The sequence below is a fragment of the Cupressus sempervirens genome, chromosome 9 (genome assembly GCF_028749045.1).
Source record: "Cupressus sempervirens isolate cs-2001-9-10 chromosome 9, ASM2874904v1, whole genome shotgun sequence".
Lineage (NCBI taxonomy): Eukaryota > Viridiplantae > Streptophyta > Pinopsida > Cupressales > Cupressaceae > Cupressus > Cupressus sempervirens.
Window position 1 is genome coordinate 145587438 of NC_143126.1, and position 121896 is coordinate 145709333.

Sequence of the window (121896 nt, forward strand, 5' to 3'; positions counted from 1 at the left end):
ATTCCTTCTAGCTATAAGTAACCTTTACATACCAATATTTTTTGTTCCTTGCAACTTCACCTTGTTCATCCATCTTGTTCCTGAATACCCATTTAGTTCTTATCACATTATTGTATGTTGGTCTAGGGACCAATTCTCATGTCTCATTCTTTACTATTTGATCTAATTCCTCTTTCATAGCTTGTTTCCAATAATTATCTTTACATGCTTCATCTACATTCTTAGGTTCAACTTGTGATATCAAACATAGTTCTTCATTAATTTTTCTTCTTTTCACCACACCTTTATCTCTACTTCCAATTATCTACTCAGATGGATGATTCTTTATCATATTCTTTCCTAAAGTAAGAGTTGTTATCTCAACTCTTTGCTCTACTAAGGTTTTGAGCTTTGTTCTTGTCTAGGCTCTCCTTCATTCTATAAATCATTCTTAGTCTCAAGAAATACTTCATCATTACTTGGCTTAGCAACAACATTATCATCTAAATTGTAATCAACTATTCAACTCGTGTATCTTAAATTTCTCATCAATTCTCACATTTACACTTTCCATAATAGTCTTAGTTCTCAGATTATAACATCTATAAGCCTTTCTTTTCAAAGAATAGCCAAGAAACATACCTTCATCACTTCTAGCATTAAAGTTACCAATATCATCATCTCTTTTGGTATAACACTTACTCCCAGAAATTCTGAAATACTTAATTGTAGGTGAGTGACCAAAATATAGTTCATAAAGAGTCTTGTTTGTGTCTTTCCTATCTTGCACTTTGTTTATAGTGTAGACAGATCTATTCATAGTTTCTCTCTAAAACATATTGGATACATCATTCTTAGCTAACATAGCTCTTGCATATTTTGTAATTGACATGTTCCTTCTCTCTACAATTCCATTTTGTTCAAGGGTTCTTGGAGCTGATAACTGTCTTTTGATTCCATTTTCTTCACAAAACATGTTAAACTTGTTTGAAGTAAATTCTCCTCCTCTATCTGATCTTAAAAATTTAATCTTCATACTAGATTCATTCTCAACTCTATTCTTGAATATCTTAAACTTATCAAATGCCTCAGATTTCTCTTTAAGAAATGCAACCCACATCATTCTAGAAAAGTCATCAACTCGAATCATAAAATTCCTTTCACCATAGAATCATTTAGTCTTTGTAGGAGTTTTGAGATATGTGTGTGTACAATCTCCAACTTTTCTATAATCATAAACTTTTTTCAAGGAAAAGAAGTTCTGTTATGCTTTGCCAACACACATTCCTTGCGAATTATGTTAGTAGGCTTTACAATCTTTGGAAAATCTCTAACTACAAACATACTACTAGTCTTCACAATACTGTCAAATTTTACATGACAAAACTTCTTATACCATAAGCAACTATCATCTACCTTTACAACCAAACATGTCATTTTAGTAGGATTTAACTGAAAAACATTACTTCTAGATCTAGTTTCTACTCCAATTACCTTTCCATCTTTGTCTCTGATCATGAATGTCTTCTTTGTGAACTGCACTGATAACCTTTGTCTACCAATTGTCCAACACTCAAAATATTGTGCTTCAAACTATCAACAAAACATACATCCTCAGTGTTAGTTTTACCATCAAGATTTATAGATCCAATACCTTTAACTTGGCTTGTTGCATTATTTCCAACTCTAACAATGTCTCCATCCTAACTTTTGAAGTCAACAAACTTGTTCATATCACTAGTCATATGATGTGAACAACCATTGTCAATTATCCAATCGTATTTCTTCTCAATCTAGAACACCAATGCTACTTTTTTTGGACTTTCTTCTTTAATTGACACAGATCCAACTTCATCATCACTAGCACTTACTACTTGTTCATCAAAATAATCATCTTCATTTGCATACAAAAACTCTCTATCTTTTCTAGGTTTTTAATTTCCTTTATACTTTTTCTCTCTTTTAGGACACTTAGATGCATAATGACCATATTTTTCACAAGTACAACATTTAAAGATTTTCTTACCTCCTTTTTCTCTTTTTACCAGAAGAGCTTCTCCATGTTCAATCTTTCATCCTCCTCAAATCTACTACTACTAACAAAATCTCCTCTAGCACTTGTGCTTCTTGATAAACTAGGTCAAATGTTCAAGGCACTAAAAGTCATCTCTATTTTGGTCAATTCTCCAAATTGTACAAGCTCATTCTCAATTACTTCAAGTCTTCCAAGCAATGACTCCTTTGTGAAATATTTAGTAAAAGACATCAACAATTGTATCATTTGGACTGCTAACTTAAATGGTGGTGTTAGAATCTTCAATATCTTCCATATAACCTCATCATATTCTTTGGTTCCTCCTTGAGATTTAATACCTGCAATGATTTCTGATATCTTGCCCACATATGTTCTTACCAATTCATCTTCCATCATTTTAGCATCTTGAAATGCACAAATCCAACTTTGTAGCCTCAACTTCTTAGAATGTGCATCACCTTCAAAACTAGTTTCCAAAGCTTTCCAAATCAAATAAGAAGTAGCAAGTGATTTTACCTAATTGTATTTAATTTCAGGAACTATAATCAATAGTGTTTCTCTAGATCTCATCTCACACATAAAAAGATTATTTCTGCCTCAGTATAAGTTTCCAAATACTTTTCAGTAATGATTATCTTCATTGATTTCGTCAAGATCCAATATCCCGAACCCATAAAAAATAAATGTGTCTTCATCTTTTCCTTCTAGCTATCATAATTTGTTCCATCAAACTTTAGACTATCTTTCCTAAACATGCTCATCATAGATCTCCCAAAGTTGTTAAACTTTATCTTCAATGACCTAATGCTCTAATACCAATTGTTAGAAACAATAGTCCAGTAAACTAACTGAGAGGGGGGGAGGGGTGAATCAGTAATCTGATAATTAAAACATTTATCTTCTTTAAACAAACTTAACCATACAACCAAAGTAAACAACAACCATAATAAGATGCACATAGATAGTTACACTAGATATGTTGACTAGGGAAACCCTTGATCAAAGGGAAAACCCTAATGGGAATGATGCCTACAAGATGATGTACCAATATAAATATTCCTTGTTAGAGGATGGACTCTACTAGCAGTCTATTATAACATTTAGTACATATGAGTCCCTATTAGGAAACTTTGAATTCCTATTAGGAAATTCCAACTCTAAGAGGGAGAAATGATACTAAGGGATAAATACATGGAGAAAATTTAAGAAGGAGAAATAACTTAAGAGAAATATTGTTGTCAAAGAGGGAGTCATAAGAAGAAAAAGAAAAGAGATAGATCTATAGAATTGATTAGAGAGAATTTTCTAGTAGCCTATATAGAAGATGAAAAGACCCTGATTAAAGGAGAGATTTCAATACAAGGTATTAATTTTTTTTTGGTATTGTTGTTGGTATTGGTTTTCCATAAATCCAAAAAAGGGAGATTGTTAAGAAAAGAAGATTGTTGAAAGTATAAAAATGTGGAACAATCATTATTTTTTCACTGATGTCAAACCTACTACTTGTTGGTGAGACAATTACTTATTTTGGTCTAAATTCTATCATTTATTGATTTTTGAAGAGTGTAATGCCTCGTCTGAAGATCCTTGGAACAAGGATTCATTTCAAACCAAGATTTTGTTTTTACAAGTATGAATGCACAAGACAATATCATACAAGGATCACAAAGATCGCAACAGAAGACTAACCATAATCCTAACAACTAATGAATCTCTAAACACCACTACCAAACTATCATACAAAAATAGAAACCAACAAAAACCATGCACAGGATGAGAGCTTCAATTTACAGCCACTCAGCAACTAAACACCATGCTAGAAGATAAATGTAGACTACTAAAATTTGGCTAAGTTTGAAATCCTAAAACCCTAAAATTTCCTAGAATCTTTATCTTAGCTCGCATAGGTCTAGAACCTATCTCAAAAGACTCATTGCATATACATCAACTTATACTCAAATGATATATTTTAAACCCTATAGAAAGACTATTTTGAACTATAAATGTGTGAAATCCAACAAGGTGTCCAAATCTAACTTTCAAAACTTTCTCAACCAAGCCTAACTGCTCCCTGTTCTTGCATGAGGAAGTGCACAAGTCTTGAGTTTCATGTGAGACTTTGCATCACTATGTGTGAGAAAGTGCATTTCTTATTTTAAACCCTTTAGAAAGACTATTTTTAACTAGAGATGTGTGAAATCCAACAAGGTGTCCAAATAAAACTTTCAAAACTTCCTCAACCAAGACTAACTACTCCATGATTCTTGTGTGAGGAAGTGCACTGGTCTCAATTTTCATGCAAGACTTTTCATTACTACATGTGAGAAAGTGCATTACTCCATGCAATGATTCACAATAATCCATGTGAGGATACACATTACTCCACACAAGGATTCACAATACTTCATGTGAGGATACAAACATTTCATGTGAGGCTTTGTTTCTCTACGTGAGGAAGTACATTCTTGTACAAGAAACTATCCTTCCTATGTGAGAAAACACAATAGTGTAACAACAAGGCAAGATTGAAAAGTATAAAAACATGAAAACCTCCACACTAGGGAGTACTAGATCCACATAAATCGAGGAATGATCACTCGAGAGCACAAAAGAGAACAAATAACTCTAACATCCAAACCAAAACAACATATGAAATAAGATGCAGAAAGCAACATCGCAGTTTATAGATATATCACAATAACTGGACAACCAAACTATGTACATGGTTCCTCCAAGCTTTTAATAACATCATAAGACCATTGTAGGTCCTAGCCATCCCCAGTGTGTAACATCCCAAACTACCAACCAATTTGTTAAAGCTATCTTATGAAGATTCCACTACTAAAATGTGGTACAACATAAGAATAAGGAAATCTAACATGCTAGAAGTAAATCATAAGATAATCCAATAAATCAACCAAATCATCTATTATATGCTAAAAATCATACAAATAGGAATTCTAACATGCTAAACCAATAAGCAATAGATATATCAATGAAGCAATTCTCATCACCTAATCATATGCTAAAAATCATAATTTAGGAATGTGTCAAATAAACTAGCATCATCTAAACATCATATCCAAGCATTCCAATGAAAGCATAAATCACAAGAAAGCATACTCTAGAACCTGAAGTATCAAGTGAAAACATCTAGCAACAGGCACACTAAGACAAAAGAGCATCTCTATACAGTGGTCCCTAGTAGTGGTATAGGTAGCTACACCTCCCAAATACATGAAACCCATAGGTCCACTCCTACCATGCTAATGTAGATAATGATCCAACCACAAACACATATAAAAAAAAATGTCCATGGCTAACACTCACACCAGACAGTATGATGACTGAAACCAAGAACATAGACAATGCATAAACTATAGGTCCTGGTTAGACATTCAATGGGATACTAAGTAGGGATTGACATCATGGAGAGTCTCTTGGCATCAACAACCCAAGCTTAGATTGTGTAGATTCAACTCCCTCAACAAAAAGGCTATAGCACAGATTATTATCTTAAGTTTTATTACCACTTAGTATTTTATATAGTTATCACTTGATTAAAACTTCCTCTTCCAACCCTCTAGGCCCAATGATCACCAAACTACAAGATAGAAGCCCCCTCCATATGCTACCCTACCGTACCCATACTCATCTAATGATGGGTGCCCATAGGCATGCATATTCCCAACCCAACCTCAAATGATCATAACTTCTGGCAAGTCCACGAAAGATTAGGCCTCACAAATCACCTTAAAAATGTACACACATGTACTCATGTATGGCACAGCACCATCACGAAGGTCATAACACAAGGACTGGATGAGAACACAAAACAAGATATCACTTAACTAAAAATACTCTTGGGAGGATGAATTCTACATGAATACCAAAAACAATAAAACCATACATCATGAACACATTCAACTAGCCTTAATCTAGGAGTATGGATTCTACATGAATCCCAAAGATGCAACAAGACCAAACATCATTAATGCACTCAAACGGCCTGAATCCAAGAGTATGGGTTCTACATGAATCTTAGTGCCCATGAAACAATAACAAGGGTCCAAAAGAAATAATATCACTAGTATAAAATCACTCAACCAAACACAACGTTCGGATTACATATGTGGTACACATCCCAATGCAAAGATAAAAGTGTAGCACTAGTCTGACTGACATCCAAATAGATGATCTAGCTCCACAACCAAACTCATGCCAAGAAAACTTGAGAAAATAAGGTGGCACACAAAATGAGGTAAAAACTCCAAAAACTAGAAAACTTTGAAATTAAAAACCATTAGGCATTTGAGCACAAAAACCCAAAAATCCAATAAAATTTTGGTTCAAACATCATATGCAAAAATGGCCAGCATAATGGTGTGAAACCCCAAACCCCCATCCCAAAAATAGGGAAAATGTTCATACCCAACCAACCGGGCAGAACCAACAAACAAAAATGAAGGGGAAAGCTAGTTCTTAGCCTCCTAAAACATAACTACCAAAAATAGAAGCTGAAAGAAATTAGAAACAATAAAATGGGAGAGCCTTACCTCACAGCCAAAAGGGCAATACGAAAATCTAAACCATAAAATAAAAATCTCATAGAAGTGGCCAAAAATTGTGGCAATCCAAGGCCTCCCTAAGCTGGATCTAATGAGACAAACCTTGCAATGATTTGATTCCTGTAACTTCCATAATGAACAAAATAGTAAATCCTCATGAAGAGGATTTTGGATTTTACTTTCAAACTTTCTAATTCAAAAGTGAGAAGTGAGGAATTAAATTCATTTTTGGATACTTATTCACTAATCAAGTGAATAACTGATTAGGGAAAATAACCAGCCAACCTAGTTAAACCCTGAATCAACCCAAACAAAAATAAGATATTTTTAGAAATAGAAATTCATCTATGAAAAAGATACCAAAAATTAAATTCAATAAGATTAAAAGCCCAACCCATAAATTTTGTTAACAACTTTCATGATGATGCAAACCTCTAAATGGATAGACATGCTTATTGGTCTAATCACATAATGTAGATGAGTTTAGATTTAATAATCATTGAAAGGATTAATTAAACAATTAAAATAAGGATATGTCAACCATACAGGGATGACATTGGTAAAATATGAATAGTTGAATTAATAACTCCATGTGCCACTACCAAGGATATAAATCTTGCACACTAAACAACATGATCAAGTGCAATTGCATACAATAATATAGTCAAAGTAATAAATGTATTAAATGAATAATTTAACCATTTATTCAATAATTTCAAAATAGTCCATTTATATTACTCATGTTAACATATAGTATAATGTAGAAGGAATGAAGGAAATAACCATAGCATTAAATCTATCACATAACATACTCAAAGATATATCTAAATAACAGATAACCAAATATCATCATAAAACATGTTGTCATCTCCAAATGGCATCATCATGCAATATGATCAACTAAAAAACATAGTAGTCTAAAATCTATGATACTAAAATCAAAGTCTAACATATGACCCTTAGGTCATCTCAAATGTAAAACATAACATGAGTAACAAAATATCTCTCCGATCAAAATACAACAAGGTAAATATTTGCAGCACATAACTAATGAATCCAACATGGACACTCCATTTCTAATTATTTAAGGATTCAATAATGGTTGTTTAAACAACATTAAAAGGGAACTTAGATAACATAAGAAAACATAGTCATAAACATGACTAACCATTGCTATAGGAACCTAGTCCAGTGTACCACAGTAACAGTACATAGTGCAATCTCTACACACATCTCAGGGTAATCATGAAACAACATCATGATACCACATCAATCCTGGTAACCACTAGCACAAACCTTAGTAAACTATCTCACACATCATAATCTTATAATCAGCCATAAGCATAAACAAAGCAACTGATGCAATAACGTAAATCTAATCACCTCAAGGGTGTAGACCACTCATGGCCCCAATCACAATCCACCATAATGAAAGATCAATAAGGTTGCATCCATCAGGATGATTTATAGAATTTGAATGGGAGAGGCACTACAAAAAGGATTTGAAATAGATAGGATAACAAGAGTACCTCGAGAAATGTTGAGTTATGTGGTGAATAAAAGGAGCACTAAGACAATAATTGGATACACTACCTAAGTCAAGAAGAAGAAGGATAGAAAAATATATCTGCTAACCTTCACTAAGTAAATAGTAGGAGTCAAGTGATGAATTTTCAAGTTAAGTGGAAAATTAGTTGGTTCCAAGAAAAGTGAAGAAATAGTGTAAGCTAAGTAAATCTAGTATGTTATGACTAGTGACTATAAAAGGATAGTATGTGTTGAGTAAATTTAATGGATGTCGAGAAACCCAATATGTGTTGAGAAACCTAGTGTGTGTCGAGCATAAAAGGTTAGTTATTTCCAAGTGACAACAATAAAATGTTGATCAAGGATTAACTAAATGTGAGCTGACAAAGTTTATTTCTTGGATAATGTGAAACATGTAGAAGATAATATTGATGAGTTGGAGGCACAGAATTCAAGATAAAATATTTTGAGGCATATCTAATGAGGATTGTAAAGGAATTTTCTAGAGGAAGAACAAAATAGATAGATGGTTAGATTCAATGAATCTTACCTAACCCTAAAATGGATGGTTGTGGTTAAGCAGAAAAATATCTAAATTCTCTGTTAAGAGGATACTTAGCTAGAAGCAATGGTGGTTAAGAGTTGTTGAAGGTTGTTGAAACCTAAGGAAGAGTTAGAGGAGAAAAGTTATATTGCTTCATATGAAGGCTTAAGAGATGGATCTGAATATGGCATACCACACATGAAGGATTAAGGAAGTGTAGGCTTGAAGGGGTTAAAAAGCTATTATAAATGAAGAAGATTGAAAGCAAAGAAGAATGGAGACCTAAATAGAAATTTGTAATCTACAAGTGAGTTTTTTTGTTACCATATCAAGTCCTATTGTTACTCTCTAACAATTGTATCATTTTTTATAAATCCTTTGGACTAAGGTTGACCTAACAGTCATGTCTAAATCCTTTAATAGGGTGACATTCTAATGGAATGTTCTAAAGTCCTCTAAAAAGGCTTACTCCTAATAGGGTGATTGAAATCCTTTAACCAGGTCACATTTAAAATTGTGTATTGTAGCCTTTAATAGGGATATCTCCTAACAGGGCTCACTTCAAAAGAGTGAAAATTGGTAGCATGTTACTAGTGGTTCTTCCAAAATTGATTTTCCACATTAAATCCTTTTGTCAAATATGTGATTGAATATGTTATATTTCATGTTTATATTTCTACAAAGTTGTTTTGACCTAGGACAATAACCTATAGAGTTTTAAGGTATTAGATGATCTAATGGATGCATGCATGATATGAGTATATGGATATGGATATGTTAAGTGGTCAAAAAAATTAATTGTCCATTTGGACCTTGGATAACTGATTCAGCCCCACTCCCCCCGCCAACCCCCCTCCCCCACCCCCCTCATTTATTCTAAACATTCCAACACATCATTCTTACTCCTCTTCACTCAACAACTTCACTAGTTCATCTAGTTATCTCTCTTTTCAAATATTATTCATCAATCAATAGATATGGAACTCAACACATGTAGTAAATATCTTTTTAGTAATTTTTGACAAAATGACCATATAAACATTGTTCCAACTTTAGTTTCCAACAACAAGATCCTAACTATTGTTATGATATTAACCCTTTTGTCTATTAAAAGAGTTTCCTTGAGATGACACAACAAAAATGGAAAATTGGTATCATCATGCAACAAATGAAAGACCTACAAACTTAGATAGATGATTTTAAAATTAAAAGGCAACCAAAGTCTTACACCATGAATGTCATTTATTCCTACCATATTAATCCATCAATCAACATTCCTTCAATCAAATCACAAGTCAATGAACATATATTTACTTCCTCAAATCCACCACAAAGGATTTTAGAAACAAAATCAATTGAAAATATGGCATTCTTTGGACATCAATCAAGTACAATCAAGAATAAACTTATGGTATTACACATTCAATCAACCAATGACTTTCAACATGCAAGCATCAACATGGTATCACCAACAAGATCAAACAAATAAAAAAAAGTTCTAATCTAGTCCTTTCAATCACTTTTGTCATAAAAAATATTAATAATCATCATCTTCTTTTTCAAAAAGATGAAATATCCATGTCTAGCAATGGTGCATATAGCTCCCATAAAGAATTTTTCCTTCAAGAAGCCTCCATGATTCCTGAATTTCCTCCATCTCATAAAATGTTACAATGGTAGTATATTCTATTTCTAGTAAATTATATATCCAAAAATGAGACTTCCCAAGGGTTAGCCACACTTTATTTCCAAGTCAATATCTTTCATGATGCAATTCCATTCTACAACTCAAATTTTCTAGATCCAATGCCACCATATACTCAATTCCTCAACAAAACCATCTCATAGAGTCTCATTCAAATTATATCTCCCTACTGCCAAAATATTGAACCCTCTTAAGTATCTTCCTTTCATACCCTTTTTCAAGAGGATAATCAAAATCATGAAGATACAAGTCCTAAAACAAATCAAGATCAAGATCCCAACAATTACCATAACTATTCAATTTTTTACCTAGAATCCATCTTTTTGGAGTCCCATAAAGATTCTACCATCTATGTCCATCCCATCAATGATGATCCCCATATATCCAAAGATCAAATTTTCATTCCCAATGTTATAGATATTCTAATTCCTATTTGTAAGAAATATCATGAAATCCTATCCATTATTCCAAATGATCCATTCATAGTCAAGAGAAAACCACACTTAAAATAAAGTTCAATAATCACTTTCCAAGTTAAGATAAAAGAATTCCTTCACCTTCATACATATCCACCACAAGATCCCATCATCTCTCCATATCCTCCTTATGATCCTACCATTCAATCAACTCCATTTCCTAATCCTCCATACCTTCCACAATATCCTATCCTACCAAATGATTCTATTACTCCTCCTATTGCATCATCAAATCCCATTATTCATCCTAATCCCCTCATGATCCAAGAAAATATTTCCAAGTTGTTCATGAATCCCATAAATATCAAATAGGTTTAACCACTTCTATCCAATCTAGTCTACTTCAAACTCCTATTGTTTCTTCCATATTGTATCCACCCCTAATCTTGTAGCAAGTATCCTACTAGTCGATATTTTTATCAAGTCAAAGGGTTAAGCCTCCATGAAAAAATTATATTAAAACTCTTCCATATCAAACTAAATTCAAATGGACATATCCTCAACTATAAAGCTCATTCTAAAGGTGTTTTTTTTCCTTCCAAATCCAAATCCAAATGTTTACCTCAACCTTTCTCACTTCCATCCATATTAGGTCCATATTCCTTCATCCGCTAGTTCATAATCCACTTATTCTTTCTTAAATCAAAGTGAAAAAGGTACACCTTTTGAAGAATATTCCACCCATGTAAAAACCCTCCCTATAATTCATATCCAACCATTAATCCCAAAACCTTGGGAAATAACTAGGATTCTAAGCATAAAATAAAAACCCTAAAAATCCAAGTCAATCAAAGAATACATATGTCCAATCTAATTGACATGTTTATATCAAAAGAAAAAACAATCCAAAATGTCAAAATGACCCATTTAACAAAAAGAAATATCAAAGATAATTTGGGTTCCTAAATCCCTTGTTGAAGCAATGCATTCTAAAGGATCACAAAGAAAAAGAAATTCAAGAACTATGCAGATTCCCAAGTCTCTCATAAAAGACTTTCATGCTAAACAAAAATCAAAATTTTTATTCAAGATTCCAAAGGCTTCCTCAATTCTACCATCCAACAAACTTCCATCTACTTCAAAATCTATTTTGGGTCCTTATCTCCCAAAATGAAAATCCATATTTATTTCACCATAAAATTCAAAATTCATGGCCATTCCTCCATCAAATCCAAAATCTCATTTTCCTTCATCTTTCCATCAGCATTCAAGATGTTTTCCAAAGTTGACCTTGTCACCCTTTCCATATAGTCATACACAAGTCTTCTAATACCCCATCCATAATCTAGCACATATTTTACATCTTTTCATCCATCCTATCCAATTCTTTGGATAAACTCCTCTCACACTTCATCCAACCATCCATTTTATTTCCATTTGTCATTACCAACATATTTGAGCATACCATCAAAAGCTATGGTCTATTATTTTAGATCTTTGAAGATCATTATCCAAGGAAAAGTATGATTGAATCCCTACTCTATGAGCTATCATGTGTCCAACATCAAAAAGGTCAAAAAATATTCAAAAATAATGGGAAAAAAAAAAAACAATCAAGATAAATAATTATGTCTAATAGTGAAAACTCGTAAAATAAACGCTTTGGATAAGTAACATGATGAAATTTTGGAAAAAAAACATCATGTGTAAGGTATGAACTTATTGCATCCAATACTTGGGGGTACATTTCATCCATGTAATCCTATAATATCACATCCCTTTCATTTCCTTCATTATTTTATGTCCCTCATATCCCTTGTCTTATTAGCATCCATATCATCTCTTTACTAATTTTGATCTTGAAAAGGTTAGTAATATCCATGGAAGCATCACATGTCTTATCTACTTCATTTTTTCCATATACATTATCCTATCAACATCCCTTTGGTCCATATACATTACCCCATCCATATCCCTTTGGTCCATATTTCTTATCTTATTACAACCTTCAATCCATATCCCTTATCTTGTCCATTCTTTATCTTGCTTCACCTATCATTAACCTATCCAAATCCCTCTCTTGATCTTTATAGAAAAATAAAAGGACATAAAAATGTAAACATGTTATAAACATCCTCTTAACATGTCCATTCCTACATTTTTTACCAATCAATTCACCATATCATCACTCTATCTTGTCATGTTCAACCTCTAATCCTGTCACATGTTATCACATCTTGTGGATAGTCCTTAACATCCAAACATCTCAAGGCGTATTAAGGAACCTTTTTCATTCATCCATGTACTAGTCCATCCATCAATCCCTTGCCTTGCTAAACATTGGGGGAAATCTTAAAGTCTTGAAAATCATCAAAAACATTCAAATACAAGTCTTGAAATTTTTCAAAAACATTAGGACAACTATCTTTAAAAAATTCAAAAACATTTGAAAAATGTCTTGCAAAAAATTCAAAACATTCATAAAATGGCCTGAAAAAATCTTCAAAAATATTTAGAAAGTGTCCTAAAAAATTTGTAAAAAAATTCAAAAGACCTGAGGAAAATGATCAAAAACATTATATACGATCCTGAAAAAAAGAATCCATAAAACATTAAAATCCCTATAATAAAATATCTTTCACAACAATTAGAAACTGGCAATCAAACAATGACCTTCATAAATAAATAACAGACTCGTGAGACACATAAATCAATCCAGTTAATGATGTTTAAGATTGTTGACATGGATAGTTATATATGTTTGTAGACACCCAAAAATTGGTAAAGACCTAAATCACACAATTCTGATCAATCAGTGCAAGTTAAAGAGAAAATCAGAAGAAACACAATAGACTTTCAAATCAAAAATCACATTAGGTCATTAATCATCTATCAAATCGACAAGACCTAAATCAACTTTAAAAGAGGAGAAAAACAATTTAAATTCATAAAATGAAATTCAAAAAGGGAGGAAGAAAATGACAAAGTGTTGACAATAAATAAGACATTTATTAAACCAACAAAATCATTTATCCTCACAAAACTAAAAATCTTTGTTTTTCATTTTAAAAGAATTAGAAATATCCTTAATTATCCTCAAAACCAAGTCTGTTGGACTCTTCCTCCTGGTCTCTTATGAGATATTTTCAGTTTCACTTTCACCCATTAGTTAAAGGTGAAAATTTTGATTCTTACCCCAACCCCTTCCAAAATCCTATGAATAGGAGAGAAATCCAAGAGCCAAGGGACCCAAGTTTTAAGCATTTCCACTATAGGCATATTTTGATTCATCATTTTAGCATTAGCATTTTAGCAAGTTCATAGCATTTTAGCATTGTTTCTATGATTAGTGAGCATCATTTATTACTTATTAGCTTGTTGCATCTCCATTTCGATAGGATATAGTTTGTATTTTTAGTCTTAGATCTTACGTGCATCCTTGTAGATCTACATTTTTAGCATACTCCCATTCTAGAATTGTCACCAAGATGCTGGTCTGAGAGCTATTTTAGCACTTGTAGTTAGGGAAACATTAGACACTCATAGAGATTACATTCTGATGATGATATCTTTGGTTTAGTTTAGTTCGTCATTAATTTATCTACATTCTACATTAAAGTTTCATGAATACAGGATTACATTGTGTACAAATTGGTGCCCACTGTGGGGCTTGAACTAAAAGCCTCTCTTTTGTCAATTTTTTTAGTCTAATCTTTCATTTCTAGTATAGATTTGTGTTTCTTTCTATTCTCTTGTGTAGATCTGATTGAATACAGGTTCTACAGCATTCGAGAGGCCTCATATCAGCAAGAACAATGTCTCAAAGTCTTCCCTAAACACACAAGGGTTGGATCTGAATCTTCTGATGCTTCTAAGCTCTGTTATAATGCATTCGAGAGATATTCTAAAGCTTTTGAACTCTGTTTTAATGCATTTAATCTTTCTAAAGTGCATTTAAGTTGTTTTGTAATGCATTTACATCTTTCTATAACACTTTTGAAGTTTTTTGTGACACATTTACATTTTTCTATAATGCATCTGATGATTTCTGTAGTGCATACAAAGTTTCTTATAGTGCATCTAATTTTATTGTAGTGCATTTGCCAGATTAAATAGCACATATAAGGCTTTTTGTAATGCATATGAGTATTTTTGTTGCAAATCTAGTAAAATTTACAATTTCCTGAATCTAATTTCTAGATTCGAATCTCACTTTCTTACAGGTCCCTTCTGAGTTAACAAAAGGCTTCCAGATTGTAGACAGCATGCGGCAGGAATGAAGACCCTCCTAAAAGCACCTAGTCGTTGCTAGCTCCGAATCAAGTAAGTGGACCTCAACTCTTGTCAATATAAAGTGTGGCATTTCAAAGTTCTAATGAAGCTTAATAAAAGTATTCAATCTCGTTGATCCAAAATAGAAGTAGGCCTATGCTATTAACTCCTTCAAGTTTATTAGAATTCTCGACCTTCTGTAAAGATCAGTTATAATTGAACAAAGAAAGAATCCACACATAGCATAACTAGGAGCCCCTATGTATTCAGTAGTATAAGGGCTAGTAATTAAACCTTTGTGTTTGTTGTGTTTGAGGAGCCAAAATAGTAGGGATATGCTCTCACTCTCCTTGAGTGATCAGATTCCCAAAACTATTTGTGACTTCCATTTCTTGCTTTTCACTAGGTAGGATTATCTAGCCATAGAAAGGCTACCTCTCGAGTTGCCTTAGTAGGGCTGGTGAGAGGGATTGCTTCCCAATCTTGTATTCCTAATCAAACACAAGCCACATGTGTTCAAAAGATAGCCTTTCTTGAGTAGTCCCATAAAGGATTGTGCCAAATCTCCTTATTGTTGGTGGGAAGCTCTTTGTCACAAGAGAGGTAAATCTGACCATAGTTGGTTAAACACTAAGACCCACTAGTCACTGGCTTTAGATAGCCTTGCTACGAAGCCATCTTCTTCCATTTTCTAGGTGTGTGTGGTTTTACATTTTGTTTTGGTTTCACTACTATTGTGCTTGGAAGTTCTTTAAAATTTAATAACAAACACTAGTATAGATCACAATCCTTCTAGAAAGACAAACATCAAACTAGTACTGAGAAACCAAGTCCAAGATGAAAACATTTCTGAATAATCTTGAAAGTAGTGCATATACTACATAAGAAAGTGCATTTGAACATTCCTGTAATGCTTATAATCTCTGTTATAATGCATATTCCTATGAAACAGTGCATCTGAGCCTTTAAATAGCATATTTTCTGAGAAAAATAGCACATCTAAAATGAAACAGTGCATATGACAATTCAAATAGCACATCTGAATCATTAAATAGTGCATATGAAAATTCAAACAATGCATTTGAGCATTTAAATAGCACATTTGATCAATCAAATAGTGCATTTGACCATTCTCGTGATGCACCTAAGAAAAATCATAAAACAGAGGCCATCTACATATGTGATACTTGCGAACAAATGACAAATTTGGATACACTTTTTCTTGTTGGTATTTTACAAAGTCTGACCAATTTCATATCTAACCAAAAACATCTTTTTTGAAACAAGAAAAGCTAAAAACACCATTATCAACCCAATTTTTATCATCACTTCCTCTCACACATCAAGCCAAAAATGTTCAAAGACACACATTTGTCCCTTGCCTGACAATGCGAAAGTGAAACTCATCCTATCAACATTGGAAAATGCCTTGTTCAACCTAGCTTGTTACAACAAAAAAATTATGGTCAACAAAAATCCTCACCTTTCAAAAGATGTCTAAGACCTAAAGGAATCTAACTCATGTTTCATTCCACTGCATAAAACTAGTACAGCTATAAAATTGAAGTGATCGCCTATACGAGTGAGTTCTAGAATAGCCAACGAAACCATCAAGTACACAAAACCTCTAAATCTTCTTGAGCCTACTACAACAAAAGATTTCCAATAGAATGTAGCTATTCACAAGTCACCCTTGTTCAATCAAAACTCAAAATCTATGGCCAAAATGGGTTCATCTAACATATGGGATGACTAAAGTATTGAAACTAAGATCAAAGATTTCCAAAAAAATCATGAGTTTGTTGACATCATGGACAAGATACTCGAGAAGCACAAGGAACATTATATAGTAGAATTAGCACAAAAAGGTACGAAATTAATATTCAATTTTGATGTGACCAACTTGAAAGTAGATGAAGAAGAGTCACCCCTAGATGTTATCACACAAAAAACTACAAGACCTACAAATGGAAATGGAAAAAATGAAGAGAGGAAGAACACAACCTGTAGAATTTAGCCTCGAAAAGGTGTGTCCTCTCACCTTTGATAAGAACATTACCTTTATACCTTTCTTGTAAAATGTAAAAATTCCAAAGTACAATAAATATTTTGACATATTAGATCTTGCAAGACCACCTCAGACAATTCTATACCTTGAGTATGGAATTTTTCCATGACATGATGTACCTAATGCAACTATTTCCTAGAATCCTTGGAGGGAAAGCCATGGAGTGGTTCTCCAAGCTACCCTCCAATATCAAAACCTTTGACCAACTAGCTTCCATGTTCATCTCCCAATATTCCTACAATATCAAAATAGAAGTTACAATGATCAACCTATGCAACACAAAACAACTTCCTAGCGAGTCATTCAAAACTTTCTTACAACGGTGGAGACACACATTCACTAAGTATCACAAAAACATGAAAAAGAGAAGACTGATATCTTCATTAATAGTCTCCAAACTAATGAATTACTAGCTCCAACTCCAAGGCCCTAAATATTTCAAAAGTTATTGAGAGAATGTTGCTAAGGTAGAAGAGACCTTACTAAATAATGACATCATTAAACTATCAAAAGATGGTAAGGGCTTTTCAAATAACTCCACATAGACTCATAATTCCTCTGATTGGGCCACTGATAAACAAAAGTCATAGTGGAAAAATAACAAGAACATTTTTAATGATGGGATGGTTGAAGCCAACCGTATTAAAACTCAAACCCAATTCCATCTAAACCAATCATATCCTATTGTCAACAACACTAACCCAAATGCACACCAACAAGACAATGCCCACCTATTCTATCAATGCAATGCAAAAACCCCCTCGATGACCAATCAACAAGTTGCTTACAATCAAGCTCCCCCTCCTTGCAAATATAAATCCTTCGATATACTCAAGGTGTATACTCCTATCGGGGTGTCTTACAAGAGTGCCTTGCAAACCCTCTTGGTTGATGAGCTCATTGTACTTCCTGAGGCCAAGCCCTATGAACCCTAAATCAAACCAAAATGGTGGAATGACAAGCACATTTGTGCCTACCATCAAAATAGGGGGCATTTAACAAATAATTGTTTTGCCATTAAGGGGGCAATTCAAAATTTAATCAATGATGGGGTCATCAAAGTAAACAACCTTAGCAATAATGAAAACCATATGGCCTTCAAGAACCCATTCATGGGTCATGAAAGGGGTGAATCTTCCAAATCCAATTAGAATGCACCCCCTCACACTAAGATCAATAATGTGCATCATTATGTAGACAACACTTAGCAATGAATTCTTACTATTATATTATTCCCAAGTCAGGTTTAATCCTCTCGGTGCAATTGGGAGGTCTAGTTGGATGGGTAGGTGCTAGATTTGCTCCAATAAGAGAAATGCCCTTGCCCTTGAATTATGACTGACATATAAAACCTAATGATACCATAAATGTCATCATAGTCAAAGATAAAAACAAAAAACAATCCTCAAACATCATTACCCAAGGCCAAGCCTCTAAAATTATTTTACCAGGACCTGTGACAAATATCGATCATGCAACTATAAGCTCCTCCTTGCCCAAGTAAAACCTAGTCAACCAATTACTTAAGACTCTAGCCTATATCTCTATTTCTAAACTATTACAGATCTCCCCAAAGCATAAAGAAATACTCACCAAAGCCTTAGTATCAAATGACCTAGACATGAGTAGATTTTAGAACATGGTCAACAATCTAGTTGTCTCTCATTGCACATCTTTTTCAACCCAAGATGACATATCCATCATCTAGCCATAGAACTCTCCTTTCCATATTGAAGTCTTTATCAATAGAAATAGAATTAAGCAAGCATTGGTCGATGGAGGAGCAAACCTTAATATTTGCACACTTAATTTAGTAAAATCCCTAAGGTATATAGAGGATTTTTTGACCCAAGAAATAAAATTACCATCAAAGCTTATGATGACGAGGAAAGATCCTCCAAAGGCATGGTTATTTTGCCAATCAGAGTAGGACCAATTGTGAAAGAGATTTTTTTTCAGGTCTGAGGCCTATAATTAACTTATAAAATCCTATTGGGAAGACCATGGATTCATGACATGTGGGTTGTTCCTTCCACTTATCATCAGTGTCTTAAATTTCCTTACATGGGTCAAGAGGTAACTATATCAGGAGATCAATACTTTTCCAAATATTGTAATTCCCTTGTCCCTCACAATAGGGAAGAAACTGGCACACCAATAGATGACATCAACTATTCCACAACTAAGAACACTTCATGCTCTACCAACCAAAACAATAACTGCTAATCAATGTCAACTAAGAGTAAAGAGAAAATGGGTTATCCAGGTCCTTCCGTTCCTTCACCATCATCATCCAAAGACCCTAAATGGTCACACTACAAAGAAATGGATATATTGATGGAATAGTTTGATAGAAAGTGTAATTGCATTGCAAAGGGTTGGGTGAGTACTCAGTCTCCCTATTTGATCCCCTGCTTTCTCTTAGATCTCATGGAAAATTGTCATCCACCAAGCCTTATTATGCACATTTTATCAAAGCAAGTAACACACCTCTAAACTCAGTGGCAAAAATTAGTCAATAAAACATTGACATCTACCCCCACCTACATGGAAAAGGTTTTTACCTAATGAAAAAGATGGGATACATAGGAGATGGTCCTTTAGGGAAAGGAATAGGCATCATTGAACCTCTAATGGCACAATTCAAGTCCAACAAGTCCAAAATGGGGGTAGGATATGATGAACAAGACAAGGCACAAACCTCTCCTCAAGCTCATCCTAAGCATAGTGATTCCTCCTCTTCTAGCTTAGTGTGGGTACCTAAACAAAAGGATGGTTATAGCCAAAAAACAACTAACATCATAAATGTAAATTTATCCCTCTCGGGTTCACATCCCACGAAAGAACGATCTATACATGCCTCTAATAATAAAGACGACAAAAATTCCATAAAATGGAATTTGGAATAATTATCTAAGGAGTTTTTTCATGATAAATAATGTGATGTTGTTCACTTACCTACCTCTGACAATTTGGCTACACAAGGAACAACTCATAGCCTAAGACCCACTTCACCAAGAATCAGGGTACAATAGAGTAGCTTAGAAGATAATGAACATATTGAAGGGTTTCAATTTCAAACCCTATTCCCTAACTTCTTTCTAGTATAAGTTGATGGTAACTACTAGGAGCCTCTTGCAAGCTCTACTTTTCCTGATACTCTAGAAGAAGCTCATGTCATAGATCTAATTGATACAATGTATGAGCCATCTAATCAAATCATGTCTTTAAACCCTATCAAACCCTTTCCATATTATGAAACACTCGCCTGAGTCCATCCTAAACCCATTATCTAAGATAAAACCAAGCCTCATCACATCCCTTAAATTGAAAATAACCATGAAGTCTTCATCTACCTTAATGTGGTTGAACCATCTCATCGACAAAGAATAGAAGAAAGGCTTATAGTCAAGTCTGGTATCAATTACCTCAGTCACACTAGAATAGGTCAAGCATTCCAAAACCTCAATGATCAGTACCAAGTTGTGGATAACCTCAAGAAAAAAATGCAAACAAATAGAAGTGATGCATCCCAAGGTGAAAACCTAACTGTGGCACCCATGGATGTGGTGATTGATACTTTACCCGAATACTCCAAGGAAAGATCTTCCATCTTGATTGAACCGATTGAACTAGTCAAAATTGGCACAAGGTAAGAACCAAGGGCCATTTATTTTGCATAGTCCTTAAGCACAAAGGAAATACAAGCATTCATCTACTTCTTTGAAGAAAAATAGATAAACTTTGTATGGTCTTATGTAGACATGCCCAACTTAGACCTAAATTTAATCCTCCATCATCTCAAAATTTCTCTGAAGGCCAAACCAATAAAACAAAAGCTTAAAAAAATGCATCCCCATATAGCTTTGTTAGTCAAAGTAGAGTTAGAAAATTTAATCAACACCAATTTCATCTGGCCCTTGGCATATGCATCATGGATATCCAACATTGTTCCCATATCAAAAAAGAATGGGAGCATACACATTTGCATCAATTTCCACTATTTAAACAAAGCATGTTCCAAAGATGATTTCCTGCTTCCCAACATCGACACCATTATCGATCTAATAGTAGGTCATTCCATGTTTTCACTCATGGATGGATTTTTAGGGTATAATCAGATCAAGATAGAACCAGAAGATCAAGAGAAAATAGATTTTACTTTTGTGTAGGGCACATTTTGTTAGACTGTAATGCCCCTTGGGCTAAAGAATGTTGGGGCTACCTACCAACGGGCCATGAACACTATCTTTCATGATATGATGCATATTTTTATGAAAGATTATGTGGATGAAATTCTTTCTAAATCCCATAGCCAAGAGGAACATCTCCCCATACTAGCTAAAATATTCACCCAGCTAGAATTCAAAGCTAGCTCAATCCCAAGAAATGTGCTTTTGGTGTCAAATCAAGCAAGCTCCTAGGATACATTATTTCAGCCAAAGGAATAGAAGTTGACCCCAAAAAGGTACAAGCCATAATTAGTATGCCACCCGCAAAGGACCTAAGTTGATTATGCTCTCTTCAAGGTAGGCTTCAATTAGTTTGTTGGTTCATTTCTCATTTGGCAAAGAAGTGTATACCTTTCACACACTTGCTACACAAAGATATAAATTTTAAGTGGGATGACTAGTGCCAGAAGGATTTTTACTTACTCAAAACCTACTTGTTTAATTTTCACATGTTAATACCTCCTGTACCACATAAGCTTTTTTATTGTACATTTTTGTAATGGATAAATCAATTGGAGCCCTATTGGCACAAGAAAATGATCATGGAAAAGAATAGGCTATCTATTACATTAGTTGTACCTTGGTCAATTATGAGCTCAAGTACTCTTTTATTGAAAAGGCTTCTCTAGCCATATTTTTTGCTTCCCAAAAGCTATGTCACTACCTTCTAACAGACAAAGTCAAGTTCATATCCAAAATTGACCCCCTCAAATATCTTCTTAGCAAAACAGCATTAACTGATTGATTGGATAAATGGGTGATGATCCTAAGTGAGTTTGACATTGAGTATGTTGATAGGAAGGCAATCAATTGGAAAATGTACCTATAGAGAGTTCAAATCCCATCCTAGCAGATTTCCCAGATATGCATATTCTTTAGATAGAGCTAGTAACATGGAAATTCTATTTTGATGGTTCCCACACACACCATGGATCAGGGGCCAGTATCTTGTTCATCACGCCACTAGGTGTTAGCATCCCTAAGTTTTACAAATTGCTTTTCCCCTACACCAAAAACATGGCTGAATATGAAGCTTTGGTCTTGGGTCTCAAGCTAGATTTAGAGTGGAAACTGACAGCACTGGAGGTTTATGTAGACTCCCAATTGATCATCAATAAAGTCACCGACACTTATCAAACCAAAGATGAAAAGTTATTTCCTTACAAACATATGGTTGACACACTCAAGGTATGTTTCATTCATATTAATTTTGAACAAATTCCCAAAGAGAAGAATATAGCAGCAGATGCTATGACTACCTTGGCCTCCTTACTCCAGCTCCCAAAGCAGTACGAGTGGTATGAGTTCTTATTAGAAGAGGTGGTTCAACCCGTGTTTATTCAACCTGATTCCCTTATCATTTGCCACTTGGGCACTCCTGATTCCCTTTGGTATAACCTCATCATCACATACCTCTATGATATTAGCATTCTATGTAACCTCTCACATAACCAAAAATGAAATTTCATTCAACAAACCTCATGTTACACTTTGGTGGCCAATATATTGTATTGGAAAAGTCTTGATGATACTTTGTTTAGATGTCTCGAAAAGGATGAGTCTAGAGTCACTCTCTAGGAATTCCATGCAGCAATTTGTGGGTCACACTCTAGTGGGTTCACACTAGCAAATATAATTCTTAGGATGGGCCATTTTTGGCCAACCATGGAAAAGGATTCTATCGACTATGTCAAAACTTACAAAAAATGTCAACTCCATGGCAACCTCGTTCGTGCACCAGCCCAAGAGCTCAACCCTTTAGCCACACCATGGCCTTTTTAATAGTGCGGATTTGATTTAATTATAGCCATCCATCTACCACCCTTTGGTGAACATAAATGGATTATCACCACCACAAAATACTTCACCAAGTGGGTCAAAGTGGCGCCACTTGCCGACTCTATGGGAAAACAAATCTCTTCTTTCATTCTCAACCATATCATTTTTTGGTTTGGCATACCCCGTGCTATCCTCATGGACAATGCCTTGTACTTTAAAAATAAAATAATAGATGAATTATGTGAAAAGTTTCACATTATACACCACTCCTCATCAATTTATTATCCCCAAGGAAATGGCCAAGTAGAGGTCACCAACAAAACCATTATCAACATCCTCGAAAGAACTATCAATGATATTGGTAGAGATTGGCACTTATAGTTAAACCCTAGCCTTTGGGCCTATAGGATGAGTGTTAGGACACCTACAAGCACAACACCCTTCTCCTTGGTTTATGGTTGTGAAGCCATTTTTTCTTTAGAAGTTGAAATCCCATCCCTGAGAGTTACTCTTTGGGACATCCTGTCAAATGACGATTATAGAGTAGCTCATCTAGAGAAGCTAGAGTTGTTAGAAGAACATTAGCATATGGCACATGAACACCTCAAAGTGTATCATAATAGGTTATCAAGACATAACAACACAAAGGTCAAACCACATATTTTTCAGATTGGTGACCTAGTGCTCTAAGAAAACCCTAAGAATCAAGTGGCTAGAGAAAAGAAAGGAAAGTGGGAAGCCAATTGGATTGGTCCTTACATTATCATGAAGTCCTTTGCGACTGGTACTTATAGACTTTTATATTGAGATGGCACAAACTTAGTAGAACCCATCAATAGCATTCATCTCAAGAGATTTTATGTTTAGAGCCTTGAGAAACACATCAAAACCACCATAAAAATCAAAAACATTAGAAAATACCAAAAAAAATTTAAAAATTTGGTAAAAAAGAAGTTAGAATGCCACCCTTGGGTTGAAAAGGGGTGAGAGACAGCACCTTTGGACTTACCTAAACAACACAAGTCCTTCAATGCTGAAAAAAAGTCAAGACAGACCTCAAGCAACCACCTCTACACACATTTTTCTTGTTTGAGGCTCATCCAACAACGTCAAATTAATTTCACACATACCCAATCGAGGAACATTGGGGGTTCACAATTTTCTGGTTCTTTGGCATAAGATCTGGTTCATAGCAGTAGAGATTGATAGTATGATAACAACAAAGGGGAGCACAAAAAATTCAGCAAAACTAGGAGTCTGATTATGTATTAAGATACCATAGACATGAATTATAGGAAATTCAATGCACATCTCAACTATCCACCTTGACCAATGATAACTAATGCTTGTTTTAGTCCTCATCAGACCCATTTGATGTCCCAAACTCCTTTCATTAAACCCTCTACGTACCCACACCATATCCATGGGAATTGAAAACCTCCCACTATCTAATTATGCATTCAGTAGTTGTGTAAATTCCCTATCTATGAACTGCATCTCTCACCTGTCTTCATTTGAGAAAGCCTAATAATAACATCCCATCTAATAAGTGGCTTCCCAGTGTACCTTCACCATCTGGTGCATTTCTACTAACACATTCTCCACCAACTTGTTCACTCCTTGTGTAGTGATCACTCATTGGGACACATCTCGCTCCTACTACATTTGATCAGTAGCCATTCACCAGTGCTCCACATTTTCTTTTGCCTCGCCCAAATGCTATTGTAATTGTCTCACCTTCACCTCACTTATGTTAACCACTCCTGCAACTTGAATGCTAGGGAGTTTTCTTTTGCAATTGCCTCCCTAAATGACTCCAACTGTGACTATAGTAACACCAGTTCATTTGGTGCACCCTCTAAACCCACTTGCATCATCTTCAATAATTCCTTCAACCACTAAGCCCGTAACCGTTCCATTCACATTCTTGCATCACTTCCCTCCACTTGTGTGTGTTCCATGTGCAATTCCATTTCTAGTGACTACATCCATGCCCACTCTGCCTCCACCACCACTTACATTCATCTTGCCTCCATTTGTGCCCCATCTTCCCATGCCTTCTCCATCAATCCTAGCAAAAATGTGACCTCCTATTCTACATTTCCCACTCAAACTCTCTCTATGGCTAATAATTTCTATAATTCCTCCACATCCCATGATGATTGACCTCTGCCTCCCACCTCTAGCTATGGCTCATCCACATTTGCACTGCTTATTCTCCCTTCTATTGTCCCTTGTCCCAATGTCCTAAGATTAATTAACTAATGTGTCGCCTTGAGTACTTCATCCCCACCAATGCCTCCCACATCCTTTAAAACTTCTCCCATGGACTTTTTAGGAGATTTTATCTCCCCTGCCTCCTCCTCTACTCTTGACAGTGTCTTTGTCATCCTAGGGGGACTATTCTCCACCTGCATCATTAGCTTGTCCTCCAATATCACCTATACTATCTATTGTACTACAATACCCGACAAAATCATTAAAGCCAACAAGGGAATTTCCTCTACCCTAATCCCCACCTCTTTGGGTCACACTAACCCTTGCCCCACCTAACTCACCTCACCTAGCCCCAAAATGAATACTTGGAGTTTTGACTAGTCCACCAACTTCTTAGAGGTTCACCGAACATGCTTCGCTCTTTTCCATTGTCTCATCCATCTTCCCTAGCTAGCATCAACCTCCTGTTGTGACTAATTTGGTGAGCTTGGCATACTTTCAGTTGCACAATTCTTGCAACTTCTCAATATATCTTATAATCACATTCTTCTCTTCACCTCACCTTGTTCCATTCCCATGTTATCCACTTACTTATAGCCATCACTCACTCGAGATTGGTTCTTTACTAGCCTTCCATGTGTCCACTCTTTGCACCCCATGACACTAGTACTCGGTACACTTGACCCTTGGCTCTAACATTCAGCCACCCTAATTCTCACCAATGCACACCACCCGGTAGCATCTGCTACTAAATCACTGCTAACACATCCCATGCTTTCTTATCTGCCTAGTACAATAGTTGCTACCTAGAAGAACTAACAAATTCAATACTATTATGCACAACTAGAAGCATGCTTGGTCCACAAATAATGGTTTTCTATGCTATCATGTGCTTTTAGTACCTCAATGATGTGGTTGACTAGAGGTGCCGGGATGAAGTCATGATATTTTTATTAGTTTTTCACTATTTAACTCCAGTGATCCTTTAGTTTTGTGCTTTATTGGTGTCCACTTATAAGTGCCTCCTCTCATTTGGAGAGCCATGTGTACCTCAACCAATTTTGTTTGCTATCTTAGGTGAGGTCTTTTATCTGACATGTAACTATTTGTGTGCCTATTTTTATTCTTCTATGGCTCTAGTTTCTATTTTCCAGTAGTTGTCACATTTTCATGTGCATTGTTCATCTCTAGTGGTATGTCTCAGTGTAACATCATATTCATAGAACTATGGCTAAGCTAGTGGTGGTTGTACTTTGTCACTTTCTATCACATGCTCTATGATGACAATTAGTTTGCATCTCTTTAAAAAGTGACAGTTAATAGCATTCATCTAGTTTGCATTTTCATCTTGGGTTCCTTGAAAACAAATGGCTACCACATACGTCAAGACTACACTAGACAACCTTCACGCCATCACCTAGTAAAATCATGACTAATTATCCAATAACATACACCAACATCAATATCCAGATGAGCTTTTAGCACTCAACTATTATGGACTTTGTCTCCTCAAAATATTGCCACCATGCATTACACTTCATTATTTTACATCACCATCTTATATTTTCATCTCACCTATTATGTTATGTGGCTTTTGAATCTCAAACCATTCCAGTCACTAATGCCTTGCAAATTTCATTCCTTATCACACCCCATCATCTACTAGATCCCATGGCTTTACAATCTCAAACAATCTCATCTTGTCACATCCCACTTCATTTCTTTTTCATCTATCATTATTCACTATCTCACATACCATTCCCTTCCATTTCATTTCATCCCATACCATAGTTCATTTCATTTTATTTCACTTCCTCTATATTCCTACATCTGTTCCTTGCATTTCATGTTCATCTCACATTACTTTTATTTCATGCATTTCATCTCTTCCATCTCGTGGCTTTGGAATCTCAATATTTGAGGTCCCATCTCATCACTTTCGAATCTCAGCCAATTTCATTTCCTTCCATTTTTCACTTTCATTCACGTTCATTGGTCATGGTACCTTTTATCCCATTTTTCATTTTTCATACCATACCATTCCATCCCATCTTCATATTTTCATTTTTTTCACATTTCTCATTTCATCATGTTTCATTCCATGTCGCTTTTCCTCACATTTATTCATTTACATTTTTTATTTCCATTTTCATACCATTACATTACATTGCAACAAATTTCACTTCATTAAATATCATGAGATTACATTGCATTGCATTACATTCACTTTTATTCCATTCCATACAATCCTATTTTATCATATCTCATATCATATTTCCTCTCATTATATCATATTATTTTTATTTCCTCGCCCTTTCATCACATTTCTCATTCACTTACCAATTCCTTTTCATTTCATTCAATTAGCCCTTATCATTTCATTACCTATCATTTCATCCCATAACATTTCTTGCATTAGATATTTCATTTGATTTCATTAGCCATTTCATTTCATCCCATAACATTTCTTGCATTAGATATTTCATTTGATTTCATTAGCCATTTCATTTCATTTCATGTCATCACATATCATTCCATTCATTAGACATTTCATTCCATTTCATTACCTATTTCATTTTATTCCATTTCATTACCTATTAGATTTCATTACCCATTTCATTTCATTTCATGTCATCACATATCATTTCCTTCATTAGACATTTCATTACCTATCATTTCATCACATAAAATTTCTTGCATTAGATATTTCATTCCATTTCATTACCTATCATGTCATCATATATCATTTCCTTCATTAGACATTTCATTCCATTTTATTACCTATTTCATTTCATTTCGTTACCTATTTCAATCCATTACCTATTTCATTTCATTACCTATTGCATTTCATTTCATTTCATTACCTATTTCATTTTACTTGCATTACCTATTTCATTCCATTGCCTCACATTGTGTTTCGTCACATATCATTTCTTTTCCACATTTCATCATTTTTTATCATATTTTCATTTAGCTCGTTACGATCCATTTTTCACAATTCATTCCATTACATTACATTACAAACCATTTTATTAGATCACATTACATCATGTTACATGTCATTATATTTCATTTTATTACATCACATTACATCATGTTATGTTTCATTGTATTCCATTTTATTTCATTCCATTATGGCCAATTTCATTACATCACATTTTATTTTTGCCACATTTCATTTCATGCCATTACATTCATAGTATCACATCACCTTTTCATTACATCATTGGGGACATATCATCTATTCTAAAATCATTATCCATATGTCACGCTACATTAATCATTCACATATATACACATCCGCATCCACTAATACCCTAGTCATCAATTCAAACCATCACATGCATACATAAGTCCATGATATAACAAGTGCACACATCTAAACATCAAATAAGCTTAGATATCTCATAAAGAAAAAATAACAATAAAAAAATACATCTGAAGGCCAAAATCCACATGAATATCAGATGAACTACACCAACAAGAACATCCAAATGATCGCATAACATGAATGTCAATAAGTCACAAATGTCTATCCATATGAACATCCACAAGTACATCAATGTAAATATCAAATGAACATCAAAAGAATAATCATACATAATGAGGCATACAATCACAACACATAATATACACTCATCCATGAGTAGGTGTCTGATCTAACAGTCTCTACTCACTGGGAACACTCATCCCCTCTTGAGGCACCTAATCTATTGCATCTCTCAATGGTGCAACCTATCCAATCACAATAGTCTAACTCATCCATGCTCCATCTATCCTTGATAGTGGTGGTGGTAGTGGCAGCCCTAGTGTCATCATAGCTATAGTATGTGGGGTGCTCAACACCTCACCCATCCAAGCCTCTATGGCACTCATCCATGTCTCCAAATTTGTCAAACCCCCTAGCCTCTCTAGTGGTGGTTGTGCCTCTAGTAGTACTGAATATTGTACCTATGATTGTGCCTCTAGTAATGCTTGCTACTATCCCTATGGATGTGCACTTGGTGGATCTCTGATCAGAGCCTACACCTGTAGCCTCTATCATCGAACAAATTGCACATCCTCTAGCAACTTAGCCCTCACCTACTCTACTCTAGCTCACTCCACCCCTCTGTCCCACTAACCAACCATCCCTCCTCTCACCCACACCCCACTTTAGCCTTTGATCCCTCCAAACCTCCCTATACACATTGGTACTTGCTCTAGGCCTCATGCCACTCCACTCTATGGTAGTACCATGACTACTTGGTCTCACCTCCCCCATGCTCTGACTACACCTCTCACCCTGTCTTTGGCCCACTATCTCCCTCTGCCTCTCCCTAGACCACCCTCATCATCATCATCCTCTCCCCCACTTGATGGCTCATCAATCCCTAGAATAGGATCAACCAGATCTATGTATCTAGGGAAGGGATGCTCCTAAAACCACCATGCATAATCTCCCTCTATCCCTACATCTACCACCCCATCTCACAAGGCCCATGGCTACGGTGTGTCTATCATCTACAAGAAGGCCTCTAGATAAGACTCATACTCTAGTGTTGGCTCCCACACTGCCCTCTCTGGCTATACCTAGGCATAATGTGTTGTCCCCTATGGCATGCCCTACCATCAACCAAACTATCTCACCACTCGCTTGAAAAAAAATATCTCTATCATGGTAGGAACCTGACCAATAAAATGCCTCAAACTAAAGAAATACACCATCTCATCATTATCCTCTACCCACAGCTCTGTGAACCTATAAGGTCTCCACACAACCTCATCAATGTCATTCAAAATCTATTGCCAATACTCTGTCTTGCCCAAATGGGGCTACATGATTAAACCAGAATAGGCATACATGAATGGCATACCCTAAGGCCATTATCGCACACACACTAGATGAGTAATGGGAAAATGCTCGCATGTACATAGTTGTAAAAAAATCACCCCAGCTGACAATGATGATGTATCAGAATACACAACCCGGTGTAAATCATGATATAAGTGGGCCAAAATGTAGCTGCCACATGCAAATATTCATGGCTCATCAATCATATCCTATATCAGTCAGCCCCATCCAACCAAACACCCTTGCCCGTAGTGGTCTGGTAACAAAAATTCCCCTATCAAACTAGCCAAAACTGCTAGCAATAACTTATACTGCAACATCTGAAACCATGACATGCTATCATCACCAATTTTGTCATCCCCAAAAAAAATCTCAAAATGTAGTACCATCGATAGTATAATCATAATAAACCAAATCTCCTACTATCAAGATCTAAAATATCCTATATACATCCTCGAGAGTCATTGCCATCTCCCCAATCAGCAAATGAAAGGTGTTGTGATCTAAGTGCCACAGCTATTAGTAATCCCCTATTCACTCAAAACGGGGGCATCTGTAACAAATATGTCACCCCACATCTATCTATCACCTAGTAGTCTACACCTGTCAAGTGGCCTACTTCCTCTAAGGGCCACAAATACAGTCCTCATACCATGACCTTTTGTCCATGCACCTATTTTTCATCAGACAAGCAAAAATGTTAGTTTTTGTCACAAAGTGACCATCAGACATTAGTCTCATATTTGTATCTAGCTACTTAGCTACTAGTTCTATCTTGGACCTATTACTTGTCTTTCTCTATCTTGAGTCGAACTTTCTTGGTTTGCCTACTCTATATCTTGAGCTGGGGCATCACCTATCTATCATTAGATTGATCCTACAATATCACTTCATGAATACCTATTCACTATTGTTTACTCATTTTTTTGCATTATCCTACACTCAATGAAGGTCCTACACCCAGTTTTTGCAATTCAACAATCACATGCGCTATTTCCTAGGACATATAAACTACCCAATCAATCAAATGTGTTAAAATAGGCATATGCACTATTATAACTTTCAAAAGTTCTATTTTCCACATCAAAAGTTCTACAACCTTCCTAAGCACTATTTAAATGAGTATATGCACTATTTAATAGTGAATAAGTGTTATTCACCTCATAAGTGTTACAACCTTAGGCATATGCATTATAAGATAGGATGGATGTGCTCAAACATTTAAATGCACCATGAAACTATTTATATGCACTATTTGTTTACTATTTGTGCTAATTCACCAAATAGCTAGGGTTTTATATGCATTTATTCACCCTACGCATGTGCTAAAATATTACTTGAATGTGCTAAAGGAATTCAAATGCACTAAATTACCTAAACTATCACATTTTTTACAAAAAATTGCACAAACTTCCAAAAAACCTCAGGTACGCATGCAAAATCTTAGAACTAGAGGATCTTAATGACTTACCAGGACACCATAATCTGTTAGACGCTCATACCGATGACCCCTCTCAAATCTGTGCTCTCATAAAGGGACCACCATCATCATTGTATCAGAGCTCCAAATCACCAAATGCAAAAGGGGAGTGTGAAACTGACAAGGGTAAAAGGTCTTTTTGACCTATTTAACCTCCCTAAGGGGCATTTATATCACCTTTTCACCCATTTACCCATCATTGGGCTCTTTTTGCTCACTCTCATGGATTGGGTTTTATATTAAACCAATCCAATCATCTTTTTCCATCAAATACCCAACATTTCAGAAATAAAATTGGAACTCACTTAACTTTTGCACTTCCATATTTTCTTCCAATTTCATTTTTGAGGGGACAATATATCCATATCAAATTGGGGCACTCAAACTAGGGCATCAAAAATGTCCTACCACAACTAATAATTTCACACATCAAATCTACTGAAACTAAGGTATCCAAGCAATAACATTGCAACACCAAACACCAAATCAACGCCACAATAAAATCATCAAATCAATGACAATCAAAATGTCAAATCATTAATGATTAGATGTCAAACCATCAAAAAATACCATGACAATGGAAAAATGTCAAAATATCATCGAACAAACATCCAATCATCAAAATTTGACCTAAAATAAAAAAAAATCAAGACAGTCATTGAACTAATATGCTTTGCATATTAGCTCAAAGAGGGGCATTTGTAGACACCCAAAAATTGGCAAAGATCTAAATCATGAAATTTCAATCAATTAGTGAAAATTAAAGAGAAAATTAGAAGAAACACAACAGACTTTCAAATCAAAAATCACATTAGGTCATTAATCATCTATCAAATCGACGAGACCTAAATTAGCTTTAAAAGAGGAGAAAAATAATTTAAATTCATAAAATAAAATTTAAAAAGGGAGGAAGAAAAAGACAAAGTGTTGACAATTAATAAGCTATTTATTAAATCAACAAAATCATTTATCCTCACAAAATTGAAAATTTCCCTTTTTCATTTTAAAAGAATTAGAAATATCCTCAATTATCCTCAAAACTAAGTCTGTTGGACTCTTCCTCCTGGTCTCTTATGAGATATTTTTAGTTTCATTTTCACCCATTAGTAAAAGGTTAAAATCTTGATTCTTAACCCAACCCCTTCCAAAATCCTATAAATAGGAGGGAAATCCAAGAGCCAAGGGACCCAAGTTTTAGGCATCTACACTATAGGCATATTTTGATTCATTATTTTAGCATTATCATCCTAGCAAGTTCATAGCATTTTAGCATTATTTTATGTTATTTAGCATCATGTATTACTTGTTAGCTTGTTGCATCTCCATTTTGATAGCATATAGTCTATATTTTTAGTCTTAGATCTTTCATGCATTCTTATAGATCTACATTTTTTGCATACTCACATTCTAGAACTGTCACTAAGATGCTAGTCTGAGAGCTATTTTAATAGTTTTAGTTAAGAAAACATGAGACACTCATAGAGATTACATTCTAATGATGATATATTGGGTTTAGCTTAGTTTGTCATCAGTCTATCTACATTCTACATTAGAGTTTCATGAATACACGATTGCATCCTGTATAGTGTCCATTATTGATTTATCTTTCATGATTATGTTCCAATTCTCCTCAAGGATACAACTAAGTGGTGAGAGAGGCTATGATGGTTCACCATCCTATTTTCTTTGTTTTATGTTTGTGGAGTGTTTTGATAAAATTATGGGACAAGGATGATGTAGGGTGAATATGATAAGAATTGTCATGCATCTGGAAATCCCACACACCCATGTCTGAGACAACCTAGAAGGATAATGAAACATTCCTTGTTTTTTTTCTACTTGTTGATCAAAGATAGTAGCATTATCTAGATGGTCAATATCTAGGTGCATTTGTATCTCTTCTTTTTCGATAAAGCATGATGATGAAAACCTATGAAAAATACTTGGCAGTGACTCAATACATCATCCATGTTGATAACACAGGTTCAATTCTTCTAAATTATTTATCGTAATTCATAATTCTACCTCTTTCATGCTTCTCACTAACATTTCTTCTATTAATCAAATCAAATTAGTCCATCAGTTTGTCAATATTTTAAAATCTTGTTATCAACTTATCAACAATCATTGATCCTATGTCTTATATGGGGTGTATATTTCCTAAAACCAAATGTTATCACTTATCTTATATATTTTATATCCTTCCTAAAACTATATGTTGCCACTTATCTTCGACAAGGTGTATCTTCCCTAAAACCAAACATTGTCAGTAGTCTTATACAGGATGGGTCCTTTGTGAAACTAGCCAAGATTCTTGTCAAAAATCTTTATCAATCAAACAATCATCATCATGTAATAAGTCTTTATTTATTACTAACTATTCTTCTCTTTCATCATTTCACCTAAATATTTCTCATACTTTATGAAGGGATCATTTATGTATTTTTTGCACAAACAACATCTTGATGGGGCATATAGTCCACTCACTATCACTAAGCCAATCTAGGGCATAACCTAATTTGAAATTCCAACACTACTGCTAGTTGGGGTATAACCTAATCTGAAATTATTTGATTCAATGCTTATAATCACATTATATCAAAGAGGGGAAAATGTAGAAACCCAAAAATAGACTTACTTGTAAGTTTAGATTTAATACACTAATTATTATTCTATTAATTAAGGGTTCTAAATCATTAATTAATCATCTTATTTCCTCTAAAATCAAATCTTTGCTTCATTTAATCATTCCTAAGTTTTAATTAAATAATTAAGTTTATTTGATTATTTAACCTTTATAATAATTGATCATTATCAGTTAATTTAATTTAATTTCCCATTATTTAAATATTATTTAAATTAACTAATTTATTCCTCTTCATTAAATTAAATTATTAATTTAATTTAATTTCACCTTTAGTTCACATCAATTTCTATTTCTATTTAATTTTATATAATTTCAACTAATTTCATCTTTCAAATTTAATTGAATTAAATCTTCTAAAATCAAAAAATTAGAACATCTTCGTAAACTAAAAAATTAGTTTTTCTAAAAATCCAAAATTAGAAATGATTTCCAAGATTCTATTTTCAATTTTTAGAAACTTTATCTCTCCAAAAATTAAAAACATCTCATATTTTATCCTTTGTCTATTTTAGTTTAAAATTGGAAACTTTCCAATTATCTATCTATTCTCTTTCATCATTATCTATTGATCATGATTTTCTCAAATCAATCTTAACCCTTTATGGATTTCATGAAAATCTATATAAACAACTCTCTCTCTCTCTCTCTCTCTCTCTCTCTCTCTCTCTCTCTCTCTCTCTCTCTCTCTCTCTCTCTCTCTCTCTCTCTCTCTCTCTCTCTCTCTCTCTCTCTCTCTCACACACACACACACACACACACAATTTTGCATAGAACTTATACAAAATTTCATCACTTAGTTTACATGAAACCTGTGTCGATTTGATATCATGTTATTATCATTTTAAATCATATCTTTTATCATTTTTCAAAGTTCAGAGTTAAGGTGTTGCTTGATTCACACCTAAGTGCAATCCCTCATGCAAATGAAGAGAAGAAACAGAAGCTTGGAGTATTTGTTGATTTGCAAGCATTCATTTGTGTGTCTTAGTTCTGATAATATGCTTCTTATTATTTTGTTTTCTAGGTTGAATGGATTGTGTAGTTCTATATATTGATTAAATTGGTGCTACTAATAATCTTTTTAAGTCTTTTAGAATTCTCCTATGACACTTTGATCAAGAACTTGAGAGCATAAATAAATCTAAAGAAGAAAATCTACCTATCAACATTATAACCCAAGAGGATGAAGACTTTGTCCCTTCTACTTGTATCCTTTTGGATGAGAATAAATAATCAATTGATCATAGTTTTGAACCTTTTACATCCCAACAAAATAATTACTCATATGTTGAGGATGTTAGAAAATTTAAAATAATAAAGAGGGGGGTGAATCAGTTATCCAAGGTCCATATGTACTATTTCAATAATTAAACACTTTAACTACTTTAGATCTAAGCATCCATTAGCTCAGCCTCTATAGTAGATTATTAATAACATCAACTAGCAATCCACTATCCTAATGATAACAGACTTGTAGAATGTAAAACATTAATAGTAAATCATCACAAATAAAATCCATGCAAGTTGACACTAGGATCTAACATGGAAACACAATTTGGGAGAAACCACCAGTAACATCTCACCAATTTTTCACTCTTCAAAAATGAGATTCTTTAGGATCCAACCCTATTAAAGGTCATAAAACATGATGTTAAATATGACCTTGTTAAATATTTAGTCACCTTGTTAGCAGTGGCCTTGTTAGAGGACTTTAGAACATTCCATTAGAATGCCAGCTTGATTAAAGGATTAATATATGACTATTAGGTTCACCTTGATTAAAGGATTTCAATACTAATAGAATGGTTAGAAAGTAACAAAAAGTATGATCTAACTAATACAACTCACTTCTCAAATACAAATCATGGTTTGACTCACATGTTGATCCATTGACTGGTCTCCATTATCATCTTTAATGTATCTTATTCATTTGGCAACCCTTCAAGAAATCACTCTTCACCTCTTCACAACACTTCTTGGCCTTCTTGCTTATGTTTTCCAATCATTAGCATCAAAAAATTCTTGCCCCCTTTTAGGTTACCCTTATGCCTCCTTAAATAGGTAATTCTAATATTTTTACACTTAAACACCATTTTAGGTCTTAGGATTAGGTCAAATTCATTAAATACTTCCATCATTTAGTCTCCTCTTTTCTCCTCTAGAAAATTCTTGAATCCTTGCATAGATATGCTCAAACACACTTTCCCTTGATTTAAATGATCTACCTCATCATTCCTTATCTTCAACATGTTTTACATATTCCAAGAAATTAACTGTGTTGGCTAGAAACCATGGTTACCTCATAAACTATCAAATGTTGTCCCTTGGCCAACATTGTTCTTTGACACTCAATCATCATTGGGTTACTCAGTCACTACTAACATTTCTATTTTGCATATAAATTGATGCTTAGTTAATACTAATTCTTGGTCACCACTACTTCTTCTCGGCACATACTATTGCTTGGTCAACACTAGCATCGCTCAACATATACATCAAATTCCTTAATCTTCTACACTTTTTTTTGGTCAAACCTATGCATTTACTCATTATTTGATCACTACTTGAAGGATTCAATGCAACTATCTTCTTTACTTATAGCATGATTAAACAATCACTTTATCTTGTCAAAGTCTGACTAATAAAGTGCCTATTATAATTCCTCTCATAACTCAAACATTCCTCTATGTGCTTTTGTTATGACCAACTTCTCAAATCTTCTTCATCAATCATCTAGATATGGCACTTAAATTAGATAGGAAACTATCTTACCAATTAGGTTTGACATCAATGACAACATTAACAATTGTTCCAATTGTAGTTTCCAACAAGCTCCCTTTTTGGCATTGATTCCAACACCTCTAGTTATCGTGCAATCCAAAACATGTATTACTTTGAGAAAACTCCCTCTGTGTTTAGTATTAGATCTTCATTAATATCCTTAGTTTTATTTTGATTCTCATCTCTATGTCCAAAAATTCCTTTATTTCAGTTTCATTCTGAGTCTCATTGATGTAGCTCACATAAGATTATATTAGAGCATGAAATATGAACTCCTTTAGCAACACCTCACATAAGTTTTTCTTCTTTGCAACATCTCTTGTTGAATTCTATGTCTCCCTCTTTCACATATGACTTCTCTTCATTGTTCACTTGATATACTCTCCCTCTTTATGACTCTCCTTCTTTATGGTAACTCAATATCTCCCTCTTTGACAAAAATTTCAAAGAAACTTTATCTATATCATACATTTTGATCATGTATATATCCTTATGTCATTATTGAATTCATAATCTTTCTTTTTCCTTTACTCTACTTCTTCCTTTACTACTTTACACAACTCCTAAAGTATGACTTTCTCCATCAACTTGTAAGATATTTTGATCAACTCATTTGATGGAAAGCTCTATCTTAGCTTAAGTAGCCTTTTCTAGGGGAATCACCCCTAATTTACCTCCTAGATAATCATGTGTATGCTTAGGTAAATCCTTGGAGAAAATATCAACTATATGCTCCTTAGTGTTCACATACTCCAATCTCACTTCTTTGTCTTGAACTAATATGTTTAGAATAACTAAGAGGGGGGGTGAATTAGTTACTCAAGGTCCAGAAGTAGCATTTGAATAATAAAATATCAAAACATTTATTGTTCTTCTTATCCTATTTTTGCTCGATCTCTACTATACTAATAAAAAAATTATTGTCCTAAACATAACACACTTTGCTAAATGTAAACTTCATCAAATATAAAACATATAAAACATTCCATACAAGTTTGACACTAGAATTTTATGTGGAAACCCAATTTGGGAAAAACCACCAGCAATATGTCACCACTTTTTCACTCTTTTGAAGTAAGCTCTGTTAGGAGCCAACCCTATTAAAGGTTATAATACACACTATTAAATGTGACCTAGTTAGAGGATTTAATCACCATGTTAGGAGTGCCCTTTTTAGAGGAATTTGATCATTCCATTTACAATTTCATCTTGTTAAAGGATTTACATAGACTATTAAGTCCTAAAAATGACTATTAGGTCAACCTCTATTAAAAGGATTTCAATACAAATTGTTTACAATGATTAGAAAGAAAATAGTAGGGTTTTGATGTGTATGATTACAACTCACTTTTGTAGGTTTAGATCATTATTCAGTTCATGTGTTAATTCATTGATAAGCTCCCCCTTGTCATTTATGTTCTTGATTCACTTGTCAACACTTCAAGAAATCAATCTTCTCCTTTCAAAAAAACTTAAGCTATCTGCTCAGATTTACTTATCAATATCAATAGCATATGTGCAAGAAATCTCCTTTTTCTTCACTCTCACTCTTACACCATTGTGCCTCTCTATTTCACCTTTCTCTATGTGCCTCCCTCTCTCTCTTTAAATTTTGGCTCAATACCTCCTTATAAATGGTAATTCTTTCTTTGTTGTTTTCCATGATCACCATAGATCTTAGGGTTTATGATCTAGTTCATCATATTCATTATATCTATTCATCTTCATTATATTCTAGAAACTTCTCATCCAACTCATCAATATTATCTTTAACATGGTTTACATATCCCAAGAAATTAACTGAGTCAGCTACAAATCATGATTTCCTCAAATTCATTCAAATTTTTGTTACTCAAAAATCACTAAGTTTTGACACTCGATCATTCTAAAACTTCTAGCTTAGCATCAACTAACCTGCTTGGTTGATACTGATGCTCAGTCAATAATAATTTTTCCTAGCACTTACTGTGGCTCAATTGACACTAGCATCACTTAAAATTCCTTAATATTTTACTCTATTTCTTGGCTTAGCTTACATTCTTGATATAAAAAATCACTTTGTCTTATCAAAGTATAACTTTCCTAAGAATATTTAGGTAAGGCTTTAGTGAATATGTCAACAATATGTTCTTTTGTGTGCACATATTCTAACTTCACTTCTTTGTCTTGAACTAATTCCCTCAAGTAGTGATACTTGATAGAAATGTGCTTTGTCTTTGTGTGCATCATTGGATTCTTTAAAAAATTAATAGCACTTATGTTATCACAAAAGATAACCACTAGAGTTGTAATCTCTTTTTTTATTCCTTTCAGTAATTGCTTGATCTACATAATATTTGAAAAATTCATTGTAGCTACCACATACTTGGCTTTAGTTGTTTATTTTGAAATAAAATTATGTTTCTTGCTTGTCCATGACACCAATCTCTTTCCTAGAAAGAATGCACCTCTAATATTGCTTTTCTTATCATCAATATTTCCTACCCAATCAGAGTTAGTCAATATATTTAGTTCAAATCTATCACTTCTCTTGTAATACAATCCATGGTCTTTTATACCTTTCAAATATCTCATTATCATTTTCATTTTCATTTCCATCATGTTATTCTCCATAGGATTTTCTAAAAATCTAGCAACTATCCCAACCACTAATGCAATATTAGGTCTACTATCAACAACATATTGCAATTTTCCAATCATGGATCTATATAATGTCTAGTTCACATCAACAGATTCATCATTCCTAGATAACTTATGTAATGTAAACATAGGTGTGTTTACTAGTCTTAAACCTTTCATTCCAAAATTATGTAGTATCTCTTTGATGTATTTGGATTGAGTAATGAAAATACCAAACTTCACTTGATATAATTGCAATCCAACCAAGAAATTGATTTCACCAAACATAGACATTTCAAATTCCTTCTTCATTTCATCAGCAAATGATTTGCATAATGCTTCTCTTCTTCCAAATATAATTTCATCAACAAAGATTTCAAATAGCAGTACTTCATTGTTCCTACCATTCTTTAAATATAGATTATAGTTATCATTTGTTGTTTCAAAACCAATTTTCACCAAATAATTATGTAGTCTTTTATAGCAATGCTCTTGGGTCTTGTTTCAATCCACGAAGATCTTTATTTATTTTTCATACCATATTCTTCTTATCTGGATTTACAAATCCTTCAAGTTGTTCAATGTACACTTCTTTCTCAAGTATACCATACAAAAATGCAAATTTGACATCTATTTGATGTACCTTGAATATGCAAGAAGAGTTATGACTCCTTCAAGTCTTTCCACAAGAGAAAAACTTCCTCCATAATCAACTCCTTCTTCTTGAGAATATCCTTTACATACCAATCTCGCCTTGTTTCTAGTGACTTCACCATTTTCATTCAGTTTATTTCTAAAAACTCATTGTGTTCCAAAAACATTTTTATCTTTAGGTCTTAGCACTAAGGTCCAAGTATTGTTCTTCTCAATCTATTCAATTTCCTCATTTATTTGCTGAATCCAATCTTCATTGTCTAAAGCATCCTTTACTAATTTAGGCTCAAATTCACAAAGTAAACATGTATCATCTTTGAGTTTTTTTCTTTTCATAACACTTGATTTAGCATCACCAATGATTTGTTCAGGTTTTTGATATCTTCTTACAAACTTTGCTAGCATGGGTGGTTTCCTTCTCTATTTTTAAATGAGTTCATCTTGAAAAGTAATTTCAAGCTCATTTTCTCTTTCTTGCTTAGATTTTGCTCCAGATTCTACATGTTTGGCATTTTCTATCTGATGGTCAGCATTTCATGTCTATGAATCAACATCTTCATTATGTTGCTAAGAACCCACTATCGTCTACTTGGTAACTTTTTGTTGCACTTCATCATTTTCAATCTATTGGGAAACTACAGCCTGATTTGCTTGTTCACTTGGAGTGTTGGGAGCACCATCATCCACATAGATGAATGTAATGTAATATTCAATTTCTTCATTGAATTTAATGTCACTTCTTTCTACAAAATTGTCAACTTTCACATCTTTCTTGACTTGTACTTTATTTAGGGTATAGACAGCAGTACTAACAGCTTCTCTCTAATACTTATTTGATAATTTTTTCTCCATCATCAATGTTCTTGCATAGTCCATTATTGATCTATTTATTCTTTTAGCTATCTCATTCTAAGGAGGGGTCCTTGGTGCTAACATCTATCTTTTAATTCCTCTATCATTGTAGAATGTATTAAACTCATTGGAAATGAATTCACTACCTCTATCAGATCTCAAACACTTTAGACTCTTCCCTATTTCTTTTTCAACTCTAGCTAAATAAAACTTGAATAACTGAAAAGCATCAAATTTATCTTTAAGGAACATCATATTCATCATCCTAGATTACTCATCAACAAATATAATCAAATACTTATCTCCATAATAGCTTTGAACATCAATAGGTCCACATAGGTCAGTATGAACTAATTCCAAAATATCACTAAGAGTGTATGTTTTCCTCTTGAAACTAGACTTGGTCATTTTTTCTAATTGATATTGTTTACACATAGCATTGTCAAGCTTCTTCAATTTATGAAACCCTCTTACTTTCTTCATTCTACTAATGTTCACCAAACTATCAAAGTTCACATGACATAAATGCCATAACCAAACATCTTCTTGTTGTGCAAACAAATAGGTATCATTAAATTTATCTAGATAAAACAATTTATCTCTTCTCTAATCGCCACTTTCAATCAGCTTTCTATCATCATCATATATCTTGGCCTTCCTATGATGGAATTCAACTCTGTAACCTCATTTGTTCATCTATGAAATAATCAAAAGATTATATTTAAGTACTTCATCCTAGTAAACATAATCATATTTGATCTTGCCAGTCAGTTAAATAGTCCCATTACATTTTACAACACATGGGATATCATTACCAAATTTAACACATACACCTTTGTATGGACCAATATCCTCAAATTTATCTTTATCATAAGTCATATGATTGGAGCATCCACTATCAATTATCCATCTGACACTTTTGTTCAGAAATGGGATTAATGCAATTTTCTCATCTTCATTAGACTCTTCCCTCATAGCAACATAGACTACTTCATCATCATTACTTTCATATTCATTATATATCTCTTCTTTTGAAATATAACAAGATTTCTTACTTTTTTCATCCTTGTTTCTCTTGTAGTCTCGGTCGTCTCTTCTTTCTTTATACTATCTTTCCTTTCTTTTATATGTATCCTCTCTGTTAGGACACCTAGCAGCAATATGACCAACTTTGTTACATGAAAAATAAATAATAAGTAGTTTATCTTTGCATTTATCTTTTCCTCTTCCAAACCTTTTTGCAATAAAGGCTTCCAGTTCATCAAGCTCATCATCAGAACTATCATTGTCACTCTTCACATGTTTTCCTTTATTTTTTCTAAGAACCAATTGTTACTTAAAGGCAGATTCAATAGTAGCAGGTGTATAGTTACCAAAGTTAGACATCTCAAAAGTGATAAGTCTACCAATTACACCTTCCAAGTTCAAAGTGTTACCTAGTGTGCATCTTAGTTCTTGAATTGTAGATGCTCTAATGGCATATATCCTCAATACTTTTCTTATCATGGTTTCATCTTTAATTTCTACATTTGCACCATGAATAGAATTAACAACTTCTTTGACTCTTATGTAGTATTGCACTATGTTTTCACCTTCCATCATTATCATGTCATCAAATTTACCTCTTAGGCTCTCTAATTTGGCTCTCAAGACATTTTCATCACCTCCATATATGATCTTTAGTTTGTCCCACATTTTCTTTGAATAGTCAAATTCTTTTATATCATCAAACTTAGCATACCTTAGGGATAAGACAATCTCCAACATTGCTTGATTGTGTTCTTTATTTTGCTTCAATTAATCAGCAATCAGAGAAGTATTTGTTATCTTCACATACTCATTTTTCACAAAGTTTATATCAACATCACTAATACTATATATATGTAGCCTCGTCAAGGTTTTCTATGTAGGAAAGTTCTTGTTAATCTTTGGTACCCCTCTTTTTGTGAGTCACGATCTTTAGTTTTAAGTACCTTCAAACTTTTCTCAATAAGCACTTAGCTCTGATACCAATTGTTAGAAATATTTAGAATGAATAAGAGGGGGAGTGAATCAATTACTCAAGGTCCATAAGTACTATTTGAATAATAAAATATCAAAACATTCAATTTTTTTCTTATCCTAATGTTGTTTAGTCTCTACTCTACTGATAAACAAAATTAGTGTCCTAAACATAACATACTTTGTTGAATGTAAACTTCATCAAATGTAAAACATTCAATACAAGTTTGACACTAGGATTTTACGTGAAACCCAATTTTGGAAAAACTACCAACAACATCCCTCCACTTTTTCACTCTTTTGAAGTGAACTATGTTAAGATCCAACCTTGTTAAAGGTTACAATACAAACTATTAAATGTGAACTCATTAGAGGATTTAATCACCATGTTAAGAGTGGCCTTGTCATAGAACTTTGATCATTCCATTTAGAATGTTGCCTTTCTAAAGGACTTACATATATTGTTAAGTCCTTCAAATGATTGTTAGGTCAACCTCTCTTAAAAGGATTTCAATACAATTTTTTTACAATGATTAGAAAGGAAATAGTAGAGTTTTGGTCTATATGATTACAACTCACTTTTGCAAGTTTAGATCACTGTTAAGTTCAAGTGTTGATTCGTTGATAAGCTCCCCCTTGTCATTTTTGTTCTTGATTCACTTGGAAACCCTTCAAGAAATTAATCTTCTCCTTTAAAAAAACTTAATACATCTTCTTAGATTCACTTATCAATATCAGTAGCATCTATGCAAGCAATCTCCTTTTGCTTCACTCTCACTCTTACACACTTGTGTTCACCCTTGTTTATCTCTATTCCACCTTTCTCTATGTGCCTTCCTCTCTCTTTAAATTTCATCTCAATACCTCCTTAAATAGGTAATTCTTGCATTGTCATTTTCTATGATCACCATAGATCTTAGGGTTTACGATGTAGATCATCAAATTTATTGTATCTACTCATCTTCACTCTTTTCTAGAAACTTCTCATCCTTTAAATTTGATCATAGGTATTATACCTAATCCTCTCCTTGAATTTAATGATCCAACTCATCAATATTATCTTCAACATAGTTTACATATCCCTAGAAATCAACTGAGTTGGCTAGAAATTATGATTTCCTCAAATCCATTCAAAATATTATTACTTGGTAATCACTAAGTTCTAACACTCAATCATCACTTAATCACTCAATTTCTTTGAAACTTATGGTTTGGAATCAACTAACTTTATTGTTGAACACTATATTTTCTCAACACTTTCTATGGTTCAGTTGATGCTAGCATCACTCGGCATTCCTTAATCTTTTACTCTATTTCTCAGCTTAGCTTTACATTCTTGATATAAAAAATCACTATGTATTATCAAAGTATAACTAATCAAATGTCCATTATAGCTTCCTCTACATAACTCAACCTTTCCTCTAGGTTCTATTTTTATGAGAAATATCTCAAATGCTCTTCATCAATCAAATTGATATGACACTTAGATCAGGTAGCAATATGTCTTATCAGTAGATTTGACATCAATCACAAAATAACAATTGTTCCAAATTTAAGTTTCCAACACTAACTCTCTCAAGTAATGGTACTTGATAACAATGTGTTTTTTCATTGTGTGCATCACAAGATTCTTTGATATGTTTATAGCACTAGTGTTGTCGCAATATATAACAACTAGATTAGTGATCTTTTCCTTCATCCCTTTCAACAATTTCTTGATCCACATGATGTTTCAACAATTCATTGTTGCTGCCACATATTTAGTTTTAGCTATTGATTGAGAAATATATCTTTTCTTCTTGCTTGTCCATGAAACTAGTCTCTTTTCTAGAAAGAAAGCTCCTTCACTTGTACTCTTTTTTTCATCAAAATTTCCTACCCAAAAAGTATATGTTTACACTTTTAATTAAACTTATCATTCTTCTTGTAATACAAGCCAAAGTCCTTTGTTCCTTTTAGATATATCAATATTCTTTTTACTAGCATCATGTGATTCTCCTTAGGACTTGCAAAAATTTATGCAACAATCCCAACTGCTAATGAAATATCGATTCTATTGTGAAAAACATATTGTAACTTTCCAATTATTGATCTATAAAATGTTTGGTACACATCATTAGAATCATCATTCTTGGATAGCTTATATATTGTAGCCATAGGTGTACTAACTGGTCTTGAGTCTTCCATTCTAAATGTTTTCAATATCTCCTTGATGCATTTGGATTGAGAAAGGTAGATACCTTGCTTCATTTGATATACTTGTAAACTACTAAAGAATTTGATCTCACCAAACATAGACATTTCAAATTCTTTCTTCATCTCATCTCCAAATGATTTGCATAATGCATCTTTTCCTCCAAATATGACATCATCAACAAAGATTTCAGATAACAATACTTCATTGTTACTACACATCTTCAAGTATAGATTTTTGTTATCATTAGTTCTAGCAAATCTAATCTTCACCAAATAATTGTACAACCTCTAATACCATTCTCTAGGAGCTTGTTTCAAACCATATATACCCTTGTGAAATTTACATACCATGTTCTTCTTGCTAGGGTCAAAAAATCCTTCTGGTTGGTCAATGTAAACTTCTTCTTCCAATATTCCTTCAAAAATGTAGATTTGACATCCATTTGGTATACTTTAGATCATTTGTAAGAATATTTGGTGAGTATTGTTCTAACTCCTAATCTTGCAACCAGGAAAAATGTTTCCCAATAATCAATTCCTTCTTTTTGTGCATATCCTTCGCATCCCAGTCTATCCTTATTCCTTGTGACTTCACCTTTTTTATTTATCTTATTCCTAAATACCTACTTTGTTCCAATAACATTTTTATCCTTTTGTCTAAGTAATAGCATCTAGGTTTTGTTCTTCTCTATTTTTTCAATTACTTTATTCATTGCATGAATCTAATCCTCATTCTCCAAAGCATATTTTACTTATTTGGGTTCAAAATAACAAATTAAACATGCATCACTTATGATTATTTTCCTTGTGATAACTCCAGATTCTTTGTCTCCAATGATTTTCTCAAGTGCATGATGTCTTCTTACATGCTTTTCTAGTATAGGTTCTTTCTCTCTCTCTTATTCTATAGGTTCATCTTGAAAAATGATTTCAAGTTCATTTTGTCTCTCTGATTCATGTTGTAGTTGCTCAAGATTGTCTTCTTAATGTTCAACATCTACTACATGTATCTTGGCATCATTCTATTATTGCTCAAAAAGTTGATGTTGCAACTTGGCATTTACATTTTGTATTTAATTTGTATCTTTGTTCTCTTTCTTAGGTAGGGTTTAGGGATAACCTTCATTCATATATATTAATGTACTATAATCTTTAGGTTATGTCTTGCATTCAACTTCATTCTTTTCTACATATTCATCAACTTTTACATTTTCACTTTCCACAACTTTGTTAGTGTTAGAGTTCAAGAATTTATAAAATTTTCTTTTAATAGTTTATATCCTAAGAATATGCCTTCATTACTATTAGCATCAAGTTTTCCATTTGTATTATCCTTTAGTATATAACATTTTCTTCCAAAAACTTTAAAATACTACACATTAGGTGCATATTCATACCACAATTCAAAGGGTGTAACATTTGTACCTTCCTTGACATGTACTCTATTCAAAGTATAGATTTTTGTACTTATAGCTTCTCTCTAGTATTTCTATGATGCATTCTTCTCTATCATGAGTGTTCTAGCACAATCCATGATTGATTTATCTCTTCTTTTAGCTATTCCATTTTGGGAAGGGGTCCTTGGTGCTGACATCTGCCTTTTGATTCCTCTATCATTGTAGATTATATTGAATTTATTAGAGATAAATTCTCCACCTCTATCAAATCTCAAGAACTTCATAGTCTTACTTTTTTCCTTTTCAACTCTGGCCAAATACCACTTAAACAATTGAAATGCATCAAATTTTTATTTAAGAAACATCACAGGCATTATCCTAGAATAGTCATCAACAAATACAATGAAATATTTTTCTCCACAATAGATTTACACATCAATAGGTCCACAAATATCAATATGAACCAATTCACAAATATTATTAGATGTGTGTCTTTCTCTTGAAACTAGACTTTGTCATTTTTTCCAATTGACATTGTTTACACATAGTATTATCAGGTTTCTTTAGTTTTGATAAACCTATTACTATTTTCATCTTATTAATATTTATCAAATTTTCAAAGTTCACCTCTAATTGTATAACCATACATCTTCATGTTGTGAAAACAAATATGTATCAATAGATAAATCTAGATAGAACATGTTACCTCTTATTTGATCACCATTTTCAATCAGTTCATTAGCAGCATCAAATATCATAGCCTATTTGTGATGGAATTCAACTCTATATCTTGATTTGTTCAAATATGAAACACTCAAAAGGTTATAGTTAAGTCCTTCAACCCAATAAACATTTTCATACTTGATCTTATCAGTCAATTTTATTAATCCTTTACCTTTCACAAGACATGTTGCATCATTAAAAAACTTAACACAACTACTCTTGTATGGTTCCATGGTTTCAAATTTACTTTTATCACCAATCATGTATGTGAATAACCACTATCAATTATCCATGTTTCATTTTTACTCGCATATAAAATTAATGCAGTTTTTCTCATCTTCATCAGAATCTTATTTCATAGCAACATAAAAAAACTTCTTCATTATTACTTTCATATTCACTATCAATTTCTTCTTTAGAAATGTAATAGGGTTTCTTACTTTTATCTTTGTAGTCCTTTTTTCTTCTATTGTCTCTATGATCTCTTCTACCTTTGTACAAATTTTCCCATCTTGCATCCTTGTCTTCTATGCTAGGACATCTTGCAGCAATATGACCAACTTTATTATATGAAAAATAGATTATAGGAAGTTTACCTTTTTATTTTCCTTTTCCTCTTGGAAGTCTTCTAGCCATTAGTGCTTCAAGCTCATCAAGTTCATCAACAGAAATATCACTATCACTTTTCACATGTTTTCCTTTGTATTTTTTACTAAGAACCAATTATAATTTAAAACAAGATTCAATAGTGGTAGGAGTAAAGTTATCAAAATTTGATATTTCAAAAGTAGTACGCCTACCAATCACACCTTCTAAAGTTAGATTATTTCCAGGAGTACATCTCAATTCTTGTATTGCAAAAACCCTAATAGCATAGATATGAAGTAGAGTTCTTAATACCTTGTTAATCATAGTCTCATCATCAAATTTTTCATTTTCTTCTCTTAAGTCATTAACAACCTCTTTGATTCTCCCATAATACTAGACAATGTTCTCAACTTCCATCATTCTCATTTCATCAAACTTAACTCTCAAGCTTTCTAATTTTTCCCTCAAGACAATTTTGTCTCCTTCATAGATGGTTTGTGGTGTATCCCACATTTCCTTGGTAGTTTTGCATTCTTTTATGTCATCAAAATCGATGTAGTTTAGGGCTAATGCAATCTCCAACATAGCTTGGTTGTGTTCTTGCTTCTCTTTTAGGTATTTTGATGACAAAGGAAGAATTGTTATCTTCACATATGCATTATCCACAAAGTGTATTGCACCATCTCCAATTCCTACTAGATGTAGTCTCATCAAGCTTTCCCATGTAGGGAAGTTCTCTTTGTTCAACCTTGGCACCTTCTTTTTGTACATCTTGATCTTTAGCTTCAAGTGCCTTCAAGATTTTATTTATAAGCACCAAATCTCTAATACCAATAGTTAGAATATTTATAATAACTAATAGGGGGGTGAATCATTTATCCAAGGTCTAGATGTACCAATTCAACAATTAAACACTTCAACTACTTCATAACTAAGTATCCATTAGCTCAGCCTCTATAGTAGATTATTAATAACATCAACTAGTAGTCCACTTTCCTAACAATAATAGACGTATGCAATATAAATCATTACTATTAAATCATCACAAATAATTTCCACACAAGTTGACACTAGATTTTAGTGTGGAAACCCAATTTGAGAAAAACTACAACATGTCACCAATTTTTTAGTCTTCAGAAGTGAACTCTATTAGGAGTCAACCCTGTTAAAGGTTAGAAAATACATTGTTAAATATGACCTTGTTAAAGGATTTAATCACCCTATTAGGAGTGGCCTTGTTAGAGGACTTTATAACATTCCATTAGAATACCACCTTGATTAAATGATTTATATATGACTGTTAGGTCAACCTCCATTAAAGGATTTCAATATGGATACAATGGTTAGAAAGTAAGAGAAATTTTTACCTAACTAATACAACTCACTTTTCAAATATAGATCACACTTTGGCTTACATGTTGATCCACTAATTGGCCTACATTGTCATCTCTATCTCTGATTTTCTCGTAAACCCTTCAAGCAATCACTCTTCACCTCTTCACAAACTTTCTCAGCCTTCTTTCTTAAATTCACCAACTAATAGCATCAAAAAATTTCCACCCTATTTTAGGTTACCCATTTTCCTCCTTAAATAGTTTAGAGAAACCTTGGCACGTGGGAGATTGGTGATACCCTAGAAACAAGGGTTTTGAATAGATGCATTGGGGCTTTTGAACCCATAGAGTGAAATTGAGTGTGGATTTGTCTAACTAGAGACATTTTAGTAACCTATGCAAAGTTTGAAGTTCATATATTGAGTATTTCTATATATTGCTTTGTAAATGCACTATTGTTTCATTGTTGAAAACAAGGGTAGTGTGTAGAATCTCAAATATTTTCTAAAGGAGTTGCATCTAAGTCTTACATATGTTTTAAAAAAGGATAAATGGTATCTATAAAGGTCATTTATTCAAGGATTCATTTGAAAAAGTCAAAATTTATCCATCATTTGGTCTTGTTGTTGTCACAGGCTTGTGAAATTGCATTGACAACATTTGAGTGAATTATACATTTTGGCTTGCAAGGTATAGAAACTGAAAGGTGTTGATGGGAACATGCTAGATAGGCTAGAACAAACCTATGAAAGCCTAAAAACATCCTAGAGTTGACTATTTGGGGGATTTTCCTATCAGGACCTAGAAGGGCCACTAGAAACACAACCACAATCTTGGTCATTTTGGGTTGTTTCTTCTTTCACCACCCTATCCTCTGCATCATAGATTCATCAAATCCTTCCATTATTTAGTCTCCTCTTTTCTCCTCTAGAAAATTCTCTAATCTTCTCCTTGAATCCTTGTATAGAAATGCTCAAATGTGGTTTCCCTTTATTTAAATGATCCAGTGCATCATTCCTTATCTTCAACATTTTTTACATATTCAAAAAATTAATTGTGTTGTCTAGAAATCATGATTACCTCATAAATTGTCAAATTTTTTTCCTCAGCCATCACTATGCTCTGACACTTGATCATCATTGGGTTACTTGATCGCTACTAACACTGCTTATGCTCAGCACATACTAGTACTTGATCAACACTAGCATTGCTCGAATATACATCAAGTGCCTTAATCTTTTTCTCTTTTTTGCGGTGAAGCATGTGAATTTAGTCATTCTTTGATCACTACTTCAATGCTTCAATGCAACTATCTTATTTACTTATAGCATGATTAAACAATCACTTTATCTTGTCAAAGTATAACTAATCAAGTGCCCATTTTAATTCATCTCATAATTCAACCTTTCCTCTAGGTGCTTTTCTTATGACCAAATTTTCAAGTCCTCTTCATGAATCACTAGATATGACACTCAAATTAGATATAAAGTTAACTTACCAATTAGGTTTAACATCAATAACAATATTAGAATTGTTCCAATTGTAGTTTCCAATAGAGGATTCTTATAGAGAATGAATTGACAAGAATATTGCATAGCTGCTACAGAGGAAATATACTATCGATTCAAATGACTATAAGTGGGATTATTTTTTAGTTGAGTCTACAAAGTTGGGCATTGATGTCATTCACAACTATGCTAAGAAACATGATGTTTAGGATGAGTCACCTATTAAGTTTGATGAGTCAAACTCACATATTTCTCTTGTTGACCAAGTTTACAATATTAGGACATCAATTGATTTAGGAATCTTTGAGGAGGACCTGATAGACTATGAATTTAGTTTTATTAGATATTATTCCTATCACATTAATAACTTGGAATCCTCCATATCTCTTCCACACATATATACCAATCTTATTGATTGGTTGCAACAAAACCAACAAACTGAGCTCTTAAAACCTAGTTTTTTGTGTTTTTTGCTTTACTCTATGTTTTAGGTCCTTGCAAAATTTGGCTTGTTCTTAATGCTGATTTTTTTTTATGTTAAAGGGTTTCATGTCCCTTCAAAACTTGTTTTTACCTTAATCTAAAATAAACTGAGCTCTTGACTTTCAAAAATGATTATGATATTGTTTGCAACATAATGCTATGAGCCCATAGTCTCTTACACAAATAAACATAATACAATTATGACCGAGGCAAACATCAAGTATATTTTTCATAAAATGAAAATGAAAATGAAAATGAATAAGCACTTTGATGGTGAAAACCACTTTGTGGTGGTGTCATAGCCTAAAATAGTAAAAAGAAAATATATATTCAAGGGTGAAAACCTTCCTAAGGTACCTGAGGATGAGAAAATTGGTAGTCTACCCTTATATTTCTAGGAAAATTATTCAATTTTCATAATGCCTACTCAGCTAATAAATATTGGATTAGAAGAAACGCCACATGTCATTCACTTAGCACAGTCTTTTTTAGGAGAAGAAGAGAAGAAGTTCACTAATTTATTTATGGATAAAAATATAAAATTTTCTTGAACCTATGTCGATAATGTTAGGGCTTGACACTAACTCATTATGCATCATCTTTCCATCGTGCCCAATGTTAAACATGTCAAACTAAAACTAAAAAAGATGCATTTACATGTAGGTCTATTGGTCAAAGCTAAATTATAAAAGGTCCTACATGTTAGTTTTATCCAAGCTAATGACTATTCTGAATGGATATCAAATATTGTACCTATCTCAAGGCATGATAAATCCATTTGCATTTGCATTAACTTCTGAGATTTAAACAAATATTTCTAGAAGGATAATTTTCCACTCTCAAAAATGGGCATGATGGTGGACATGATGACATGATATGAATTTTACTTTATAATGAATGGATTCTTGAGTTATAATGAAATTAGGATATCCCTTGAAGATGAAGAGAAATTTTCTTTCACTTGTGCACAGGGAACCTTTAGCTAGAGCATCATGCCATTTGGACTAAGAAAAAGTGGAGCTACATATCAACAAGCTATGACAAGAATATTTCATGACATGATGATGCATAAGTCATTAAAAGAGTATGTGGATGAAACTCTAACTATGTCTAAGAAAAGGAATACAAATCTTGAAGATTTTGGTTTGATCTTAAATTAGATGGAACTATTCAAGCTTAGATTAAATATTAAAAAGTGTGCATTTAAAGTCACCTTGGGAAAACTACTTGGTATAGAATTTTAGCAAAAGGAATTGAGGTAGGCCTTGAAAAGACCCAAATTATCATGGATATGCCACCTCCTCACAATATTAGTGATATGAAAAGTCTTCAATGACATCTAAAATCTATTAGGAGGTTAATTTCTCAACTAGTGGATAAAGCACAACCATTTAACAAACATCTTTATAAATGTGCTAAGTGTGTGTGGAATGAGTACTGTGATTTTTTTAAAACCAAATTAAGGTATAGATGGGTAATTCTTCTATTTTGATGTCTTCTATCCCATAGAAACCTTTGTTTCTTTATATTTTAGTTACAACTATATCGTTGAGGGAATTATTAGGACAACAAGATAAGACATGAAAGGGAAAAGCTATATGCTATATCATAAGGACACTTATAGCTTATGGGATCAACTATAAAAATGTTTAGAAAGCTTTCCTAGAATTATTTTTTGCATCCCAAAAACCCATACATTACATGCTTGCACATACTGTACAAATTATTTCTAATTTTGATACACTAAGATACATAGTAAAGCTATAGTTACTGGTCAATTAGCTAAATGGATGATGATTCTATCATTATTTGACATTGAATACACCAACTTTAAGGATATTAGACAAAAATACATCATTGACTAGCTAACAAAATTCCCTCAATAAGATAATGCACCAATGCATATAGATTTTTTAAATCTTCCATTATGTACATGACTAAGTGCACTTGGAAGATGTTCTTTGATGGTTACTATACACAAAATGGCTCTAGTGTTGGATTCCTATTGCTCATATCTCAAGGATAAACTATACCAAATTCTTTCAAGTTGCTATCTTCTTGAACAAACAACATAGTTGAGTGTGAGGCTCTCACAAATGGAATCAAAATAGCTATTGAATGGAGGACTTCACAGTTACACATCAATCAAGAAAATGATGAATATCAAATAAAAGATGAAAAATTGATAGCCTATAAAATATGGTTGATTATCTTAAGAACTACATCACGTTTATCAAATTTGAGCATATTCCTAGAGTTGAGAAAAATATTATTGATGTTATGGCTACATTGGCTTCTATACTATAGCTACATGAACATGATTCTCAATATGAATTCCTAGTAGAAGAGATATGGTATCCCACATATGACTCCCCTAGAAACTATGTTATTTTCATCATCATTGGTTGTGATTCCTCTTGATATGTTAACATATATTCCTACTTTCCCAACCAAATCATCCTTGACAACCTTACTCATTATGATAAATGACAACTTATCTACATTGCCTCTCACTATACCCTCATCTTTGGTGACTTGTTTAAGAGGTGCATAGATGAAATACTTCTTACGTTCTTATAGAGATAGGAATATGAATGTGCATTAGCTAAAGTCCTTGAGGGTGTATGTGGGTCTCACTCTAATGGTCTTGCACTAGCTTTGAAACTACTTAGGACTGGTTACTACTAGCCTACCAAGAAAACTAATGCCACTAGATATGCTTTAAATATTGTAAGAAGTGTCATATACATGAAAATTTTATTCATGCTCCAAATAGGGAACTCATACCATCTATCACACATTAGCCTTTTCAATAGTGGGCCTTTGATTTGGTAGGTAAGATATCATTAATAGGGCACAAGTTTTCTATATCACAACTACTAAATGGGTTGAGGCTATACCACTTTCTACTACTACAAGAAAAACTACATCATTTTTTGATATAGTAAGTCATCCTCTATAGTCATTGATAATGGAGGATATTTTAAGAACAAAAATCTAAAATAACTATGTAATAAGTTCAAGATAAAACAACATTGGTTGCCAATATACTATCCTTGAGGAAAAGGACAAGCTGAAGAATCAAACTAAACTCTCCAAAAAATATTGCACATAACTATTGGTAAATCTAGTGGGGATTGACGTATTTAGATCAACCCTATTTTATGGTCTTATATAATAAGTAAATATACACCTATAGGAGATACTCCTTTATCCCTTGTCTATGGGTTTGAAGTTTTTTTATCTCTCAAATTTGACATATCATAACTTAAAGTGTCCTTAACAGGGCCTGTGACAGATGAAGACTATAGAATCTCACACATTAGAGAACTTGAGCTATTGGATGAATGCAAAAAAATTACTTTTCATCACATAGGAGTCTATTATAAATGGATGTCAAGAAGCTACAACAAGAAGGTTCATCATAGAGCATTTGAGGTTGATGGCGTGGTTTTGGAAGAGAACCCTAAGAATCAACAAAATCAACAATAGAAAGGAAACTTTTAACCCAATATGAAGAGTCCTTATATCATCACTTTTTCCTTTAGATCAAGTGCTTATCAACTATCAACACTAGAGGGAGAAAGTCTCTTGAAGCCTATTAATACTCATCTTAAGAATTTCTATGCATGATGCTCTTTTAATCCAAAGCTCCTTGCATAGCTTATGATCCTAAAAAAAGTAAGAAAATTGAAATATGATCTTGAAGAAATCCTAAACTATTTTTAAAAAAAATCATCTTAGTGAAAACCTGGAAAATAGGCACTTTGACATATCACCATAAAAATAAAAAAATTCCAAATTTTTTAATAAAAAATCATGAAAAAAAAACTAAAATAAAAAAAAACTTTCGAATGGTGAAAATTTTGAAACGGGTTCTATTAGAGACATTTTGTGCTTTCATCTATCATCTTGTGGACTTGACCATGAAGTACTTAAATTTTTATTTTGTATACTTGTCTCCTTGATCTAGAATTTCTCTTTATCTAGGCTATGGAGTGTGACCCATATTATCTTTGGTGTCTAGGACATGTTGGTGTTTCTTAACACCCCCAATAGTGTTTCTCAACATTTCCCATCTTGACATTTAGTGTTTATCAATACTTATTAGAGAGTCTACTTTGAATAAACATCATATTATTAGTTTGAGATTGTGTAATATATCTCACTTACAGGCATAAGACCTAGAGAGTCAACAAAAAAAAATAGTTACACTGCACTCAAACTAAAATGACTAAAACATGCTTGATGTTTTTGTTTGTGTGTTGCATTTTAATGTTGATTCCTATTGATTTTCTATATATAGTCTCTCTAGGTGAGAAGTGAAAGGAAAATATCAACTATATTGACTAGATCTCCTTGACATGGAAAAGGAAGGATATGATATATATCCTCCAGAGTGATAGTGACCTCTCTAGTTAACAAATGAAAAGTGTTATGCTTTGTATGAAACCTCTCAACAAGTGTAGTCAAAACATTGTGATTTTCCTCAATATGTGGAAAATGTAATAGATAACCAAAACCCATGGCATCCAAGGCACTTGTATCCTCATCTAAAAAGGGTTGCACTAATCATAGGCTCACATAATAGGAACATCTAACATGCAAAACTGGGAGCCTTTGCTACATTTTGAAACAAGGAAAATATGTTAGTACACATCAATGGTCTACCAGAAAGCATCTATGTACATCAAGAAATCATTCATAATAGTTAAAAAGTGAATTATTAGTCTAAAAATAAATTAAGTAATCAAATTTAATTAAGAAAGAAAATAAATGTGAATATAGTTTCATACAACATTTACCTTTGTTAACGTGATATTTTGCATAGTGTTGTACGATATCTGAGTGGCCCTCATGCAAAGATTTGGAAAACTAGTGGGTAATAAAACTATGAAATAAGAAGGTTCATATGATGGCTTGTGAAAGCCATATAATAATCTACTCTATCATATAAAAAATAAAGTTTATAATCTAAAAAATATGAAAAATCTGACAAACAGAAGCAAAAATTAGTTTGGTTTTTGATCAAATACTGGTGCAAGTAGTCCTAAGTCCTGTTATGTCTCTTACTAAGCTCAAATCAATTTTCTTGGATGAGAAGTTACATTTTCTCTTGCAGAAGTCTCTCAACTCACTAAAAGACAAATAAATAAATGATTTGAAAATAACCATTTTGGACCCTTATATAGTATTTTGACCTAATTTTTTACTATCTAAAATTTCCAAAAAAATTACACCCTAACCTAATTTTCACATCCAAGACTTATAATGCAGGAGCATCTTGGGTTTTCTTGGTGACTATTTTGGAGTTCATGGGAGGAGGATTAGTAGTTGGTTTGGAGGGTGCTTGGACTAGCACTTAGTCAAAGAAGGATTGGTTCATAGCATGCTCTAGGAGCTCAGCATGGTCTATGAGCTTGGCATGGTCTATGGAGCTTGGCATGGTCTTGGAGCTTGACATGGTCTTTGGTTACTCCACATGGTCTTTGGTTGCTCGGCATGATCTAGGAGGAGCTCAGCTTTGCTTATGAATTTTATTCTTGCTGTAGATTATATAACTAATTTTCTACAATTAGTTAGAGGATGAAAATTTTAGATATCGAATATGGCCTAGAGTACTAACTATGGTTCAAAGTTTGAGTTCTAATTCATTTAGAGCTAGGAGATATCATGATTTTACTAAGACATCAATTTTGGGCATTTAATTATTGTTTTTGGCCAACCTATGGCATTTAATTAATGTATTTGTATTTAATTTGTGTTCTGGGCCAACTTGTGTCTTAGATTGATATAAGTAGGGGTTTTGGGGAAGTCTTTAGTCAATTATTCATACACTTAGAAGAGGAGTGGGTGTGGGAAGTAGCTGGAGAGTGAGTTTTTCCTAAGTCTGTGGATAGACCACTAAATGTGATGTAGTTTATAGCAGGATTGTGATTATTGATCCATCATGGAGAAGTAGAGGAGCTTGGAAGAGTGAATTTGGAGAAGAGCTAGTAGTTCTGGCTTGGAAATCAAGGGGATTTCTTGGTGGGCTTGTGAGCATGAGTTAGATCTTCCTTGGAGGTCTCTACAAGTGTGTGATCTAGACTAGCTTGGGTTTGGATTGGATCTTAAGGAATCTTGCAGAACTATTATTATAATTGTTATTGTATTTGGTCATAACTAGGAAAGCCTTATAGCTTGGCACATTGCATATAATAGTTATTTCATAAATGAAGAGTTGTGATTTGGTATCAGATCTTGCATTCTTGTTTCTTATTGTTGTGTTTTCACTGCATGGTTGTATAGCTGGGGGCTAGGACATCTCCTTTGGGGATTCTTCTACCTTGTGTTGCATCAGGTGGTATCAGAGTTAAGGTTTTTCTTGAGTGTGTAGACAGATCACCGAAGTTGAGGTAGTTTGCACCAGGACTTGGGTTGGAGAAGTAGATCTAAGGAGATCTTGATCTGGTGATGAATTTTCTTTCTGGAGTCCTAGATCTTTTGGTTGTGAGGTGGTAGATCATGGTTCTGACTTGCAGTTGTAGAGGGCTTACAGATGGATTGATGGATGCAAAGATGGATGACTAATCTTATTGAGGCATAATCGTAGAGATTTTGTGGATACTAGATCCGTGGTCCTGGACTTGTGATGTGGTTCCTGATTGTTCATGTGAGGTGGCAAGTTGCAATCTGACTTGCAAAAAAAATTGGGTTTCTCACAAGGAGCGTGGGAAGGATTTTTTGCAGAGGGTTTCCAAAGATCTTGGGAGATGGCTTTGAGATGATTATGAATCTCTGTGATGTGGTGGAGAGGAGGTTTTCTAAGATGTCTACTCGGTTTGAAGCTAGCTTGGCCGATCAAGTTAAGGATGAGGTGAGGAAGGAATTTCATGAATGTTTGTGTTATTAGAGTCTACCTATCTGGAAGGGAGTTGTTTGGCCTGTTAGGAGACTTTTTCATGAGTAAAGATGGCATAAAAATGTTAAGGTGGAAGAGGTTGGTTTTGTTGATCAGTTTGTGGAGTCTGATACATAACCTACAAAGTAGCTAGAGATTTTTGCTGAAGATATTCCTAGCCTTGTTGATGCTGGGATGGAGATTGGTTTTCATGATTAGTTAGTTGAGTCTGACATGGAAATCATAGAGTACTTGGTTGTGGATAATCTGGTTGTTGTTGGTGATTAGTTATGTATTGCAGAGCATCTTGTTGTGAGAATTGAGATTTCTAATGTTGTAGGTTTGGCATGTGTTGATAGAGCTTTGCATGTTGCTACTGATGTGGAGTTTTTTGCTGCTAATATGGAGTGTTTTGCTATTGATGTGGGGTTTGTTGCTACTTATATGGATTCACTAGTTGCTAATGTGGATTTTATATTGAAGCATTACAATTAGTTTGTTCCTGAGAGTGAGCATGTTGATTGGATTGTTGAAATTCTGGTGTTTGACATAATGATGCAGATGTGGATGCTGTGCAGATTGGTTTTCTTGTCCTTGTTGGAGTGGAAACCTTTGGTGAAGATGAAGATGGTTGTTACTCTTTCTTTGGGAATCAAAGTGTTGGAAACATTTTTCTATTTATCTAGGGAGTTTGATGTAGGAGCATCTTGGGTTTTCTTGGTGACTACTCTGGAGTTCATGGGAGGAGGCTCAGTAGTTTCTTTGGAGGGTACTTGGACTAGCACTCGATCAAAGAAGGATTGGTTCTTGGCATGCTCTAGGAGCTTGGCATGGTTTGGGAGCTGGGCATGGTCTATGGAGCTTGATATGGTCTTGGAGCTCAACATGGTCTTTGGTTACTTGGCATGGTCTTTGGTTGCTCAACATGATCTGGGAGGAGCTCAGCTTTGCTTAGGAATTTGGTGCTTGTTGTAAGCTATATAACTAATTTTCTACAATGAGTTAGAGAATGAAAAATCAAGGATTGAAGAAGCATAGAGTAATAACTATGGTTCAAAGCATGAGTTCTAATTCATTGAGAGCTAGGAGTTATCACAATTTTACTAAGACATTGATTTTGGGCATTTAATTGTTGTTGTTGGCCAACCTATGGCATTTAATTTATGTATTTGTATTTAATTTCTATTCTAGGCTAACTTGTGGCTTAGATTGGTATAAGTAGGGGTTGTGGGGAATTCTTTAGTCAATTATTAATTCACTCAGAAGATGAGTGGGTGTGGGAAGTAGCTGGAGAGTGGGTTTTTCCTGAGTCTATGGACAAAGCACCGAATGTGAGGCAATTTACAATAGGATTGTGATTATTGATCCATCATGGAGAAGTAGAGGAGCTTGGAAGAGTTAATTTGGAGAAGAGATAGTAGTTGCAACTTGGAAATTAAGAGGATTGCTTGGTGGGCTTGTAAGCATGAGTTAGATCTTCCTTGGAGGTTTCTACCAGTGTGTGATCTGGACTAGCTTGGGTTTAGATTAGATCTTGAGGGATCTTGTAGAACTGTTATTGTAATTACTATTTTATTTGGCCATAACCGAGAAAGCCTTATAGCCCAGCACATTGCATGTAACATTTATTTCATAAATAAAGAGTTATGATTTGGTATCAAATCTTGCATTCTTGTTTCTTGTTGTTGTGTTTTCGCTGCATGGCTATATAGGTGGGGGAAAGGACATCTCCTTTGGGGATTCTTCTACAATGTGCTGCATCAAATTACTTGTGCAATCAAAAACAAAATCCAAATTTATCTCACTTACAAAAATCACAATTAAAATAAATTACATTCTCCTCTATGTAGTTGACTAACCCTTTTGAGGAACCTCTTTGAAATCTTTCAAGTCAAATTTTATCCACACATTTTTATCATTCTCATCTCTTCATCATCATTATATCATCATATTTATTCCATTTGACTTAATTTCATTTCTATACCTTTCTAGTCAAACTAGTCAAATTAGGGCACATTCTCATTTCTTGGTGGTCAAACTCGATATGCTTTCTGAATCACTTATCTATCATTTTTAACCTTTTTTAATCTCAGTTTATCAAATTGATATCATTTTTACATCTCATCTATATCATTTCTATTTTAATCCTAAGGGGACAAGAATAATATATCATTGGTCTTTAAACACTGTAAATTGATTATGTTATGATATAGATTATCTTCACTAGGGGCATCTCAACTTCATCTCTTCACATCAAATTGGGAATTCTTCAATATTTTTTCTCAAGAAAAACTCTTTTGTCATGCCCAAACCCATGAGGGCAAAAACACACACAATTTTTTTTTTTTTTAAAGACAAATAACACCACTAAGTTGATAAGTTAATTTGCACCTGTTAAAGTATAGGTCAAATGAAAAATAGATATGAGATCTCCTAACAATGTCCTGACATCCCTTTTTAAGTTTAAAGTCAATGAGTATAAATAGGTCGTTAAATTTGCACATTCATTTTTAAATTGATTTCGACATTTGTTTCATTTTACATCAATATTAAACATTATATTAATTTTAATTTGGCTTTCAATAACTCATACGTAATCCAACAATCTATTAGATCTATGAGAATAACACAATCTACATCTAATGTATAATCTTATTAACATTAACCATTATAGCGTCATTAGAGCAAAATATTTTAACAAAAAATATATTTAGATTATTCGAATAACGATCTAAAAGAATTATAAGTCCAATTATTTCATAGCATAAAAGCAAAGAACAATTATTATAACCTGTAAAATAATTATTTAAACTATATTTACACTTCATTCTAAAAGTTAAATTTAAACTAAAAGTAAAATAGATTAAAAATATACTTAATACTAAAACAAAAAAAAGAATAATAACCTATCCTAACATATACTACACTACATCATACTTATCAAATTTATTAATAAACTAACAAACATATTAAAAAATCTAACTAACCTATGCTAATTATAACCTAACTCTATAAAACCCTACCCACTAACCTAGCTCTACATAAACCCTACACCCACAATCATGGGCAGCATCCCATAGGCTGGTGCGCTGTCCCAAGGAAAGTCTACGCTGCCCAAGGCAGCTCCTCCTTGTAAGATGCGCTCAACACAAACATGGCAAGGGGGAGAAAAAGGTTTGAGATCTTAAAACATCATCATGCATACAAACCTTTAAATTGCACAAGGACCCAAATACCCCCAAGGAGCTCAGCACGTGATCCAAGGCCTGCACTTGTCTTGTCTTCCTTTCAAGAAGATGCACGCCTAGCAAGACAAGGGAGGGGTACAAGGAATAAACAACTAGGTGAAAATAAGATATGAAGGGGGAAACTTTAATGTATCCCTTCCAACAAATCAAAGAACCTAAAAAAAATATCTGCCCACTTTATTGACATGGCAGTCTGCATGGGTAAGCGCTACACTCCAAGTCAACTCAAGAAGGCTTGTCAAATTGCCTAGGGTGAAGGAGGCAGAATAGGAGTTAGTGCATAAAGTTTTCTAGGTAAGAGTATAAGTTATGTTTTTAAATTATGAAGATAGTCTTTAGGATATATTTTTAATTGCTCAAAACTAATTTAGATATCATTTAAATTTAGAAATATATTTTATTTTTATTTAAAGAATCAAAGGAATATTCTCTATTCAACAAGAGAATAGATTATTTCTCCATACAATTTCCAGCATCCTGTAGGTGGGTGTTTGGAAATTTTCTTGTTCCCTCTATTTTTTTTGCATATGAATATTCTCTTAGGGGTGGTATGAAAAGTTAAATTAATCCACTTTAAGTTGGATCAAAAATTGAAAAGCTAAAATATTGCTAATATTACCCCAGAATTTTAATTCCTAAAGTTTCTTATGGCTTACAAAACTAATAGAGCATCTCTTAAATCTATTAGATGATTAAGGTAGGATTCAATAAAATTTCTATCACATCTAAAATAGATTGATTCAAGGACTAAATTCATCATTAATTTCCTTTTTAGGCAAATCTATAATGACTTGATACAACCATAACCTATCAAGAGTTTGAATTATTCGTTTCATTCAATAATGCAATACTTTATCATTTGGATCTAACAATCATAAAAGGTGAATCTGCATGCATGATCATAGTTTTCATTTTCAACATATATGAAAGCTTGGAATTTTGTCAAATTTAACATCATCAATCCCTTCCTATTTGGTTTCCTACTCCAATAGTCTAAGTTACTCATGATAAGATATTACAATGATAGTGTGAGTTACTCATTGGACTAAGTATAGTTTAGGATGATAATTCATATAACAATCAACATAAAACTTAATGCAGCCGATATACAATACATGGCAAGGTTAAAGATAAACTAACTGATTTATGCTTTAAAAATTTAAGGAGATATATAATCTCTTAGTCCAATTGATTTGTTCATAAGGAAATTTAACAAAGAAGAGATAATTTGAGTTCTCAAGGTAGGAATCCTAATTCATCTAATACTTATTAATCAACTTGGAAATTTCATTCTATCAAATTGTTCTTCCTTAACAATTTAAAAACTTGGAATATCACAATTCATGACATTATCCATTGTTCTTATTTTTAATGTGAAACCATATTAAATTTAATACACAATTAAATCACATGATAACCAAATATGCTCAACACCAATTTTATTGGCAACCCTGATTCAAAGGCTCGGCTGGGAAAGAATCAGGAAGAAAACCTGGCTTCGTTTCCATATACAATAAGGTTTAAAAATACAATTTACAATAGGATCTCAATCCCAAATTTCAACAATTAAATCAAATTTTTCCTCATGATCAAAATCAAGGAATTTGTAATGTTCTCTAAATCTCATTTCAAGAACCATGGAGGAAACCAATATCTGATCGGGTGACAACCAAGCAGAACCAAAAGAAAATCAAACATGCATAATCATACATAGTTTACACAAGGGATTCACAATGAATAAAAAACTAGGGAAAGGTGGATTCTTCCAACCAAGAGAAGTCAAGCACAACACCAAACAGATGCCCAATCGGGGCTATATACCAAGAACTTCCGTTCTTCCATTTCAACATACCAGAATCATACAATGTTTGTGCTGACAGGTAGGGGCCCATAACACCCTACCCTTTCTCCCTCTTCTCATCCTAAGAAGAGACTCTACACTGGATGGAGTCCGACTAAATAGACCTTTCCCAAAATTGGTCACTTCTGCCCTCTCCAAGGGTGAGTAATACCAAAACACCCATGCAAGAAAAATCTCAAAATTGCAACACAAACATGAAAGGAAATCAACCAAAAATAACATGGTTTCCAAAGCTTCCCAACATACCCACAAACATTCAAACATTGAAACAATAGCAATGTAGCATAAGCATGAAACAAGAATGAAATCTGAACAAGGGAGATGAGAAATCTAACCTTCACAAAGAGGTAATGGCAATGAACAAATTTGAGTAGAGTTTCCACTTCCTTTCTTCAACCTTCAAAAGCTTCTCTCTAAATGTAGAGATTGGGTAACAACCTCAACTAGTCCAACAAAGGCCTCTAAATAAGCCTCAAACTCAACCACCAAAGGGGATCAATAACTTCTCCCACCCACTTGCAATTCTAGAACTCCTAACTCTACCCTCACTATGGTTAGACACTAAAAAGGAGGTGGGGTGAGGAATCTCATGGAACCATGGTCAATTTTCTCACAAAGGCAAAAAGAGACTTTTTGAGTGACCTCAAAAGTCAAAAAAAGGGGCTTAGGGGTTGGAAAAGACCCCTAACCCATACCCATACCCTTTGGGTATAAAAATTTCATGTTTTAAGCCTTAGGAAAGAGGTTTAGAGCCAAATAAAAATCTAGGAATAAAATAGCACCTTATAACTACTCTAACATGCAAATAAGCACTAATCTAGATTAGGGATGACTAACCCCGATTAAGAACCCACTTAGCAAACTGACACTATCTTAACCCAACTTGGTCCAAAGGTTAAACAACTAACCCTAATCAGCACACCAAAGCACATAAACATTTTACGAGTGTCAAGCGACACTGAAAGAACATAATTATGAACATTAACATTCATTGATCAAAGAAGATACATACATATATCTCACAATACAATACATGAATTACGAACAACAAGGTTTCCAAAATTAACACATAGAGATCAATTCTGTTCATCTGTTGGTTTCCTCGGCTAAAATTATCTGCACACTCATTGCACACATCAGTAGTCCCAAAAATCACATGTACATATATATGTATCAGAAATTCACATAAATTGAACCATACATCAATCAAGGTTTCTTCCATCCTACTTAATTCTTAGCCATTTAAAATCTCTTAAATCAAAGTATCAATTGTACATTTACCGATTTCATCAACATGCATATACCTAAAACATTAAATGACAAACATCAATATATCTGAAAGTAACATGAAATAATATAATATGTTCTAAGTATCAAATAATGTCTCGGCATCTCAAGTCGTGAGTGTCAAAATGATAAAATAACAACTAAGGCTATGAAGGGTCGGGGCGAGGCCTCACATCTTTATCCAATCTAATCACTCTTGGATATATCAGCTCTCAATTCTACTATTGTCTTATCATTTAGAATTATCAAACTATGCATTCAAGATTATCAACCCTACTAACCTTGATTCACAACTAGTATAGAGTTAGTTATCTTACTACACTTTGTTCGATTAGGTTCAAAGTTAGATATCTTATTATCTATCTTCATCATTCTTTGACTCAATGTTCCTACTAAGATCACTTGCACACTGACTCAAAGAAGGGCAAATATAATCACTAAATTTTGGTCTAGTAAACTATAAGCCCCTTTTCTAAGTATTTTTTATCCATATGCTAGACCACATTATGCTTAATAAATATTGCATAGTTAATTATTCAAAAATCGTTAATCGAATCATCATCTTATCATTTGACCACCTTATCCTATGTTCTATTTAATTGAAATAAATTGTCCCCTTTATTCTATGTGTACATGAAAAGGCATTTTTCTAATTTAAAAATAAAAAGAAAAGAAATTTCTACAACATAAATGCAAAATTTCTAAGATGAGTGGAATCTCTTGACTTTTGTAAAATGTTTTTGTCTCTTTATCTCCACCACTCATTCTTTTGCCTCTTAATCTCATTCACTCCTTTTGCCTCTTGATAATCTTGAGCACATGGATCAACTAAGACTCAATCTCCACCATTTGTTTTGCCTCTTAATATTGACTATCTACTTTTCTTTAAAAGGAGGCTCTCTCCTCACTATCTCGTATCCATCATGATTGAGCTATTGTTATATTGTCATTTTTATTTCTTGAGCACTTGAGCACTCACTTTCACTCTTACATATATGTATTCTACTTTAGTATTTCCTTTAATTTCAATTAGTTTAACTCACATAGCTTAATGTTGTCACTTAGGTTTGCACCCTTGTCCAGAGCCTATGCATGAGGACAACCTAGTGAAACATGGAAACAACCTCCAAGCTGTGGGACTTGAACTATGAGGTTGAGTCTCTGGAGAAGGTTGGCTTCCTCTTACTATCAGGGTGCACCTAACTACTCTTCGAGGGGAAAAGGGAGAAGGAGAGCATGAAACAAATCTACCTAGCCTAATCTAAAGAGGCGATGCACCAAAATAGAGTGTTCAGACCAATCTCTGCCCATATATGCACTATTGAACCAGAATGAAACTAAGGATATACACATTCAGACTTGCTTTAATCAAATAACCACATCCAGATCAAGATGATCAAGATGAATGTCACAAGAAAAGAGAGATTCACTTATATACCATTCACAAGCCAATATAGATATAGTCATGTAGATTATGGACTTTCACAAAACAATGGTGAAGGCAAGGAGTTCTTCCACTTTCATACCAATGGTTGAATGAGATAAAATAGAGAATCATACAGTTCAGAGACACAGGGGAATTTACACTAGAATTGCAAAGCAATAATAGAGAAAAGCCAGAGAAAGGTCTCTCCTCAACAAAATCTACAAAAGTTGTCTTTATAGTTCAGGCATAACTGAGATCTCTTCCAGCTGAAGTGACTTCGCAGCTACCTACCATTAAGTCCTGTAGAGGACAATCAAGGGGAAATTTGATCTAGATGCAGACCCAAACACAATGATTTGGAATAGGGCCCTAAGAAGACCAAAATGGTGCCATAACTATGCTCTGGCCCGGTAGATGGATCAAAAGATGGGTGGTGGAGTGTTCTTCTCATTTTGCATTCATTTCATTGCAGTTGGAATCGATCATGAAGATTAGATCGCACAACAAAACTGATTACCTTATTTTTTGGTTTGTGAATTAGTAGAGTCAGTGAGTCAACCTATTTTTGTAAGCAGGATGGACCACATGGACCAATAGCCTCTTTTTATTTTTCCACCTCGTGGAAGTCCTACATAGTTGACCATTTTTTCATCACTAACCGTGCCAACTCCTCCAACTCCAACTGCGATGGTTACACTAACTGCCAGTTGTTAATTGTCAACCTTGGCCGGGCTCGCAAGACATGTGTCACCAAGGCACTATGTCGCTATGGTTAAAATTCTCACAGTTCTCCATAGCGAGATAGCACCCATCGTTGATCTTTCTTAATCTAATGATTGTGGAGACTTGTCATGTTTTGCACTTTGCTTTTCAACTTCTTGGCCCGTGAAACACTGTCAGCACACATGGTATCTACCTGGCACAATCGAGCATCATCCTTGAGGTTCATGAGATAACACGGGCCCATCTGACATGTGTCACTGAGGCGCTATGTCACTATGGTATATAGTGTGCAACTTTCAATAGCGCGATAATGCCAACCATCGATCTTCTTGAAATCTGACAATCGTGAAGACTCATCATAATTCTATGCTTATACTTACCTGAGCCCATCATACCTGGCACTATCTAACAACTGCACCACACTCGAATGACACCTGGCAATCCTTGGCACACATACCTTGGCGAGACCTGGCCCCTTGGTCCACGTGGTGAAAGGGCGCTATGTTGCTATGATTAAAATTCTTGTAGTTCTCCATAGGGAGATAGCGCCAACCGTAGATCTGCCTTAGATCTATGGTGGTCCACAAAATTGTACAACTGTGTCTCGAGCTAGCTAAATGCACCAATGAAAAAATGCCACTGAGGATGAGATGTACCATCACTTTGAAGAAGGGTGGGCCCATTATGTCATCTATGCCACGCGTCGCCGAGGTGTTATGTCGCTATGGGTATCTATCGTGCAACTCTCAATAGCGACATGATGCCAATTGTAGATCAAATTCATATCTATGATGCTCAAACTCTCTGCAAGACTACATACCTGGTTAATTGGATGGGCTAATAAGATCTACCTATGTACTCTAACCTGTCTAACAGCTGCCACAAAAGACAAGACACCTATTCATCCTGCAGCCCACAAGATGAAAATGGACCCACATGCCATGTGTCATCGAGGTGCTATGTCTCTATGGTTAAAATTCTCGTAGTTCTTCATAGCGAGATAGCGCCCATTGTTGATCTAAACTAATCTAATGGCGAGCAAGATAGATCTGACTTCTCAGTGCATAGCCAATAGGAACTGGCCACGTGCCAACTATCTGAAGAACCCCTATTTGCGGCCTACCAAGGAAAGTAGGACCTATACTCCACGCAATTATACTTAGCCAATGAAAAGATGAATCCACCACCATTGTGTCTGACAAATCCTCACTGATATATGACAAGGCAGACCTGGGACCAACCGGACATGCAGCAGAAGGGCGCTATGTTGCTAACGGTAAGAAGCTCAAATTTTTTGATAGTTCCATGGTGCCCATCATGGAACTAGAAAAACTCGGCACCAGAGAAACAATCGAGAAAAAAGGGGACCCATCGGACATGCGACAGAAGGGCACTATGTCACTAACATATCCACTATGCAACTTCCCATGGTGAGATAGCGCCAACCGTAGATATTCTTTAGATCTGACGATGGAAGACTTGCAGGCCGCAAAACATATTATAAGGTTTGATCAGGTATTTAAAATAATATTAACTCTGTACACTAGTCATTGGCAGGTAAAACATTTAAAATTTGAATCTTGGCGGGGCGTAAAAAATGATAACACTTAACTAAGGGGAAGTAATCTTTCATCATGTTATCTTAGTTTACTTTACTTGCATTTTCATCTCTCATTTAGCTTTATCTTGAATTTTATTCTCAAATTACTCTTACATCCTCATTATAGCTTACTAATTGCATTTCATATTCACTTGGATTCTTGGATACTTTCATCCTTATTGCTTGTACTCTTTGAATCTCTTATTCCATGGTGCATCTTGCAAAGGTTTCCATCCTTTGGTTCCTTGCACATCATGGATAGAGAGCTATAAGTCATCTCTCAAGATTCCTAATCCATGATATTCTTTGAGAATAATTGTTTATCGAGGTGTGCTCACATTTTAGCATACAAATGTTAGTGTAGAAAATTAAAAAGAATTAGCATCTTTCAGAAGAAAAAAAATTTTGCCAAAAAATGAAAGACGACATTAAAAGAGTGGTGGTGCTTGAAAAAGTGTTGGTTATTACTTGTGTTCTATAAAATCACACATCTCAGGATAAAATTTTTTTGTTAGCATAGAACCCTAACTATATCTATTGAATATATTTAAATGACTAGCACTTGCACTGAGAATAGGTGCAAGGGTATAGTTGATAGTTGCATAAAGTCACCTATTTTGAGAATATGTATAGAAACTACACATAGATGAATCTTTTTAAAACATTTTTGTGATAGTAAGTGATGTTTTACAATATTTGAAGTGACTCCTATGCATACTAATGTGAGAATTATTAGCCACGACGTGTCATCATCCCAAGGACATGTCACAGTAATTATAGATTTGATTTATTATTAATTCCAAAAAGGAAGAGATGATTTTTCTTAAGAAGGAAACAAACGCTAAATATATTAAATATCTTTTCTAGACTTATTAATAAATATTCTTTTTATTAAAAAAATGGCATAGTTAAAAAAATGAGCATTGATTTAAAATAATGATTTTTGCATCTCTAAGAGAACTAGCACAAACAATGCATTTGATCAAATCTTTTTAAATGACACATTTGAACAAATATTCTCAAACAAAAAATTTGAACAAATCATCTTCTTCTTTTTCTTCCATGTGTTGAGATTACAACTACTACATAATCATATCAGATGTGTGCATGTCATTGTGATTGTGATATGAAAGATACACCATCTTTCCATGCAATGATTGCCTTAAATACAAGAACTTTTTTTTTTTATAAATAATATATTTTCAACCTGACTTATTGAAGAGCCTATCATAGGAATTACAATATTATGAGAAATATACAGACTTCCATAAGAAATAATTTCTTAACATTAATACATATTATTTTAATTTTAAATACCTATAAAAATCCTTGTCATTATTCAAAAATAAACTATATTAAAAATTAATTTTATTCTAAAATTATAGTTACATAAGATCTCTCTAATTATTAGATTAATATAATCATACAAAACTATCACCTAAAATAATGTAACTAATAAACATAAATATTCATATTCTTCTTAAACACAACTTATTTTGGTAAAGAAGAAAGTACAAAAATCTAAATGGTTATTTGGATAGTTTTAAACCCATGCGTCCTCCACTTCAAGAATATCTCCACCAGTAACCTTCAATAGACAATGGCATTGCAATCATGTACTACAAATATGAAAATATAATAAGCAGTAATTAGTTTATCAAATGTATGGAAGTAGCATTTAAAATATAAGAACTAATTAAAGTCCTTCACACTCTATGGTTAAAAAATGATTTTACAAAATAAAAAATAAATTTAAATCATTGAATGAATCTCAAAATAAGAAAAATGCATAAAACTTTCTAAAATTTTAGGATTGATAGTCATATTCCCTTCTTTCATTCCACAAAAATATAGCAATCCATCTGAGACACTTCACAGTACAAAGCTACTTTACCATATTTTCTCTATAGGTAGATATTTGTCATTGAATCTAGATAGATCGATACAGCATCCCACAACTGTACATGTGAATAATGTTGTGATATTTGTTTTTAGGAGTAAGTTGGTCAAATGTCACAACTACTAGTCTAACAGAGAGATGCACCTTCTCTATGTATCCACATTTTGGGTACATATCTACAAGGATTCTTGTAACTACATTTATAAAAAAAGACTTTCTATCATATTTAGTTCATGTCCCCATGTAGCTACTTAGCATAGTTTTGTGCTTAAAAATAAGCATAAAAGTGTCCCCATGTGATATTTTATTTACCACAAAAGAATAATTCAAAATTTATTCCTATTTTTAGGGTGTAGTTGTTGCATAGTTATTGAGGACAAGTTGTTGAAAAAATAGGAGCTAACATTAAGCAACAATTGCATACTGAAAAAAAAAATCCAAGAGTCTACAATTTTTCTTCCCTCCATTTGAAGGAAAATATATCTCAAGCATTTATAGAGATATCACAGAGAAGTGTGTGATTTTCATTACTAGCTTACTTATACTATTATTTATTTTAATTAAAAATTGTTATATAATTTAATAAATAAAGAAGTAATGAATGATATATTATTCAATATCTTAGAGCTAATAATCATTTTAAATAAAATATTTTCATCAAGAATCTTCAACCACTTAAATAATATGTTCTTTTTTATATAAAAGAATTGTAATCATAGATGAATTACTTAAAAGTTAATTTTTTTGTGTTTTAATTTAAAAACTATTTTATTTTTAGTTTATTTACTTAAAAGTTCTTTTGGTAGAGTTTTTTTTAACAACAATTATTGTATTGTTATCCATTAATTTGTGCAAAAATTGAAGAAAAAATCAAGTGCTCCAATAGAATCCCCACATATTCATATTATTATTGTAAACTTAAGGATTGGTAAAGCTTAGTTAGATTTAGAATTTTATTAGAATTGAAGAAGTGTTAAAAGTTAAAATATATCTTATTGTCGGCTAATTATTGCATAAAATTAATATTCTTTACACATTTTCCCATCAAGACTATGAATTGAAACTTCTAAATGATAAATATATTTTTCTTTACGCATTTTCCAAACATGACTATGAATTGAAACCACTTGAATGGTAACAATTTGTTGACAACAACCAAACAACAAAGTCATTTAACTAGAGTTCCAACTTCACTTGATTACCCATACCATCAAACAAAACAACAAGAGAATTATTCTCTGTTGTCAAAATTTTAAATAAAAAACTTAAATAAACAAACTCACAAATATTCTTTTTCAACCTCACCAAATGGAGTGAAAGAGAATGCAATCCACCTTAAATGGATAATATGCCACCAAAATAAATTATATTTGTTTATAATTTATCTTTTTTACATTCTCTTATACCACCACTGTCACTTGTCCTCACTCACTGACATCGTCATTTCCATCAAAAGTATGCCTTTTAATTGTGATATTTCTATCAAGGTTTAGTTGTGTAGTTTTTAAGAAAACCTCATTGAATCATATTTCATGAGTAATGATTCACATGAATCCATCTCTCATGAAAATAAATGGAACACTTATCACTTGCTAGATCTAGGTGATGCTCACAGAGGTAAAGCATTGGGAAGCCCCACGATGAATCTTGGTAGTTATGGAACTATTTGAATAGTTGGAGTTCATAAATTTGATGAATATAAGGCCATCCTCAAGCTGATCAAAGGGTTGGTAAACATAACTTGTGATTTGGAGGAATATAGCAGATAGTTTTTATGTATTCATTATTGTAGCTTTGCTTGCAAGTGGAGCAACTTTGATTTAATGGATTGATCACCATTTGTGTGCATTTTATTTAGTTAGAATTATGTAATTACTTTCTAAGTGTGTGTTCTTAGGTTCTTTTCTTTCCATTTATAGTGTTTTTCAAAAATCTTTCTTCTCTAGCTAGTTCATTGGTTCATCTAGAGTAGGGGAGACAAAAATCCCTCTTCCAAAAAATCCCATCATGGGACTATCATGACCTGTTGGAACATGGAAGGTAACTCAATCAACATAACATAAATACTAAAATTGGAGGCCTAAAAGTATGATTTTCTATTTTTAGAACCTTTTGCTAAGTGAGTCAACAAGCACCCAACTAGGAGCAAGAAACATAATAGGGTATTGAAACATGGGTAGATGGAGTGAGAAGTGTGCTATTTGGTTGTAAAAGTGTGGTATGGATATGTAGGCTACTATGGAAGGTAAAGTCTATGTGGTTGAACATCTATCAAGCAAGAACCTCCATGTTCTAATAACCTTAAGAATTTAGGGTAGCTTGAGCTTGGGGTTGTATGGACACCTAAGGAACTTGAGACCCACAAAATCTTAAAGATTTTCCAAAATTTTATCTAGTATGGTGATTTTTTTCTAGGTCGTTAAAGGGATTTTTTGAGCAATTTGGCCAAAACTGCATAAGGAGGCCTAATTAGGGGTACTAGGCCTACTAGCCCTACTTTTTAGGAATTTGGAGAGATCGAGTAGAAGGAAAGGGAAAGAGTTAGGAATATCTACCCAAGAGGATTGAAATGCATGTTTTGAAGACCCATCCATCCATGAGAATGTTGAAGTTAGAGTTTTGAAGACTTGGAGAGGCTTAGTGAGTAGAACCCTATAGTGTCTATCAAAAGGACCAACCTTGGTGGTGAGTTTCTTGTGGCTTGGAGATTAGATTGAATCTCCTAAGGAGGAGGATGTCTACAATAACCCCTAAGGACTCAATAAGTGTCCTAGAGTAGACCAAAGAGGTAGGGTCTTTTTGAGAATCCTATAAAAAAGGGTTTTCTTTGAAGCTCCCCATCATTAAGTTATTCAACATAAAACATATATCAAAAGAAAAATAGAGAAAGAAAAACTTGTAGCTTGTTATTCTTGAATAATAGATGCATATTTATACAATAGATTGACTTTTCAATATTCCTAAATTACTACTAAATAGATTGACAATAAACTACTTCATGATTGACAACACACACATGAACTTGACACCTAAATCAAAATTAGAGACACATCTAGACAATAGAGTCATTGTTTACATCTCAAAAATAGAGTCATTGTTTACATCTCAAACTCTTTGCCACATATGTAGCACACATAATCATATATGATTTGTTCACTACAATTAGAACATTGACTCCAAAAACTTAAACCTTTATGGCTTCTATAATCTTCATTTTTTAAAACACTCTTAGGCAGTCCCATGATCTTCACTACACTAAATCCTGACATTTGAAGTAGCCTTTCAAATTCTTATTGTTTCCTCTCTTTTCCTCAATTTTCAAGGGCAATCATAAGTAGGTCCACAACCATTTCCATAGGCTTTTTTAGCTTTGACACTTATACCATCATTTTTTCTACGAGTATGAATCTTCCACTCTCAGGCCAATCCTTGTAGAAATTACCAAGTATCTTTAGGCAACTCTCATCATCCCAATCTATTAATACATTATATATCACCCACAAAGATTGCATTCATAACCTAATTAAAGGTCAATTCATCTAAGAAAAGCTCTTTTAGTCAACTAAAACATAATTGAGATGATGGAAAAGAGATCTTCACTCATCTTGAAAAATATGGCATCTCTAACGGGTATGTTATCAAACATACTGCCACCCACGTTCTTGATTCTTGCATGTATATTGCTTGGGGCTATGAGGTAAGGTTTTGGGGATTCTAAAAGGGCCATCCTAAAACATCACATGCTAATGGAAAAATTAAGCATAGAAAAATGAGTCAATTTTGATTATTTGACACTTCAATTATTACATAGGAAATAAGCCTTAATGCACGATGTTCGAGCTGCCCATTTTGAATAAGCATATCTAGTGTATCTTGATCATGACTGGGGATAGTTTTTTTTTGGTATGGAAGAAGGAAAAGAGTAGATTTTACCTGGGATAGATGGGGTAGTGTGAATTACATGAGGAAGATCAAATTTGATTCCATGGATGTGGGGATAAGCCTTGACAATGAGGTCAAGGGTTGTTGCTTTTCCTCCTCCCATATCAACCAATGTTTTCACATCCTTGAAACCATCATAGCAGCTAAATATTTTCTCCATACCTAGAACCATGAGAGTTGACATGGAGTCATTAACAATGCTCCTAACAAGTGGGTCATCCTTCTCATATGCCCACAAGTCCTTTCAATTGGTCATCTTGAAAGCATTGCAGTCTTGAAGTACACATTCATGGAGATGATGTCATGCCACCATTAACACAAGGTGTGCTTCCATAAGGATAAGTGGGACAAGGTTTCTTGGATTATTCTTTGTAACATAAAACCTCTTGGCACAATTAGTGAGCCCATATCAATCAATATCATCATCATGATGAGTTTGGATAAAAATGCCCTTGATAGATAGAAATGTAACAATGCAAGAAAGGAAATGCAGATTAGGAGATTGAGTGGGTAGTTGTGAGGTGATCTCATCTAGAGAGAGGGATGCATCGGAGCCTACTTTTGCTATGATATCAAGAATGTTGAGAAGTATGGAAAATTTTAGAATGAGGGTGGGAAAAAATGATAGAATGGATGTGTCAAAGGTCTCGTCCAACTAAATTGCCATTGCCATTTCTATTTACTAGAAAGACAAATGTAAATTACTTGATTTGATTGTTATGGAACTGATTGAGTTGGTCTTGGTCACCGTTATATATAGACAATTCCTTGCCCATGCAAGGAGTAATGGAAGTTGGAGAAATGACAAAGATGACATATTCCAAGCAATGAAAGCTTGGTGTGCTCTGCTTAAGCCATGGGGCCAATCTTAGAGTTGTTTACAAGATATCAAAATCAAGAATAGGACTAAAAATAGAGCCATATAACAATATCAAACAAATTCAAAGGATATCTATGCCAATTCATTAATACCATATTCTCATCTTCTTATTGGTTGATAAGACTGGTATGAATGGAAACTAAAAACAAACCATGTATTTTGTTTATCCTCCATTAAGGCAGCTTTTAATGAATATTAATGTAGACCATCCATCTACTGCACATTTGGTTTGGTTTGGTTTGACCCCTTTTCCTTTTTTTAAGGTAAAAGCAAGCAATCAAATCAATGAGTCCTAATCATTTTTGCATAATCAGTCTTGTCTACAAAAAAGTTTGGTATCAACTTTTCTCCAAGTAAAAACTATCATAGCTATCAGTATCGTCTCATCTGAATACATTTCAATAGGACTCCAACAATCACAATCATTACTCGAGTATTATTTTTACAATGTGAATCTCAAGTTTCTATTTAAAACATAGCTAAACTAAATAGCATAAGATCGTAGCAATATAAATAGACTGAGTTAAATTTGAGACCTAGCCACTAGTTTCTCATTTTATCATCCCAAAGTGACATTGATTGAGGCCTAAGATTTTACATTTAAGAGGATGTTAGAAACAATAGTCCACCAAGATAACTTAGAGGGGGGGTTGGGGGGTGAATCAGTTATCTAATAATTAAAACATTCATCAACCTTAAACAATATTATCCATTCCACCAAATTAAATAGTCACCATAACAAGATGCACATAGACAATTACACCATATATGTTAACTAGGGAAACCCTTGATCAGAGGGAAAACCCTGGTGGGAATGATGCCCACAAGATGATGTACTAATATAAATATTCCTCATTAGAGGATGAACCCTATTAGTAGTCTATTACAACATTTAGTACATATTAGTCCCTGTTAGGAGACTTTCAATCCTTGTTAGAAGATTTCGACCCTATTAGGAGTTGTAGAAGATAGGAGGACCCACTATCCAAATAGCTTCTAGGGAAAGACCACTAAACTCACTATCCAATTGATCTCTCAACTATTCCTTGTAGAATAACTATATGTATAGTACTTTAACTTCTTTCCTTTGTCCTGTCAACTAGACCAATCACTGTCAGACCTTATAGACTAGGTCATGAACCTCATATCCAAGTATCAAACTTTGGATTGCACAATAGAACCTTAGTAATGAAGTTTCCTTCACTTCAGCTCTACTTTGCTTATCTTCACATTCCACTCTTTGTGTTTCTTACAATCATTCACATTTATCCATACATGATAAAGGAAAATGTCCTTCCTTTACACCAAATCTATAAAAAAATTCCCTGAGTCGGTTGTTACACCTTCTCAATTAATTATTATAGGACCATATTAAGAACATGTTATACTTAGCGATAATATTAATCTTTCACCTAGCAACTTGAATAACTTTTTGTACATGTATCATTATGATGAGTGATCTTAGACATGTCATCACAAACATGTCTTCTTCACATCTTTAACTTTGGCTTCTCAAAATAACAAATCTTCTAAGAGATATAAAAAATCTACTAGAACATGCCTCTGTAAACTCTATCTCAGAACAGTCTTCACCAAAACTTGCATAACTTCTTCCAGATTTAATATCTTATGCTTCTGAGGTTAGCTACATATACTAGACACAAAGTATAATATCCCTTTAACCTTGATACTAAAATTACTCAATGATCTATCCATACCAACTTGATCTTTACCACTATTCTTATGTCAAATGCCACAGAAAACTGCTATGTTGACATCAATGAAAAACACAGTCATGAATGTAACATATCATCATGATAATGATCTAATCATGATTCTACAATACTCCCCCATATTAATATCATCAACAATCATGCTTCCAACAAAGCCATCCTATAATTTATTTCTATAGAACTAATACCATGCTTTTGAAGCATATGAGCAATTCAATAAGATATGATCTGCATCTTTCTCAGACACATTTCAAATATGAGACATTGAGGGGGTCCCCCAAAGCCAATCCTTATAATTCTACCCACAATTAATATTCTTCTTTGAAGGGCTAACCAGGAGAAGACACAAGCTTTCAACAAGCATAGGGAGTAGAGAAATTCCACCTTAGGGTGATGCCTTAAATTATATATGTATTTGTAACCATCTTTTGAGTTATATTCTCCATCTTTGGATCCATCCCATATTAGTTTTTCCTGTCTTATGAAGGTGATATTTCTTTCATTTAATATTTTATTAAGTTTTTCTTCCTCTTGGGGAGGAATATTAAAGTTTGAGAATGGTTTCCATTTCTATCCTACCAAAGTGTTGTTATTAAGATATGAAACAATTCTATCCTCCCCAAGAGTCTGTCCAAAATCTCACCTGATCCCCCTTTCTAATTTTCCATGTCACTCTATTAAGAATAATTGATCTACAACTTCACATGAAGTTCCATAAGTTAGAACCCCTATGAGGATTTCTAGTTCTAAGGATAATAAGTGGATCATTAAAATGAAAATATTTTTTACATAGGGTCTTTTCCCATTTTAGGTGGGGAAATGTAAACATTCTCCAAATGAGCTTGGCACCAAGAGTCATTGCTTGATCTTTCAATTTTTTGACACCAAATCATCCTTCTAACCTAGGGCGACCAACCTTCTCCCAAGCCAGTAGGGATATTTTCCTTTTATCTTCACAACCTTTCCAAAGAAATTATTTTAATTTTTTTTTAATGTTATCCTTATTTTGAGCTAGCAATTCCAAAATAGAGAATTGGAAGATTGGAATACTTAACAAGACTGATTTGAGTAAAGGTTATTATCTCTACTAGATACAACCATTTTCATTTCTAGGATTGGACCCTTGCTTTAATTTTACCTATTAAGATTTCCCAGCTAGAAGAGTTTCTCTTCTCCTGTTCTAATTGAATACCCAAATATCTACAAGGGAAATATCCCTTCTTAATGTTCAAGTTTTTGCTAATTTTTTATTCCATAGTGACCTTGGTATTAAAAAAGAAGCTTTCAAACTTAGATAAATCTATTTCCTAGTTAGAAGCTGTCATGTACTCTTGGGAATATTTTTAAATTATTTTTCCTCTTTTCTATTGGCTTCCCATATAGCATTGTATCATCAAAAAATTGTTGTTGGGTAGTAACTCCTTCCTCTAGGATAATTGAATAACCTTAAGGGGTTGGTTAGTTTTAAAGTTTATTAAAGCTCTTCCCAATGCTTCAGACATAACAATGAATAGTGTGGGGAATATAGGGTCCCCTTGTCTTAGTCCTTTGGAGGGTGAAAAGAAACCCTTTGGTATCCCATTTGTTAGGATTGAGAGTTCTCGAGTTGAGATGCATTCAAAGATTAGATTAATACATTAGTTTTAAAAGATAAAATCTCATAAGCATTTCCAAATAAATCTTCAATCAACTTTATCATAAGCCTTACTAATGTTTGATTTGATCATCATGCTTGGTGAACCATTATAATGAAGGGAATGGATCACTTCTTAGGATATTACTATCCCATCATAAATGGATCTACTTGGGATGAAGCCAATATTATCTTCACAAATGATAATTGGTAAAATATTTAACATTTGATTGGCCTTGGATAGTAAATTGTAGAGAATATTGCATAATGCAATTGACTGGAAAGCCTTGGATAGTAAATTGTAGAGAATATTGCATAATGCAATTGACTGGAAATTGGTAAAAAATTATGTTCAATATTATTTAGGAATAAGAGAAAGAAAGATATGGTTGACTTATTTGAGGAGACTGCCTAAATTTCTAGAGCTCTACAAGGCCTCTATGATATCATCTCCCAGAAAGTGCCAAGACTTTTGGAAAAAACATGTTGGGAAGCCATCAGGCCCTGGGGATTTATCTAGGGCCATTTGGAAAAGAGCCTTAATGACATCTTCCTTAGAGATTTTACATAATAACACTTTCTTGTTATCATCTAAGATAATTTTTTAAATATTCTTTAAGGATTTTTGGAAGGACAAAGAGGATACTTCCAAGTTGTTTAGCATATTCTCAAAGTAAGAGATCACCTCTTCGGCAATTTCAACAGGTGTTTCTATTATGGTGTTATCCTTATTATAAATTTTAGCAAGTTTGTTACTGGCTCTTCTCTGTTTAGTACTGTTGTTGAAATAAATAGTATTTATGTCTCCTTCCCTTAACTAGGTTTCATTGGATTTTTGTTTCTAGAAGATTTCCTCTTTGGGTAGGATATCCTCTAGTTTTAGTCTAAGATGTTTTTCCTTAAGATACATGCTTTCATCTTTACCTTTCTTCATGACTTCTGATTTTATATTGGCTAATTCAATTTCAATTTCAGTTTTAGCATCAAAGATATTTCCAAATTTATTCTTATTCCAATAGATAAAGTTTGTTTGATTGTCTTTAGTTTATGTACCACCTTATACAACCTTGAACCTACTAATTCTGAGTTAATCCACCAATCTTCAAGTAGATGGATCAAAGATTCATCTTTGAGCCACATAATTTCAAATTTAAATAGATTCCTAGTCTAGGTTCCTTCTAATTCAAAAGTTGGAAGGATCAAGTAGTAATTAGATCTAGAGAAGGGAAGAGTTTTAGAGAGAAGATGAGAAACCTCATTAGGAATTTTTCCCAAGATAAGGAATCTATCTAGTTTTTCTACTATTTGACTAGAACCTTGCCTTCTATTAGTCCAAGTTGGATTTGATTTCTAATGGGAAAGAGTGGTGCATCTAATTATTAAAATCTAGTGAATCTTGAGACAATTTTTCCAAACCTCCTCTCTTTTTAAAAGAGGTTGATATTTCATTAAAATCCACTCCCAAAATACAAAGGGAATTAGTTGACAGCAAAACATGTTCCAATTCTAGCCAAAGGAATCTTTTCTCTATTGTTGGTGTAGGCTCATAAATATTTAGTAGCATGAATTGTAGATTAGAATTGAGACTTTGAACATGAACAAATATCCAATATCTTTCCCACCTTGTGGGAATGAGATACACTGAACATGAGTTCCAAATGATTCCCAAACCTCCAGATGCCCCTATGGCATGGCTTCCAAAGATTTTCCTAAAGGCTAATTTCTTCCCAAAATCATTTAACTCGTACTAGTTCATTTTTCTTTCTTAAATCATAATTATGCTAGGTTTATATTGGGAAAGAGAACACTATAATAAGAATTGTTTGTTAGGGGCATTTAAGCCCCTAACATTCCACATAATGAACTTCATTTCTCTATGGAAAGGAACTTCCCCTTCCCTACACCAAATAGTTTAGTCAATTTGGTTTGACCTTCCACCTCTGCATGTTGAGATCTTAGTTCATTAAGAGATTTTTTGCCTCTTTTTTGGGGACTTTTCTCATGTTTGGATTATTGGAAATATAAGAGGAGTAACTGAAAGGGGAGGGGTGAATCAGTTACTCCAAAAATAAATCCTAGATCCCTTAGATGTCAATACAAAATAAAAATTTGAGAACTGAATAGTGTTGATGCTCGACAAACACACATAAAATATTGTAACTTTGTAAATAATGTATATGCTCAATAAGTACTTAACATGCAAATATTTAGATGTTATCTTTGATTAACAGTAATTAACTTTGTTTGCAAAACACATAAAGAAAATATCATGAACACATTTGACACCAGAATTTAACATAGAAACCCTATTTGGGGAAAACCACCAATTGCAACTAGTTATTGTTTTCACTCTTCTAAAGTGAGCCCTATTAGGAGCCAACCCTATTAAAGGTTACAAAACACACTATTAGGTGTGACCCTATTAGAGGATTTAATCACCCTATTAGGAGTGACCTTGTTAGAGGTCTTTAGACAATTCAACAGAACTGCCCCCTTGTTAGAGGATTTACAAATAGCTTTTAAGACAACTCTATTCAGTGATTTAGATCACTACTACAATGGTTAGATAGTAATAATGAGATGACCTAACTTAAATACAACTGAATTGTTGATTACAGATCTTGATTCTAGCTTTACTTGATCCATCTTGATTGAATATATCTTTTATACTCCACAAGGATATTCTACTTATCCTTCAAATTGTCTTCCTCTCTTCATCATTAAATCTTCAATACATTCACAACTTCTCATTCTTTGAAACCACAACTTGATCTTATACTTATATCTTTCATATCGTCAAGTTGACTCATATACAACTTAGAATAACTTATATTCATCTTCTTAGTCAGTTGGAACCATCAAATAAATCAATTAAACTTAATATGCCAAAATAATAAAATCCTTCATTAGCTAACCTAGCTCAGTAGACACTAACTCATAAATGATGTCCTATGTTAACCAACTAAAACTTGGTTAACATTGCAAACTTTCAAAGATCTTTTGGTAACTGAGTGAGCTCAATTAAAACTGGTTCCATCCAAATTTTCTTTCATTAACTAAGTGAGCTCGATTAACACTCATTTTCTATAGACTTTCCTTTGGCGCCCGAGTGAACTCAGTAGACACTACCGTCTAAACTAGGCAAACACAAGAATGCTTGGCAGACATAGAAAACTATATTCAATGCCTAAGTGAGCTCAGAAAACACTGATTTCAAAACTAATATGACATTTTGTAACATCAAAGGCAATACACAATTTAATCAATTGATCCAACAATCTCCCTCTTTGGAATTGATGGCAACACAACATGTCATAATGCAATTATTTTTTTAGAAAAATAATAAAGGAACATATCCTTAGTTTCATTTTGATTCTCATCCATGAGAACTCCCTTTGTTAATGTGAACTTTTTCTACCTTCAGATTCTCCCTCTGTTAGAAAAATTTTGTCTGCAACACCTACCAAGTTCATTTTTCCTCACAAATATCTCTATGATAGCATAACAAACTTCTCTCTCTTTGTAATAACGAAAAAAAATTCTAGGAGATATGACAGTAAACTTCTCCCTCTTTGACAACACATGCCAAAGATAACAACTTTGTTAATATCAATGTACCTTAAGTATTGATTCATTTTCAATATGCCCTTGCCAATTCTGCATCAATTGATTGATCTTCAACATACTCTGGTTGATGCATCACTAACTTCATTTAGTGGGCTTCAAATAGGGGAATGACCCCTAGCTTACCTCTTAGATACAGAAATGCATCCTTAGGTAATGGCTTGGTGAATATGAAATGTCCCTTTTCTGATTTTATATGATATTCCCAACCTCTAATTAGATTTTCAAAATCAAACAACTGATATCACAAAGATCCTCCAAATTTCTCAAGAAACCCCAAATCGGGTATGCTAGAAATGGTGCCAAAAGCTTCACAGCTTCACCTATTATTAATAAATCTGAAAATGGACATTTTAAAAAAAAAATTAGCAGCATAAAAGCCTATAAAATGACATTTCTAGATCTATATAGCCTTTACACAACATCTCACAAATGTAGGACAAAAACTATGCTCATCGGGCTCCCAAAATTAACACAAAAATGCCCGAAAACACCACAAAAACACTAATAAACTCTCTTAGAAGTTTAATCACATCTCAATACATATATTCAGCTCTATTTTAATAGCTTAAAGTCTTAAATACAGCAGCAACCAAAACTGATATGAAATGCTCAACTGAAAACACCAAACTCATGCAAAAAACACACCCAAAAACCCACAAATTTACACTGTTTAGCACAAAGGCAAACTCTATATGAGCATGCACATGGAATGGCTTCAAACTCCCATCCTTAGCCTTCCTAGAAACCTGAAAACTCCCATTCTTGGGTTTCCCTGGAAACCTACAAACTCCCGTTCTTGGGTCTCCTTCTCCACAGGTTTGGCAGCCTCTGAAGAATAACAAAGAATGAGCAAAAATCAAGTTCTGTAATCAGCCCAAAATGCCTCCAAACCCCTTAAAAGAGGGAATAAATGTAACTCACGTCCAAGAGAGGTTAATGAAACATATTTTAATAATAATTTTTATTTATTATTCCAACAGTTTCCAAAGATTAACCCCCTTTTTCCGAAACTTCACTTTCTTGGGCCTGCCTGCCTTAGCAAAGATTATTATTTTTTAATTATTTGAAAAGGGGACATGACAAGTCCTCCCCTCCAAAACATTTCTTGTCCTCAAGCAATGGTTGAACAATAAACCAATCAATCCACCTGGATCCCAAATGTAGTCATGAACTATACTACTACCAATTAACACAGGCTCCTGCAATATCCTCTGCAATATGACCAAGAGGAATCCATAATCAAACTGACAATTATAGCTCAACCAAACTCTAAAATCACCACTACCACAATCAAAAACCCATGAGGCACAAACTCTTAGAACATCAGAACCCAAGCAAAGTGGACAAACCAAACTACCAACACAGTAAATACCATCAACGCATCCCACTGGCCTATACGAAATGCACAATCCAACTCTGCAACAATGGTGAATGCTCTCAAATGAAACTGTACCAAGTATGGAGAATCCACACACTGTACAACTCCTGTAGTCAACACAACTTTTCAAATCATCGGCCACTATCTCATAACCATAACTACCATGCACCCCTGATGGTGAAAAGCCATCACAAGATAAATAGCAAGAATTGGAACCCAAACCAAATCTTCCTGCCATCAACTCCTCAACACAAGGATCAAATGCTAACTGATGTACATACCTTGCAATATAATGTTGATAAAAAAAACCAACCTTAGTCAACAACTCACCATGAACAAGTGATACAACCCACTGTGACTGATCACCAGCTAAGTCAGGAGATGTCATAGCCAAAGGAGTAGAATCAATAACAACACCCGCTGAAGCATCACTCTGAAACTCCTGCTCTAAGTCATGTATTGTCAAGCTGTCAACTGTACAACCTATCGCCATGTCATGCCCATCACAACTCTCATCTTGAGGCATCAAATTGTCCCATAACTGATGATAAGCACTAGGAACCAAAGTACATCTCTGTATCATTATCTCATCAACATGGTCATCAAAGGTAAATTGATGAGCATACCTCACAGTGTAATGCCGATAGAATGCACCAATCTCAGTCAATGGCTCAGACTGTAATCCAAATGAAACTAACTGCAATTGATCATTAACCATGTTGGAACTAACTACTACCTCTGAAGATATCACCAAGGGAGTAGTGTTACTAGTAGGAACCATGCCAACTGCCAACTCACCAACATCACACATGATCTTTGATAAATCTCTAGTCTCTGTGCCATCAATACTAGACGCCACCACCATGTCAGGCATACAACAATCTGCTACAACACCCAACTCAACTGAACCTAACTCTAGTGGGAATGAACCTGATATTCCAATGTTAGTATCAAGAATGGATGCATCCCCATCTCCACAGTCTCTGACAATCTTGGCCATGGACATCCTCGGATCACCAAACGCCACTGCTTGTGACTGTATAGAATCAGGTGAAGACTGTAGTCACTCTAACTCCATGGTCACCTTAGCCAGATGAAATTGTGACTCCTTGAAAGCCAACTGTGTACTCTCAAGAATCTCAGAAGTCACCACAAGCTGCTCAGTAAGCTCACTCACCTCATCTTCCTTGGCCAACAATGCATCATATGCTATACTGCCCCACTTCATAAGATAATCTCTGTTGGCTACCAACTGCATATAATCCTGTCTCAGAATCTAGATAGCCTCCCATAAAGAGTGGAACTCTGTCAAGGAAAGATAACTGTCTCCCTGCTCATCACTAGTAGGATAACCCCATCCATAAACTGCTAACAACTGATGAGTAGCATCGAAATGTTGGCAAGTGATAGCAATGTCTTGGTCACTAACTCTCAACTGATTAGACACATGATGGCACTGGCTTGACTGTCTCCTAGAAACCTCCTCTGATGCACTGTCTAAAGGAGTATCCTCAAAGTTACTAGTCTCTAGAGTATTACCATCCATATCCTGTGAATCAAATCTAAAACTCATATCAACATACGGAGTATCAAAAACATTAGCATTACTGTCCAACTCCTCTATACCCAAGGAAACTAAGTCTTCAAAATTTCCCACTGCATCCTCCTAGATGTCATCAATGCCAATATGATCCTGGGACTCATATATACACACTGCCAAATATGAAATATCATCAACACATTCTAGCAAGTATGGTCCACTGGATATATGAACAAAGCCCAACATCGGTGTATAAAAACTAATACCAACATTGGACAAGATGTTAGCACAAGAAAAGACAACACCGTGCAATCTGCTAATCAAATCCATGATAGCACCCAAACAAACACTGCTACCAAAAAGTGTTAAAGATTTCCTGTCAACTGAATCCCAAATGCTAATATAACAATCTTGAGTCCATATCTGTAAACTAGAATCAGCTGGTAACTCAAGCAAAATCCTCACTTGAGTAATATGACCAATACCAACTAACTCCACATACCTATCATGATGAGATAATGAAGTCAAAATACTATCTTCACTCACCTTCAGCTGGCGGGATGAATCATGTGAAGTACTACCTGCCTCAACCTCATGTGATGAAGCATCTAACTGTGCTTGGTACTCTTTCTCAGCAAAGTCATGAATGCTCAATGTTTGCTCATCTCTACCACATATCTCACCATCCTGCACAACAACATCATCATAATCATCATCTGAACCCACTACACTGTAGTCACTGCCTGTTGTAACTATACCATCCTGAATACCTGTGGCATCACCCTTTGACAACCTGTAAACAATTGTCTCAATTTGAGTATCAAGTTGATCGTTACTATCAATCTGTGCAATATCCTTTCCCACCACCTCCTCTGGTAGAGTAGAATCTGAGACCTCTACCTGGCTATCAGCTAGTTTCTCAAAATCCTCATGCAAGTTCTTGGGAATTGTGTCATCTTTCCTGTGAGAAAATCTGCCAAATAGAAATCCAGTCAACTTATCCACCTTAGCTGGGTCAGATAACATGTCATTCATTATACGGTGGTGCTCAACCAACTGTTTAGACATGTCATGGCTTATTTTCATAAGTTTATCTCGAATGTCTAAATAACCATCCTTTCTACTATTTTGACTCTGGCTATCAATTGTCCAAGATCGTTCCCTCTGAGACTCTGTACTATACCTGTCCATTCTGGATAAAGTAGAGTGTAACCCCAATAGGATATAACTTCTTCAAACACCAAGAACTAACATGCAAATGATTAGAAGTAGCATGCAACCATAGATTTGGACATGCAACTGATTAGAAGCAACATGCAACAACCAAATTATGACATGCAAGATCTGGGTAGTTGTCAAAACTGACATGCAAACTTCTACAACCACCAAATTCACCAAGAACTAACATGAAAATGATTAGAAGTAGCATGAAACCATAGATTTGGACATGAAACTGATTATAAGCAACACGCAACCACCAAATTATGACATGCAAGATCTGGGTAGTTGTCAAAACTGATATGCAAGATCTGGGTACTTGTCAAAACTAAAATGCAAACTTCTACAAACATCGAATTCACCAAGAACTAACATGAAAATGATTAGAAGTAGCATGAAACCATAAATTTTGACATGAAGCTGATTAGAAGCAACATGCAATCATAAATTATGACATGCAAGATTTGGGTAGTTCTCAAAACTGAAATGCAAGATCTGGGTAGTTGTCAAAACTACCTGCAAACTTCTACAAACCCTCAAGCTGGCAAGATCATGGCTCTGATACCACTAAAATGTCCCTTTTCTGATTTTATATGATATTCCCAACCTCTAATCAGATTTTCAAAATCAAACAACTGATATCACAAAGATCCTCCAAATTTCTCAAGAAACCCCAAATCGGGTATGCCAGAAATGGTGCCAAAAGCTTCACAGCTTCACCTATTATTAATAAATCTGAAAATGGACATTTTTACAAAAATTTCAGTAGCATAACAGCCTAAAAAATGACATTTCCAGATCTATATAGCCTTTACACAACATCTCACAAATGTAGGACAAAAACTATGCTCATCGAGCTCCCAAAATTAACACAAAAATGCCCGAAAACACCACAAAAACACTAATAAACTCTCTTAGAAGTTTAATCACGTCCCAATACATATATTCAGCTCTATTTTAACAGCTTAAAGTCTGAAATACAGCAGCAACCAAAACTGATATGAAATGCTCAACTGAAAACACCAAACTCATGCAAAAAACACACCCAAAAACCCACAAATTTACACTGTTCAGCACAAAGGCAAACTCTGTATGAGCATGCACATGGAATGGCTTCAAACTCCCATCCTTAGCCTTCCTAGAAACCTACAAACTCCCATTCTTGGGTTTCCCTAGAAACCTGCAAACTCCCGTTCTTGGGTCTCCTTCTCCACAGGTTTGGCAGCCTCTGAAGAATAACAAAGAATGAGCAAAAATCAAGTTTTGTAATCAGCCCAAAATGCCTCCAAACCCCTTAAAAGAGGGCATAACTATAACTCACATCCAAGAGAGGTTAATGAAACATATTTTAATAATAATTTTCATTTATTAGTCCAACGGTTTCCAAAGATTAACCCCCTTTTTCCGAAACTTCACTTTCTTGGGCCTACCTACCTTAGCAAAGATTATTATTTTTTAATTATTTGAAAAGGGGACATGACAGAATATTTCTGCAATCTATTCTTTTATGTTTACATATTCCAATCTGACTTCTTTATCCTACACAAATTCTCTTAAGAAGTGATATTTTATAGCAATGTGTTTTGTTTTGGTATGCATCACTGGGTTCTCTAATATATTGATTGCACTGGTGTTATCATAGTATATGATTACTAGATCCTTAATCTCTATCTTAATATATGCCAACAGTTCCTTGAACCAAACAATGTTTGAACAATTAACTATTGTTGCCACATATTTTGCCTTTGTTGTGGATTGAGAGGTACAATTTTTCTTCTTTCTTGTCCAAGACACTAGTCGTTTACCAAGAAAGAATGCTCCACCACTAGTTCTTTTCCTGTCATCAAGACTTCCTGCACAATCAGCATTAGTAAATACCTTCAAGTCCAAATTGCCTCCAAGTTTGTACCATAAGCTATAATCTTCAGTACCTTTTATATATCTCATGATTCTTTTGATTTTCATCATGTGATTTTCTCTAGGATTTGCTAAGAATATTGCCACCATACCAACTACTAATGAAATATCATGCCTTGTATGCACTACATACTACAATTTTCCAATCATTGATATGTATGTGGTCTAATCTACCTCTTTAGAATCATCATTTTTTGGAAGGGTTATGTCCAATAGACATAGGGATTCCAATTGGTCTTGAATCTTCCATTCCAAAAAAATTTAGTATCTCCTTGATATACTTAAATTGAATAATGTAGATACCATTTTTTTATGTTGTATCTACAACCAAACAAAGAATTTTATCTCTCCAAACATGGACATCTCAAATTCTTTACTCATTTCTTCTGAAAATGCCTTGCACAAGTCATTGTTTCCTATAAATAAAGTGTCGTCAAAAAATATTTTTTCTAGCATAATCTTCTTGTCTGAGCCTTGTTTGATATATAGGCTACTGTTATCATTTATTCTTTGAAAACCAATATGTACCAAATAGTTATGTAGTCTTTCATACCAAGCTCTAGGAGCTTGCTTGGGACCATATAATGCTTTGTTTAATTTGCAGACCATGTCTCTTTTGCTAGGATCTACAAAACCTTCTAGTTGTTCAATGTAGACTTCCTCATTAAGAATTCCATTCAAGAATGCAAATTTAACATCCATTTGATACACTTTAAATCCTCTATGTGCTAAATATGCTAGTAAAGTTTTTACACCTTTTAATCTTTCAATAGGAGCAAAAGTTTCACCATAATCAATACCTTCTTCTTGAGAATACTCTTTACACACCAATCTTTCTTTTTTTTTGGAAACTTCTCCATCTTCATTCAACTTATTTCTAAACACCCACTTTATGCCAATCACATTTTTATCCTTGGGTCTAGGAACAAGAGTCCAAGTTTTGTTTTTTTATATCTGTTCTATTTCTTCATTCATTGCTTCAACCCAACTTTCATTATCCAATGCATCTTTAATATTTCTTGGTTCAAATCCAGCAAGTAAACATATACCTTTTAATTTGTTTCTTATCATTGTTCCATCAAATTTGTCTCCAATGACCTGATCAGGTGCATGATGCCTTCTAACATATCTTGCTAACACAAGTTCTTTGGGTTTGGAATGAGTTCCACTTTTTTCATCATAAACTTCAATGTCAGGCTTGAGTCCCACTGTCTGTAACTCAAGTCCATCAGACTTTGTTCCATTAGACTTGGGTCCTCAATAATGGACTCTAGAGGAGCTCCCATCATACCTTCTACAGGAGAGGATTACCTATTTGAAATATTAAAACATCCTCCCTTTAGGTTGAAGGAGATGTCCATATCTGAGATAGAAGAGGGAAACCCTTGCAAGTTTAGAGATTTAAAATCTTTAAGTTTATTACATCTCTTACACGAAGCAATGGAGGGGTTTCCAAGTGACTTTCTTAGCTATCCTACTAGAGAAGATCTCTGGCTCAAGGTAATATAAACAATTATTTGTAATGGTCCTTAACTTTTTGAAATTTATTTTACAAAATTCCATTTCAATCAAGAGTTTAAAATTATTGGATGAAATAAAATCATCCTCAAACCCTCTAAAATCACCCAAATAATTTCCTATACAACTAAGAATAGATCTTTGTAGTAATTCTACTAGGACGTCCTTTAGTATAACCCATTTTATTACTTTATTATTATCAAAAGAAAATGAATCAAAATTGGGTTCCCATCTTATGAATTTTAAATGATATCCTTTCAAAAAAAAATGGATCTCCATGTAATAACTTTTTCCTTAATTCTAGTGTAGAGAAAAGAAAATAATGTTTTTTTTTTAAGGATAGAAATTGATGCAAGGAGGGGTTGAAAAACTAGGGCTAGAGGCATACCTAATGATCCAACCACATTACTGAGAAAGCACAATAGAAGAAAACAACATAGAGAACAACACCAAGGAGAGAAGGAACATCAAATACTTTATTGATTCATCAAATTATTCGCATACATGCCCAATTGTAAGGCCTTGTGGATTATAACAAATAAGATTTACAAAATCCAGACATAGATTTTTTAGATGTCCTTAATTCATACTTCCATCTCTTTAACTTTTCTCTCCCATCCAAACTCTCTAAGTGATACCTAACCTAAACCTAGACACCCCAATTTATACTTGCCAAAATGGCTTACAAAAGATTCGAGATCTTTACATAATAGAAGGTCAGCCTTTAAAATGGTATGTAGACATCCCAAGACAAGATCCTTACATTAAATTATTGATCCAAATTAAATACACACGTAAGCTCAAACTAAGAACCAATCATAGATAAGCTTGGTCAAAGAAGGAACCAAGCATCAACAAACATCAAGTTCACTTGATACATAAAGGAACACTAGGCCAACACTGAACATTTCAGCACATATAGAAATGCTCACTCTCAACCAACACTAAATAGCTCGATACATACATGAACTTGGAAATTACTATAACTGGGCAACCATTAAAACTTCACATTAACTGGCAAAATGAGAAAAATGAGCAGGATAGAAGGAAACCTAAGATTCTCCTACATTAGACAACTAGGGTTGAAATAAATGATTCTCCTAAATCATGAAAGTATCACAACCTAAGCTAAATCCAACTTAGATTGAGAAACCCATGTAGCTTCATCAACTAGTATGTTCTTCCACTTCACCAAATATTCATAGTAATCCTTTCCTCTTGTGATCTTAATTACCAATTCTCTCATCCAAATCTATTCAACCTCTTCAATTTACTTCTTAGGATAATCATGTGGTACAAAAAATTCATCATCTAACTCATGATACTTATGCAAATTAGAAAAATTGAATATAGGATATATATCCATTTCATATCAACTTCATAAGCATTACCACTATAAAACTTCCTCAAAACTCTACAAGGACCAAACTTCTTCATTCTCAACTTACTGGTATGTTCCAATAGGAAATATTCCTTTCTTCAAATGAGCCATCACCTCATCACCAACTTCAAAAACATGATGTCTTCTAGACTTATCAGCCTTCTTCTTATACTTCTTTACATTGTTCCAAACTTAGCTTCACTTCCTCGTGCAAAGACTTCATAAAGTCAGAAAATACTTCTCCTTCGGTACTTCTCTTCTCCTCACCAACAACATCCCTCAAATCTGATATACCTTTAGGCTGCATTCTAGTAACAATCTCAAAAGGTGTTTTCACTATACTCCTATTCACATAATTATTATATGTAAACTCAGCTTGTGCCAATATCATATTTTAATTAATTAGCTTATCTCCAACCAAACATCTCAACAAATTACCCAAGCTTCTATTCACAACATCTATACGTCCATCTATTTGTGGATGGAATGTAGAACTAAACTTCAACTCAGTATCCATCTTCTTCCACAAAGTCCTCCAAAAGTAACCAAAAAATTTATTGTCTCTATCAGAGATAATACTTCTCAGTAATCCATGTAATCTAACAATCTCTTTGAAGAAAATATCAATAATATGCACAATATATGATGTCTTCTGACATGGTATGAAATGTGCCATCTTATAAAATCTATCCACAACAACAAATATGTAGGAATCATACCCTTTTTCTATATTAGGTAATCTAAGAAGAAAATCCATATTGATGTCACTCCATGGTTTCACAAGAATAGAAATAGATGTATACAATCCAGTATTCTAACTTACTCTTTTTTCAACTTATCAAGAGTCTCTCTTGTGCTATGTTTGCCCCTTGTGTTGCTTGTGTGGGGGATTATGTTTGGATGCATGATGGAGTGAATGTAAATTTTGGTTTCCCATCATGGGGGGCATCCCTTAGCTATAGCAAGTCTTGGGGGTCCCCTCATTGTTAGTAGCTACCTAGTTCATCCTACTAGTAGTCATATGCTTATCTTAAAGATTAAGCCATGTATGTCTAAGTATGAACTATTTTAGACTATGAAACTGTGGATGGCTCATTAAATTAGTTATAGTTACTTTGATGGTAATTTTTTACTTGGATAACCATAGTAATTTTAGAGATAATACATGCACCAAATATTGACTCTTGGAACGGATGCATTTATTAGATAAAAGGTTGATGCAAGATCACCTACTATTTCAGTGATTCATGATAACTCAACAGATCACATGGCCTTTGTACTAGCAATGCTTCATTCAAATTTATACCCTATCTACTTTCGATGGTAGGATAGAGGCCTACCATGGTGGTGATGGGTGACAAAGAATTAGGGTACAATTCTAGAGAGGGAACCTAAGCAACAACTACCACATCCAAGGAAGGTAGTAGGCACACAAATTACCCAATCCTAACACGAGGCAATAGTGACAATAAATAACAGTATTGCACTCATCGAGTTTGGTAATTGGAATGAGTACAATCTAAATCCCTTAACGAGGATCCATTGGAGGGAAAGTCTGGTGCTAGCAGCCATGGTAATTCCAACTCCAATAGTTTATATTTAAGTTGTTGTAGTTAAAAATCTCATAGTTGGATCTTGGGTCATCAAGGTCAATCCACCTTCTTGGTGTGCACTAGCCCTCATGTCCCTTTTTTTGGTAGTGTATTCCTAGCCTTAATGGGTTGGGTTGCAATTCTAGTTCCATTACATTGAAAAATTAGAGTTCTTAAAGCAAGCCTATGCTCTGAATAAATTAGCATGGAATAACGCAATAAAAGTCTGGTCCTATTTTGTTGGCCTTCAGGACAAGAGTAATGATTAATAAGGACTATTGTTGGCCTTTGGGACTAGAGTAATGAGTAACAATTAATAAGAAAACTACCTCTAGAATAATAATTAACTCTTCCTAAGTAAGAACTAGTACCTCCTCTGTAAGAATTACCACCTTTCCTCTTGGTCTTTCTTTTATCATCACTTTTCCACTCAGATTTTCCCTTATCTTGCACAAAATTGTCAGATCTGCCACTTTCTCCATAAGATCTATGTCTGCCTCTCTAGAATCTACCACCTCTACCTTTTTGTCTTTGTTCATGCTTCTATATAAAGATCTCTCTAGCTTTCAAGGTATATTGATATGCTTCAACCACACTTTCTAATTTTACAAAACTTATTTCATTTTAAATTCAAGATCTCAATCCATTTAGGTATCTTGCAAATATCTCAACCTCATCATCCACATGTCTAGATCTGATGTCCAATCTACATAATTCCTCAATATACTCCTTCATAGTCATGTCTTTTTGTCTCTAATTTTGCATGTTCCTCAACAAGATAACTTGCTAATCAAAAGGAAGGAACTTCTTCTTCACTTTTTTCACCATTTTTAGCCAATTTTTTATCTTCTCTTTTCCTTTTCTATGTCTATTAATTTTTAAATACTCCCACCATAGTAAGGCATGACCTTTCAATCTTTTGCCTACAATATTCACCTTCCTATTATTAGGAGTGCCTTCAAACTCAAAGAGCTTCTCCATATCAGAGATCTAGTCCAACACATCATTGATGTCTAATTTTCTATCATAAGGAACAAATTCTACAACAAGCTTTGAATGTACCCTAAATAGTAGTCTCAACAATTTTTCCTCATCTTGATCTTCCTCAAGTTTTGGATTAGGTTTTGCTGTCATTGCTTCATCATCACTCACATCATTCAAATGTGTTCCTCTCCTCTAAGTTGTCTCCATGACATCTAATATGGCTGAAATTTGTCTCAACATGTCCATAATAGCAGTGTCAACATTTTCTCTACCTCAAACCATCTTAGAAAATAGGTTCTTGCAAGATCATGACCCTTTGAAAGTTATAGGTCAAATCCACAAAGCTACCACCCTACAACCAAATCAAACTTAGGGTTCTATATGATCCAATCTCCTCAAGGATGAACCTTATGCTCTGATACCACCTGATGCAATGAGGGGTTTAGAAGCTAGGTCTAGAGGCACACCTAACTATCCAACCACCTTGTTGATTAAATACAAAGGAAGAAAACAACACAAAGAACAACACCAAGGAGAGAAGGAATAAAAAATATTTTATTGATTCATCAAATTTCTTGCATACATGCCTAGCTGTAAGGCCTTCTAGGTCACAACCATTAAAATTTACAAAATTCTAGACTTAGAGTTTTTATAGGTCCTTAATTCAAACTTCTAGCTCTTTAACTTCACTCTCCCATCTAAACTCTCTAAGTGATACCTAACCTAAACCTAGATACCCCAATTTAAACTTGCCAAAATGGATTACAAAAGATTCTAGATCTTTACATAACAGGAGGAAGAGGAAAATAGAGGGAGAGAGAAGGGAAAAAACATGGGGGAGAAGATGGGGGAGGAGGTGAAAGAGAAGAGGGAGAAGATGAAGAATAAGAAGAAGAAGAATGAGGAAAAGATGAAGATGAAAGGGAATTTGGTGAAGGAGAAGACCAAAAGAAATAAGGATAAGGGGAAGATGATTTGGATGAAGAATACAAAAAGGCAAAAGGAGAATAATAAGGAGAACAAAAAAAAAATTAAAAATTAAAACTTGGATAAGTACAAAATAGATGAAGGGAATAGAATGGAGAAGAAGGAGGCAAAGAAGAATAAGAAGAAGAAATATATGGAATGGAGAAGATGAAGAAGAAAATAGAAAAAAAGAAGAGAAAAAGGGAGCAAGAAAAAAGGGTTAGCTAGAGAAGGAGGCAAAAAAAGAGAAGGAAAATGAGAAATACAATTGATTTTCTCTCCCTTATGATTTCTATATATTTTTTACTATATTTTCCCCAATATTAATGAGTAATAACAATATCTTCTTAGTGTTTCCCCATTTCCAACAATAACCTTAACACATGTATTAGTTGATCTCTACCCTTAATACTTCATAGTCCTAATTAAAGAATTACAAACTCTTAACTCCACTCTTAATTGAATTGTAAACGCTAACTCTAACTCTGGTTCAACTATCATCCTAACACTAATCTTTAATCTTGTACTTCATATAAATGGGTAAATTTCAAGGGTCATTTATATTTGTAAACTTGTATTCAATTAAATTCCTAACTCTAACCTTTAATGAGTCATTTTCAAGGTTCCATAAAAAAATATTCTAGAAATTTGATTGATTGTAGATTGTAAAAAAAAAAATTATAAAATAAAAGTTATAACTAATTAGCATACAATTCATTAGTAAATATCAATTTATTTCTGGATTTGATTGTGTGTGTTTTTAGCATCAATATTTCTCAGTGATCCATCATCAAGAAGAAAGAGTGCAAGAATACTAATAGAAAGAAATAGATCAATCCTTACTCAAGAATTATAAGAAGAGAGGAGAGACATGGAAACCTAAGAAAGAAAAAATAGTACATGTAGAGACATATATTTATAATGTTAAAAATAATAGTAAGTGTGTGTAAGTGTGTGTAAGTGTGTAAGTGTGTGTGTGTGTGTGTGTGTGTGTGTGTGTGTGTGTGTGTGTGTGTGTGTGTGTGTGTGTAAACATTAGCAATATATAATACATGTGTGTTGAGAGCTTGTTAACGCCCACTTCAATGTGAGGTAGGAAATATTTTGAAAGAACCTTCACCAATAAATAATTTCAATGGGGGTATGCTATTTGCAATGCCAAGTTGGAGTAGCATATGTGTATTTGTAACACATTCTTTAAAAAAAAAATCACAAGAGGCATTGAATCTATAATACTAAGCTTAATATAACATAACTCTAATCCTAATTTTAAATCTAACCTTAATCTCAACTCTAATGAAAAAGATGATGACATAGTAGATATGCTTTAAATTGTTTACAATCTTTGAGAGACATGGTTAATTTAAAAATGTGATATAATTATTGTTGTTATGTTCACAAACCAATCCCATGCAAACAACCTAAATGACCTAGGAATGCTTCAGTCTATAGTGAAAGTGATTTGATTGTTGTCAATATATACAACTATAAAGTGAGGAAACAATAGTTTGAACAAATGATAAGTTTGAGATGATCAAGGGAAGTTAAAATCTTGATAAAAATAAGAATATTTTTTAATTTAATTATTTATTACTTTTTAGTGTTCAAATACAAAACCAAAGAGTTTTTAAATATTTTATTTTATTTTATTTGTATACAATATAAAATAATAATTAAAATTTATTAAAGGCAAAAGCCTACAATGCAATAGTAACTTGTGAGCCTCTCATGTGGGAGGTCTTGGGTTTGAATCTACCTTTTCTTAACATATAATAATAATTAATTCCAACAAATAATAATAATTAATCTAGGCTTCGATCGTTTACTGATCAAAAATAATTATATATAAAGAATGGTGGAGATAATAAGAGAGATAAAAATAAAGATCCAGGTAAAAAAATGGAATGCAGAGAGAGATAGAGACAAAAGAAGTAAAAATGAAGACATTGATATTTAAAAGTATAGGAAGGGGGTAATGGAGAGAGATGGATACATAGAGAAAGGGATATGTGTCTATATATAGAGGTGGGAGATAGAGATGAATATAGAGTCAAAAGATGGGAAAAAAGAGTTAGATTGAAATAGAGAGATTGAGAAGTGAAGATAGAAAGAGATCTAAGGTGATAAATAGGGAAATATAAAGGAGAGACAGAGATGAAGAAACTAAAATCTATATAGATTTATAGATTGATAAATAATAATATGAATAAAATAGAATGAAATAATATGCTAGAAGGAAGCAACATGGTGATGAATGAGTGCATGACTGAGGAGAGAAAAAAAAAAGATGAGAAGAAAAGGTGAAAGGAGAGAACAAAACAAAGGGAAGGGGCTAAAGAAGGAGGAGGAGGACAAGAGCTAGAGGAAGAAAAGTAGGAGAAGAAGAAATAAAAAGAATAATTTAATTAAGAAGAGGAGCACGAAAAAAATATAATTTAAGTTTAAATGGATTATATGAGAGTTTGAATATATCATTTTCGTAGACAGAACTAATTATTTAGAAATGATTAGGACTTGATGTGGTGGTGAAGGTTCCCAAATTCAAACTACAACCACTAACCAACAAGTCTACAGCCACTTTGGAACCCATGGCTAACTCAACATGCCACCTATCAACTTAACATACTACCACTAGTCCACATCACTGAACAAGAGATAGTGAAATAAAAGAATCAAAAGCACTTGAGTTGAACAAAACTAAAGATGAAACACCATGCAATGTACCTATAGCCTCAACTACTATACCTTGATTCTCAGCTTGATGGTTTTTAACTAGCGCAAATACTTGATGATTCCTACCATCATCCCCCACTGTAGGCTCAGATCTAGCTACACCCTTACCAAGTCCTGAAGAAGGTGGTTTAATAGGACGCCCAAAAGATTTATGACCAAGCTGGCCACAAGAATAATAGTTTCCCCCAAAGTTGGAACTTGTTTCACAACCACCCTGAGTAGCATTAGGATAAGGTGCACTACCCCTACTAGAATTTTGTTAACTACTTTGAGAAGGGTGATCCTACTAGGATTTATGCCCATGGCTCGGGTCATCTCCCTTCTTTCCTAAGTCTCCTACATTCTATCCATCTTTAAACCATTTTCCTCTCTAATGAAAACCATGATGACCACTACCGCATTTTGAGGGTGTTAATTGGGCTTGGCCCTTCCCTGAGGACTGGGTAAACTATGCATCTTGTCTTGAATCCCATGCACTTTGATTTTGAGAACTTGATTTACCACTAAAACCTCTAGCCAAATTATTCTTTTCAATACGTTCTTTCTTAACAGCATGAATAAGAGTCCTAGGCTGATGCATATGAACTTCTCCAATAAGGGTATCCTTAAGGCCTCAGATGAAATGATGAGTCAAGAGTAAATCATCATGATTGTAGCATGAGTATTGCCTAAGCTCAAAGAACCAGATCTCATATTGATCCACTGTCATGTTCCCTTGTTTGATAGATTATGGAACTCATCAGCGCAAGCCTCCCTGAACTGAGGAGATAATAATCTCTCTTGGAACCTCTCCTCAAAGATCTCCCAAGTGAGATATGTGATGCTGATCTAGAGCTGTTGCCCCTCAATATTCCACCAAATGGATGTGCGGTCCCTCAACTGCATAATTGCAAAAAGGGCCCTCATATTGGTTGTGGTATGGATACATGGTGAAACAATGCTCCATGTCCAATAACCAAGTTTTTTCCTTGAGGCCACCTCCCTTTCCATCATATAATGGCAGTTTGGATTGTTGGAGATATTTCATGATATCCAAATGAATAGAATCTTCATTGTCATGGTCCCTACCACCCCAATGGTGCCTTCGGCCACCTAGTGGAGTACGTGAATGTTCACACTCATAGCCATGCTCTTCCTCTTCCCTATGATCTAACATGTGGGAATCTCCATGATGAGATCCCTCTTCCTAATCATGATCCAGTCAGCATTCCTCTAGATGAGGGCCTAACTAAGCAAGAATCTCTTGAAGCACGGGCATTAATGCCCCAATACCATTCTAGCTATTATTACCATGTTCTCTCTCTCCATCTTGATGTTCCTATTCCTAATTCTCTTCCCAATGGTCATTTTCTTGGTTACCACTTTGACCACCAGGTCTATGTGCAGGAGGCATCACTATGGAGTCACAAGATAAGGATCAGAAACATGCTACACAACATAAGAGTCACAAGCAAGATATCAAAATAATAACTAGTAAGATAACAATACACATATAAAAACAATAATATAGTGGAAGCATAACACAAAAATCCCAATGTTGCAACATGGGCTCTGATACCAAATGTAATGCCCCACCTAGAGATCCTTCAAACAAGGATAAACATAAGCCAAGATTTTAAAAAATTAAAATTAAAACAGGTATGGATGTACATGGCATACAACATACAAGGATCACAAAGATCACAATAGAAGACTAAATAGACATCCAAACACCAATAGATCTCCAAATGCCACTACTGACCAAAATGACTAACCACGGAAGGATGCAAACAATTTCAAGTCTAAAACAACTTGAAATCAAAATGCAATTTCAAGGTATTCAAGAACACCATAGAGGGTAGCCAAAACACCTCCCAAAAACTTTTGGTCAAATTGAAAAGTGCCCACTATCTGCCCGGATAGGTTTTCCTAACACCTAGGTGACACTTTAAATTAGCATTATGCGATACTTTTCAGTATCGTTCGACCTTTCTAAAGAAGGCATGTGATACTTTTAGGGTCTCGGTGACACTTCTCAAGAATGCATTCAATACTTCATAAGTATCATATGATCTTTCTTCAATGGGCATGTGATACTTCAAAGTATCACATAGTAGTTTTCCTAAGGGCATGTGATACTTTCCAGTATCGTGTAATTCTTCTTCTTTCGGCATGCGATACTTTAAAGTATTACTCAATGCTAATGCATGGTCACTCAAGAACAACAAGAAATGCTCCAAGGAAAAACCAAGGGATAAAATGGGAAGTTAGACCCTCCAAATTGGGGAATACCAGATCCACAATTGAGGTAGAGACACTTGAACAAAAACTACAAAATAGAAACTGCATATAACCATCTAACAAAGCAATGAAGGGAAAGAACTAAAAGGAACATCACAGTGTATTGAACTAACAAACTAAGTACACAGTTCCTCCCAATTGTAATAGAATTATGAAACCTCAAAAGTTCTAGCCATCCCTCACACATAACATCCTAAATTGCCAACTAGATAGTCAGAGCTGTCTTATAAGGATGTCACTACTAAAGCGTAATGACATCATAAGAATAGGAAATCTAACATACTAAACCAAAAGCAATAGATACTCCAAACAAGCAGATAATATCATCTAATCATATGCTACACATCATAATAAGGGAATGTGTCAATAAAATAACATCATCTAAACATGAAATACAAGCATTCCAATGAAAGCGTAAAGCACAAGAAAGAATACTTTGAAACTCAAAGTACCAAGTGAAAACATCCAGCAATGGTCGCACTGGGATAATAGACCATATATGTACACTAGTCCCCAATAGTGTTGAAGGTAGCTATGCCTCCCAACCATGTAGAACCCATAGGTCCACTCCTGCCATGTTGATGGAGATAATGATCCAGCCACAAACACACTCAAAGAAAACATCCATGCCTAACACTCACACTAGACAATAATGATAATTGAAACCAAGATCATGAGACAATTCAAGTATAATAGGTCCTGGTCAAGCACTCAATGGGAAACTATGTAGGGGTTGACATCATGGAGAGTCACTTGGCATCAAAAAACCCAAGCTAGTATTGGTAGCAACACTCTCCAATGGAAGGCGCACAATTTGGGAAGCAACACTCCCTAATCGAAGGCGCACAATCCCACTTTTTAATTATCTTAAATTTATTACCACCCAACATTTTTATTTAGTTATCACTTACTTAAAACTTCCTCTACGAACCTGAGGAATGGTCACCAGGCTACAAGATAGAAGCCTCTCCATGTGCTACCCTACTCTACCCATGCTCATCCAATGACGAGTGCTCGTAGGCATGCATATTCCCAACCCAACCTTAAATGATCATAACTCTCATAAGTACCATGAAAGATTAGGCCTCGCAAGTCAACCAAAAAATGTACATGTATGTACTCATGTGTGGCGCACCACCATCACAAAGATCATAAGGACTAGATGAGAACACAAGAAAAATATCACTCAACCAAAAACAAGCTCAAGAGGATGGATGCAACACACATCTCAATGCAACAAAAAAAGTGCAACAATGGTCTAACTGACATCCAAACAGATGATCCAGGTCCACGACCAACATCATGCCAAGAAAACCTGAGAAAATAGGGTGACACATGAAATGAGGTAAAAACCCCAAAAATTGGAAAACTTCAAAATTAAAACCCATTTGGTCTTTGGGCACAAAAGCCTCAAAAATCCAATTAAATTTGGGTTCAGACATCGTATGCAAAAATGAACAGCATAATTGTGCAAAACCCCAAACCCTCATCCCAAAAATTGGGAAAATGTTCATACTCGACTAGCCGGGTAGAACCAACAAACAAAAATGGAGGGAAACACTAGTTCTCAACCTCCTAACAAACAGTTACCAGAAATAATTCTAGATATTGACCTAAAACATGGAAATGTGAGAGCCCTACCTGATAGCCAAAAGGGCTAAAACAAAAAATAGCCAAGTAAAATAAATAATTCATAGATACAACCAAAAATGATGGCAAAACAAGGTATCCTTGAGTTGGATCCAACGGGTCCATCCTCATGAAGATCTCATGCTCGTAGCTCTCACAATGAATAGAAAACCAATCCTTTAGAAAAGGACTTTAGAAAAAGTTCTCAATTTTCCAAATTACAAAAGTGAGAAGCGAGGAATTAAATTCCTCTTTCAATACTTATTCACTTTTTGAGTGAATAATCGATTAGGGTAAATAGCCAGTTAGACTAGATAGACTTCGAATTGACCCAAACAAAAATAGGCTATTCCTAGTAATAGGAATTCATCTATGAAAAAGCTGCCATAAATTAAAAATCAATTAAATGAAGCCCAAAAAACCTGAAACCAAAATCACAAAAGACCTTAACAACTTCATGATAGCACGAAACTCTAAATGCACAGACACATTCACTAGTTTAATCACATAATGCAAATGAGTTTGGATTTAACACCGGAAGGTTCAATTAAACAATTAAACTTGATACGCCAACCATACAGGGATGACATTGGTAAAATGAATAGCTAAATCACTAACTCCATGTGCCACTACTGAGGATATAAATCTTGCGCACTAAAACACATGATCAACTGCAATTGTATATAATATCATAGCTGAAGCAATAAATGCATTAAATATCCAATTTAACCATTTAATTAATTATACTAAAATAATCTATTTACATCACTCATGTTCGCATAAAACATAATGAAGTAAGAATGAAGTAAATATCCATAGCATAAAATCCATCACATAACAGAATCAAAGATATCCAAATACCAGATAACTAGATATCATCATAGGTCTATTGTCATCCTAAAATAGCATCAACATGTAAATATGATAAATTGAATAGCATAGTAGCATAGAATATATGATACTAAAATCAAAGTATAACATCCAACCCTTAGTTCATCTCAAAACAAATATAACAAGAGTATCAAGTATCTCTTGAATCAAAATATAACAAGGTTCAGACTACAAATATGAGAGACACTACATGGAGGTTCTTGCCTAGTTCTTGCTTGATAGAGATGAAACCACATTGTCTTTACCTTCCATAGTGGCCTACATATCCATCCCCCACTTCTACATCAAAGTACCACACTTCTCAATCCATCCACCCATGTTTCAATATCCTATTATGTGTCTTTCTCCTAGCTAGGTGTTTGTTGACTCGTCTAGGGAAAGGTGCTAAACATAGAAAAGAATATTTTTAGGCCTCCAAATTTAGTATTTACACTATGTATACTAAGTTCCCTTCCATGTCCCAATAACTTGTGATAGTCCCATGATGGGATTTTATGGAAGAGGCATTTTTGTTTGCCTCACTCTAGATGAACCAATGAACTAGCCAAAGAAGAAAGATTTTTCAAAAACAATACAAATGGAAAGAAAAGAACCAAAGAACACACAGAGAGAAAGTAATTACATAATTCTAACTAACAAACATGCACATAAATGTGATCAATCCATTAAATAAAAGTTTCTCAACTTGAAAGAAAAACTGAGATAATGAATGCACAAAAAAATGTTTGCTATATTCCTCCAAAACACAAGTTATGTTGACTAACTCTTTGATCAGGCTAAGGATGGCCTTATATTCACCAATTTCACAAACTCCAGCTATTCAAATAGTTCCATAACTTCCAAGATTCATTGTGGGGCTTCCCAGTGTTTCACCTCTATGAGTATCACCTAGATCCAATGAGTGCTAAGTGTTCCATTTATCATCATGAGAGATTGGTTCATGTGAATCATTACTCATGAAACATGAGTCAATGAGTTTGACTTAAAAAATACACAACTAAATCTTGATAGCAATATCACAATAAAAAGACATAGTTTTGATGGAAATGAAGATGTTAGGGAGCACAAGCAACGATGGAGGTATAAGAGAATGTAAAAAAATTAAATTATAAAAAAAAAGGAATTTCTTTTTGTGGAATATTATCCATTTAAGGTGGATTCTATTCTCTTTCACTCCATTTCGTGGGGTTGAAAAAGAATATTTGTGAGTTTGTTTATTTAAGTTTTTTATTTAATATTTTGACAACAGAGAATAATTCTCTTATTGTTTTGTTCGATGGTATGGGTAATCAAGTGAAGTTGAAACTCTAGTTAAATGGCTTTCTTGTTTGGTCATTGTCAACAAATTGTTACCATTTAGTGGTTTCAATTCATAATCTTGTTTGGAAAATGTATAAAGAATATTATATTTATCATTTAGTACTTTCAATTCATAGTCTTGATGGGAAAATGTGTAGAGAATATTATATTTATGCAATAATTAGCCGATAATGAGAAATATTTTAACTTTTAATGCTTCTCTAATTCTAATAAAATTCTAAATCTAACTAAGCTTTACCAATCCTTAAGTTTACAATAATAATATGAATATGTGGGGATTCTATTGGAGCACCTGATTTTTTTCTTCAATTTTTACTTAAATTGGTGGATAACAATACAATAATTGTTGCTAAAAAAAACTCTATACAAAAATAACTTTTAAGTAAATAAACTAAAAATAAAATAATTTTCTAAGTTAAAATTAAAAAAATAATTTGTAAGTAAACCATATATAATTACTATTCTTTTATATATATATATATATATATATATATATATATATATATATATATATATATATATATATATATATATATATATATATATATATATATATATATATATATATATATATATATATATATATATATATATATATATATATATATATATATAATAACGTTTAAGTGATTGAAGATTCTTGATGAATATATTTTATTTAAAATGATTATTAGCTCAAAGATATTAAATAATATCTCATTCATTACTTATTTATTTATTAAATTGTATGATAATTTTAAAATAAAATAAATAATAGTATAACTAAGCCAACAGTGAAAATCATACACTTCTATATGATATCTTTATAAATGTTTTAGATAGATTTTCCTTCAAAAAGGTACAGTAGTTTATTTATTTTTTATAATTATATTTTATATATTTGAGAATTAGTTAAAAATATTGACAAGTTTATATTCAATTTTAAAAAAAAAAAACAAAATTTGTTGACATCTGACGTCATTATGAAATTAGTAGGGGGTAAGGCGGAACATAGTCAAGCAAAAACTTAGATAGTTTACATCTTATATTTAAAAACAATATATGTGGTTTTAAACATAGTCAAGAAAGTTGTTAGAAATAATTATTTAGGATACTCCTCCTACACAACAAAAGAAGGGGAAGAAGACGGTGAAGGACAATAATAAAAATATAATCTACAGAAGAATAATGAAGAGGAGGAGGAGAAAAGTAAGGGGGTACCAAAAGAGAGAAAGGAGAAGGAGAATATGGAGGAGGAGGTGAGAGAGAAGTGGGAGAAGAAGAACAAGAAGAGAAAGAAGTGGAAAAATAAGGAAAAGATGTAGAAGAAAGGGAAGGAAAAGTTGGTGAAGGACAAGGATAAGGGGAAAATGAAGTGGACAAAGGAAAAAAAATAAAATAAGGAGGAGGAGGAGAAGGAGAAGGAGGAGAAGGAGAAGAAGGAGAAAAATAAGATGAGGAGGAGGAGAAGGAGAAGAAGCAGGAGAAGAAGAAGCAAGAGAAGAAGGAGAAGGAAAAGTAGAAGGAGAAGAAGAAGGAGAAGGAGAAGGAGAAGAAGAAGGAGAAGTAGAAGAAGGAGGAGAAGAACAAGAAGAAGCAAAAGAAGGAGGAGGATGAGGAGGAGGAGGAGAAGGAGAAGGAAAGAATGAGAAGGAGAAGCAAAAGTAGAAGGAGAAGGAGAAGGAGCAGGAGCAGGAGTAGGAGCAGGAGTAGGAGCAAGAGGAGAACAAGAAGGAGAACAAGAAGAAGAACAAGAAGAAGAAGAATCTAAAAAGATGAAGAAGAGGAGGAATAAAAAGAAGAAGAAGAAAAAGAAGAAGTGGGAGTAGGAGAATTAGGAGCAAGAGCAGTAGGAGTAGGAGAAGCAAGAGCAGGAGGAAAAGAAGAAGAAGCAAGAATGTTTCTTTTATACTTTATTAATATATTATGTAATTGTAATCTATTTATAGCTTAAGGATGCAACCAGTACTACTTTTAGAGCTTCCTAAACTAGAAATTCATTACAAAGAATAGTTCACTCTTTTAGCATTCATGTGTGTTTCTTTTTTCTACATACACAACATTGATTTTCTAGATGACTTTGTTTTTCTTATAGGTGTTTTCTTCTTTTTCATATTTATAAACACCTCTAGAAAATTGGAAACATATGTAGATATGTTTTTTTTTATTTCCCTATGACATTATGTGATTAGGCTACTTAGACATATGTGGAAAATAGTATTTTTATGACTACACTAGATCCATTTAATCCTCTTGTTCTAAGTTGCTAGGGTTCTCGTGCCAAGGTTGGGGTGTTCTTTGTGTCAGGAAGGAGATCAAGGAAGTTAAACACTTTGTGGATGGTGTGGTAAAAGCGCCTTGGCCATACTCCCATCTTAGATAATGGATGGATGATGTTTGATGACTTTGGAGATTAGGACACATAGACAGACACATGTTTGAGGCATCATAAATAACTCTACTATGATGTAATGTAAACAATCACCTCATGATGATCATTATGATGTAATTATGTAAATGGATAATGTATGTATAATGGTCTTGATGTATTTATTTATTCATGCATTATGATGAATGGTTGACATGTAGGTCTGCATCTTGGATAATGCAATGTAATTACATTTTGTTGTGGTAAACAAATTGTTAATACCAGACCATGGAAAATGGAATAGTTATTGACTTTTGAACTAGGATTTCACTTGTTTATTTATGCACTTCTAGCATTGTGTGATGTGGAAAATGTTGAGTAGGACTTGGTTCTTACATATTCATTTACACTTTTCATTATATTCTATCATACTCTTTCATGGCAAAATATTTTAAAAGTTATTTTTTGATTTCCTTAAATTGTCACATAATAACAACAATACAAATAAGTTTTTGGATAAAAAAATAAAATATAATTTAATTGATTTTTTTAAAATAAAAATCTTGTAAAAAAATTCATTTATTTGAAGACATAAATGTCATATATTTATTTAATTACTAGTTTGTGAAATTTATTTGGAAAGAGTTTTCATACTTTCAAAAAAAGTTTCTAATTTTATGTAAAACTTATCAACATGCATATAGAACTTTTAATTTGCATAATGAGTGAGACATCCTTATTATGTGTATGAAATGACTAAATATAATACTTAACATAATCATTTTGAAGAGGTCACTGTAAATGAAAACTATTGTTTAGAAAAAAAATATCATTCATTAGATATTTGTAACAAGTTGTTTTCTTACAAGACAAATAAAAATATATAGGTGCAGCTTATAGGGGAAAAAATTTACTAGATATCTATAGACCTCTATTAAAACAAAAATAATTATTTGATTTAAGAGAATAGAAAATTACATCCATATACAGTAATATAATATTATTTATTGAAATCATAATTTTATAGTAATATAAAACCTAAAAATAAATAAAATATCCAATTTTATTCTTTAAACTTAAAGTTGCATACATAATGGGGAAGAGACATCATAAGTTTACCTCGTAAGAGGCTTTTAAATTATCAATAAAAGTAAAAACAACATTCAAGATTCATGTTCAACCGCTCAACACATCCTCGTGGTTGAATTCCTCACGATTTACATTACATGTGCCATCTAGTAATGCACTATATTCTTTTGACAAATAAAGAAAATAGTACCATAAGTTGTAGCATACAAGAATTTAAAAATTTTTTTAAAAACTCATTTAAAATATGGCACTTTATCAAATAGGTAGCCACATCATTTTGTTTGTCTTCATGTGACTCTTTATTTCAGAAACAATATTAATGTACAAACTCGAAATGTAGCAATGTACTTAATAATAATAATTGGTGCATTGCTCTATTTTGTTTATTGGGTAGATTGGATAAGTGTTTTTAATATTTTGCATGCAATGGATAGGTGGACCTAAAGCATTCTGAATAAGGGAAATAGGAGCAAATAAAACCCATCTAAGAGTCTATAAACACCAAGGGGTAGAATGGGGAGTCATATGGTAGTGGAAATTTTGAAATTATTACAATCAATTCTCCATACTAAAGAAGCTACCGATGAGAAGAATACATTAAGAAATAATGCATTGGTCTTTTGTTGCACATACTTTTCATGAATCCATCATATTCAATTTTAACTCTATCACATCTGCTAATATTTCAACCTGGGTTTAAGTTTTGTATCAGTTTACATTTTCCACTTGAGTGTATCCTCTTTGACAGTCATATTTTTGGATGCAACATTTTATTCAAATTTGACTCTCTATTGTGTTCATTAGGATATGAATCTGGTTTTCTAGGTTGTTTACAAATTTTCTTTCGCTAAATGAGCTTAAAGTTTTTGATGTTTATCCTATTGAGCCACTATTCTATAGAGTGTTAACTCTTTATCATGTTTACATTTTTAGGGGTTCAATATTTGCATTTTTTATTTTATTTTTTCTTACTCTATGTTGTACTTAGCTTGAGATTTTAGCTTATATTCATTCAAGGAATCTTTAAGGCTTTGTTGTAAATGTGCTTGGTATTTCCTCCTATTCACTCATTCATGGACAAAATCAAGTAGAATAGTAGGAGATCTCTTTAAAGTAAAAACATTTTAAGTCCTTACTTTAATATTTTGTTTGATTTTGCTTGCTTGCGAAAATTGAAAGCACAAGTTCTTTTGACCCTCACCATTACATTCTCAAAAAACAATTCATTCATATACAATTCTATATTTTTAAACTACATTTACTCTAATATTAATGATTTCATGCACATAATTACTAGGAATATAAACATAAATATTTTTATACTTAATGCTTATTATTTTAAAACTTTCTACATTTAAGTTTTCACAATTACCTAAATATTTCATATTTAATGATATATTTTGAAGTCAATTATTTTAAAGTATTTATATGATTTTACATTATACTATTTTTTTAATTTAAATTATTGTAAAACTTTCTATGTTTGTTTATTTTTATTGCAATTAAACTTATCTCCATGATTTCTATTTTTATATCAAAATTTAATATTTAATTTAGTTATGTTTCATTAGTTTAAATCATAATTTTTTTCTCACGATAAATATGTGTAAAAACTTTCATAAGAACACTCAATCCACTATTTATCTTTCTAAATCCAACAACTTTAATAGTTTCATAAAATTAATTAACTGATGGAGTACCTTAAACAAGGAGTGTTTCAATGTCGAATGCTGGTAAAATTGAAAAGCGATCACAAAAGGGATGGAAAACTACAAAAAAATAGGATTGTGTTTGCTGGATTTTTCTATGAAAGAGGTAAATAAGAAAGCATCAATATCTTTTTCACTCCTGCATGTATGACTATCACATCATTAAGTGAAATTGTTATCGTTGAGATGGTTGTTTTTGTGAAAGTGTGAAACTTAAGGAATGATTTGATTTTAATGTATTTAGTCTTTTGCAGGTGGGAGACACATTTCTTAGCCTAAACCACTTAAGGGGTGGTTTTTATTATTATTTTTTAGCATTGCATGCCAAAATGAACATTAAAAGACATAGTTTTGATAGAAATGATGATGTCAGGGAGGACCGGCAGCAATGGTGGTATAAGAAAATGTAAAAAGGTTAAATTATAAAGTAGTGCTTGTACCTTTGAATGGTGCAAAGGTTAAGGTGATAGTCTTCTATACTTTAATGATGTCCTTCAATAACTATTTATAAACTCTCCCTATCTATTTCCCTACCCTCTTCTATATATCTCTTGTATTCATGCACACAGGCTCTCATTTCTCCCTCCCTATATCTATTTTCTCTTACCCCTATTTAGCTTTCTCTTCTATGTATCTATATCATATTTCTCTTTGATCTAGTATATATATTTTCTCAACCTATGTATCTATCCACTATCCATCTAACACCTCATATATCTTTATCATTCTCTTTCTTTATGTCTCTCCTCTCATCCTCCAACTCCCCTCCTCTTTGTCTCTCCTTTCATAACTCTCCACCACTTTAATATTCAATTCTGATCCATCTATCTACAAAGTGTCTCTCCCTATGTTTCACTATCTATTTTTATCTCTATCAATCCTTTTACCTCTCTACACGATATGGACAACCTAGCTATTTGAAATCAATAAATCAAAGTAGTCCTTATCTCATCATCTTTATATCTTCCTCTCTATCTTACTCTATATTTCTATCTCTCTATTACTTATATTCATATAATAAAGCAGGGATTATTAGTATATTTATTGTATTGTTATTAAATTTATTACATTGATTAGATTAGATACTTACAAAGCGGATTATCCACACATAAATTGTTTAAATGATTTCTACCAAATGCACAAACATTATAAATTATGTATCAAATGTAATATCTGAAATAGTGAAATAAAGGAATATTTTTTCTATTTTCATAACACGTCAGATTGTAAAAATCTCATTTTATTAAAATATTATTTCTAATATTCATTTCATTAAATTGATAAGAAAATTAAAAAGTGCATCCAAGACAAATATACCATTATACCAACTTAATCTCATTGCTTTCAAACATTGAACTTTAAATTATACACACACACACACACACATATATCATAGAGTTAAGTGGGTGAATGCACAAAGTTGGGTCGCAATTCCATTGAAGTCAAATCCGTGGAATGAGACCTCTTAGAAATGTGTACCCAATTTTAAAAAACAAGCACCCCGGCTCAAGTACCCTAAATTTAAATAAAGGACACCTATTTTTGGCTCAGATACCTAACCCTAAATTTAGAAAATGGGCACCTGCTTTTTTTTAAATTGAGTACCCATTTTTTATTTTCAAAAAAGGGGTACCCATTTTTGAAAAAATAAAAAAATTGAATTTTTCAGAAATGGGTACCCGTTTCTAATAAATTCATTTTTTTAATTTTTGGGGGGATTTTTGATGCCGCTTTTAATTTTTCAAAACAGGAACCCATTTTTTGAATTTCAAATAATGGGTGCTCATTTCTTACAACATGAGGCAAAAAAAAATTTCCTGCATGGGATTTTGGTTCAAGATAGGCTTGGTGAAACCAAGCCTGTGCCTTGGCCTCTCAAGATTTGGCTAAGGCATTGAACTAACAAATTCATGCCTCGCCATAATTTTTAGATGGTCTCCTCGATCAAATGTTTTTACAAAACAAAAACCCATTAGAGCTCTCACTATGTTGATTTTAGAAAGATAAATTTTATAGTGTTATGGTTTTATTTACTATTTTTTTATTATTTTTTAATCAAAGGTGGTACCTTAATGTAAAATAGCGACATTCACTAAAACTTTAATAACTTTTTCATTTTATGATTGTTCTTAAATTAATCTATATGTCATCAATCTGCATTCAATTATTTTGAAATTTTTTTTTAAAAAGTATTTTGAAAAAAGTGAAATTTTGATCAAATTATGGTGTCTGTACATGAGAGGTTTTAAAATTTACCTTTATAACCAATTAATAATTAATAATAATAAAATTATTCAATAAAAAATAAAGGAAAATATTATCATCAATCTTTGGTATCTTAGGTAACTTTGTTTAAAAGGATTTACAAAAAATTATTTATTTGTGTCAAATTATAGTGTCCATACACGAGTGTGGTATGGTCCTGAAACAGACATTTTGAAAAAGTGGGTTTTAAAGATTCATACCAAAAAATATCTATCATATGGGTACACAAATAAATTACATATTCAAAAAGTAGATTCTGAACGCTACAATTTTTGTTTATGAATTTTTTTAATATTCAATCTCTAAATGTGTCAAATTTTGACATCAATTGACAAGAAATTTTAAAAATAGGAAAAAAAACTTCAACTTTTTGCCCAAAAGTGAGACCCAACTTCTTGCACTTACCCAAGTTTATATTTACCCATGCTCATCTTCATGTTCTGAGTCCCATCATTGCTATCAAATTTCTAATAATTAAGTAAATACACAATAGGATGCATATTTTTGATAGGTTATATTATTTTAATGAGAATATGGTTTTAATTCCATGGTCATGGAAGATTATATTCCTTCATATCTACCATCTAGACTTAACTTTAATTCTACTAAAATAGTTAGAACATAACCATTGTAATATACTTCTATTATACATAGGTTTCAATAAAATGCATAGTTAAATCACTTTGACTCTTCAATAGACAAGACACCAAACTATTACTCTTCCATTCATTCATGTTGATGATTTTTTTTTTTCCACTACATAAAAATTTGAAGACTTAATATTCCAAGGTGAAATATTGAATCTCTAACTCTCTTGAATAAGGATTCTCATATGCTAAGGTCTAGAAGATCTATCCTAATTGTGTGATCAAATGATACAACCTCAAGCTCATATGTTGGTTATCACAAAGTGACTTACATTGTTTCTTAAATGGATATAAACCACTTCAACTTGTTCAATCACTTCCAACCAAATAAACTGCAAGGACAATGGTTTCAGAACTCTACCCAACTCTAAGAATGTGTGATAATGCTGATGATGAGGTGCACCTCTAGCCAATCCTTGCTTTTCCAAGTCAACTAGGCATAAAAGGGTGGTATTTTCTACGGATGCAAAAATGATTTTCACATTATCATGCTCATCCAAATACCCCACAAAGGTGTAACTAAATGAACATCTCCAATAGAAGTCAAACAATTGTAATTTAGGCCCAAACTAATCTTGCACTATTAATCACAATAAGCAAGTAACAAAATGTATGGACACTAGCTTCACCACTAATCACCATTCAACAATACCTAACATCCATCTATCTCTACTTCTACTTACAATGAAATGAAATATATCTAAGTGAAGAATTGAAGAAACCATGCAATCCTTGAAAGAAACATTGAGTAATCCATCCTTAAGATCAACAATGAATTGCCCAAACTAACCTTGCACTATTAATTACAATCAACTTGAGTAACAAAATATACAAGCACTAGCTTCACCACTAATCACCATTCAACATCCATCTATCTCTATTTCTACTTAACATGAGATGAAATCTAATCTAAGTGAAGAATTGGAGAGACCGTGCAATCCTTCAAAGCAACATAAAGTAATCTATCACTAATATCAACAATGAATCATCAATTATTTTGATAGTATTTTTGCAACAATTTCATCAAGTATTCTCTCCTACTCTACTTCTACTACTAGCTAGCTTCTCTAATGTCTAACTTCTCTAACCTTCTAACCTTTTGTAGTTGCTCAAATACAATAAAGGGTCAATATCAATTCAAGATCAAGGCCCAAGATTTTAGTATAATATAATGTCCTAGCATTAGATATCTTACCGTGATAGAGTTTTTTATAATGTAATTATTCTGATTTCTTAACAAGCAATTTTTTATATAGCTTGCTTAACTAGAAATTATTAATTATTAATTTTGACATCAGTTTGCCTGAACTTTAGTATACTTGATTAATTTGTTTTTTTCTAAGTAAACATAAAATAAATAATACGATTTTAATCATAGATAAATTTTAAAATTATAATTTTGATTTTATAATGTGTACACAATTTTTTTAAATGCAATCTTTAAAAAACATTGATTGGTGGAAATTACTATACTACTCAACACAATAGCATTATTATTAGATTACTACATTAATAAAAGTAGAATAATATAAAATATGATAAAAAGGAATAACAAAACTTAACATGTGAAAAAAAAGTCAAAATATTATTTTTTTTGATAATAGTCAAAACCATGTTAATCTATTTATATTGCTACAATCATATGCTATTTAGTTTAGCTATGTTTTAAATAGAAACTTGAGATTCACATTGTAAAAATAATACTCTAGTAATGGTTGTTCGTTGGAGACCTGTTGAAATGTATTTAGACGAAACGATACTGATAGCTTCGACAGTTTTTGCTAGGAGCAAAGTTGATCCAGAATACATCATTTTCGTAGAGAGGACTGATTATGCAGAAATTATTAGGACTCATTGATTTGATTGCTTCCTTTTACCTTTAAAAAAGGAAATGGGGGTCAAACCAAACCAAACCAAATGTGCAGTAGATGAACGGTCTACATTAATATTCGTTAAAACCTTGCCTTAATGGAGGATAAACAAAATACATGGTTTGTATTTATTTTCAATTCATACCAGTCTTATCAACCAATAAGAAGATGAGAATATGGTATTAATGAATTGGCATAGATATCCTTTGAATTTGTCTGATATTGCTATATGGTTGTATTTTTCAGTCCTATTCTTGATTTTGATATCTTTTAAACAACTCTGAGATCGGCCCCATGGCTTAAGCAGAGCACACTAAGCGTTCACTGCTTGGAATCTGTCAACTTTGTCGTTTCCCCAACTTCCATTACTCCCCGCACGGCCATTTTACTGAGGAGTTGTCTATATATAACGGTGACCAAGACCAACTCGATCACTTCCACTGCAACAATCAAATCAAGCAATTCAGATTTGTCTTTCTAGTAAATAGAAATGGCAATGGCTGCGGCTGATCAGTTGGACGAGGCCCTTGACAGGTCCATTCTCTCGTTTGTTCCCACCCTCGTTCTAAAATCCGCCGTACTTCTCAACATTCCTGATATCATCGCAAAAGCAGGCCCCGACGCATCCCTCTCTCTAGATGAGATCGCCTCACAACTACCCACTCAATCTCCCAATCTGCATTGCCTTTCTCGCATTCTCACATTTCTATCTATCAAGGGCATTTTTATCCAGACTCATCATGATGATGATATTGATCGATATGGGCTCACTGATTGTGCCAAGAGGTTTTATGTTACGGAGAATAATCCAGGCAACCTTGTCCCGCTTCTCCTAATGGAAGCACACCCTGTGTTAATGGCGGCATGGCATCATCTCCATGAATGTGTGCTTCAAGACTGCAATGCTTTCGAGATGGCCCATGGAAAGGACTTGTGGGCGTATGGGAAGGATGACCCACTTGTTAGCAGCGTTGTCAACGACTCCATGTCGACTCTCACGGTTCTAGGTATGGAGCAAATCTTGAGCTGCTATGATGGCTTCAAGGATGTGAAAACATTGGTTGATATGGGAGGAGGAAAAGGAACGGCCCTCGACCTCATTGTCAAAGCTCATCCCCACATCCATGGAATCAACTTCGATCTTCCTCATGTCGTTCACACTGCCCCATCTATCCCAGGTAAATCTACTCTCTCCTTTCTTCCATACCAAAAACAAACTTTCCCCATTCATGATCAAGATATATAATAGATATGCTGATTCGGAACAGGCGGCTCCAACATCGTGCATTAAGGCTTATTTCTTACGTAATAATTTAAGTGCTAAACAATCAAAATTGACTTGTTTTACTATGTTTAATTTTTCTATTAGTGTGTGATGTTTAAGGATGACCCTTTTAGAATCTCCAAAACCTTACCTCATAGCCCCAAGCAATATACATGCAGGAATCGAGAACGTGAGTGGCAGTATGTTTGATAGCATACCTGTTGGAGACGCCATATTTTTCAAGGTGAGTGCTGATCTCTTTTCCATCATCTCACTTAAGTTTTAGTTGACTGAAAGAGCTTTGCTCAGATGAATTGACCTTTAATTAGGTTATGAATGCAATCTTTGTGGGTGATGTAGAATGTATTAATAGACTGGGATGACGAGAGTTGCCTAAAGATACTTGGTAATTGCCACAAGGCTTTGCCTGAGAGTGGAAGACTCGTACTAGCAGAAAACATGATGGTAGAAGCATCAAAGCCAAACAAGCGTATGGAAATGGTGGTGGACTTGCTTATGATTGCCCTTGCAAATGGAGGAAAAGAGAGGAGCCAACAGGAATTCAAAAGGCTGCTTCAAATGTCAGGATTCAATGTAGTGAAGATCATGGGACTACCTGGAGTGTTTTCAAAAATGAAGATTATAGAAGCCATCAAGGTTTAAGTTGTTGGAGTCAATGTTCCAACTGTAGTGAATAAATCATATCTGATTATGTGTGTTGCATATGTGGGAAAGAGTTTGAGATGTAAAAAATGACTAGTTGTCTCTAGATGTGTCTCTCATATCGATTTACCTAGGTGTCAAGTTGATGTGTGTGTGTTGTCAATCATGAAGTAGTTTGTTGTCAATCTATTTAGCAGTAATTCTAGAATATTGGTGGGTCAATCTATTGTATAAATATGCATCTATTATTCAAGAATATCAAGCTACAAGTTTCTTCTTTCTCTATTTTTCTTTGGATATATGTTTTATGCTAAATAGTAATGGTGGGGAGCTTCAAAGAAAACACTTGTTTATAGGGTTCTCAACTAGACCTTGCCTCTTTGGCCTACTCTAGGACACTTCTTGAGTCCTTAGGGGTCACTCTAGACACCCTTTTCCTTAGGAGATTCAAACTAATCTCCAAGCCACAAGAAACTCACCACCAAGGTTGGTCCTTTTACAGATACTATAGGCTTCTACTCACTAAGCCTATCCAAGTCTTCAAAAATATAAGTTCAACATTCCCATGGATATTGGATGGGTCTTAGACATATGCATTTCAATCCTCTTAGGTAGGTTTCCATAACTCTTTCCCTTTCTTTCTACTCGATCTCTCCAAATCCCTAAAAAGTAGGGCTAGTAGGCCTAGTAGTGCTAATTAGGCCTCCCAATGCAGTTTTGGCCAATTGCTCAAAAACATCCTTTAAGGATCCTAGAAACAAATCACCATACCAGATACCCTTCTGGAAAAGCTTCAAGATTTTGTGGGTCACAGGTTCCCTAGGTGTCTGTACAACCCCAACCTCAAACTAGCCTAAATTCTTAAGGCTATTGGAACATAGAGGTTCTTGCTCTAGTTTTTGCTTGATAGAAGTTCAACCACATTGACTTTACCTTCCACAGTGGCCTACATATCCATCCCATGCTTCCATATCCAAACAACACACTTCTCAATCCATCTACCCAAGTTTCAATACCCTATTATGTCTCTTGCTCCTAGTTGGGTGCTTATTGACTCACCCAAGGCAAGGTTCTAAAAATAGAAAAGCATACTTTTAGGCCTCCAACTTTAATATTTCTGCTATGTACTCTAAGTGCCCTTCCATATTTCAATAGGTTGTGATAGTCCCACGATGGGATTTTATGGAAGAGGCATTTTTGTCTCTCCTACTCTGGATGAACCAATGAATTGGCTAGAGAAGAAAGATTTCAAAAACACTACAAGTGGAAAGAATAGGAACCTGAGAACACACACTAAGAAAGTAATTACATAATTCTAGCTGACTAACATGCACATAAATGGTGATCAATGTATGAAATCAAAGTTACTACCCTTGCAAGCAAAACTATGACAATGAATGGACAAAAACTATTTGCTATATTCCTCCTAAATACAAGTAATGTTGACTAACCCTTTTATCAGGTTGAGGATGGCCTTATATTCACCAAATTTTTGTGAATTCCAACTATTCAACCAATTCAATGACTGCCAAGTCTCGCTATGGGACAGCCCGGTGCTTCACCTCTATGAGCATCACCAAGATCCAATGAGTGTTAAGTGTTTGATTTATTGTCATGAGAGATGGATTCATGTGAATCATTACTCATGAAACATGAGCCAGGGAGTTTTTCTTTAAAACTACGCAAATAAATCTTGATAGCAATATCATAATTAGAAGACATAGTTTTGATGGAAATGACGATGTCAGGGAGGACAAGCGACAGTGGTGGTATAAGAGAATTTTAAAAAGTTAAATTATTAAAAAAAAAATAGAATTTCTTTTTGTGGCATATTATCCACTTAAGGTGGATTCCATTCTCTTTCACTCCATTTCGTGGGGTTGAAAAAGAATATTTGTTTGTTTGTTTATTTAAGTTTTTTATTTAACATTTTGACAAAGAAGAATAATTCTCCTATTGTTTTGTTTGATGGTATGGGTAATCAAGTGAAGTTGGAACTCTAGTTAAATGACTTTCTTGTTTGGTCGTTGTCAACAAATTGTTACCTTTTAGTGGTTTCAATTCATAGTCTTGTTTGGAAAATGTGTAAAGAATATTATATTTATCATTTAGTAGTTTCAATTCATAGTCTTGATGGGAAAATGTGTAAAGAATATTATTTTTATGTAATAATTAGCTAATAATAAGATATATTTTAACTTTTAATGCTTCTCTAACTCTAATAAAATTCTAAATCTAACTAAGCTTTACCAATCCTTTAGTTTACAATAATAGTATGAATATGTGGGGATTCTATTGGAGCGCCTGATTTTTTCTTCAATTTTGGCTTAAATTGATGGATAACAATAAAATAATTGTTGTTAAAAAAACTCTATACAAAAAGAACTTTTAATTAAATAAACGAAAAATAAAATAGCTTTTAAAGTGAAACGTAAAAAAATAACTTTAAAGTAAATAATCTATAATTACTATTATTTTATATAAAAAAGAACATAACATTTTAAGTGATTGAAGATTCTTGATGAAAATGCTTTATTGTAAATGATTATTAGCTCAAAGATATTGAATAATATCTCATTCATTACTTCTCTATTTATTAAATTGTATACTAATTTTTAAATAAAATAAATAATAGTACAACTAAGCCAACAATGAAAATCACACACTTATCTATGATATCTCAATAAATATTTTAGATATATTTTCCTTCAAATGGAGGTAAGAAAAATTGTAGACACTCTTGGATTTTTTTCAATATGCAATTGTTGCTTTATGTTAGTCCCCCATTTTTTCAACAAATTGTCTTTAATAGCTAGGCAACAACTGCACCCACAAAATAGGAAGAAATTTTGAATTATCCTTTTATGCTAAATAAAATATCGCATGGGGACACTTTTATGCTTACTTTTAAGCACAAAACTAGGTTAAGAAGCTACATGGGGACATGACCTAAATATGACAAGAGGTTTTATTGTTTTAGATGTAGTTACAATAATCCTTGTAGACATGTACCCAAAATGTGGATACATACACAAGGTGCATCCCTCTGTTAGACTAGCACTTGTGGCATCTAACTGACTTACTCAGGGACTACAAACAAATATCACAACATTGTTCACATGAACAATTGTTGGACGCTATATCAATCTATCCAGATTCAATAACAAATATCTACCTATAGGGAAAATATAGTAAAGTGGATTTGTACTATGAAGTGTCTCAGATAGGTTGCTATATTTTTGTGGAATGAAAGCAGGGAATATAACTATCAATCCTAAAAATTTATAAGGTTTTATGCATTTTTCATATTTTGAGATTCATTCAATGATTTAAATTTTTCAACTTTGTCGTTCGTAGACACGCCTCTCTCTCAATCAATCATTCTAGACATTATTATTCTTTTAAGTAAAACGTAAAACATAAATTTTAAGTAAATCATTTATAATTACTATTCTTTTATATAAAAAGAACATAACATTTAAGTGGTTGAAGATTCTTGATGAAAATATCTTATTTAAAATGATTATTAGCTCAAAGATATTGAATAATATCTCAGTCATTACTTCTTTATTTATTAAATTGTATAACAATTTTTAAATAAAATAAATAATAGTATAACTAAGCTAATAATGAAAATCACACACTTCTCTATGATATCTCTATAAATATTTGAGATGGGTTTTCCTTCAAAAAAGTATAGTAATTTATTTTTATTATACAATTTTATTTTATATATTTGAGAATTAGTTAAAAATCTTGACACATTTATATTCAATTTTTTTTCGGAAAACAAAATTTGTTGACATATGACGTCATTATTGAAATCATTAGGGGGTAAGGTGGGACATAGTCAAGGAAAAACTTAGATAGTTTACACCCTATATTTAAAAAGCAATTTTAAGCAATTTTAAACATAATCAAGAAAGTTGTTGGAAAAAACTATATAGGACACTCCCTCTGCACAACAAAAGAAGGGGGAAGAAGAAGGTGAAGGGAAATAATAAAAATAGAATCTAGAGAATAATAAAAGTATAAGAATAAGGGGAGGAGGAGGAGGAGAAAAGTGGGTAGGAGAAGAAAGGGGGGTAAAAAAAGAGAGAGGAGAAGGAGAAGATGGAGGAGGAGGTGAAAGAGAAGTGGGAGAAGAAGAATGAGAAGAGCAAGAAGTGGAAAAATGTGGAAAAGATGAAGAAGAAAGGGAAGGAGAAGGTGGTGAAGGACAAGACCAAGAGGAATCTTAAGGATAAGGAGAAGATGAAGTGGAGAAAGAAAAAAAGGAAAATAAGGAGAAGGAGAAGGAGGAGGAGGAGGAGAAGTAAAAGAAAAAGGAGAAGAACGAGAAGGAGAAGGAGGAGGAGGAGAAGAAGAAGTAGTAGAAGAAGTAGAAGAAGTAGAAGAGGAAGAAGAGGAAGAAGAAGAAGAAGAAGAAGAAGAAGCAGAAGAAGAAGAGGAATAAGATGAAGAAGAGGAAGCAAAAGAAGAAGAAGAAGAGGAAGAAGAGGAAGAAGAGAAGAAGAGGAAGATGAAGAAGAAGAAGATGATGATGATGATGATGATGATGATGATGAAGAAGAAGAGGAAGAAGAAGAGGAAGAAGAGGAGGAGGAGGAGGAGGAGGAGGAAGAGGAAGAGGAAGAAGAGCAGGAAGAAGAATTTGAGGAAGAAGAAGAGGAGGAAGAGGAGGAGGATGAAGAAGAAGTAGAGGAAGAAGAGGAGGAAGAAGAGGAAGAAGAAGAAGAAGAAAATGAGGAAGAGGAAGAGGAAGAAGAAGAAGAAGAGGAAGAAGAAGACGAAGAGGAAGATGAAGACAGAGAGGAAGAGGAAGAGGAAGAGGAGGAGGAGGAGGAGGAGGAGCAAGAGGAGGTGGAGGTGGATGAGAAGAAGGATAAATAGAATTGGTTTTCTCTCTCTTCAATTTATTAATATATAAAATAAGATATATCTTACTATCAGTGTAACTATTGCACCTCACGTTGGTGCAAGTTCTAGTAAAGATAAATAGATAAATCCATTGGTTTTCTCTCCCTTCAATTTATTAATATATAAAATAAGATATATCTTACTATCAGTGTAACAATTGCACCTCATGTTGGTGCAAGTGCTAGTAATGATAAATAGATAAATCCTTAAGCAAGGATATTTAATGTGGCATACATTGCCATCTTTGTCTCATCCAACACCATCTCTATTTTCCCATTTTTTTTGTCATTTTTTTGTCCATAATTTTATTCTCCTATGATATTTTTTTATTAGTCAATAGGATTTTTCATAGGGGAATCCCTTTTAGAATTGTCTCACACAATCAAATCATGTTCCTAGTTTTTGTTTGTCATTGTCGCAAATCTTCCTGGAAGAAAGGTTTTATTTTCTATTGTTATTTAAACCTCATTAATTCCAAAAATGCCATGGATATTTCTATGTATATTTGTTACTCACTTCTCAACATTTTCCTTTCCCTACTCGATGATGGAAAGGTATACAAACATGCACTCTTATGTTTTTTAATGGAAGCAAAAATATTTTAAGGGTGTCCTTCTATATTCATGTTTTTGGACCTTTTTTACATATGGTAGATTGGAATCATGAATTCATATGTTCCATTATGATTGAGAAAAAAAATTCAAGGGTTTCTCAATTTACAGTTAATTGATTTTCATGTTGCACATCATAGAAATGGACATTAACAAGGAGAATTATGAGTTAGGGTTGTGAGTAACTCAGAAAGCAAGGCTTGCCCACAAAATTGATTTCATAGAGGGCCTTGCATTGCTATATTTTGATCAAATGTAGAAAATGTAAGCTTAAAGTTTCATCTGTATTTAACCAAAAAAAGAAAAATCTTTTGAAAATATGACTTTCATTTTGTGGGTGGAATTTGAATCTGGAATTGTGGTTCTAATTTTGCAAAAGGAAATGCATGGTTCCTTCAATTTCACTTTCATGCATAGGGATAAAGATAATTTATCTGAATTATGTTAACTAGTTGATTGATTTGGTGGAGATGGGGGGAGTGATCAAGTATGTCAATGCTCTATAGAATGGATCAGTGGTGGTTCCACTCAATACCCCAATGCGTAAATACGTGAGATATCATAGAGACTTTATAATTGAACTACATAAGGCCCTTGATGTTGATTCTCGTATTGAAATAAACAAAATTCTTATAGGATATAGCATCACTTCCTTTCTGAAAGTTAGTACTTTTTGTCTTAAAGGCCATTAGAGTAATCCAATTGACAATTGTAAAGCCAAATTCCACAATCCTTTTCAGTATTTTTCCAATCTATGCCAAAATAGGGGCTTTGGAATAGGGTATGAACAACCACCAAAGTATAATAGTAGAAGGTCTTTGGTATGATGTTGTGACTGCAACTACCCTAGTGGACATGTATGCAAAATGTGAAAGGGTGGATAAGACTCATGCATTTTTCGCTAGAATAACTCAAAGAGATGCCATGTCATGGAATGCCATGATTGTAGGATATGCATAAAATGGATTTGTTGACTAGGCT

General features: G+C 33.5%; 1 protein-coding gene and 2 pseudogenes across 1 annotated transcript; 2 read left to right on the forward strand and 1 right to left on the reverse strand.

Moving 5' to 3' along the window:
• Nucleotides 1-73551: 73551 nt before the first annotated feature.
• LOC149537925 (caffeic acid 3-O-methyltransferase-like) lies at nt 73552-97266 on the reverse strand (annotated as a pseudogene).
• A 16604-nt stretch (nt 97267-113870) lies between these two features.
• LOC149537926 (caffeic acid 3-O-methyltransferase-like) lies at nt 113871-115667 on the forward strand. The gene is made up of 3 exons (XM_089799340.1): nt 113871-114635; nt 114901-114965; nt 115082-115667. The coding sequence occupies exons 1-3, from the start codon at nt 113948-113950 to the stop codon at nt 115382-115384; spliced, it is 1056 nt and encodes a 351-aa protein (XP_089655466.1). The 5' UTR covers nt 113871-113947; the 3' UTR covers nt 115385-115667.
• Nucleotides 115668-120693: 5026 nt separating this feature from the next.
• On the forward strand, nt 120694-121607 carry LOC149537927 (caffeoyl-CoA O-methyltransferase pseudogene; annotated as a pseudogene).
• The last annotated feature ends 289 nt before the right edge of the window (nt 121608-121896 follow it).

Excerpts from the sequence above, each read along its gene's own strand:
- LOC149537926 (XM_089799340.1), top strand. The coding sequence starts at position 113,948 with ATGGCAATGGCTGCGGCTGATCAGTTGGACGAGGCCCTTGACAGGTCC. Across the intron at positions 114,636-114,900 it reads CACTGCCCCATCTATCCCAG|GAATCGAGAACGTGAGTGGC; the intron begins GTAAATCTACTC and ends ATATACATGCAG. Across the intron at positions 114,966-115,081 it reads GAGACGCCATATTTTTCAAG|AATGTATTAATAGACTGGGA; the intron begins GTGAGTGCTGAT and ends TGGGTGATGTAG.